Source organism: Eucalyptus grandis, chromosome 11 (assembly GCF_016545825.1).
Source record: "Eucalyptus grandis isolate ANBG69807.140 chromosome 11, ASM1654582v1, whole genome shotgun sequence".
Classification (NCBI taxonomy): Eukaryota; Viridiplantae; Streptophyta; class Magnoliopsida; order Myrtales; family Myrtaceae; genus Eucalyptus; species Eucalyptus grandis.
The window spans coordinates 49,300,034-49,414,182 of NC_052622.1; the positions used below are offsets into that span (position 1 = coordinate 49,300,034).

The 114,149-nt window shown below is 39.8% G+C and overlaps 11 protein-coding genes and 2 pseudogenes across 15 annotated transcripts; 6 read left to right on the forward strand and 7 right to left on the reverse strand.

The window, feature by feature from the left end:
* The first annotated feature begins 5,257 nt into the window (after nucleotides 1-5,257).
* LOC104426838 (galactinol synthase 2) lies at nucleotides 5,258-7,093 on the forward strand. The gene is made up of 4 exons (XM_010040006.3): nucleotides 5,258-5,724; nucleotides 5,893-6,213; nucleotides 6,340-6,474; nucleotides 6,587-7,093. The coding sequence occupies exons 1-4, from the start codon at nucleotides 5,395-5,397 to the stop codon at nucleotides 6,812-6,814; spliced, it is 1,014 nt and encodes a 337-aa protein (XP_010038308.1). The 5' UTR covers nucleotides 5,258-5,394; the 3' UTR covers nucleotides 6,815-7,093.
* A 119-nt stretch (nucleotides 7,094-7,212) lies between these two features.
* LOC104426841 lies at nucleotides 7,213-9,388 on the forward strand. The gene is made up of 5 exons (XM_039305561.1): nucleotides 7,213-8,225; nucleotides 8,446-8,575; nucleotides 8,688-8,895; nucleotides 9,013-9,077; nucleotides 9,255-9,388. Exons 2-5 carry the CDS (start codon nucleotides 8,495-8,497, stop codon nucleotides 9,267-9,269), a joined length of 369 nt encoding a protein of 122 aa, XP_039161495.1. The 5' UTR covers nucleotides 7,213-8,225; nucleotides 8,446-8,494; the 3' UTR covers nucleotides 9,270-9,388.
* LOC104426839 lies at nucleotides 9,318-11,396 on the forward strand (annotated as a pseudogene).
* Nucleotides 11,397-13,055: 1,659 nt separating this feature from the next.
* On the reverse strand, nucleotides 13,056-18,675 carry LOC104427982 (lysine-specific demethylase 5B-like). 5 transcript variants are annotated; one of them, XM_039304288.1, is made up of 12 exons: nucleotides 17,938-18,675; nucleotides 17,661-17,784; nucleotides 17,219-17,377; nucleotides 17,064-17,137; nucleotides 16,396-16,575; nucleotides 15,713-15,865; nucleotides 15,428-15,619; nucleotides 15,270-15,335; nucleotides 15,068-15,163; nucleotides 14,224-14,310; nucleotides 14,009-14,125; nucleotides 13,385-13,456 (listed from the first exon to the last, which is right to left on the reverse strand). In XM_039304288.1, the coding sequence occupies exons 4-11, from the start codon at nucleotides 17,118-17,120 to the stop codon at nucleotides 14,051-14,053; spliced, it is 906 nt and encodes a 301-aa protein (XP_039160222.1). In that variant the 5' UTR covers nucleotides 17,121-17,137; nucleotides 17,219-17,377; nucleotides 17,661-17,784; nucleotides 17,938-18,675; the 3' UTR covers nucleotides 13,385-13,456; nucleotides 14,009-14,050. The 5 variants fall into 5 exon arrangements, 4 of the variants coding, with proteins under 4 accessions (XP_039160221.1, XP_039160222.1, XP_039160219.1 ...); XR_005547402.1 differs by lacking the exons at nucleotides 17,064-17,137; nucleotides 17,661-17,784; nucleotides 17,938-18,675 and having other exon boundaries at nucleotides 14,009-14,120; nucleotides 17,219-17,611; XM_039304285.1 differs by lacking the exons at nucleotides 17,064-17,137; nucleotides 17,661-17,784; nucleotides 17,938-18,675 and having other exon boundaries at nucleotides 17,219-17,609.
* A 1,641-nt stretch (nucleotides 18,676-20,316) lies between these two features.
* On the reverse strand, nucleotides 20,317-24,422 carry LOC104431268 (ADP-ribosylation factor-like). The gene is made up of 7 exons (XM_010043927.3): nucleotides 24,291-24,422; nucleotides 22,466-22,621; nucleotides 22,202-22,272; nucleotides 21,545-21,664; nucleotides 20,830-20,948; nucleotides 20,663-20,744; nucleotides 20,317-20,564 (listed from the first exon to the last, which is right to left on the reverse strand). The coding sequence occupies exons 2-7, from the start codon at nucleotides 22,611-22,613 to the stop codon at nucleotides 20,559-20,561; spliced, it is 546 nt and encodes a 181-aa protein (XP_010042229.1). The 5' UTR covers nucleotides 22,614-22,621; nucleotides 24,291-24,422; the 3' UTR covers nucleotides 20,317-20,558.
* A 1,255-nt stretch (nucleotides 24,423-25,677) lies between these two features.
* LOC104426842 (GDSL esterase/lipase At1g09390) lies at nucleotides 25,678-27,783 on the reverse strand. Its single transcript, XM_010040008.3, has 5 exons — nucleotides 27,486-27,783; nucleotides 26,839-27,024; nucleotides 26,599-26,756; nucleotides 26,249-26,519; nucleotides 25,678-26,075 (listed from the first exon to the last, which is right to left on the reverse strand). Exons 1-5 carry the CDS (start codon nucleotides 27,757-27,759, stop codon nucleotides 25,843-25,845), a joined length of 1,122 nt encoding a protein of 373 aa, XP_010038310.2. The 5' UTR covers nucleotides 27,760-27,783; the 3' UTR covers nucleotides 25,678-25,842.
* A 3,270-nt stretch (nucleotides 27,784-31,053) lies between these two features.
* On the reverse strand, nucleotides 31,054-33,088 carry LOC104426843 (GDSL esterase/lipase At1g09390). Its single transcript, XM_010040009.3, has 5 exons — nucleotides 32,678-33,088; nucleotides 32,042-32,227; nucleotides 31,800-31,957; nucleotides 31,458-31,725; nucleotides 31,054-31,372 (listed from the first exon to the last, which is right to left on the reverse strand). Exons 1-5 carry the CDS (start codon nucleotides 33,084-33,086, stop codon nucleotides 31,140-31,142), a joined length of 1,254 nt encoding a protein of 417 aa, XP_010038311.2. The 5' UTR covers nucleotides 33,087-33,088; the 3' UTR covers nucleotides 31,054-31,139.
* Nucleotides 33,089-40,104: 7,016 nt separating this feature from the next.
* On the reverse strand, nucleotides 40,105-41,141 carry LOC104426845 (protein NIM1-INTERACTING 1-like). The gene is made up of 2 exons (XM_039304380.1): nucleotides 40,516-41,141; nucleotides 40,105-40,479 (listed from the first exon to the last, which is right to left on the reverse strand). The coding sequence occupies exons 1-2, from the start codon at nucleotides 40,883-40,885 to the stop codon at nucleotides 40,337-40,339; spliced, it is 513 nt and encodes a 170-aa protein (XP_039160314.1). The 5' UTR covers nucleotides 40,886-41,141; the 3' UTR covers nucleotides 40,105-40,336.
* A 14,718-nt stretch (nucleotides 41,142-55,859) lies between these two features.
* LOC104426846 (shaggy-related protein kinase alpha) lies at nucleotides 55,860-61,432 on the reverse strand. The gene is made up of 13 exons (XM_010040012.2): nucleotides 61,126-61,432; nucleotides 59,682-59,861; nucleotides 59,476-59,568; nucleotides 59,325-59,384; nucleotides 58,973-59,245; nucleotides 58,728-58,802; nucleotides 58,409-58,465; nucleotides 58,176-58,316; nucleotides 58,014-58,064; nucleotides 57,564-57,659; nucleotides 57,396-57,479; nucleotides 56,959-57,061; nucleotides 55,860-56,231 (listed from the first exon to the last, which is right to left on the reverse strand). The coding sequence occupies exons 2-13, from the start codon at nucleotides 59,793-59,795 to the stop codon at nucleotides 56,149-56,151; spliced, it is 1,230 nt and encodes a 409-aa protein (XP_010038314.1). The 5' UTR covers nucleotides 59,796-59,861; nucleotides 61,126-61,432; the 3' UTR covers nucleotides 55,860-56,148.
* Nucleotides 61,433-74,127: 12,695 nt separating this feature from the next.
* Nucleotides 74,128-77,420, forward strand: LOC104426847 (probable protein phosphatase 2C 49). The gene is made up of 4 exons (XM_010040015.2): nucleotides 74,128-74,526; nucleotides 75,734-75,931; nucleotides 76,025-76,260; nucleotides 76,565-77,420. The coding sequence occupies exons 1-4, from the start codon at nucleotides 74,359-74,361 to the stop codon at nucleotides 77,133-77,135; spliced, it is 1,173 nt and encodes a 390-aa protein (XP_010038317.1). The 5' UTR covers nucleotides 74,128-74,358; the 3' UTR covers nucleotides 77,136-77,420.
* Nucleotides 77,421-78,604: 1,184 nt separating this feature from the next.
* LOC104426848 (short-chain dehydrogenase reductase 3b) lies at nucleotides 78,605-80,262 on the forward strand. The gene is made up of 2 exons (XM_010040016.3): nucleotides 78,605-78,735; nucleotides 79,280-80,262. Exons 1-2 carry the CDS (start codon nucleotides 78,722-78,724, stop codon nucleotides 80,052-80,054), a joined length of 789 nt encoding a protein of 262 aa, XP_010038318.2. The 5' UTR covers nucleotides 78,605-78,721; the 3' UTR covers nucleotides 80,055-80,262.
* A 5,115-nt stretch (nucleotides 80,263-85,377) lies between these two features.
* Nucleotides 85,378-89,483, forward strand: LOC104426849. The gene is made up of 8 exons (XM_010040017.3): nucleotides 85,378-85,935; nucleotides 87,241-87,274; nucleotides 87,504-87,743; nucleotides 88,128-88,217; nucleotides 88,637-88,702; nucleotides 88,794-88,885; nucleotides 88,973-89,020; nucleotides 89,111-89,483. Exons 1-8 carry the CDS (start codon nucleotides 85,592-85,594, stop codon nucleotides 89,226-89,228), a joined length of 1,032 nt encoding a protein of 343 aa, XP_010038319.2. The 5' UTR covers nucleotides 85,378-85,591; the 3' UTR covers nucleotides 89,229-89,483.
* A 3,784-nt stretch (nucleotides 89,484-93,267) lies between these two features.
* LOC104427983 lies at nucleotides 93,268-94,407 on the reverse strand (annotated as a pseudogene).
* Between the last annotated feature and the right edge of the window lie 19,742 nt (nucleotides 94,408-114,149).

The window sequence follows — 114,149 nt, forward strand, 5'->3', positions numbered from 1 at the left end:
ATGGTGACCTAGTTAATGATAAGATTTGCTTTTGGTTCAATATGGGAATAGGGCGTTAGGTGACCCTGACCTCTCCCAGGCCATGTATTTTATTATTTTAATAACTACTAGTGTTCGTACAAAGTTGAAGACGTGTATATTATTAAACTTATGCGATTTTCTTGTAACGGAAGTTGCAAAAATTTTATTGTACTTCTGTATGCGTAATTATAATTATGAGCGTAAATGGAAAGGATATGTGCCGCACATGACGTTCTAGGGGGTTACATAACACACCTTTCAAAGTTATATCTCTATTATCTTATTAAGAACAACTTGCATTCCATCTCCTATTTTTGCATATGCGAAGCTAGACGGGTGACTTCTTATTTGTAGCAGAACCTACGTGGATCAGTTTTTAAATGGATCGGTGAGATGTGCACTCAAGGTCACGAAGTAGCTTTTAGGTTTCAATGGAAAACTCAATAATAAAAGAAAATATTTTTTGAAAACATTTTTCATGAATATGATTTGTTTTCCTTTATTTGGTGATGTACAATCGAAAATATATTCCGCTGTTTGGATTCTATTAGAAAATGATTTCACACTTTATTTTAGCCAAAACAATTCAAATTTTTTAAATTTTTAAATTTAAAAAAAATTGAATTTTCAATTATTTTTATGTTTATTTACTTTTTTTTTCTTTTTCTTTTTTCTTTTCATTCTTTTTACTTCCTTTTTTTTTTTTCTTTTTCTTTTTCTTTTTCTTTTTCTTTTTCTTTTTCTCCTTCTTCTTCTCCTTCACTCCTCTACTTCCTTGTGCCATCCCTTCTACTTTCTTTGGCGATTCTTCCCCAGCTAGCTTATGAGGGGCGAGCTTGAGCTGTCTTCGAAGGCTGTGAGCTCATTAATCTAGCGAGGCTCAAAGCCCACCTCCAGAGGCAGCGAGCTCGCCTTTCAAGCCTCACCACAAGCTCGTCGGTCTTGGGTGAGCTTGAGCCTCGCCACCCGAGGTCGCAAGCTCACTTGATCCGATGAGGCTCGAGGCTCACCGGCGAAGGCCACAAACTCGCCCAATCCGTCGAGGATTGAGGCTCATCAACTTCAGGCGAGCTCGAGCCTCATCGCCGAAGGCCATGAGCTCGCCCGATTTGGCAAGGCTAGATCTTGCTGGCCATCTCCATGGCCAACAAGTGGAGAAGAAGAAAAGGAAAGGAAAAAAGAAGCGAAAAAAAAGAATCAACTTAAAAAATAAAATTTGAATTTTTAAAAAATATCATTTTATAAGAACAATTGTTTGTGAATTAAGCCCCAAATCTAAGCTTTGGTAGATTCTAAAAAAACGTTTTCTGGTTCTTTTAAAGGAGAAATAATTTTCCTAAATTTAAATTTTGATAGGAAAACTCTTTCTATTGACTAAGATAATGTTTTTCATTGACTTATTTTCTTGAGCGGATCAAATGCTGAAAAATGGGGAAAATGTTTTCATTGAAAATGTATTTCACCAAACAAACACATCCAAAGTTTCGAGATTTCGACATTGGTAAAGATATGTCAGGTTCACGAATGCAAGTTTTTCTCCGTGATGTTCCCCATTCCCTATACTTTGTGTGGGGTGCGTTGCATCAAAGATACAGAATAAATTTGAATTCTATCATACATATTGAGATGTAAAAGAGTTAGTGCTAATTTTCATTTTTGTTTCGCTAATTTTCGTTTTCGTTTCTTTTTGTTTATATAGTATTAAGCCGTATATATGAGAGAAATTAAACCAGTTTGTTTGTTATTTAGATGTTAATTGTTGCTACGTACTTTTAAAAACTTTGTGTTGTTTTAGAAAAAAATACTTAATTATTTCATGTAGTCGTTTTGTGTTGTGTTAGATGTGTTAAACATTGACAGAGACACTGCAACTTTTATTTAATTATGATTTACAAGAAATACAGAATGCCGTGGTGAAACCGCTAGCTTTAAAGTTTCAAGATGGTTCTACTGACTGATCATGGTAATAAGGTAGGTTTAAAGGTTCTTATGCGGTTGGTTTCGGGTTTTTAATACTTGAAAACAATGTTTAAAAGATAGGGTTCGAAATTGGGCAAATATCCCATCTACGTCAGAACTTGCACAATTTTAATCGAGGTTGTTCATTTTTCCATAGATGTTCTTGTTTTGTAAGTCTCAAAATGATTTGGAAAATTGTTTAAAAAGTCATAAACCTATTACACTTTTATTAATTTAATCATAAACATTTTAATTTGAGCAATTGAATTATGAATCTTCTCATGTTTAGCCAATTGAATCTCTCCAATTGTTTTTGGCTGAAAGCATCTGATGCGGATAATTTTTAATAATACTTAAATAGTTTTTTAGATTCTTATTATTATTTTTTCCTTTTTTTCCTTTTCTTCTATTTTCCATCTTTACCTTTTCTTTCTTTCTTCTTTTCTTTTTTCCATTTATCTTCTTTCCTCTTCTTTTCTTTTTCCCTTTTTCCCACTACCGACCATCATCGGGCCTCCTCAATGGCCAGCAAAGATTCAGCCTCAGGCGAGGGCTTCCCTCACTTGCCCCTAGCAAGGGTCGCCCTCACCCTTGCCAAACCAAGTGAGGGCAGCCCTAGGAAAAAAAAGGAAAAGTTAATAAAAATTTCAGAGAATATTAACTATCCACATCATCGCGACAGTGCGATGTATGACAGATAGCATCCACATTAGCAATTTATAGTCAAAATTAGTCAAATTGACTCAATTGACAAAATATAAAAATATTTGGGACTCAATTGGCTAAACTTAAAGAATTAAGACTAAATTAGTAAAAATGCAATAGATTAAGGATTTTTTAGACAATTTTCTCCAACATGCTCTCATCTTCTCATCTATAAAAAATCATAATTTTGGTTGTTCAAAGTTTCTCTTCTTTATTAAAGCATAGTTAGAGATCTTGTTTATTGTTAACAAATATATCTAAATTTGAACGAGGTTGTTTAGCTTAGCTCCATTTTATAGGACTGTCAGCTTTGCTCAAATTTCCCTCTCTAAACCTTTTCACATTTGCATAATTTGCCTAATCTCGTATTTAATAATCAAATAAAAGTATTTCCTTAATGGAAGTACTTACGTACGCAAACACTTGATTTGTACATATGCTCAGTCCGTCTATCATTTCCATGCCCTAGGGCATCATGCCTCAGATAGTCAACCCGCCTCATAGGTGCTAAACATGTCCTGTGATATCGTATTACCGAACGTGGATCCTCTACCTTATGAGTTGCTCTCTTTGGCGTTTCAATCAAACTCGGCTGTCTATGTATATCTTGATCACTATCCCTCTAAGGCCGGTTTGTTATGCGAAACACCTCGTCCCAAGCTCCGAGAGGTACCGTGAACAACCCCCATACGTCTCGTATGAATCGATTCCAGGGTAAATGATTGAATTCGCGAATCGTATGGCCGCAACTTTTGTCACCTCCCCCGCTAAGAAACATGGGAATTTCCTCGCTTTAGCAAAAGCGATAAACAGATTCATCCGAACCAATATTTGATAAAAAGAGACTATGGCGGTTCACCCGACACGCTAGGGGTTTGCAAAAATTGGTTCAAAAGGAAGTTGTTGTTATCGAATTGTCGAAAAGCTTGGGATGGAATTTTGGTACAGGAATAAAAACAGTCTGCTTTTTCCCCCCCTTTTTCCTTTTCCTTTTCCTTCTCCTTTCCCATTCGATTGATTGGCAATTGATGATGTTACACATGGTCCCGGCTTGGCCGAGAACATAGAATAAGCTGTGACCCTACAAGAAAAACGTTATGAGCCACAACCTAGCAGGATAAGGGAGACAACAATGTGGACTTTACCTTAGAATCTCCTGACCACTTTATAGCCCCACAAAAATTTATTTTTTTAATCCACGTATTACTCGAATTTAATTTGTGATGGTGAATGTCTGGACCTTGCTGATGAACGGCCCAACAAAGAGAGGGTTGCAATTTAATTCTCACCATGTGTTAGAAGAAAAAAAAAAGGAAAGTTGAATTTTCATGCAGCCATTTGTCAACGTTTGTATGTTTCTCCATATTTCTAGCGCCTTAGCTGTTTGGCGACCATTCGTAAGGTCCAATTTCAACAGAGTTCGAAGGCTGATCTTGACCTTACGGTGTCGCCTAAATTCTAATTATTTTTCCAAATTAAATATGTCTAAATACTCGTACTAAAAGCTTCTTGACATCTAAACATAATTTTCCCACAATTAATCTTCGAAGAAAATGACAAAATATATATCATTTCATCTCTGTGGTACTTTATTCTAGGCCATCCTTTTTTTCCTCGCTTGCAAAGTGTATCACGGCATCGCGGAAAAAGTGCTCTTTACTCTATACATATATATTTCGACCGAAAAAAAAAAAACCATATACATATATATACTTTTTTTTATTCTATTTTCCTTCTTCAGTCAACTCACTTTCTCTTAAGAACTTGCAAACGAAGGCAACCATAAGAGAAAAAGCGAAGGCAACCTTCGAAGGAAGCATACAGATTGGCTTGCGAAAATTGCAACTATTCAGTAAAGGGAAAAAAAAAACCTTCTACTAGAAGTTATTGCTTGAATATGTTGCGCTTTAATTCAATAAAATTCGAATTTTGGTGAGTAATTTTGAAAAATCAGTTTTGGATAATTCTCATAACGCAAAAAAAAAGGGGCAAAACTGAATATTTGCTCCTTTAATCAAGTCCTGGCCTCAAATTTTATCAATTTCGTAATATTGAATAATTACCATTTCAGATGAACTACGTGATACAAAAAAAAAGCTCGCTATACTAAAGTTTATATCCTCTGATCGCTTTTTATGAATCATATGATAGAAGATAGTGCGACATATCGGCATATGATATCGCTCATTCAATTTTATGTTCTATTGTCGTCATTTCCCTAATACTGTGAAAAGGATACCACATCAAACCAGAATCTTCGCGTTCTTAACTTATTTTATTCCTAAACCTAATCCCTAAAGACTTCTCATCTTCTTCCGAAACCTTAGCACAAATAATACCGCGCAAGGCTCTTCTAGTAATTTCTCTTGACATTATGCAATTTCCAGAAATTTCTGGCTACCTCCGCCATCGCCGTCCGATCGACCCAATCATACACCTGGCCTCAAATCCATCCAAAGAAATTGGGACCATAATAATAAAAAAATGAAATGCATCCAAGCTTTTCTAAATTTCTACCAACTTCTTCAACCTCGGTCCTTCTCGTCGCGTCTATATATATACCCCTCCGCAGCCGCATTCTATGCACAGTCACTCAGAAAGACAGAGACTTCTCGTACAGTCATCTTCCCTCCCCCGGCCTCTCTCTCTTCCCCGGTGCTCACGTGCCCCTTGACAAGCCGTGCGAAACAGCACAATCTGTAGTTTGTCATGGCACCTGAGCTCGTCCCTATTTCAGTGAAGCCGGCCGACTTACCGGTGCAGGCCGGCCTCCTGGGCCGAGCGTATTTGACATTCCTGGCCGGTAACGGTGACTACGTGAAGGGGGTGGTTGGGCTGGCAAAGGGCCTGAGGAAGGCCAAGGCAGCATACCCTCTGGTCGTCGCGGTGCTGCCCGATGTGCCGGAGGAGCACAGGCAGATCCTGGAGTCGCAGGGCTGCGTGGTCCGGGAGATAGAGCCCGTATATCCGCCCGAGAACCAGACCCAGTTCGCCATGGCCTACTATGTCATCAACTACTCCAAGCTCCGTATCTGGGAGGTATGCGTATAGAATTCCTAGGGTAACTCATCGACTTATTATCACCAAATATATTATTTCTTGCATCCTTTTATTTTGGAGTGCATGTATAGTTCAATGCAATACTTTAATGCACTCGACTCTCATATATAGTTCGGAATCAAGTAAAACTGTGTGTCTTTTGTGCAGTTCGTGGAGTATAGCAAGATGATCTACTTGGATGGGGACATCCAAGTGTTCGAGAACATCGATCATCTGTTCGACCAGCCGGATGGCTACTTCTATGCTGTGATGGACTGCTTCTGTGAGAAGACGTGGAGCCACTCCCCGCAGTATAAGGTCGGGTACTGCCAACAGTCACCGGACAGGGTCAAGTGGCCTGCGGAGATGGGTGAGCCGCCCGCCCTTTACTTCAACGCTGGCATGTTCGTCTTTGAGCCAAGCATCGCCACTTATGTCGACCTCTTGGACACCCTCAAGATCACTGCTCCGACATCTTTCGCTGAGCAGGTGAACGGCATGATAGCTTAACTAACAAGCTAACTAAGCAAATTCATTTTGGTGAAATGACTTTTTACCATTGTCTAACGATCAAACAGTGATATCTTCCATATTAACTCTGAAACGACGTGGCAGGACTACTTGAACATGTACTTCAGGAATATCTACAAGCCAATTCCACTAGACTACAATCTCGTGCTCGCCATGTTATGGCGTCACCCGGAGAATGTTGACCTCGAGAAGGTGAAGGTGGTTCACTACTGTGCAGCGGTAAGCAGAATCAGCCTTCAAATCCGTGCAAAGTTTACTAGATGAGATGGTAAATTGAACCCCAATTGCTTAACCTTCTGGTGCTATCTGCGGAATGTTATGGAAATTGCAGGGATCGAAGCCGTGGAGGTACACAGGAAAGGAAGAGAACATGCAGAGGGAGGACATCAAGATGTTGGTCCAGAAGTGGCGGGACATCTACAACGACGAGTCTCTGGACTACAAGGGGACCGAGGTCGAGGCCGTGGAGAAGGCCGTGACCGTGGAGCCATTCATAGCATCTCTGTCGGAAGTTCCGACTGCGCCTGTTCAGTATGTCACCGCTCCGTCCGCAGCTTAGGGACAAACTCCGTTCCGAATAGTACCCTGGAATAATTCGGAGTTTCAGAACTTAAAAAAAAAGGGGTGGAGGAGAGATACCTCCACGTCAAAAGAAATGGGAAGAAGTCGTCGTCGTTTCGTTTCTGTTTTCGGTTGGGAGTCGGGTAGTATCCTCTTATGTGTGTGAAGCAAAGAATCTGTCATGAGCCACGTGATTTGGGAATGACAAGTTATGTTATCATCGATGGAAAACTTGCACAAGGTTCTAAATAAAGATTTATTGCAGCATCCTTTTTCTCCCGTTGTCTGCTTTCTTTATTCGGGAAAATTCCAAAAATTTCTCTGATTGAGGCAAGATTCTCCAAGTACCCCCAGATTTGACCTTATTCAAATAACCCCACATCTGACACGTCTCTGTTCCATTTCGAGAAAATATTAGGTGCGCCCGGCGCACCACGTCACCGTGCGCCAGCCCAATCAGGATGCGACACGTGTCGCCACGTGGCTCCACCTGGAGCCGGGTCCCGCTTTTGTTTTTAGCCAAATTTTTGCCGCGTCCTTTTCTCCCATTTGCACGCAAGCGTGCGTCCCTTCCCCTCCCGTTTCTCTTTCAAAATTTTTTGTCTCTGCATTTTCTCCATGAGAGCTGCAACGCCATCTCTCTCAACCAAACGCTCGCCGGTTGCCTCCAAGCTTGGCTGCCTCTACCGTCGCCGTCGGGAGCCACTCGCTCTGAAGAACCCTTCCGGTCGTGGCTGGGTCCCGAACTCTAACCATCTTCGCCTCGGCCTCTAAGGTGAGCGCGGACACAAAAAAGCCCGCTGGTCGCCTCCGAGCTCGGCCGCCTCCGCCGTCGTCGCCAGGAGCCACTCGCTCCGAAGAGCCTCGCCGGTCGTGGTTGGTCCCAAGCTTTGACCATTTCTGCCTCGACCTCTTCGACGATCGCGTACGCTCAAAATCCAGCCGGTCGCCTTCGAGCTTGGCCACCTCTGCCGGTCGCCTCCAAGCTTGGCCACCTCTGCCGTTGCCGTCAAGAGCCACTCGCTCCCAAGAACCCCGCCGGTCGTGGTTGGGTCCCGACCATGTCCGCCTTGGCCTCTTCAGCGAGCATGGACACCAAAAGCCCGCTGCTTGCCTCCAAGCTCGATCGCCTCCGCTGTCACCGCCAGGAGCTACCCGCTCCGAAGAGCCCCGCCGGTCGTGGCCGCATCCCAAGCTCTGACCTTCTCCGCCTGTGCCTCCTCGGTGATCGCGGACACCCAAAAGCTCACCGGGCGCGTCCGAGCTCGGCCGCGCCGTTGCCACTTTCTCCCAAGAGCCCCGCGGGTCTTGGCTAGGTCCCAAGCTGTAATCGTCTTCGCCTTGCCTTCTTCAGCAAGTGCAGACACCCGAAAGCCCACCAGTCCAGTGGCCTCCGAGCTACAAGGCAGGTAGGCGAGTTTACACAATTGTGCGTGTGGTTCATTTATTAAAAAGAAAAAAGAAGAAAAAAAAGAAGCTTGCAACATTTTCTATCATGTATTGCAATGCATTTTTAGCTTGATCACATCTGCACCTCAAGAGCCAAGACATGTTAGATAGCTAGGGCAAAATCTTGTACATCACTGATGTGTCATGACACTTTCACATCTTGGGTGTGGGGATAAACAGTTAAACAAAACCTTGCAATGCATTTTTCTCTGATGGCGTGGGGACTGAAATGCTACTGGAGCTACTAGGAAAAACTGAAACGTACCGAGATCAATGTGCTGAAATTCTGAAAGGTCCCATATGTTTAGAGGTTAGCTCAGCAGTTCTCTAATATTTTATTGTCTTCTGTTTTCCTGTGCTGAATGAATGGGACTATATATTTATCTGGATCTCTTAATTTTGGAAAATCCTGACCCCAACAGAGTATTGAGATGGTTCTTCAAGAAATGGACAGTTTCACTGTCATTTTCCCAGAGTTCAAACTTCTGAGGGAATATCATATGCAAGCTAGTTCTTGGATATCCCGCTTCAACCGTTTGCGGGTGAACATTGGCGAAAGAGTTGATCAAGACAATGTCGTAGAGGAGTTGACCAACATACTAAAAGATGCAGTGTCTCTGAAAATTCAAGGTCTGAATTTCCTTGCAGTTTTGCTTGTTTGGGGGGAGGGGAAAGTTATCATTACTGCTGTTGTGATGGCAATATGCTTAATACATCATGTTCCTTAGTGTTTGTTTCCATTTCCAGTTAGAGAATTGCCTCTTGTTGAGCTTAAGCTGAAGAAGGCTTGTTGCAGGGCAAAGGCTCTACAGGTGATGTAATGTACTCTGCTGGTTCGCCAAATGTCGTGCTTCTCTGTGTTCTTCTGTTCTATCCTCCAGTATTTTTTACTATAGCTGATAGTATTTAATCCTCAATGGGGCTTTTTTAGGTTTGTGCTTTATCAATTCTTTGAATGCTGAATGCCCTTAATCCTGAATATATTTCAGGCCCGTTCAGATTAAAGGACCTTGAACTTCCTTCAGCAACTATTGATTGAAGCTGTCGGGTAAATGTATTCTCGGTTGTGGTTCTCAAATTTTATTGTCAAAACTACTTGATATACACTACTTCTACCTCTTTTAAAGTTTAGTTGGACTCTATGTTGCCAGACTACAGATTGAAAGTGAAAACTTGTTTGTCTATATTTCTGGGCTTGTTGATGCTGCTACACGTTGGGAAGAAAGTGCAGTGCAGATTCTAGCTCGGGAGGCTCAGCTGCCTGAATATGAGGAAGTTCTGAGGTCTCTCTCTCTCTCTCGCTCGCTCGCTGTTATGCGTGTGCATCATGTGGACCCGTTTGTGAGACCAGGTGGTGGGAATGGATGCAGGCTATTAAATATTAATATAAATGCATATAAGGTGCTAGCAATAATTTTTGTTGAAAGTGATTTTTGACTTCTTATATGCCAGGAGTTCGGAGGACATTCATGTGATCTTGCCTTCTTTACCCCATATCATCTCGACAATTACAATGTCTAAGTCTTGGTTGAAGAATTCGGAACCATTTTTGGGGTCTGCTCACACGAATAGGGGATCACCAAGTTTGTTGCTTGAAGTCGATAAATTGAAGGTTATTGCTAACACCTAAATCTCTAGTCTCACATCCATACATGTTTATGTTAATTAACTGTTTGGTTTAGAAGTTGGGCTATTTGTTAGTTAGTTGCTGAGGGACTATAGTTCAATTGGTTACTCTCTAATGGAAGCACAGAAATCGATCAAGATAGGGAATTCCTCTGTTCTTTGTGTGCTCTCTTCTCTTACTATAATAATTTGTTTCAACAGCTCTTCTCTAATCCAATCAATCTCATTATTTCAGTGGAGGATACACGGATAGGTATTCCTCCAGAGGCGCAATCCTGTGTTTTCACTCCTTTCATGCAAGTGCGCCCATCAATTTCTCGAACACATGGGGGCACAGGTATTGGGCTAAGCATAAGCAAATGTCTGGTTGGCCTCATGAATGGGGAGATTGGATTTGTAAGAATACCCCAGGTGAGATCCACGTTTACCTTTACTGCAGTTTTCAATGATGCCTGTTCTACCTCAAAAGAGTGCAAGGGCCAGCAAGTGAAAGGACAAGGTGACTCTGGCACCTCAGAATTTCATGGTATGAAAGCAGTGGTAGTTGACACAAGACCTGTCCGTGCCAATGTATGAAAGTATCATATCCAGAAGCTTGGTATTCATGTTGAGGTAGTTGCAGACTTGAACCAGTGCTTCCACACCATACAAAGTGGGAATTGCAGAATAGATATGGTGCTCTTGGAATGGGAAATTTGGGACAAGGACTCTGGTTTGTCGGCAATCTTTCTGGATAAATTGAGGGACATGAAGCCACGGGTGTCTCCACGGTTGTTTCTTCTATCTAATTCTATCAGCTCTAGTGGGATGAGTGGTGCAACTACAGATGCTACTGGTCCATCCGTGATCATGAAGCCTCTAAGGGCTAGTATGCTGGTGGCGTCTTTACAGCGCGTCATGGGAGTTGGAAACCGAATAAGTTGCTCCAATGAGGAGTCTCCGAGTCTGTCTCTCCGCAACCTTCTCTGTGGCCGAAAAATCCTAGTCGTGGATGACAACAAAGTAAATCTCAGAGTGGCCGAGGGAGCTTTGAGGAAATATGGAGCTGATGTGGTTTGTACGGACAGTGGGGAAAAAGCAATTGCTTTGCTCAGACCACTGCATGATTTTGATGCCTGCTTCATGGATATCCAGATGCCAGGAATGGATGGGTATGGCGTTTTCCTGCTCAGGCACTTATTTTTTTCATCAAATGTTGTATAGAAAGTGTATATTTTTTCAGAGATTTGTATGTGTCTTATGTAATGGATTTTGATAACCTTTTCTATGTCAACTAGGTGGTGATAATGGATACGTGCATCTAATGGTTCTATAATTCCTTTGATCATATTTGAAGCTACAAAAAGAATTTGACAGATGGAACAAAGTCTGAGCAAGGAATTCCTACCGGGACAGTCATCCTCAGAGCCACGTGAAAATATCTCGAATTTCCACCTACTGATCTTGGCCATGACTGCAGATGTGATTCACGCTACTCATGAAGAATGCACAAAGTATGGAATGGACGGATATGTTTCAAAGCCCTTTGAAGCGGAACAACTTTTTAGAGAAGTTTCGCTCCTTTTCCTAGTCATCACTGAATCGAAACTTGTAGAGAGGCCACCATAGATGGCTAATTGTTTTGGTGAGCAGAAGTCCTGGTTGTTTAGGCACTTTGGCAGCCTTACCGGTGAACTTTCGAATTCTTTAACAAGAGTGAGTTTTCTCTGGCCTCTCCTTAGCTACACATTTCTTGATTCTCTTGCTTTTAGAGCAGTTGGATTTCCTTTTAATAGATGCAATTGAAATTCGCTGATATATCTCATGTGAAACCAAAGGGATTTTCTTCGGACACCTTCTGTTGATTTCTTGCACATTTTTGGATTTCTCAGGTGTCTTGTCACGGGAGCATATACATAAAGAAGCTAAGGTCACCTGCTGGAGTTGATTTTTCATTGATTTCCCTAAGAGTGGCATATTGGTTTAAAACCACTTCAAGTATTTTTTTGTACAACTGATCTGAACCGTTTGCAAGATGACGGTTGGTAATTAGGCGATCTGAAGTTCGCCAATTGAACTCCGGATCAATGGCTGCTTGGAAGGAATCTCTTCGACATAGGTGCATATCTGTAGACTAGACCCTAATAGTGTGTACATGTGTCACGGGCCGAAAGTGAGCCCATCCTAGAGGTTCTTGGAGGACGATCGCGACTCACCCTTGGACCTCCTACTTTCACTCGGATTCCCACCAAATCTTTTCCCCGAAGTTTCCAAGGGCGGGCGATACCGTCATTACGCTTGATTCTAAAAGTCTCTTCTGTTATTTATGTTGGAAGACGGTAGTTAGCATTTATGTCGGTAGTTGATTGCTATCATTTATGTCGGTGGTGAGTAGCTCTTTCTACGATCTAGGTGTGCGAGCGAGTGAGCGTTTGATCGAGCAAGGCTTGACTTGGGTGAATCAAAATAGCCTGAGTTGCTATGCAGTCACGATTCCAATCGATCGGCCCGTGACACATGCATGTAGCTTTAGAGATTGTTAGATGGTTGTGTGCTCAAATTTGATGGGCACAAATTTGATGTTAGATGGTTATGTGCTCACTATTATCTTGTTGTACATATACACAAGGTCATTATGAGTAATGAAGGTGACTCCTCTTAGCAATGATGTTGCATTGTCCACTAAGTTCTCTTCCCCCCTCCATGTTCAAAGGCTAGAGAGTTTTGTAAAATCATTAGCCAGCCGTTTTCTTTATCTATGTGGTGCTTTAAAACAAGAATGTTTATACGTGGTTTATTTGTGGTTCATGTATAAAAATGGTCTATATAATATTTTCTGCTTCGGATGTATGTGAATAGGCAATTGTTCCTCTATGATAGGAGGAGCTTGCGATTTGCAGCCAAACTAGCTCTTCACCAACTCTAGCCTTTGTGATTGTTTTTGTTGTGAGGATCATTCATTAGGACGTGGTTGAAACCATTATAAATCATATGGAACAAGTTGGGCAGTCTTCTGGCACAAAAGCTCATTCCGAACTACACAAACCTTTGGCCAAGTCATCTTCCACAACTTTCATGTTGGATGTCAAAAAAGAGGAACTTATTCAATTCAAGAGAATTTAAAAGAGAGAGAAGTCGCTCTCGGAGATGGCCAAGAAATCTCACAAGCATCAATATCCAAATCCTCACATTTAAATTCTCTCATTCAAATTGTCAAAACTTCTTCGATAATGGTCCCTAAAGTGACGCTCAAACTGAACAACCCCTGAACTAAAAATGGTAAAACTCAAATAACCTACGAAAACATCAATCTTGTTCTTTAGTGTGCAGTTCATTTGCCCCATAAGCTAGCTCTTGCAAATTTTGAAGCCTAGAGAAGATATCCAAAATTGTTACCTTGATAAACTACAGCTCTGGTGATCTAGCGAGCAAAGACCGAATATACAATATCCTGACACGTGAGACAGCATGGTATCCATAACTCTCTTCGATTCCATTTTACAAATAAACGTAAAACAGCATCTCTAATTTCCGCAAGAATCTCATGCTCTCTGGAAGCATTTGCCTTGATGACAGCGGCCAAAACCTGCACTACCATAATATTGGCAATTAACTATGATATATTTTAAGAAGTTCACCATTATCTACAGAAACTATGATATATTTTAAGAAGTTCACCATTATCAACAGAAATAACAAAATTATGCATAATGGAGTAACTACTAAATTAGATGAATAAAATGTCATAAACGACCGCAATATCTTTCTATTTTTGAAACATCCATTCACCAGCATGCTATAATTCTTTCTAAAATAGTAAAAAAACATTTATCATTCAGGCCCAATTTCGTGGAGACCAGAAATTGTATATTCATGAAATATACTGTACTTACAATTACTTCTGATTAGCTTTTTGCTCATGCTTCTGATTCTAGCACTTGAACATTTGAGTTTTCTTTGACATTGAACATGTCAAATGTTTAAAGACATAAAACTGTCCATTTCTTGAAGAATCATCTCAATACTCTGTTGGGGTCAGGATTTTCCAAAATTAAGAGATCCAGATAAATAGATAGTCCCATTCATTCAGCACAGGAAAACTGAAGACAATTAAATATTAGAGAACTGCTGAGCTAACCTCTAGACATATGGGACCTTTCAGAATTTCAGCACATCGATCTCAGTACGTTTCAGTTTTTCCTAGTAGCTCCAGTAGCATTTCAGTCTCCGGGAGCAAATTGTGAAGTTCCCTAATCTATCCAAAAGAACATGGTCAAAGCAAGAGTCAAAGGGACCTACAGTTCAAACCAGAAATGTACTTACGATTTATGAACTAAGAAGAGTGAGAATAACCTCTGATTTCAGCTTATATAGGGAGTTGATCTCAATTGCAGCAGCACGTTTCTCCGAGAGGCAGATTCGAACACGATTAAGCCACTCCTAAAGAAATAAATTTTTCTTAAAAGGGTGAGTCAGGAATTAGAAAATCCAACCAACTTATGATAAGTTTCCGCAGCAAAGAAGGCGTGCCGGATACAGAACACAGCATGCACTGAAACAGAAAATCTCATTTAATCCTTATTGGCGTGATTGTGGTAATTTTCTTTATCAGATAAATGGAGATATAGGAATAATCCCATGAAAACAAAAAGGAATAGTCCCAAGTCAATTTGAAAATTCAACGAGACCACATTTTCAATCAATGTATGCCAAATTGAAAGTGTCAGCCAGAAAAGCCAGATATGCACAAGATGAAAAACAAAATGTCCTCAGTTAATCACCATCACCAATATAACGATAGAAGTCCATGTGATCATCCACTGGACCTGATAAATCAAGTGTACCATGTAGAGCCATGTCACTCAGTCATGGGCATCACACTGCAGAGTGCACACTCACAAACATTGACAAAACCCAATTCAACTTCAACCACTTGGGTGGAAAAAAGAGAACAAAATTTAACAGTTGTTAATCGGAGAACCATGCAGAAACCAGATTAAGAGAAATGGCTTTTTAATCTAGACAAACCAGCAAGGGTAACACTAAACTGTAGAACAAGAAGCAAATAGGTCTTCTAGATGAGTAGAGACCAAACCTATGACATTTTTCTCACCACGTAAAAGAGACAATTTAGGTAACTGTAGGGATATGGCTTAATGTATCTTGACCCACAAAATCAATCCTGATAGAGAATTACCTCCATCGAAGAAATTTTCTGTGCCAGTTTCTCGCTTCCTTTGACAAGGATTCCTAAGCGACAGCTTCTATCGTAAAGGTTTTCCAACTCCAATAACTGGAACAAAAGTACATAAATAATGACAATATAAATTATGCAAAGAGAAGTGGACAAAATGAACTCTTCTCTTAATCAAAAGGTCAAATAAATTCACGTTATATACCTTTGAAGATGACGAAAGAGTAGATTCAATCTCTCCGGCCAACTTCTTTGCCTCTTCAGCATACTCCTGTACAGATTTTAAGCAAATTACTGTACGTCACTCGACTAGACAGAGTGCAGGTATATCAAATGCCACAACTTCACAATCTTCTTCAGAACCTTCAATTTAAGATGTCCAGGCTCGTTACACGGCATGGTATCAAAACTCAACAATTCAGTGACATATTCTAAATCTGCCCTCTCCAAAGCATTAGTAGAGCCCAGAGAATGATTTTCAATTTTTGCGAGGCAACTTCTTACACCTTCTGCCCACCTCTGCACGTCGACTAACTTCTTTGCCATGGTACGTACCTGCATGTGATTGAAGTACACATTCATACATAGTCGAATCATATGCACATAATCTGAGAAGAATTTCATGTAGCTAAAAGGCTTTGAACTAACAGGATCCATGTCAAAACCAGCCCAAAGAAATTGTTCACCTTCTTTCAACAGTTTTTGATAAATATCCTTAGAGAAAGGATTTTTAAGAGCATCGGTTGACTGCAACAGCCATTGATCCGCAAGATGAGCCAAAGTAGCATGGCCACCTTTTACCTACAAGAACATATAATCCAGAAGAACATTCTCTCTTACTGAAGAACAAAAGGCAAACTAAAATAACAATCTTGACAAGGACAATCAACTCCAGCACAATATTAAAGAACAAGAGGAGATTAGCACAGATTCCAAACCTCACTAAACACCACTAAATTTCACTTTGTTCTTCATTGACATTTATTCCAACACCAAACAATTATGCAGTGACCTTGGTAGAAAAGAATTTCCTAGAATGTACATAGTTTGCCAGTCAACCAGTAAAAAACATTGGCAACTAAGACCAAAGCAATAAAACCAACTTCAGCTAGACTCTTCCATAAAACAAAGATCATATAATACCTAGTAAGTATAAAAATGAGACGATCCACCTTGCTTAAGATTGACACCTCATCCAGTCATAAATTTATAGAATGAACACCAAGGCTGAAGTTGTTTTAATTGCTGCAATTTGTTTTCTACATGCTTTATTCGATACCTCATCCAGTCTCTTTGTTAATTGACTAAGTAAGTCTTGTATCTGACAATACCTTTTTCGCTGAAGAACTTGTTTCGCTGGAGAAAGATCTTTGCTGGAGCACGTTACTCCTTTGAGTCTCCTCACCATTGTATTTATCGACAGTGAGCAGCAAGTCACTTAACTCTGCTAATGTATGACGGTCAAGGAGGCAATGTTTGCTGGGTTTGCATTCACAGATGTGTTGCCAGTGCTGCACAAAAGGGGTCTGATGATGAGATCGAGAATTGCCAATGCTGGCTTTAAGCCCAAAAATGATGATGAAGAAGAAACACTTCATATGATTGGGTGATCCATTTCTTTGAATATGAACCCAACCAAAGAAGATGTTATTTACGGTGCCATGTTGGATCAAAGACAGGAAAGTATATGTCACCAACAATAATGTGACAAATCAAAATTAGAACCAGTAATCAGATTTTTCCTTGCAAATTCAATCGTATCATATGCTTTTTAACATTATGACTTTAAGGATGTATTTCATTAAGACAGAGGCCCTTGTCATGAATGCTTTCACTCATTGTGCCCGGCTAGGTGGAATAATCCAAGTTCCATAAGTTCAAGATCCCCCTTCAGGGGCAAATGTTTTTGACATTGCATGGCACATGTACTAGGCTTGTATTTGCACTACAAATCAACTAATTTGACAGGATAATAAACCAGAACACAGTTTCCACATACCTCAAGACAAACAAAAGCAGATGGCCTACAATCACATACAACTGATATTGCTGACATATAATGCACTTAGGATCCTACAAAAAACCAATTCATCAACTAGCATCGTATTGACAAAGTCATCATAAAGCAAGAGTTAAACATGAAAGGTCGAGTACCTCCTCAGTCCCCACGCATTCAGGACGTGTCCGTGGTGGCATTGGAGATGATTTTACAATGCCATTTTTCAAGAGTCGCTCCCTCCAACTTTTCTCCTTTGTATAAATTCCAAGTAATTCTTTCGCCAGGAAAGGTGATGCTTTTCTATCATAATTACTCTGCATATTGCACAAGAAGGCAATTAGGGACATTTCTGTAATATGGAAAGACCTCCTAGTAAGCAAAACTTAACTTTAGAAAAACAACTGTTATCAAAAGGAAACAGCAATTATTAATCCTTCCCATCAAACTAATGAAAGAGGCAAACACGGAAATTATGTTGATGATGATCATGAGTCCATCACAAACTACCAAAAACCAAAGAAAATAGTCCCAGGTAAAGATAGTCAAACGCACAACAGACGCCGCACCGCCGGCACAACAGACACCGCACCGCCTCACCTAGTTTCCGCATCTTGTCGGCAAGAACGCCGAGGTAGTGCGTGACTCGATCGAGCTTCGCGTTGGAATACTCCTGCAGTTCGCTCGCCTCTTGTCTCAGCTCCTAGAAACCCTGCCTCGCAAGCTGCATCCGGAAATCGCTCTTCTCAGAGCTCGGCAACAGAGAAGGAATTGACCGAAGCAAGAAGCAATAAGCAAAAATTCGAAACAGGCAAATCCCCCAACTCAATCGGGAGCCAAAACAGAGCGCGAGACGATCGGAGCGTTTTGGAAAAACCTGGACATTGTCCGCGAGCCGCTGGACCTTGGAGGCCAGCGGGAGCTGCGAGGGCGGCGAGGAGGCGGCGGCGGCGGAGATCGAGTACCGCCGCACGAGGGGGCGCTCGGCCGGTGCTGGTCGTCGGCGTCGAAGGAGGCGGAGGTCGACGACGACTTCCGCGGCTCGAAGCCGCTCTGGACCTTGGAGGCCAGCGGGAGCTGCGAGGGCGGCGAGGAGGCGGCGGCGGCGGAGATCGAGTACCGCCGGACGAGGGGGCCCTCTGCCGGTGCTGGTCGTCGGCGTCGAAGGAGGCGGAGGTCGACGACGACTTCCGCGGCTCGAAGCCGCTCTGGACCTTGGAGGCCAGCGAGAGCTGCAAGGGCGGCGAGGAGGCGGCGGCGGCGGCGGGGCGGAGATCGAGTACCGCCGAATGAGGGGGCGCTCGGCCGGTGCTGGTCGTTGGCGTCGAAGGAGGCGGAGGTCGACAACGACTTCCGCGGCTCGAAGCCGCTCTGGATCTTGGAGGCCAGCGGGAGCTGCGAGGGCGGCGGCGGAGATCGAGTACCGCCGGACGAGGAGGGCGCTCGGCCGGTGCTGATCGTCGGTGTCGAAGGAGGCGGAGAAAGATTTTTGTGAGAGAGACTTCGTGCGGGAGAAGACAGAAGAGAAAGGGCACTTCAAATGCGAAGGGCGGGAGAAGGACGCGGCCATTAATGAAGAGAGAGAAGGACGCGGCAAAAATTTGACTAAAAATAAAAGTGGGACCCGGCTCCACGTGTCGACACGTATCGTATCCTGATTGGCGGGGGCGCACGGTGACGTGGAACGCCCGGCGCACCTAATATTTTCTCGTTCGATGCGCAATTTGGGTCAAAATCCCTAGAATAAATGATCAGAAGAGGCAAGGAAGTAGGGAGAATTTCTCGACTTTTGGGGTTTCTGCCTCTATAAATGAGGGCTGGATCGAGAACATCACGAGTCGATGCGATCCCGCGACGCTTACTTGCGTGACTCGCAAGTACCGGGTAGAATAAAAGGCATGTGCACACACGAATTGCACGTGTGACTCGCACGTGTCCACCGTCCCAACCAACATTTCGGTTACTGATGCGCACCGGGGGTCACTTCGCAAAGTGGTCCACGGTAGGAATTGTTTCAAACTAGGTCAAGTTTTAAGTACACTTAAGGAGCATTTGATAATTTCTTAAGAGCAAATTTTTATTCATAGTTTTTATTTTATTTTATTCTGAAAATAATTTCTAAGTTTTTGAAAGCATTTGGTAATTATCCGAAATTTATATTTCCAAGATAGAAATAAATTTGATAGGATTCTTAAATTTTTGTTTCTTTTAAATTTTTAATATTTTTATTTTATTTTTTCTCCTTTTTTTTTTTTTTTTTCATTTTCTCTTCTTCTTCCTTTTTTTCTAGCCAACGATCGGTGGGCGAGGTCTGACAAGCTCGCCAAAGCTCGCTTGACCACCACGAGGCTCATCGTTGCTCACGATGGCCTAGCGAGGTCAAGCCTCATTGTGGTTGTGCGAGGCGACTTAGGCGAGCTCGACCTCACCGGATCTAGGCCAATCGACCTCATCTAGCCAAGGCAAGGCCAATGAGCCTCGCCGTGGCTCGAGGTCGTTAGCCCTCATCTAACCAATTGCCAGCCTCGAAAGAAGAAGAAAAGGAAAGAGAAGAAAAAAATTAGACTTGATTTTAAGAATTGTTCCTAAAAACAAAATTCATTTTTTTTTTCTAATTGTTGATTTTGTTACAAATCTATTATCGATAACCAAAATAAAAATAAATAGAATTTTGTTCTCCAGAACAAAAAAACTTACCAAATAAATTTTTATTCATTTTTTGTTCTTGAAAACAAAAAAATAAAATCAGTCATTCTCAAGAGTGTTGCCAAACAAACCCTCGAGAGTATCTAACCCCAATACAAGAGGATTTTTGAAATTTTCTCACCTTTTTCCCTCCTTATGTAGAGCTTGCAATGGCAATTTGATTTTGGTTGCTTAAATTTAGCAAGACATATTCATGAAGCCAGTAAAATTCTCTATGGAGAGAGCAAACAAAAAGATAATAAATCAGCTTACCCAGAATTTAAGTCAGGCAAATTCCAACGGATATCAGTTTGTAAAGAATTTAGAGTCGTCTTGTTTTACAATTCAGTAAAATCATGCACGCACAGCACAACCCTTAAGTTGAGATGTTAGCTTGCTAACCAAAAAGTAAGGAAAAAATCACCTCAACTAATTATTTGCACTCGAGAATTGAACCTTGCTGCCTCAACCGACCATACGTGATCGACCAACACGTTGAATTCATTCGCACTTTAACGGGGCTTAATGCTAAACCTGGGCAATTTTGATTTCAAGAAAGATCCAAATGATGGACGAGAATTTGCGGTTACGCATGCAAATGCCACGGTGGGAAAAAGAATAACGTTTTACAATGACAATAAAGAATAAGATCCGCCGAATATTGTTTAACTACAGGTATCACCGACAATGTAAATCAGTAACATATCAAACTGACACAAACTGTGAAAAAGATTCGAAATTCAAGAACAATGGAAAGTAAAGCGAAGTTTCCTAATCGAACACTCGAACCGAGATGCCTCAGGATCAACACAATTATGCCTGCAAAGACATACAAGAATTTGATAGGAATGAGACTTCTTTTGTGCTATCATTCTCCACAAATGTTGCCTTAGGTTATGATGTTCGAGAAACATTACCTTGTTTGCAATGTTGTTGGAGAGCCAGTCCAGTCCTTCATAAAGGCCTTCTCCGGAAGTGGCGCACGTGCTCTGGATGTACCTGTGAAGCGCATATTTTTGGGATGATGAGACCACCCGAGAGAGAGAGAGAGAGAGAGAGAGAGGGGAATGCTAAAACTAATTACCAATGACGTTGACGGAGAGAGTGAAGGCCAAGTTTGTCGGTGATTTCAGCTGCATTCATTGCATTTGGAAGATCTTGCTTGTTAGCAAACACTAGCAAGACAGCATCCCTCAACTCATCCTGCAACCACAAATCCAGTAAGTCTTCCCTGTCATTTGCTTTCCTTTGCAATAAAAACTACACAAAAGCTTTCCGACAACTGATCCCTATATTCCTGTTATTCAGGAGCAAAGTTAGTTGACAACTGATCCCTATGTTCCTGGTTCTGATATTTATAATATTCCATTTCTCAATTTTATCTATGCGCAACAGATTTACCCGCAACACAAGATTCTCTGCCCCAACTCTTTTCAGTCAGAAGATTGGATTCTGCTGGCATCATATTTGAGCGATCAATAAAAATCAAAGAATCCGATTTTTACCACCGAATGGGGAATACAGTCGACTAACTATATATGTTACACCAAATTTTTGCAGAATTGGTTCAAAGCTGCAGAAAGGCTCTATTTGTCACTCTTGTCATATTTTCTTTGTCATGCGCAAAGTTGCACAAAACCCTATTTTGATATCTTTAGACAGGAGATTGAACTACCAATTTTGACCGTATTAATTTGATAATCTGGGATGCATAATATTCGTGACACTAGTTAACAAATTGCATCTTCTAGTTCTTCAAATTCCAAAGCATTAGTCACAGACACAGGGCTTTCTGGTACCTCATTCAACATTCTGTGCAGCTCATCCCTAGCTTCAACCACACGGTCTCGATCATTGCTGTCAACCACAAAGATCAGGCCTTGGGTATTTTGGAAGTAATGCCTCCACAGGGGGCGAATCTGTAGCAAAATAATCGATCAATAAGACGAAAATGAAGGCCTCATGGTCAACCATATGAACCAAATGAAGCAAGACCAAACATAAGAATGAAAATATGACCATGGCACAAAGTATGGAATCCCAGCATCTTCAGCAAATGCAACAACAAGACGAATGCATCCAAATGAGATTCAAACTTGGTCCAATAAACAAAGGGAGTCCAAAGTTACAGGCTTGCCGATGTGACTTCTATGTCACAACATATGATATGCTTCTGTGACTAGAAACAGTCAATCAAGCATGACTCTCTCCAATAACAGAGGAGGCTAACCCAAATACAAGGTACCAACTTACCCACTAAACAAAATGCATTTATCAGGCATATAAATCTGGGTCATAGGTTCAAATTATTCATTTGAATTCAGCTCAAATGGTATACCAATTTGATCTAGGCAAAGTTAATCACTTGTGATCTTCTTGTGACACTACTTATCAAAGGCAAAACGATCCACAAATAACATGAAAAAATGGAGTAAACTCTTCTTAGACAAATGTACCTTGTCCTGGCCCCCAACATCCCAAACGGTGAAGCTGATGTTCTTGTACTCAACAGTCTCAACATTGAATCCTAAGCACATAAGCAACAAGGTCAATTGTGAAGAAAACATAAAATAATTGCCTAAGGTGCAAATAGAAAGATCAGCATAAGAATCAAGAAGTGCAGTGAGGAGGGACTCTTCACTGTATGGTAACCAGAAATATCATTGTAATTGGATTAAGAAAAAAAAAATTACATCGCTAAATATTAATTTCAGACTCACCAATGGTTGGAATGGTGGTGACAATTTCTCCCAGCTTGAGCTTGTACAGGATTGTAGTCTTACCAGCAGCATCAAGACCCACCATCAAAATACGCATCTCCTTCTTAGCAAACAGCCTACTGAAAAGTTTCGTGAAAGACAGCCCCATTTTCAAGCCTGCCAAATGCAATTATCAAAGTTAATGGACCATTACACTCCAATAAAATCATATAGACTTTCTCCGAATCATTCAGATTAGAACTCAAAGTCAAGGAGAATATAGAAGGAAAGCAATAAAGTAACTTAAAAGAGACTAACAATGACCTGATTGGAATCAATCATCATCCAAATAAGTTTTTTAAAGCCAATCTAAAATAGGTAATGAATATAGTCAACGGCATTTAATTTTACAATGAAGCCGGAGACAACAATTCATACCAACTGACTATATAATCATGTCACATAACAACAAGGCAGAAGGAATATGAAAGAAACATGTGCATACTTCATATAAATGATCTTGTCATCTTGTTCATTATCTTACACAAATTGATCTGATGACAGCATGTGGTAATTGAGAATGTTTGGTGCAACATGCATTTGTTTTGGTGATGCAGGGACTTAACGCAGAGTGTCCTCAGGTTGTAGACATCTACTTAATTGAGATCATTGCTTGATATTCCTAGATTTACAATGATTGGCATATGAAATAATAACAAATGATTATATTGGATATTTAAAAAGGTCCAGCATATCATACTCTAAACCCACATCCCCAGACACCCATTTGAATCATGTTGCAAAGTCTACTAGCCATCCAAACTATCTCCTTATCATGTGCAAGTGGTCCACTACTGTTACATAGCTCCCAAAATCTGTGAAAGTTAGGCTTGGGATATCCATCCACTAGAGCTGTCTACATTTGGGGGACTGGCGTGCTTAAGATGAGTTGGGTATACCCCGCAAGAGACTTCTTGTATCACATGCAAAATAGAACTATACAGTTCGGACACATCAAACACGAGAGTCCATTTTACATTCTTGGTCTGCAATCAAGCCGAATGCAAGATTGGAACCAAGACTTTTGACGACCTGTATTTCACGATCTAGAGTTTGGCAATTCGGGATAGTAACTAATCAGTCCACCCACACAGACGCACAAATCAAGCATTACGAATCCCAAAAATAAGAAAGCTGAGGCACGGAATGGGTAACAAGACAATCCACTCAGAGAAAACGTAACTGACCCGACATAATTCCGAAAATCGTCTCATTGAAGACTAAGAAATCGGTCCAAATTCCAAAAAAAAAAAAAAGTCCACGGGCTGAAATAGCGGATTTTTGCTCCGTGTTTCGTTGACAACCTTCTAGGACGTCAGCAAAATCACATATTTACGAAATCCTCCTGGTTGCACGAGAAATGAAACCAAAACAAAAGGCGAGAACAAACATCTACTCCCCGAGATCTGCCTCGACAAGCGACAGATCTGCCCATTCACGGAGGCACTACTAAGAACCAGCGTCCGCAGAGAATCCAATGGATCTCGAGACGCCACGAGCGATGCGCTGCGACGCATTGAGATCCACGGAATTCGAAATGAGACCCGACAGCGGGATCGAAAGAAGGATGCGAAAAAAAAATGCAGATCGAGATCGGATCGACTAAAATCCTCGCGACGCAAATCTGAAAATGCAGGGACGGAGCGAAACCTCGATTGCGCGACCGGATCGGATCGACAGATAGATCGATCGATCGATCCTTCTTTCCTCTCCAATTCGATCAAATCAAACAAGAAAGAAATTTCTCAGAGTTAGAGAGAGAGAGAGAGAGAGAGAGAGAGATTGCCTGGCGATGTCGCAAATGGAGCTCGATCTAGAGAGAGGAGAGAAGAAGGAGATCTGAAGGAACGAAGCCGCGACGAAGGAGCTGTTGTTCCTCGACGAAAGAATGACGACGTATACTCACGCAGATCTCCATTTGCGCATTTATAGCTGCGATATTTTGTTGGAAATTTAAAAAAAAAAAAAAAATCCAGAAATTAGTATTGTTGTTATTTAATATAGTGGACCATGGATGAATGTGATTTGATTTTTGGTCTGCTTGTTGATCTCTTCGTGCGTTGTTATTACGGAACATTCGATAAAAAAAAAAAAAAATTATCTGTGAGAGATAATTATGATTTTAATTATATTAGAAATAATTTGAATATTTTTATTGATTTTATGTGTTTCTCAAAATTATACAGATACCTTTATGCGATTATGTAAATCTTGATTTATATATATCATTTTATATAGTGATATCATAAAACCAATAGATAAACTCTCTGTGTACTCTTTTTAATATATCAAATTATATAGAAAATTTATTAATTCTCTTTTCTAATTCATATTTGACATTGTCATTTGGTGAAAAAATCCAAAGGAAAATAATTTTGGTGTATTTGGGATATTGATTTGATTTTATGGTCATTGTTGAATTTTTATTTACTTTAAATATCTCTTAAAGTTGCTAGAAATTATGCGAATAGTAAGTCGTAATGTTATGAGCGAGTTCCAAAATACCATCCCGATCTCAATCACAGCATAGCAAATGAATGAGTTTCTTGATTTCATAGAGGTTAAATTGGTTTTTTGATTTATTAGCAATAAAATTCAACGGAAAATGAGGGGTAGTACTTAGTATAGTTTTCGAATTGAGAACTAGATTAAATTGGGCAAACCATTTTGAGGGCACGATCCAAATAATCCATTCAATTTTCTTTTAAATTTCTTAATTAAGGTTGTTGAGGCAGTCACGATTAATTCTCGAAATGTGGACCATCAAATAAATTTCTAGATATTTAAAAAAAAAAAAATTGCCCTATGTCCACTTGATGAATGACATAGCATAAATGTGACTCATCACCTTCCAACTAAACGGAGGTGGCGAATGTATGAGTCAGATTAGATTCAGATCTAATCGTCCCAAATATGGGCAGTTTGTAGTCTGGTTCATTTTTTTTTTTTTCTAAATAGCATAATGACATTCTTAACCAAAATTGGTTTGCATATTTTGATATATTGGTAATCCATAATGTGAAAAAAGATGGAATATTTAAAATCATAACAAACATGGGAACATGCCTTGCCATCACTGGCAGATGTCCTAGATTTGACTGTCAATGACCATGAGCACATGAAATTATTATTATTTCCCTCATGTAATGCTTCCAAAGTGGTTACATCTGGCCTTTAATCAGCTGAGCAGTTGCTGTTGCCTCTTAACAAACTGGGCCAGTTCTAATTAAATATGGAAAAAAAAAATTGCAAAAAAAAGTCCCAAACGAAGTTGAGATCTTTTGTAAGTAATCAAATAAGCAAAAATCAGCAAAAACTCCCGAAATCTTCAGGTGAAATTAAACGTTACAAAAGAAATCAAAAGCAACGGGAGGGGTGGAGTAATTAGAGGAGAGTATTCGAGTGGCCACGAAGGAATTGGCCGCCTCAGTGTAGTGGACGCCATCCCAACTCACGTGACGTGACGCCTCATTGCACACGGTGTAGCCGCTCCGGCCACAAGTAATGTTGGGATTGTAGTTGTACGGCGGCCCACCGTTGCCACAGCATGCCATTAATGGGTTCTCAAATCCTACCCATATTACAATACAACAAAACACATAAACTTAAGTAAATTGACCATCATTGTTACCATTCGCGTGGCACGAGACAAACTAAGAGGATGCCCTCAGTGTCTCTCGAGTTCCAATTCAATAATAAAACGGAACTCAAAGGGACTTGGATCAGAGGCGATGGAACTCATACCGTGTTCAACGTGATTGGCAATGAGATCGTATTTGATCGCGAAGACGTCAATGTACACGATCGTGGCATTCTTCATCCGACACCTCAATTCTTCGCAAAGGGATTGCAATCGCCGATTGAATTCTCGAGCGGCATCATTGTGAGATCGGAGGCATCCGAGCTCATCGATGTCGCTTGCATCATGGGCGGTGGTGACCAATATGTTAGGCAGACAGCCCAATGGCCCGGTGTTGTGCACCCAGAAATTCTTCCCTCCGCTTTGGTATATGCTCTACAAAAGATTTTAGACTCACAAATTAAATTTTACGAAAATGGGATTATGTTTAATCATTTGGTAATTGTCGACCGACCCATATGGCGAATCTAATTTCTTCCACGAAGACCGAGATGTTCCCGATGACTTGAGAATACGGAAGGGTAGTGAACTGAATCACAAGGTCGTTTTGGCCGATGTCAATGGTGTAGAGAGCGTCGGCAAAGCCGTCCTCGCCAACCAGATTTGCGTGGCCTAAAACCGAGGACACCAAATGGAGATATCTTATCTTTTACCTTATTGTAGAGGTTAGTCTGTTAAGTTAAGGATAGATTACCTCTTGAGAGAAGCAACGGTGAGCGAGATCGGAACAGGAGGAACTGGCGGAGTTGGACGCCCAAGCTAAACGGTTGGTAGCGAGGGATGGTGGCCGCGCCGGCCACGGCGAAGTTGGCGCCGTTGCTGAAATTTGGGCCCAACGATTCCAAGTATGGGCTCAAGAAGCTTGTGTTCAGGCTCTCACCTGTTTTGGATTTCATGCACATCTCAACAAAATCTCAAAGTGTACTTACGATACTCCTTTTCATAATAGATTTAGTCCCAAAGAATTTGGGCATTTACACAATTTGATCCTCTAATTTTTATTTTATTCAATAAAGTCATTTAACTTTCTAGATTTATGCGATTTGATGTTGAAGTTTTATTTTGCACAATAGAGTTCTCCGATCTCTCGGATAAACCCAATCACAATATAAAAAATCACTTCAGTGGTCCAAATGAGGTGTGAGTTTGTAAGAATAATTCATATCTCTAGCTCAAATACATTTTGTTAGAGTAGAGATACCTAAAGGGAAGTATTTTTCATGTGTTTTCTTCAAAGAACATTGAACCAAGGGGTTTGAACCAGTGCTCACAACGTGCTTTAGCCTCTCCCTAGGGAGGTCCCCGATGGAAAATCACTAGGTAGAGAGAGCGAGAACTCACAGAGGAAATCAATGGTCAACCGCCCATCGCACAGCCGGCCTGTGGCCTCGTGAAAGAAGGCGCGCCCGGCAGGCAACGTGAAGTTGATCCCAAGCCCCGCCGAGAAGCCGCCGGTGTCCGAGTTCGAGTCGCCGAAGTTGAAGATGACGGGCTTCCTCTTGCACCGAGAAGCAGCCGAGCTTGGCAGGCCAAGACAGAGTCCTAGCATCACAGCGTAGTAGCTCAAAGTTCGGAGGCTGGGAACAAAAGAGCCTTCTCCTCTCGTCGTCGCCATTTTCTATCTCTCGTCCGCTTTCTTTCTTTTCGCTAGATTGACTGCAAAATGCCAAAGAGAAGCTGTTTATGTAAAAATTCAGAAGGACCCAAGTCGCGGATCTCGAGAATGGGCAGGGCGGGTTCTTGCAATTTGGTCCACCTTTTCTGGAGATCTTGCTGTCGTCTTCTACTGTGATTGCTGACAATTTGAACTGCCCCCATGGAGGTTCATTTAAAAAAGAAATGTCATGGGAGTTTATTTTCTTTCTCGATGACTTCACTGGAGAGCAAAAATCATTAACTAATCGAAATCTAAGCAAGTTGATCCATGAATTGTCGTGTTCAACTCCCACTAGACTGGGCACGTGACTAGTAACACCTTACGTTTGTTTGTTAAATAAAAATAGAAGAAATGGTAAAACCGACAAAAAAATTATATAGTAATAAAAAAAATACAAAAAGAGGCTATAGTACTAAGCATGGATAAATAGAAGAGAGTAGAGATTTTTTTGATAAAAAGTAATATATGAAAAAATAGTAAAAAATAATAAAAGCAGTAATAAAGCTTGGGCGGGCCACTTATACCATGGACCTAAACAAGTCCTTAAACTGCCACTTATACCAGGCCTGTTTCAGGCCTGTTTTCTTTAGTAAAATTTTCTGTCCAGCTTCCTGATTTTCCTTCTTTTCTTTTAGCCCACATTTGAGCGCCCCCCCAAAAAAAAAAGAAAAAAAGAAAAAAGCAAAGCAAGGCCGAGAATAACATGTGGGATGAACTGGCCAAAATCTGTTGCGGAAACACATCTAGGGACGCCAGAGTTAGTGCTCGCACAAAGAGAGAGAACTCAATTGAGAGGGATAGACAGTTGAGAGGGAGCTCGCTGGAGATGGAGTGTGTAATGATTGGGTCCCACAAGGACCGGAGTGATCACCTGAGCCAAAGAGTTTCCGCACAAGGTGTAGCTACGATTCTAGGATGACATGGAGGCAGAAATGAACCGATCTTATGTCGCCTAGGTAAGGTGAAGTCTGTGCTATATAAGGATTAGCACCAATCTTAACTATCAACGAAACTTTTTTGGAGAACTCAAAAGAACAAAATAGCATAGACTCCCGGCCCAAAGCGGACAATATAATTGGCAAGTGGGGCCAGAGATCAGCCTTTACGGTAGGGGCTGGTTGTGAAGGAAAAAGGTGAGAAATAGAGAGAGAAACTCACGAAACTCGTCCGATCCAGAGTACTCTCGTCAGCTTGAATTTGACTAGAAAGAGCTTTGAGTTTTTTGGTCGCTGGTCACCGTATCTCTTCAAGGCTAAGCGATGTAGATACTTTCTGAAGCCATTCGCCGATCTACGACCTTGCAGAGCTCAGTTACCTTAATCATTCGTTCTCAGTCTTGGCTAGGTAAGGTGAGCTTCCCATTTCTCGAACATACTCTGCCTAACCTGTCTTTGGAGAGCCCAAACTCGATCGGCAAGTTAATAAGTAAATCATGATGAGCTAGGATTGATTGGCTGCAAGTAGTTGATCTAAGTCCCTACATACCATGATTAGGCCGAGGGTCACTTGAAAATCAAATTGGCAAATCATTGTCAAAGTTGCATGTCATGTGTTCAATAGTGTTAGAAATGGATTCCTGAAAAACGAACCGTTTATCGAATGATTGAATATCAAAAAACAACGCGACAACAGGTCGAAGGATACATGTAACATCAATCGAAAGACATATCACAAAAATGAACATACCTTATTTGTCACAGATTAAGTACTCGTTGCATTCTCAAAGGAATTAATCAAAACCCTTAGAGTTTCGTTGTCGAGAGAGTTCTATCTTTAGAAGAAAACGTGCGTTTTGTCTATTACTATTTTCAACATTCTCTTTTTTCTTTTATATATTGCACTTATTTTCACTTAAAAAATAATTACTCTCTTCCTCTTATGGATCCTTCTTTTATGAACTAGGTTCGGCCCAACATGGGCAGACGGAAAATAAAAAACTCATCATCTCTCACTCGAATGTGGTGGGCCAAACAGAACTATTTCTTCACCTGCAACATTCATACTAATAAATAATTCGAGCGACAAGCATATTTTGAAAGCTCGTTGTCATACATTTGTTAAAAATATATAACAGCTCAAAATAGCATAAAATTTTTAAGTAGATATAGCATGCGGTACTTTAGATCAATCGATTACGTTTATATATATTTCGATCTTTTTTTTAATAATGATATATTGTATTCACAATTATGGTTATCCCAATAATAATAATAATAATTGATTTTCCTCAAACATTTTCAATTAGTGAGATTTGAAGAAACACTCCAAATTCATCCTTGAAAGATAGATTGAAAGAGAGATTTTTAGATAATTAAAGAAAAACACGTCGTATGTGCACCCCGAAGGCTTGACTGAAGGAACGATTGCGTGTGTGTGCCAAGAAAAATCACTCAGGATTCCTCGTCGATGGCTTCGCTTTGCTCTGTATAGGTGGCCTGAGTGATCCAAGCGGAGGCAATGGGCGCTACTTGAAACCCTTAAGCTCTGCTATCTAAAGAGAAACAAAGCTTCACTCTTGAATATGATTGTTTCGATCTGATAAGTCCCCTAATTATTTCAAGATCGGTCCAACAGGGAGGCGCGTGTCCTTATCAAAAACAAAAAGATACGTGATATGATGTTGCACTTTTCAAATCTGAAACTGGTTTATTGGTCTAGGGACTCCAATCAAGCCGTTGATTAGGCTAACAAAGCCCATTGCAAAAAATAGATCAACTCCTCCTTTTGAGTGCTTTAAAGATTTCGTCTCTGTATTTGAAGAACCTATTTTTGCAAATTTAAATGAAGCATTTTGTCTTCTGACCAGGAAAAGAAACACATAGTAGCAATCGCATTCCTTATCTTACACCTAAAAGGAGTGGTGAACGAATGGGCTGGATCGAATTCGGAATTCGGATCCAATTGTTTCAAATGCTCATAATTTGGAGTGGTTCGTTTCCTATTGTTAATAACAAGAATCGGAATTTGCTATGTTTTAATATATTGGCACCGTTAAAGTTAGTAGGTGGCCTTAAAATAGTGGGGGCAAAAAGGGAGTATTCAAAATTCAAATGAACATGTGACAATGTCTTAGTATCGCGTGCAGATGTCCTAAATTTTATTGGCAGTGGCTATGAGCCCATAAAATTATGATTTTTCTAATGTAATTGTTCTAAAGTGGTCTCATATCCGGCCATTTATAAGCTAAGTAGTTGCTGTTACCCCTTAAAAACCTGGCCTGCTCTAGTTTAAATTTAAAAAATTGCAAAAAAATTCCCTGAAGAGTGAGATCTTTGTTAAGTAATTAAAATAAGCAAATATCGGCTAAATGAACAAACTTTAAAAATCTTCCAGTGAAATTAAATGTTACAAAAGAAGTTAAAACTAACGGGAGGGGTGGAGTAGTTGGTGGAGAGTATTCGAGAGACCACAAACGAATTGGCCGCCTCAGTGTAGTGGACGCCATCCCAGCTCACGAACCGCGATGCCTGGTCGCACACGGTGTAGCCGCTCTTGAGGCAAGTGATGTTCACATTGTAGTTGTATGGTGGCCCACCATTACCACAACACACCATTAATGGATCCTCAAAACCTACCCATATTATAAATATAGAAACACAAAACTTAAGTAACGGAATTCGAAGGGACTCTCAGATCAGAGAGACGATAGAACGTACCATATACGGCATGATTGGTGATGAGGTCGTATTTGATCGTGAAGACGTCGACGTACACGATCGCATCCTTCATCTGAGACCTCAGCTCTTCACAAAGGGATTGCAATTGTCGATTGAAGACTTGAGCAGCATCGTTGAGAAATCGAAGGCAGCCATGCTCATCGGCATCGCTTGCGTCGTGGGCGGTCGTAGCCAATTTCTGAGGCAAACAGCCCAGTGGCCCAGTGTTGTGCACCCAGAAATTCTTCCCTCCACTTTTGTATATACCCTATAAAAATCAATAGACACATAAATTAAATTAAAAAATGGGGTCGCGTTTACTTTCGTTAATCGTCAACTGACCCAGATCGCGAGTCGGATCTCTTCTATGAAGGACGGGATGTTCTGAACGACCTGCGAGTACGGGAGGTAACCAAACTCGCCCGCGAGGTCGTTCTGGCCGATGTCGATGGTGTAGAGAGCATCCTTGAAGCCGTCCTCGCCGACCAGATTCGTATAACCTGTACTGGGAGATTGAGATGTGTCATTTTTTTTTTGGGGAGGGGGGGTTAATTTTGCATAGTTAAAGGACAAATTAAATTAACCTCTGGAGAGGAGCAAAGGGGAGCGAGATCTGAAACGGAGGAACTGGAGGACTTGGACGTCCAAGCTGAAGGGCTTGGAACGAGGGAGGGTGGCCGAACCCCCTATGGCAAAGTTGGCGCCGTTGCTGAAATTTGGGCCCAACGATTCCAAGTATGGGCTCAAGTAGCTCGTGTTCAGGCCCTCACCTATTTCGGATTTCCATGCACATCTCAACAGAATTTCATAAGGCGCTTGAAAAATACTCCCCCTTTAATAGATTTAGTCCTCTAAATTTCGGCATTCACACCATTTGGCCCTCTTTTAACTTTTATTTCTTTCAATGAACTCATTTAGCTCTATGGGTTTATGCGATTCTATCCTCAAAGTTCTATCTTGCGCTATCGAGTTCTCCAACTCTCTTGCATAAAGCCGATCGCGAAATGGAAATCATTCACCTGATGGGTTTGATACAATTCCTATCCCTAGCTCAAGTACTTTTTGTTACAGGCATGAGAACCTATGATAAACATTATGAAAATGCATAATATCATGTGTTTTTCGAAAGAACACTTAACGATAGCTGTCAAACTAGTGCTATAGCCCTGCGTAGGAAGGTCTCCTTGGAAAATCAGAGAGTAAGAGATCAAAGAACTCACAGAGGAAGTCGATGATCAACCGCCCGTCACTCAGCCGGCCTGTCCCCTCGTGAAAGAAAGTGCGCCCGTCGGGCAACCCAAAGTTAGCTCCGAGTGCGACCGAGTAGCCGCCAGTGTCCGAGTTCGAGTCGCCGAAGTTGAAGACGATGGGTTTTCTCTTGCACTGAGAAGCAACCAAGCTTGGAAGGAGGAGACTGATCACTAACACCACAGTGCACGTCGAAGCATGGAGGTTGAAAATACAGAAGCCTTCTCTCTTCCTTGCCATATCTTTCTCTCCACTCTCTTCTTCTGGCTTTGATCTGTCTGTGAAGTGTAAAAGAAGCTGCTTATATGAAAATCCGGAGGAATTTAAGCTTGTGGATGTGGGCATTGGGCACGATAAAATCTTGCCACATGGTCCAAACATCATTGTGGCAATCTTGTTCTTGTCTTCTATCGTGATTGCTGACGATCTGAAATGTCCTAATCGATGATCACTTTAGACGATCATTCGTGCCGGATCTTCTTCGACGCATTCAATGTTGGGAATGAGGTGTTCCACCAGTGTTACTCATCTCAACACCGTTTTCTTAATAAAGCTTCAACGTCAAATTCGCGGCTCCATCATTGTATGTCGCCCCATGATTTCAGTATTGCTAGCAATATTTTATGTGGGTTGATAATAAGCACTATAATTAGCTCAACAGCCACGTATTGAACATTCTTGTCGCTCAAGAGTCTATCAATAATTTGCTATGCGAATAGTTGCATCCTTGTGACTGAAAAGTTATAGAATAGTCTTAAATCTATCGTGCGATTGCTAATTTAGTCCTAAACTTTTTAATTTGACCAATTTAATTTTAAACCTCTTGACAATTCATCAATTTTGGTTTGGAAATTACCAATGCGGACACTACAATCTTACATGACAAGACTAGCACTACCATTGATAATTTTTGTAGTTTTAATCACTTTTTATATTTTTATTTTATCTTTCTTTTCCACTGTCATCGGTGAGAGTCGCTAGGGCCTAGATCGGCCATAGTGGAAAAAGACGGAGAAAAAAATAAAGAAAATATAAATATATAGTTCATAAAATTATTAAAATCTTTTGAAAATTGTCCATAGCAACGTCAGCTGTATTATGTAGGATGATCGGCATCCACATCGATGGTTTCCTATTAAAATTAATATAAAAAACTCAATTGATAAATTGTCAAAAAGACTTACGACTAAATTGACTAAATTGAAATGTCTAAAATTAAATTGACAATCACATAATAAATTTTAGACTTCTTTGGAAATTATCCCATGTTATAATTGTAACCCAAGATTTACACGAAAAATTATTGACTTGAACAAAATCTAGTAATAGAAATCGCAAATTTAAAAGTTTGATGACACTAATTGTCGTGAGTGGGGGACAAAAATGAAATTTTAGAATTTTTAAATAGTAGATAACGCCATCATTCAACATTTTAAATTTTCATAACCATCGTCAGTGGAATATAACATCTTACATTAAATAAATAAGAGTATGAGATTCTAACTTCAAATCATCCAAAACCCCATGAGAACCACCTACTACGTACCATTTTCCGGAGGGCAGGAGCATTTTCAACTTTAGTGGTGAATATAATGAGTTGATTAATACAAATGGTCCATGTATCGTCTTCATTCCCACTAGACTAGAACTCTAACCAACAATAATGGAAAAAAAAAATCATTAACTAAGAAATATCTAGCAAAGTAAAATAAAAATAAAAATCGGAAATTTAAGATTTTGATGATACTAATCATTGTTAAAGCGGGTATAAAAATAAAACTATTAAAATGTTTAAATACCAAACCATCCATTCATTTTATAATTTAAGTTTTTAGAATAGTTGACAGCACCTATACTATCTTTACATAGCATTGAAACATGGGATCTCGAGTTCAGAGATCATTCCAAGCCTCACGGGAGCCACCTACTACGCACCACTTTCCAGAGGGCACGAGCAATTTCAAACTTCACTGGTGAAGATAATAATAATGGGATCAATGCAAATGGTCCATCATGCATTGTCTCCATTCTCCACCAGACGAAGCCCGTGACATTTTGCAATTATTGACCCACCATGAAAACCACGAACGAGCAGGAGGGTCGTGTTGCTCCTAAATTTGCCACGGACAGATAAGACCCCAACTTCACCTGCCACTCTGCTTTGTCCCCGTGATGCATTCACGACGACGCGTTGTGTCCTTCGCATTATATATTTCTCTAAATCTTTCTGCATAAAGATTTCAAGAACTTACCACAAACAATCGCAATGACAATGAAGCTCCAAGTATGCCGTGTAGATGACTAAAGTTGCGTCCATACACTCCCGTATCGATAGATGTCCGCTCATTGAGAATTCATTCCTCGGAGTTTTGCTCGGAGAAAACGGTTACATTCATCAAGAGAAGGCGACGGGCATTGATCAGACTCTGATTCTGTTAGATCGCCAACACCTCCTGGTTAAGATCATACTAAGACATGATGCTGTTCGAGCGTGGTCAATCTCGAGCACATGCATGTCCGATTAGAGAATATATTAACTGATAATCATTACCTCATGCGGTTTTTTGACGTAAATGTTAAGCATAAAACTAAATAAGAACGACACCCAAAGGGACCACCTCGATACCATGAACCCCTCCGAAGATGATTGTGTCAATATCATTCTTTAGATGGATTGCCCAACGTAATAATGGGACTAGAGGTGTTCATTTGACCGGATCGGGACAAGCCTAGCTCGTACCATATTGAGCCGAACCCTATAACTAAATGGCTCCCTTCCGGACCAGCCAAAATTGGCCTTCGGATCTTCGCAAGACCGGGCCGTGAGTTGGGTCTAGGAAGATCACTCCACATGCATGTTAATTGCGATTACAAATGGATTGTTTGTGTCTAATTTCTGCAAATGGTAAGGCCATGGGGCTGCTGGATCTTGATCCCGCTGAACACAGCGACGAAAAGGCCCGTTTAAGTTGTAGTGCAGTCTTGCATAGGTATGCTTCTCAAAAGAACAATCTTGCATAGGGAGACGAACAGAACTGCCGAAAGTAAAATGGAGTGAACAGAATTGCCGGTTGATGTTTCGTATATGGAACTTGGTAGGAGATAAATCGGTATTCGGTGATTGGGAAATTTATTAACCAGTGAATTAGCAGAGCCTCTCTTGATGAGGGAATGAATGACTCATGTGAACATATCTCATATTAATAGCCGCAATGCATCGGTCGATGTCTCGCGTGCAATCTCGATGGTTTGAATGTTCTAAAGGAGGGGCTACATGGCAAGTTGGCAGTGGCAAGAAGATTCAAATTCCGGGTGGACAGAGATGGATTCCAGTCGCATGGGACAAGAAGTTACATCCTAGTGGTTTCCAGATGACCTTAGGATAGTCAATGAGCTCATTTATGCTGATGCCGATGCCGATGCCGATGCCAATACAGGTTTTTGTAAAGTAGTGAGCTCATTTATGCTGATGCCGATGCCGATGCCGATGCCAATACAGGTTTTTGTAAGGTAGTCCTAGAAATTTTCTTAGGAGATGACATTTGTTTGGCCTTGGGAGAAAAACATTAAACTCATTGTCATATCGCTTATCATTTTCTTAAGCAATCCTCCTCGGCGAAAGCCAGGTCCAAGTCATCAAGCTCCTCTCGAGTGGCAACGGCTTAAAACCTCTTTCGAAAAAGGGTTTAGCCTTCCCCTGTTGTCCCTTCTGCGGGAGAATATGTCAATTGAGCACCTTATGCTTCTGTGTGAATGGAGCTGAGCTATCTGGTTTGGTTCCCTGGGGCATCGAGTGCAGAGGGAACAGGTCTTTTCTACAGGTGATTGGGTACTTCGGATGGCTCTCGTCAAGAGAGAAGAGAACTGGCTCATATGTTGAAGGGCAGGAATGATGGCCTGCTTACGTGAAGGTCACTGAAAGTAAAAATCAAGCATTCACTGAAATTTTTATGTTATCTAATCTTACATCAGATCCACAGATCCAATCAGTCCCAGTAGCTTGCAAAGCTGGGGAGTTCCTAAGCTTAATTGTGCCGGAACCTTTGAAGCCTCTAGAGCCGCTGTGAGTGCTAGAGATGATAGAGGAAGGTTGTTGGGAAGAGATAAGGATTGCTGTTGAAGATGCTGGTGTGTCCGAGGCTTTTGCTAGCTCAAAAGCTCTAGGATGGTAGAGAGTGTGTGGAAATAGATGATGCATGTATCATAGCCAAATTACAGGCAAGACAGCTGAAGGCTGCTAGAGATGCAAGCCCATGACAGATGACATCTGGTTTTTAGTGAAGGGTTATCGTTCAGTTAATTTTAGGGTGGTTAGAAGAGAGGGTTGTAAGCTAAATGGTTAGCCGAATTTAAAAAGGAAGGAGAAGTGCACTACTGCTTTGCTTGAACTGCTAGAGGCACATATTCATGAGAACTTATCAATTATCATTGAGAAGCCATCTTGATGTAGTCCTCTGGTTAGGTAATGAAAGGTGCATGTCTTCTCGTCAAATAAAGGAAGAATGAGAAGGCGCGATCCACCTTAGCGAGGTTTAGCTATTGCCAGGCAGCAGCATTAAACCCTCTGGCTGGACACCCATCGCTCGCTCCTAAGCACCCTTAAAAGAAAACTGCTCTAGAAATAGGCCGCCGACGGAGGAGGAGGTGGCTGAGTTGAGGTTCGATGTAGTGGCAATATGCGCAATGGTTGATGGCAGGACAACGTGTAGAGAGTCGGGGGAAAATGGAAAATATTGGATAACTCTAAAAATTTAAGTTCATTCAAGTAAATCTAACATGTAGGAGAATTAGAGATGCACAAAAGCACATCAAATGTTCGAACAATGGCTAAATCTCATCCATATCGATAACGTGTGGCCAAAATTTCAATTTGGGCATTTTAGCTTTAGGTTATGCTTTCATTTAATAGTAAATTAGATATCGCCAATAAGTGAGCGTGAATTTATATGAACAAGATAAGATGCGTATCGGAAAAAGGCATTTCATTTACCTAGTCAAATCAGGTGTATAAGATGCGTGAAGAAGTAAGTTAAAAATAAGAGAACTTCAATATTCCGATACCCCATTACCAACCCGAGAAATCATCTACGCATGGTGATTCGATCACAAGAATGGCTTGGTGTCCATCCGATACCCCATTACCCCCACCCAACTAACCCAGCTCATCACGTCTGGTTTCGATTGGAGCATGTCGTCTCCAATCAGAAAGCCTCGTTCCTGAAAAACTCACAAGTCCGGCCGTTGATTAAACCTCGAGTTTTGTCCGATCGAGACAAAGTTATAATCCGCCGGTAGTCGGCATCCATGGGAGGGCCCGCCCCGACGTACTTTTTATTACACGGAAACGGGCTAACCCTTGCTGCCCACTCCTTTTTTCCACCTCGAAAAGCGATATATTCATGTTCATTAGCGTGTAAATTGTATGGACGACAAGACCTCTCGGAGGGAAAGGAAAAAAAGGACCTCGTACTCTATCGTTGCCCGCTTCTAGGACTAGCTAGGCTCCGAGATCGCCAAATCCTGCAAGGCATCCTCGTACAACGTTTCTGCATTGGAATCTCTCCCTCCCTCGCTCGGTCTCTCCATTACTGTGGTCAAGCTTTCCAGGCCCCTCTTCACTTCCGTTAAAGTCACGATTCTATGCACGTAGGGGGAGGGTTGGTTGGTTTGGGGGAATGTTGGACCGTCTACCTATGAAAATCGGTATCTCCTCTTCAATTGTACCGTCACTTGGCGAAATTTGTTCGGGATGGTGCCGTTGGAATTTCCAAAATTTCATTATCAACATGACTTACATCTACTTTTCATTAACATTCCATTGTAATATCATCAATAAAATGTATACATGTCACTATGCATGCGTTTTTTTTATTAAGGGGCGATTTAATGGAATATTTAGATCAATTTGACATTTTTATAACGAGAATTGAACGAGATATCGGATTGAATTAGTCTAAAAATTTAAGTTCTTTACAGTAAATTGTTCCCCACGCTCAAATCCAACTTGGAGGCGACTTCACGAGAAGATACGGGACGCCTTCTCTGCCAGCTGCGATGAACCCGAGGAAAGAAGACTCAGCTCCCCCGGCTTTGACTTAAAGTGTATTATGTCATTGACGGAGATTCCCAAGTCAATCTGCATTTCGATATGAAATTACATTAACCGGGGACGACTTTCGTTGACCTGCCGATGAATATGTAATTGGAGAAAGAGATTTTGGGTTATTTAATAAATCATCTTACTTAAAGATGCAACGCCCGAGGGGCTGGTCATGGCCCGATGATGATGATGATTAGCGGACTAATTTAATCAGCCCAAACAACCCTGCGCATGCACTATATATTTATTGAATATATAATGCCATGCGTTCTTAGGCAGACGCGCTAGGTAAAGCCTCGCTCAATCATCAACCAATTGCATTTATTATTTATTATGAATCCATATGAAGGCTTCGACTGATCTTATAAGTTAATACCCAGATGATTGTAATTTCCATTAGTGAAGCACATTCCAATTTTCAATTTAATTTTGATTCAGTACGTGTCTAAAAATATAAAAACCCATCTTGAAAACGCTAGATTACTACTTCACACTCTATACTTAATTAACCTCATATATCGATATCGTATAAAATTACTTTGAACCAAAAAATGCCATCGTTAATGATTATACAAGTTTCAATAATCAATCACCAATTATTTTACTTAACAGATTCATTTTTTATAAAATGAGTATGTACTTAGTCCCATCGATACTTTGTTGATCCTCATTATTTCATGAATTTAACTTCTTCTGAGGATTACACGACCCTTTGGTACTCGATAGCACCAGTAGAGCCTCGCTGCAAGCGGCTATTAAGACATAGGTCCTCAAAAGACTGCCCAATAAACCACCCTAGAACTCCCACTTAACTCGCGAACATCAAATATTCGAATTTGTTCCCTTAGCGATGAAGTAGTAAAGCCTGACCATGAAAAAAACGACTATCTATAAGAATGGGCGACTTTTGCTATGAAAATTTATTTACTTATTATCATGTATATTTTAAAAATAAAATGCAAAAAATAAAGAATTAATTCCAGGCAAAGCCCGGTATCTCTTTCGGTTCCGGTATTTTATTTTTCCATTAGATTTTTCTTAGATCTTCATAAGAAGCGGAGTCATCTTGAAGGCCCTCGCGTAAAAAAATTTAAAAAAAAAAAAAAAAAAAAGGCGGGGGGCATGAAACGTGAAGAACCTAAACTCCAGTACCCAAAAACGAATTCTCGCTCAGACTCAAAGACTTCTCAAAACTAATTTGGGACTTTCCCCGTTTCCCGGGTCGCGTGACGGTTCAGAAGCGTGAAACGCGATTCCACGATGTTTTCATTCCATTCCGTGTTCGTTCGACTCTGCATCTTCGAAAATCAACTGCACATTTGAATTACCGATCGAAAGAAGAACGATACAACAGAGAAAGAGAGAGATGAAGGCGAGAGATTAAACCAAGACGATCCGAATTTCCACAAAAGAGAAAAAAGAGGCATTGCCGATCAGATTGATCGTTAACAAGCGCGCTAGAAGAAGAGGAAGAGGACAGAAGAAGAAGAAGAAGAAACAGATCCTCCGAGATCTCCGGGGACGACGTCCGTCAGATCGTCAGCTTGAGCTCCAACCCGTCGTCCCTTCCCTTCCTCTCCCTCTCCCTCTCCCTCTCCACCGCCTTCGCCGGTGAAATCGCCCTCGCCAGAGTCGCAGGGGAAGGAGGGGGAGGATGAAGGTGAGGGAGAGGGAAAGGCAGAGGCAGAGGGAGAGGCAGAGGGAGAGGGAGAGGCCTGGCCTTGAACTCCACGTCGGCGCTGAAATCCTCCGGCTCGAACCTCGGTACCCAGCTCGAGCACCGCTCGCCGGCGCCGGCGCCGGCGTCCGGCTCCCCAGCCAGCCGCCTCCTCTTCCTCAGCGTCTCCTCCGCCTCCCGCTCCTGCTCCAGCTCCCCCATCAACTCCATCCTCCGCCGGTTCCGCGCCTCCCGGTAGTTCCGGAGGATCGCGAAGAACTGCTCCATCTTCTCATCCTCCTCCTCCTCCTCCTCCTCCTCCCCTCCTTCTCCTACCTCCTCTCCTTCGCCCTCGCTTCGCCCGCGATGGCAGTGGCGATCCTCGGGTTTCCGGACGTCGCCCTCGCTCTTCGCCCTCTGCATTTCGCGTCGCTGCGAAGAACGAAGCGGAGAGAGCGGAGATCTGCGACGAACGGGGTACGGACGGAAGAGGAGGGGAATTTTCGGAGGAAAGCGAAGCGCTTTTGTTCTCGTCTATTGAATCTCTGCTCTCCTCTCCTCTTTTCTGTTTTTTCTCGCCCTTCCAATCTCCACTTTTAATTTGCTCCTGCAACCGGCGATTTATAAGAGCAAAATGGGAATCGCACGGGAAAAAGACGGTAATTGCCGTCTTTGCTAGCACCGACCAGAGCAATGGACCCAAATCCGGGGCTCATAATTTCAATTTTCCACTCATTGTACCCCGGATTAAAAGGTCCAATCCACCCAAAGATTTTAAGCCCACAAGCAACTGATTGGGACAGCATTTATCGAAATGTTTTTCATAACAAAACATTTCTTTTCAAATTAACATCATAAAAAATCTCAAATTAATATACTATTTATCAAAAAAAAAAAAAAAACTTCAAATTGATATGTTTATGATAAATTCATTCTTCGTTAGTTTCCACTAAATTTTACCATCAAATTAGTAAATTAGATGACACAAATAATTGATGAGTGTATTAGTTTTGGATTTTACCTTCAATTTATTATTATGAATGTATTAACTTGTGATTTTTTATGATATTAATTTAATTTAATGAAAACTAAGGGAGAGCAAAATTGTCATATATGTATAAACTCAGAATTTTTTGTCTACTAATTAAAAAGTTAATTTATAATAAATTTAATACTTTTAGATTTTTATTATTTATTTGAATATTCATATAATGTCCAACTCAAATCAATGAGCTAACGTCACATTGCTTTTCCAAGTCACTCAAAGGTTTGCCAATGACGTGAAATGAAATCACGGCCACACAGGCCTATCTCCGTAGCGCCCTTGGCGTGGGAGTTGCCATGGGTTTCTCACCTCAGGCCGCCTCCGGCCCTGCGTGCTTTTGCCCATTTCCACGCGAGCAGGATTTTCCGTGCGCTCGGGGGGGGCAAATGCGTCATTACGTTCGAAAGGGCGGGAGTTTTACGTTATTTGGCACGGACGCGGAGGATGACGTGGAGACGCCGTCACGCTTGCTACGTCACGCTGGGGCGGGGTTGGGGTGTGGGGCCCAGAGGCCGGAATTCTGGGTACCCTATTGACGTGACGTGCGCTGACGTGGGGAGATGACGTCAGCGCTCCCTGGGCGACGGACGTGGGCCGTTGATAAATCCGACTACCTAAGATGGCGACGTCTTGGTCGTCGGGGTGCTCGACAGCTCCGTGACCAGGTGGCACGTCACTAGTTGTCCCGAAGATGACGTAGGCCCGCTCGGTCTACGAGGATCATCGTCATCGCCACGAACTTTTTCTCGGATTTCGCCAGGGCGATGCGTACGACAACCTGCCCCAGCACCTAAAAGTAATCAATTACTCCATCGACGTCTTCGAAATGACAATTTCTAAGAAAATTCCAAACTTTTTTTTTGGTTTGGTTTTTCCAAAGATTTGGTGACTCGGCACGACTGAAACCGAGTTGCATTTTTCAATCTAAATTTTTTAGGTCGTTTTTTCTGGTCGAATTTTTAGGTCGTCTTGATATTGGGGAATTTCGTTCACCGAAAATTAGTATCAAAAAGATGCAAAGCAAGGACGGTCGGTCCTAATTATGAAAGCTGGACTCATGGTCGTTCCCAGTGGACGGTCCTTCTCCCACACGTGTTTTCTGCAGGGACCGTGTGTCACGAGTCTGGCGACCCTTATTCATGGGAGGAAACTTCTGCTTAGGATGCCGAGAGAATTTTAGAGCGAACCAGATGCATACGAGCTTAATGCATTATTAGCAGTTGTCGATATTGGCCAGTTTTGCGTGAAAGCCACGTGATCTAAGAATCGAGATGTATTACGATTGCACGCGATCTAAAATCGAGATTTATTACGGCTGCATGCGTCGGATGCGATAAAATATTCTCTCTCGTTTACTTGCATTTTGAGGAAGGCATGCTTTGGGTTTAGGGATGGATCCTTTGGTTTGATTCCTCTCGTGTTTTTGCTTTTTTTCATAAATCTCAGGCAGAGGCGTGGGGATCCGAATACTTGCAAGCCCCAAGAATCCACCATTTGACCTGTGTATGTAGCCCTAATCCTGATTGACGTGTATGTGACTTGATTTCGGTGGCCCTAATTTGAAATGGTAGTTTCTAAGGCCAATAATACAATTATTGTACTCTCTAAATTCTTATAGTAGTTTAAATGTTTCCTATCCTATGAGGATTTAGTTTTAGGATTAACATCCTAAAAAATCCTTTGACTAATACACTCGTAATAAAATTATCCAAAATTAGTTTTTTGATCAATAAAAAAGCTCAAATTGGTATATTCATAATAAATTTATTCTAAACTAATTTTTTTATTATCAAAAGCCTTAAATGGATATATATGTGACAAATTTTCCTTAAATTATGTCAAATTAATGCATCTGTGATAAATTTATTTTTCATTAACTCCATCAAATTTAAAGATTAAATTTGATGACTTAGATGACTCACGGTGATATAGTATAGTGACGTGGCAAGCCCACGTGAAAATCCATAGGATAAATATCACAAAAAAAATCCAAAATAAGTACACCCGTGACAAATTTAGGACTTTTCGTAGCATTAACCATATAGATTTTTAGGTGGACTTACCACCATGTGTCACCCACATAAGCAAATTTAACAATAAAATTTGACAAAAGTTAATAAAGAGTAAATTTATCACAAATATATTGGTTTTAGGTTTTTGATAGTCAAAAAATTAATTTAAGATAAATTTATCACGGATGTACTAGTTTAGGGTTTTTAACGGTCAAAAAATAAAATTGAAATAAATTGGTTACAGTTGTACCGGTTTAAGATGTTTGATGGTCAAAAAATTGGTTTATGATAGATTCGTCATAGATCTACTAATTTAGGATTTTTTGGGGTATTAACCTTTTCTTTTATATCCCGAAATAGTCCAAACAAATATTTATTTTCTTTACCACGTAAAAGCCCTATATGCTGAAGAATACTTTAATTTTTTCAAGCGATATAAATGGATATATTCAAGCAAATATTTTTTCAATTATTTATTTTTTGTAAAATAAATGGAGTATGAATTTATTTCTCAATTTACAAGAGCTTAGTTTTATATTTTAAGCCGAGAATCTCAAACATTTAATATTTAAGTTTTTACGTGGAGTTTGTACCAACTTCCTTCTGATTTCGATCGGGAGTATTGAAGGTTGCTGTCAAAGGAAATTGAATGGCATCGTTGAGTGACTGAGTCGTATTCAATATTTGCTAGTCGCACAATCATACGAAATCAGATTCCGATATTTATATAACGCCCCCAGACTTCCCTGAAAAGGTTTGCTGGGTCCTTCAAATAGCATTCGATTCCCCCTTCTTTTTTTTTGCTGGAAAGTGACCAATCGGAAGGTGAGCAGGTGTAGATTAATAAAAGTTTTCCGACTTATAGACAAAGGAACAATTTTATTTTATTTTTAATGAGAAAAGAGAGCTCTTCACATTTTTAAGGCGAATGCCCCATTACACGCTTTTATAATTTTCCATGTGGTATGAAATAAATTTGTGCTGTGATATAAGTGACAATGAAAGAAATCGCGTCGGGTAAGACAACTCCAATAAATTTTAGGCAAGGTGCATTTTTGCACCCAACCGTTCATTAGTTACATGATATGTCTTGCACTTTTATTTTGTTATGGTCATTAGCTCTCCTTAATTTTATCATTTGCATGTGAATGCACGTAAGTTTTAAGAGTCAAAAGAGAGCGATGACCTGCCTCTGCTATGTATGAAATCGTTAAGTCACAAATGTGGGTGCCAAATGGAGAATATTAGGACGGGCATTTATATAATAACTGGAAAATCACTGAACAAGCCAAACTCCTTAATTTACCTAACGCTTAGAAATCCTACACGACAATTTCAAAGCATAAATATTCTAATCAATAACAAGAAAGGTTGGAAAAAGAAGAAACAGTAAGGAACGTCTATTAATCACCAAATCAATTAAAGTGAAAGCTTAAGATTTAATCCTGCTTCTTCTCCATTATTTGCAGCTCCCTCTCGAGCCGAGCCTGACGAACCAAAAGCTAGGGTTTCCGTGGCCGTGGCCTTCTCCATAGGCACAGCTCCTTCCATGAAGTCTTCACGTCGGAAACGTAGATCCCAAGCCGAAACGGAGCCTTTCATCTGCTTCATTCCCTCGTGACGATCGGCATCCGAACGGCCGGTTTCACCCCCGGCCGGGGCCAGCCTCGAGCAGGCCAAGCGATCGCGAGCCTCGCGGAAGTTCCTGACCAGGGCGAAGAACTCCTCGATCTTCTTCGCCTCATCGTCATCGCCGCCGCCGAAACCGCCACCGCCACCGCCGCCGCCGACGACGAAACGCTCTTCTCTCTCGCGGTCGCGAGGAACGGTTGCCTTCCTCTTCTTGCTCCCGCGAATTTCCATTGGACGGTCTGCGGTTTCAGTTTCGGCCATTATTGACTTGGGAAGCAAATGAAGAGCAATAATGACGCACGACAGAAAACACAGAAACACACCCGTCTAGGCCTAACTAAAGCCCGTTTTTTGACCAAAAAAAAAAAAAAAAAAAAAGAAGCTAAAGCCCGTTTTGCTTTCGAGGTTGCTTCGAGGATGCTTCTTCGCGACACCCCAAAAGCGTGTAACCCTGAAGTTTGCCGTATGGTCAGGCGGATGATCCATCATTTTCATGTCTGTCGTTCCTAATTTTGCCAAGGGGCAAGGGCCCACTCGGTACTTGACCACCAGAGTTGCAAGCCTTTCTTTCTTTGGATACTCCCGCGCGCCCCCGTCGATTAAAGAAAAAAAATGCGGTACAATAATAACATCTCAAACTTTAATTCCGATTCCAAATCTGTCATGAACTATTTTTTATCTTAAAAAATAATTTAAACTTTAGGTCAAATCCTAAATTTTCCCCAAATTTTGTTTAATCTAAAAAAAACCAATTTTTAATCTAGTCCTAAATCTATCCCATGATCCAATAATAAATACATATCAAAAAGGCAACATGATAAATTATCTTTAAAATAAAATTACTCTAAGATATAAAAATTAGAGATGACTATCCGTGACTTTTGGATGGAGGCTATAATAGCCTAACATAGGCAAATTTAGGACTAGAGTAAAAATTGATGATTTTCTTTTTGATAAAAGAAAACTTGGGGTGGATTTGGATTTAGACCTAAAGTTCGGGGTTAATTCAAGACAAAAGGAAATTTCATAGTAGATTTAGAATTAAACCTAAAGTTTGGGATTTTTCTAAGATGAAAAAAATTGGGGCAAATTTGAGATTAGACCTAAAGTTTGGAGTTTTTTCTAAGATTAAAAAAAATATATGGTAAAATTGAAACTAAACCTAAAGTTTGGGGTTTTTCCCCCATGGCGAACCCTTCCTTTGGTTATTATCATCATGATCACTCGATATAACCAACTAATCTTTATTGGAAGTTACACTCACGGCCTCTACGAGAGAATCTATCTTGAATTTTACATTCAGGATATAGTCTGGTATTCTAATCCGATTATCAAAAACCCATTTTGTACGAAGTAAATCCCTACCCTTAGGGTTCATTCGTTTTGCGATAAATGGGTCATTTCCAAAAGTCATTTTCTAAGAAAATGACAACATTTTATAGTGCTCGGTTAAAACTTAAAAATATTTCGAAAAATATTTTCCGGTGTTCAGTAAATAAAATATTTTTTAAGATTTCACCACTTAGACATGCATAATTTACCGACCTATAAATCCATCAAATATAAACTTGCATTTATTAGGCAAACTTACTTCATATCTTTGTTCCCTTATTATTACCAAATGCCCATCTACTCTAAAAAATTTTCATATGGATTTTAAAAAGAAGTAAATCATGTATAGACCTCATGAAAATCTTTTAGTTAAGTGGCCTGTTTTCCCCTATGTCTTTTGTGTTCTAATAAACAAAAGAAAAAAAAAAAGCAAGCATGTAGAGCCATTTGCTTAAGGAATCTACAATTGTAGGGTAAAATAAATAAAGAAAATAATAAGCAAGAGTGCAAAGCGCGAACTCGAGATCGACGAGCTCGAGGTTTGCCAGGCAACAGCCGACGCCTAGCCAAGAAAGAAGAAGATAGGAAACAAAGAAAAGAAAAAGAAAAGAAAAAGGAAATTAAAAATAATTTGAATTAAAAAAAGAAAAGAAGAAAAAGAAAAATGAGAAGGAAGTGATGATTTGTAGAAGTGTGAGATTATCAAATGTTTCACTTTTCAAAAGTGGAAAACATTTTCTCAAAGTAATTCATTTTCCGTGAAATGAACGCCGAAAAATTCGGAAAATATTTTCTCAAAAATTATTTTTCGCAAAACGAATAGAGCCTTACTACATCGCATTTTCTCCAATTATTTGGCCTTTTCTTTAATTAAAAGATTACCGGAAGTCATTTGATAAGCCTTCTCACTATAGCTCATGTCTTCCCATTACAATAATACAAGAACAGCATGGCAAACCCTTCCTTTGGTTATCATCATCATGATCTCTCGATATCCCCGACTAATCTTCATGTGAAGTTACACTCTCGGCCTCCACGCTAGGATTTATCTTGAAATATACATCCGTGACATAGTCCGATATTCTAATCCGGTACCCATTTTGTATCGAGCAAATCCCTTCTCTTACAACGTCGATACATCCGCACATTTGTCTCCATTTCTATGGCCGTTTCTTTAATTAAAAAAAGATGACCATAAGTCATTTTATAAGTCTTCTCACTGTAGCTCATGTCTTCCCATTGCAATAATCGTGAGACTTTGACGCCAAGTAAACTGACAAATTAGTCCGACCAAAGAAACTGACAAAATAGAAATCCGGTTGACTGAAATCCGCTAGGTCTTTTTTTTTTTCCATAAACACAAAAATAATAATAATAAATCATCAAGTGGGAGATAAAATTCCAAGGGGTGAGTCGGTAAACACCACAAAGCACTACTGGAAAATAAAAAATTCCAAAAGGAGAAGAGAAGAAAATGCCGAGTGTAATTAACTGGAGGATCTCGTGTGCTGACCGAACCTTGGTGACGCATTGCTTGTACTGAATGTTGACATCATCCGGAGTTTGGACCACAACCAAACTACTTAATTTTCAATTTCTTTATATATTTAAATAAATAAAAAAGGTGAATATAATGTGTGCATGTCTTTGCCCTAACTTCGGACAAAAGCTACAGAGCATCGTATCTGGTTTGTAATCGACGCTTTGAGATTTTATTTTATTTTTTGGTCAGAGCGCTTTGAGATTGGTCAGTCGATAATGAGCAACGTGAGGTGGGCCCAGCCATTTATACTTTCTTTAATTAATAAGAAATGGAATTCTCACTCCCATCGATGATCCTTTATCTCTGATCTCGTGGGACTTCACATGGGGGATGTACCTTTGCCAACACGAAAGGTGACTGAACCTTATAAGAAACTATTACTTCTGTCTAAAGAGAGTGAGAGAAAAATGAGTGCTCCCCTTGAGATTTTTTGAAAACAAAAATCATTTTTAGGATTCGTGCCAGGAAAGATGACAAGCGTTGTACTCTCGTACCGCTTTTCTTCCAAATTAATTTTCGTAGTGTGCAAAAAGAATCGAATCAATATGCTTTCCATAAATTTATTATCTGTTAACTTTTATTTAATATCTCCACTAATTTCTGAAGTGGAAAAACATGTGACGAAAAACTAAGATGATTGGTGCATGACACGGATCCGACATGGAAGCTCGACATGATGGATCTATTATACGACATTTTGAGGATGTTGGAACCGAAGAAAATGAACTAAGATTGGGAAAAAAAAAAAGTGCTAAATCTACAAATTTTGCCCTGAAAGCTCATTCACATTTCAATAATATGCTAAATTCTATATTTTTCTCCTGAGATCTTGGTTGATTTGTTTTGAGTATCACGATTTGGGATTTTTTTTTAATACTAAAAATTGATTTAAATTAGATATGTACCAAAGCGAAATTTTTAATGGTACCAATCCTTATTAACAGATTGGCATATGCACTCCTTTTTCTTTTCTTTTCTTTTTTTTTTATCTTTTTTCATGCAACATTTTGTTGCAGTCCAAGTCCATGTGCAAACGGGTGCTCAAAGTGTATTTTGCACTTTTTACTTTAAAAGGTTCTTTTTTTTCCTTTTTTACTATTCTCGAGAAATTTCACATGGAAAAAGGGTAAATTCCAAATAAACTCTCGATATCACTTGCAATCCCTATCAATTGATGCGAGTGCATGTCCCCGCATTTCATGAAGATCATCATGAAATGCGTGGATCTTAACATGATGGGTAAAGATCCGACGGTCACTGAGACGAGCTCTGCTCTTTCTTGTTGACCTTTGGGTCAATGTCATAAAGGTGAGAAAGGGACGTGAATATTAGAATTTTGGGAGGAAGAAGGCATCGCGTAGGGTGATGAATGCCTATTTTGTTTCGACTTAAGTGAAAAACAAAAAGAAAATAATAAAAAGGACAAAAAAATCCAGACGAATCTTAATTCTTTTGGTTTTTAAGTTTTCATCTAAGTAGTATCGAAACTGACATGCGACACGACATAATACGACACGTCGATACGTTATTTCTAAAAAAACAAAGAATCCGATACGTTGTAATACGTTGTATATTAATATATATTTTTATATACATAAAAATAATTATTTCAATCAAATTAATTTGAATCAAATTTATAAATAAATAAATAATTAAAAAAGTCTAGAATGAATTTACATTAAAAGCATTAATCCGTCATTTATTAATATTATTCATTATTTCAATTTAACAAATTCAACCCGATTTCAATAATTTATAAAATTTGGAGAAAAAACAAGCGATCCATATTCTGAACTTGCATGTTAAATATGTTGGAAGAGGAGAAAAAAAATTAAGGGATGAATTGTGTATCACGAGAAGTGGGAGTCAGAAGAGAAAAGAAGACTAAATTTTTATTCTTTGTCTATTTATTATTTTTATTATTGTGTTTTTTTTACACACACACACATATATATATATATATATATATATATATATATATATATTGACATCTCATTTATTGAATTTTTAAAATTGATCTCGATATCGAAATCACGTATTGAAAACTCATATGTCAGAATTTCGACTTGAGTGTTGGAGAACATAAAAAAAAATTGATCAAGTGTCAGATTTTCCAACACATGTTAACTAAGTGTTGAAGAGTGTCCGAGAGTGTCAGACACGTGTCAAATTGTCTGACACAATATGAAAGCTCTTGGAAAGTGTCGGTCTTCATAAGTTGTGAAGGAAAAGTTGGTTTTGAAGTTTAGTCATTTTATATTGAAATAAATGGAGAAATTTACCCAAGACCAGCCCAATATTCACGTCGTCCCTAACATTTTCAAGCTAGTCCATGACTTTATAGCTTGAATAAAAAACTAAACACCGCTCAAACTATTTTCTTATAGCTTGAATAAAACGGGATAGAACACTGTAAAGAACTCCGATTTGACTTACCTCCTTTTTTCTTTAGAGATGTTTCCGAGCGAGCTACTAAGCCAATTGCCACATAATTTTTTTATGAATTTCTTAAAGAAGCATGGTAACTATATATTAATTTATCGATTCAATTCAAGTGATAGCCTAAGATCCAACTTCTCCAACTTCTCCATTTATTTTCAGCTCCATGTCGAGGTGATCTCGCCGTGCCAAAATCTAGGGTTTCCGCGGCCTTCTTCAAAGGCACAGCTTCTTCCGCGAAGTCTTCGCGTTGGAAAACATGGATCCCTAGCCAAGATGGAGTCCTTCATCCGCCTATCCTTCTCTTGCGATGGCCAGCACCCAAACGATCGGCGATGGTCTCGCCCCAGGCCGGCGCTCGAGCAGGCCGAGCGATCGTGAGCCTCGCAAACTCCTCGATCTCCTCCTCATCATCATCATCGTGGCCTGACGTCGGACACCACCGAATGTTCTTCCCTTTCGCGGTCCCGAGGAACTCTTGCCGCCTGCCTTTTTCTCGCTTCCGCGAATTCCCCCTTTGACGACCGGCCATTCTTGACTCTCGGAAGCGTATGATACACGAGGGGCGCGCAACACGCGCACCACGGGTGACGCGAGGCGGCGTTTGGTCAGAGACTGATGTTACCACGAACCTTCTTCATGTCCGTCCCACTTATTCGCTTAGCGACCGAACCGCTCAGCAACACGCAGCCGAATCGGTGGCTTTTCTTTCTTTGGTGTACTTGCATGGGCACCGTGTAACTTTGGACATCATTGAGGCTTGTCCATTCATGCGAATATACCCTCTGTCCCAATAATTTCGGGATCATCCGGTATACCGAGCTAGTCTTCATTCGTAGTCACACTCTTGACCTCAACGGTGGAAGGATACATCGGGACATGGTCCTATATGGATTATCCACCACCCTTGTGACTTTTTAGGAAAAAAAAATCCCAAACTTTACCTACTATGATTGATTTATCATGAATTATTCTTTATAACATCAAAAACTCTCTACATTTGTACCCGTATAATACATTTATCTATATAAAAAAAGATTGTGATACCAAAAATCTCAAGTTTATATTTTATGACATATTTATTTCAATTTTTTTTTGTAACACACAAAGCCCAAAAAAAATTGTGACACCACAAGCTCTAAACCCCATATTAATATAACACATTTATCCAAAAAAAATTTTCAACGACACCAAAGTTTTGGAGTAAATGCATCATATGGATACAAATTTGAGATTTTTGACATCACAAAAAGAAGATTTTGATAATTGGGTCACACTGCGTAAATGTATTGTATAGGTATAAGTTTGGGGTTTTTATTAACAAAAAAAAAATTGGTGTAAATATGTCGCCATGGATATAATTTAAAAATTTTATGGCTTTTTATAGGTCTTTCCCATTGTAGCTCATGCCATCCCATTTAAACAATCGCGAGTCGGTCGACTTAAACCCGGCTAGGTCTTTCGGTAGAAAATATAAAAATACTAAAAAGAAAACAAATGAAAATCACGGGGTGGGGGAAAAAGTTCCAAGGAGTAGGTATCGGTGCAAAGTGTTAGAAAAAAACAAATTTAAAAAGCAGAAAATGCCAAGTGTAATTGGAGGATGACGTGTGTTGCCGAATCTTGGTGACGCAATGCCTTAGCGAATCTTGACGTCAATTGGACAAGACGATGCTACTTTTCTTTATGAAGTTCTGTATATTAATTTGAGTAAGTGAAGCCGACCGCCCAACCATAAATTTATTATACGTTTCTAATTAATCCTAACCTCCTTAATTTGGGTGATTCGCTCCTAAACTTGTATATGAAATCCCGATATAATTCTTTATGCCAACTTTTGTTAAAAATCATTAATATAACGATGTACAACGTAAAATAGCCAACGACAATTAGATCATCGTGTCAGTAATTTCTAAAGAAATCTAAATTATAATAAAATTCCATGTAAATATTTAAAAATTGAGTGCTGATTTAATATCTATGTAATAAATTTAGGGTAATGTCACATAATTTTTCTTAATTAACTGATAATGAAATGTGACTTCATGTGTGGATGTCGTGTAACTATAGACGAAGGCCACAAACGTCAAAATCCAATCGAAATCGGACTTTTGGAGATAGTCAACAACGAGCATCGTGAGGTGGCCCCAGTCCAACTACTTGTGATCATAATACAAAATTAAAAAGAGAAAAAGAAGAAGAAGAAGGAGGAAAGAGTCCTCGTTAACATCGAGGATCGAGATCGAGGGTAGAAGGCGTGAATCTTGGCGTGCTCCAAGATACCTGTATAGGCAAGGCGGATGGGGTAAAGAAACCCATGCTTTGTCTAAAGAGAGTGGAGAAATTTTGCCAAAAAAAAAAGAAGCACTTTTTTATGGCTCATGCCCCGGAAAATTGTTGACTTCCTTCCAATATACCATTAAAATTTGTTGTCACGGAAACACACACGGCTTGTGATTCGTAGTGGATCTTCTTAATGACATCATTTTGGGAAAGCCAGATATGAAGAAAATGGACCAAGATTGAAAAAATTTCGTAGAAGCCCGAAAACTCCCTCGAGATTTGAGAAATTGCTAAATTCTGTAATTTTTTGCCCCAATGTTGCTCCAAAATCTTGGTAAATCTGTCATGGTTATCCAATATGTTTCTTTTGTGACACAGACATGTCGACCGATTAGTTTGGGGTTTTTTTTATGAGACAGCAATCCTTTATTTTTATGAAAGAGATTGGGCGAAAAATGGGGGTGACTTTCTCGATTTCGCGCTCTTATTTTCCTCCTCCTTTTAATGCCCGAACGTAGCATCAAATGACGCATGCGTTTCCCTTTCATTTCATACAAATGGCATGGACAACTTTTCTTCTCTGCTTTTTCTTTTTCCTTGAGTCTATTTGTCATGCTTAAAAAAGAATTTGTTGCTTTTTCTCCTGAAATTATAAAGAAGGTGATGGACAATTATAAAATAATCCCCGAATTTTGACTTAATGTATAATATATTTCCAAAACTTTTAATCTGTTTAATGTTGTTTCTAAGTTTTTTGTACATGTTCAGTTAAGCTCCTAAACTATATGAAAGTGTTCAATATCTTCATTCTATTAATTTAATTTAACAAAATTTGTCAATTTGACTTCCAACCACTGACCAAAAAAAAAAAAAAAAAAATTGACTTCCAACCAAGTTTGAATGGTGGACTAGAAAAATCAACCATACACGTGGATTATTCATGTGAAATATTTAGCTCAAATCGGGATATAATAATCAACATCTTCAAATTCCATGGATAATCATTTTTCAAAATTAAACAAATTAAAATGATTACTATATTGTAATTTGAGTTAAATATTTTATGTGGATAATTCACACGCGACATTATTTTTTGGTCTACCATGCAAACATATTGGATTGGAAGCTAAATTAGCAAATTCTGTTAACTTGAACATTGAACATTAATTTAACGTGTATAGAAAATTCATGGAGCATATTGAGCAAATCAAACGTTCAACATTGAGTTAAAACTTATGAGTTATATTGAACAAATGAAAAATCCAACGGCAACATTGCACATTTGAACTAAAATTTAAAGATCATTTATGCAATCCTTGATGATCGAAATGCGCATGGCTGCATACTCGAAGATTTTTCTGAGATGATTTGATGTCTACCCATGTTCCAGAGATTCTTGAATTATATTGATTTCACATTTGAGCTACGATCCGATGGCTACTGAGACAAATACTATTCTGTGGTCAAGGCAAGGAGGGCCTTGAATGCTGTTTAATGTTGACTTTCGGGGTTATTTCATAAATGATGCGAAAGGTACGGGATTGTAGAATCTCAAGGGTCTACATGTCAAAAATTCGAATAATTATTTAAATTTAAAAAATTTGTGAGTCCACATTTAAATATTCAGATATAATGAAAAAGCTTCGAGTGTCTTGAATTTACGAAAAATCGAAGTGCATAACCCGTGAGATTTTGGTTAAGAATAAAAACAGAAACGTGAAAGACAAGCGAGATAGATCTCAAATCTTACGAAGTTTCGGCTTTGACTAGATTAAAAGAGGCGACAAAACGTCCGAAAAAAGTGGTCATTTTTTATTGATGTAAATGGAAACTTTTACACGTGACCAGCCCAATATTTACGGGGCCCCTCACAATTTTTCCAAGCTCGTCCGTCAACTTTGTAGTTTTCTAACTCCAGTCAAACTTTCGACCCAAACAAACTCCACTTAAAACTATTTTCGTCTAGCTTGTCTAAAATAAAATAAAATAAATCAAGACAAGACTTGAATAATTTTTTTTTTCCGGTGGGTGGGCCAAAAGGGTCTATGAAAAATTTCAATTTGACTTATTCCATTACCAAATATCAATTTTTTTTTCCAAGTGCGATTCTCGGTGAGCTTTACTGAGCCGATTGCCAAGTGATTTCCATGAACTGTTCGAGAAAGATGGAGGGGCCAATTGGGTCAGTGTCATCAATTTGAGAGGAGGTCAAGGGCCCATACATCTTGAGTTCCCATTTTCGTGTGCGTTCGTCATGCATAAAAAGCTATTTTAGAATACCCATGAGATGATTAAGTTATCCAATTGCATACAAATGGATCATTTGCTGTAACACCCAAAAAGAAACCGAACAAAATTGGCAGGATTTTTCGAGATTTTTTCGAATTTTTCACCCAATAAGTAATGCGGTCGAGAACTCTCACTAGCATAATGGCCGGCAATGACTAAACCGCGCATCACTTATTGCAGTGAGAATTCCGTAAGTAATTGTCGGCATGATGGTTGAGGACTCCATAAGAAATCTATCAGAATTACTTCCGCTCATTTAACTCAACGATTATTTTGGGACTCTTTCGATTAGGACTTAAGGGATAGCACTAATCAAAATTAATATTAATTACAAAGTTACTCGACATCTTCTTGGTCCTTGCTAGTTGCTACAACATATTATTTGAGAGATTGACATCTACCAAATTTCGCGGAATCTTCCGTCTGCTTAGGCATTTGACATGTCCTCTTGCCAATAAGAAAAAAGAAAACTTAATTCTTCTTATCAAAATTCTCATGGACGATGGTTAACCACACATCATCTCAAATGATGTCATGAAGAAATTATAACCTAATCTCGAGTCACCAATGCAATAATTGGACCTACGACAAGTAAGTGGTCGGCCAAATTTGACTTTTGCTTACAAAGCACCACTTCGATTCAATCATGGGACTATTACATCCGACGCATCGATGCTCCACCGGACGCCCATCGAAACCGGAATGGCCCTCGTGGAGTTGGCAACTCGATAGTTACCGAAGCGAAGCCCAATGCCACGGCTAATGATGATCTCACTAAGGACGTTATGGAAGCAGTCAGATTATAAAACCTACAGCTAGAACTGGAGAAGAACAAACTTTTCTCTACTAAATACAGTGTTACAATCCCGTCAGATTGCGAAAAGCAGGGTCAGCAAACTCAGTTTCTGATTGTCAAAAGCATACTCTAGGCAGAAACTTTTTCATCTGCATCCTAGTACAGCGACGCATAATTTTAACGCGAGCAAAACAAATTAAATGAACATGTGTGGGTACAGGGTAAGGAAAGAGAAACCGACATTTCCATTACGAAATTTGAATAAATAAACAAAAAAGCCTCTAGCTAATCTTCTCTACAAAAGGAAGGAGCCGGTTAAAACCCGTGGGAGGGCAATGGTCTTCTTGCATGCTCGGGAATCAGCTTATGCAGCATCTCCGATGGTACTCCTCTCAATTCTGTTCCAGAAATGGTGGCAATAAGTAATGTGTATTAACGCGAAGATGCGTGACAAGATTAGTTGCTGTATAGCTATGTAGCACGGACACTCTCCGGAAGCCTTCATGTCGTGTCCGACACTCCGACACGGTCCAACACGCGGTCAACGAGTATCGAAGAATCCGACACGTGGTCAACTCTCTCCGACACGCGAGTCCAGAATTCCAACATGCGATTCCGACACGCACGGGGTTAATTTTAAAAATTTCTAATACTTGAGGGGTCAAAATATAAATATACACAAAAGAAGTAATAAAATTGCTATAAAATATACATGCAAGGGGTCAATTTTTTTTTCAGTTTTTTTTAGAATTGTTTTATTTTTTAAAAAAGTCTTTTACTATGAAAGAAAAAATAAAAAAAATGCTATATATGATAAATAAATAAATTTAAAAATATCATTTCAGCATTTTTCTTTAAACAATGTTTTTTTCTCTAAGTTTTGTGTATTATTGTAACAAATTAAAATAATGAATGATATTATTTAATATTTTTCGTGTAAATTAATTATAGGATATTTTTATTATTTATTTATGTATTTATATATATAAATATATTTAATATATAACGTGTCGGAACGTGTCGAAATTCTCTATTTTTAAGAAATGACGTGTCGGCGTGTCGTGTCGCGTGTCCGTGTTACATAGCTGTATAAATATCAAAGTGAAAGGCAGCCACCCGAATTACCGTGAGTCTTGAAGTTGAAGAGTGGCGGAAGTGGACGCCCATTTGGTAGACGGGCATTGGGCTCGCGTAGCTCATCGAAGAAAGGGTGGACCAAAGCCTCCAGCTGCGTGGAATGAATCGTGCAAATGAGTCAGTCTTTCAAGGTCCAGTTCAACTTTAAGCAAAATGGATGGCCAAAATAACAAGCTGTCAACAGAAGAAAGGACAGAGTATATTTTGGCACGCTGAGGTGCGCAAGGCAACTGGTTTTAACTTCGAAATGCGGAATATTTTGTCAAACTTAAATGACTAAAAAGAGTGATCATCGCATGCATGAAGGATTCCAAGACACATGTTCCCCAAAGAAGATCAAACCTTTTACTCTAAATGACAGTGACAAGACAACCAAAATTGCCCAAAGAAAGACCGAGATCACCAAACTAAAGAGTATTACTCACAGCTGTGCTTCGAAGATTTGGAGAATACTGCAGTAGCCGTGAGACGAGATCCACGGCTTCCGAGGGCATGCGCTTATGGAATATCTGAAGATGAACCCAATGTTAATTAGACCATACTGTATGACTTGCTCTCATACATCACAGAGTATTTTAACACTGCCAAATTACCTTGTGCCACGGATGAGCCTTAATTTGAGGAAACTTAAACTCGGTGTAGTTGGGATTCATGCACTTTATTTCCTCCCTGGTTGGGGTACCCAAAACCTGAATGAGAATAAAGCAAATCATCAAAATAAGGGTCTGAAAATTGAGTGAAGGGAAAAAATGGCATTATAAAACAGATGTTAGAGGAAGAGTCAACACATCAAGAAACAAACATTTGCTTGTAAATAGATCATCAAACTATCCAATTATTCTCACTAAGGAATGTCCAGAGTTCTAAAGCTCGAACAACAGAAAAATTGGTATTTATTAATTGGTGGTAATCCAAACAGATCATTTTCACCACACACACACACACACACACACACACACACACACAAAAGGGGAAAAAATACTGCGGTGCAGCTCCTAGAACACGAAAGATTTGATAACAGAAGATCCTGAAGATGTAATCACCTTAATGATTTCAACAAGCTGGTCCACACCACTCTCACCAGGAAAGAGAGGCTGTCATTAGAAAGACATCGTTAGCTAATGTCTGAATGATTCATGGACCCATTGATAATAATCCAGCAAAAGACAACAACTGAAATCATAATTAGAAAGCGGAATTCCAACCTGTCCAATCAGTAGCTCAGCCAGTACACAGCCAGCTGACCAGATATCGATTGCTGTAGTGTACTCAGTAGCGCCGAATATGAGCTCGGGTGCACGATAGTATCGGGAACAAATGTAAGATATATTTGGCTCCCCCTTTACCTGTCAAAATCAAGTACAGAGTTAAAACAATGATCAAGAATAATGGGAGAGAAACGTGAGCTTAACAACTTGAACTATAGGAAGACACGAACCAAAACTTTTGCGCTCCCAAAGTCGCATAACTTTAGCTGGTGAGTGTGGGGGTTAACCTGTCAGAGACAAGCATATAATGAAGCGAATTCAGCAAAAATGTATATGGAGACCAATCACCCAACAATGAAGAACATCACCCCCTAGTGCATCGCAGGACAGGTCTCTTTCTTTCAGAGCATCTTTATGGTTCTCAGTTCTGCCATTATGACTATACTTAATTCTTTTGAAGGTTCATATCGTCACTTCTATTACATAGAGATAAAAGTCTGAATTATTACTTCAGGTACTACAACTTCATGCACCCACAGCACCACATACCAGTAGGTTTTGAGGCTTTATGTCCCTGTGGCACACTCCGATGCAGTTGTGAATGTAAGCAAGTGCTCGACATATCTGTCCAAGAAATTGACAAGAAAATTTCTTGTTAGAGCTGCTGCTAAATGGGAACTCAATATTCCATACTAGAAATGGACAAAAAGAGAAGATGGTCCTGTTTGAAGCAACATGACTTAGCAGTCAACATATAACCAAATAAGAAGAATCAGACTGAATACAATAGTTACCTGGTAAAAATAGAGTTTCACATATATTAATGGCATCCTCTGGTTCATCTTGTTATAATGTTTTATCACTCTGTGGACTGTCTCCGGCACATATTCAAGGACGAGGTTCAGGTAGAGCTCATCTTTTTCGGTCGTGGAAAAGAAACAGTGCTTAAGGGACACAACATTTGGGTGCTCTAGAAGACGCATGGTTTGAAGCTCCCGATTTTTGTACCTCTTGTCTTGTAGGACCTTCTTAATTGCAACTGTTTCACCAGTCTCCAAACATTTTGCCTACAATAGGAAGTTCAAATTTTGAAAAAAGGGGAAGGAAATAGGTCAACTAGTGCCGGGAACTAAAAGAATGCCTCACCTGGAAGACTATACCAAATGATCCCTGCCCAACAGCCCGCTCAGCCATATAGCTTATTGTCTGGAATTTTAAGAAACAAACTGTTAGATGGAAACGGGTGACACCTTTTAAATGTAGATATAGTGGGAAATGTATAGCATTCAGGTCTTACCTGTTTTGGCTGCCCATTTTTACCACCAATTGTCGTGACGATTATGTGACCCGCCTCTGCCCCGTTACCATTGACAACAGCTGCCTCCATGTCCTGCATTACCAAGAACCAAATCCAATAAGAAATGCGTTAGGCTGATCAGACATCAGTCAAGAAAAACAAGTATAGTGGAGTGGAGTGGAAGCTCAAGGAAACGAGCGATTCACCTTCTCATCCCTAATTTTCATGTCATTCATCTCATCAGGCAATCTATCAAAGGCCACCGTGTTCCCAGTGGGATCTCTTAAACCAGACACGGGCACCATGCTCACAGAAGCCATTATATCATGTACAGATAGCTCACCGTCCAATTTGCGCTCTTCTCAAGGTCAATATCAACAACTTATCTGCATTTATAGAGACAGAGAATTATTTACATGGAGGCCAACAAATGGATGACCAGCACATATGAGTCAATCAAAACCAAGAGAATGGCTCTCTCACACGGGATTTCTATTCGAGAAACCACAAGATGCATGAGACTTGTTTTTCGAAAACTAAAGTACTTAAGAGTAAGATCTGGGGAAAATAAGAGCCCTTTATAAGAGAGAATAAGCATTTTAGAAACTAAATGTGCATCATTCCATTAAAATACAGAATAAATCAACTGTACAAGTTTTGACCACAGAGTCATAAGAATCAGCTGTTAATGCAGCCAGCAGTAACGACCAAATACAGAGAACCGAAACTACTGCAAAGCTGAAAAAACACACTAGAATACGGCAAATGTCGGCGAGTTTCAAAGCTGTGATAACAAGTTATCTAATGTTGATTCTTTCAATCTAAATCGGCACCGCACAGTTCTTGACTGAAGCAATTGGGCAAAATCGTCCACAAAACCGGCCTTGACTTAGCAAAGGATGGAACTTGATGCGTCTAAACACATTCTCAAACCGACCGATCTCTTTGAAATGCTTGGTCTGAAGCTTGTAAAGATCTCTTCACAAACAAGGTGGGCAGATACATCGGGAACTGTTGCTAAAAGAGTCCACCTAAAGACGGTTGAAAATCTCAAAATCCCTTATGATGATGCTGAAAAAGCTCTTCCAAGCCACATACGTTCCCAAGGTTATTTTCCCTCCCCAGAAATGGATGCCAAAGGAAGCAGCTTGTTGCAATCTTTGCCTCAGAAAAATGCGAAAATTCGCCTTTCAAGTAATGAATGCACGGAAAAGAAGATCTTCCACTTGATAAACTTCCAAAAGGACTAGGTTCCAACACAGAAATGGATGTACGTATATGCTATCCTCAATTTCATAAAAATGGCAAGTTCAAAGATAAAGAACCAGACAAATGCAAAGAGGACCTAACCGGCAGAATGGATCATATAAGTAACCTCAAAGGCTAAATTTTTGGAGGCCTTTCTTGCATAACCAACAGATGGGGAAAAAGAAAAGAGAAATGACTCTTAGAGGGAAAAAAAACTAGAGGGTTAACTCAAGGTGAAAAAATGGCAACACTAGAACCAGATCTTAATGACCACATCAACAAAGGGTCAGCTCAAATCAACCCCCCAGATCCAAAAATCTAGCAAAAGCAAAGGAACTCAACTAACCATGCAACAGAGAAATATAAAACAGGGGAAAAAAGTGACAAGAGAATCCATTTTACCATTCAGGTAAACCCCAAACAAAAACCCGGGGTTCTTGCCCAAACAATCAAACGGTCAGTGGCTTGAATCTCAGTACCAGAAATCGTTCTTGCTGTTCTTCTTGACTGGAAGGAGGAGTGAGAGGAGGAGGAGGAGAGAAAGAAAGAAAGGGAAAACGGGTAGAAGTTGGACAAGTTCCTTCCTTTTTTATCAGGGTGGCTGTGTTGATTTTCGTTTGTTCTCTCTCTCTTTCCTTCTTCTTTTTGGCTCTGGCTCGGTGGTGGAGTTGGAGGAGGAGTCAGTCAAAACAGTAACAAACGACAGCAACCCGGCAATTATGTTTTGTTCTTATTTATTGAATTGAAGACTCCCATTTTTATGTTTTCATTTTTTCAAAATTTTCCGGGGTCTTCTAAATCGGGGGTCTTCGCTTTTGACAGTCTCTTCCTCCTTTTTGACCGTTCAAACCTCTCGCCTGTTCATTTCCTGTCCCCACTGCTCCACTTTCGAAAAGCTTTTCTCTCTCTTCTTCCTTTGAATAATCAAACTCCGAGACACTGAGTCTTTCCCTCTTTTCTTTATGGTGGGCTGGAGGGGGGGCTAGACTGATTTGGTTGTCGCCTAGCCAAATTATTATTTTTCAGAACAGGGGAGAGACAGGGGAAGACAGAGAGAGAGAGAGAGAATTGACCACTTTCGGCCAAAACATTAAAGCTAAAAAGGAAATGTGGACAGACTAGATCTGCATTAGCCTTTAATCATGACCTTAAACAGCAAATGTCCTGATTAACGCCATGGAAAAGCAGAAATTATCATGAAGCGCCTACGCATTCTCTCTTTTTCTTCTTCTTTTTCTTTTCTTTTTGCATTGCTTTTGGGTCTTCGGTGATTGAGATGTCAAAGTTTTTTGCATAAGGGAGGAGGATGCATGGGATTCGTTATCCTACTCGACCTCGAAACTGGATGTGTTGGATTAGTTCAGGTCGGGTCGGATTCCGCCAAAATAACAATTAAGACCTCTTTTCGACTTGATTTGAATGTAATATGAGATTCAGGACAAAAAAAAAAAAAACTTAGAGGAATATTTGAGGGCTCGACCACCACTTGCACACTAACCAGCCTCAACGAATAACAATGACAAAGTAACCACCATATAGCGAACCTCATCTATCTCTCTCCTAACGATAATGATAATGATAGTCGACGTGATGGCACAATACCTATATAACTCATGATTATATGTTATTAATCCAATGAAATACATTAAAAGCGCACCAAGATGTTTGCTGTGAAGCAATCAAAGGATAAGATATGAATTAAGATATTTTAGATCATATCTGTTCATATTCCATCGGTAGATATTCAAATGAACAAATATAATCTATTGTGTTTGGGGAAAATTATTGGTTTCGAATGTGAAAAATGTACCAATCCGATCTCATCACACTTAGAATAGTAGCTGCTTCACCACATCAAGTAAATCACCACCACCACCATTATTGCATCCCTTTGAGTACTAGCAAGTTCACTTCATATTTAATCATCGTCTCCATTTTCATAGGTTGGACTTATTACTAGATTCATTACTTGTCCGAGTTAGGTGGTTTCGTACCACTTAAATTTTGGGTCTTTTGGGGCGTAGCCTATTGCAAATCAAGTTTGGTTTAGTCACTTTCTTTCTTCTTCTTTTCTTCTTTTTTTCCGACTCAATCTTTCAATAGGATTTGGTTGAATCTGAACAGAATCATAATTTATGACCTCTAACATCAACACTGTTACCATCTCTACTTTACACATCATGCCACTAACAGCTTCCACTTGACCATTGGCTTCAATATATACCTACAAATCAACTCAGTATTCTAACATACCACGTAATCCATTATAATGGATTTATTATACATATGCCGCACGTGATATATATATATGTAAAGTTAACATAATGAAATATTTCTATTAGAGGATTATAGCGACAAGTACATCGGATCTAATAACAAATCCGAAGAGAATTGGCGAGTTAATACTCTCCAATTATCACATGAATTTTAACTATATTTAGGAATTTCGCTCCAAAATATACGAAATTTCATTGAATTTCTCCTGTCGTGATCTAAATTTTCGCGTCCGGTCCACTTCATGGTCAAATTGGCCGGTTATTAGCCAACTTGTGCAATTGACCTTGGACTTCTCGTGAACCAGTAAATAAAAATATCGATCGCAACGATTTGTGAAAAAATCATTATTTGGTATTGAAAACGTCAAAGCCACATGCATAGCAGCTCGCCAAACCACGAGAGACGACAACCACATGTTAAAAAATAAAACATTAATATAAAAATTTAAAAAAAAAAAGGTTAATTGATACCGTAAAGAAAAAGGTGAAGTGAAGTTTAGGTTGGCATGAAAAGGAGGACCAAAGCATTAATAAGAGACCGACCATTTTCTTGAGTCAACACCCGCATTATCTGACCACCTCAAACCCATTTTTATAAATTAATTTTTTATTTTTTCTGGGAAAAAAAGGGTCCTCGTGATTCTTGGACTCGCATTTTTAAATTATTCATGTGATTGGTCATGGAAAATGTCGTTTTATTGTTGTTGCTGTTGTTGAAATTTTCAAATAATGGGAACTTCACTAATTTAAGTGCGAGTGCCCCACATTGCTATTCAAAGTCGACATGTCAGCTGCTTTGATTTGTGAAAATGAAAGAAATTGAAATTATTTCATCAATTTTAAAGAAAATAAAATAGGGAAGCAAGACGTCTCTTGCTTCCTAATAAAACCTCGAAACGGAAGAGAGCATTAACTTGATTAGAAAATTTAATTTGAGTTTGAATTTGTTTGATTGAGTTTTGTTTATAAATAACAATATCACTTTTTTCGAGGGAAAAAAAAAGGCGCATCGGATATTTTTTTCAATGTCGACATAAACTTTTGCAAATTTTAGTGAATTTACTTTGGCAATGCTTTGAAAAGTTCTTCATCTTCCAAAGACATCTAACGCAAAGGATGACTTTAAATGATTTTGTCTTCTATGTTCGTCGTTTGATCAACAAGATTGACCCATGGATACCGCCTCGAAACTTAATTCAAACTGCAACGTGGAGAAACGAAAAATATTATTCTTCTCCGCCCTTAAAGTGTGGGAATTTTCAAATTGGGCCTTCAACGAATTGGTGCTTCCTTCACCTGACAATTGGGCTTTTGAGTTTGTCATGTAGGGGGCCATTCTCAAGCCCTCGTATAAAGCATTCTCTCTCTCTCTCTCTCTCAAATTAATTTTACATACGCAACCTCTCTAATCCATCATTAGGTAATCCATATCCATCGTAATTGATTTGGCTAGTTGCTCAATCTTTCAAACTATAATCATCCATATTAATTATCATGGAAATGGATTGGAAATCACGTGTGATGTAAAGATCCTTCCTTTTAATGATATTCGAGTTTGTAAGTCGCGATAAACTTGATGCCCAACAATAAGCACGCATGGTTGGAAGCAAGGCCAGAGTTTTGGGATTTCCGTGTCCACTTAACTATCCAGAAAAAGAAAGAAAGAAAAAAGTTAGGCCAATTCAAAAGCTTCCACCGAGAGCTTCTCTGAAACAAAAAGATCATAACTTGTACCCGAGCCACAGAAATACTTAAAATCCCGATGCTTACTTACGTGAGCAACTGTTTGCTCCAGAAGTTCAAGCTCCTTCGCATGGAAGCCGATTTGATGGGGAAAGATTCACGCGTGCAAAACCCGATTTGGCTCTGCTAACGATGGATTAGAGTGGTTGCGTATGTAAAATTAATTTGAAAGAATTTTTGAAGTCCATCGCGCAGAATGAAAGGAAAACGAGAATAAATGGGTGAATGGGCCTTGATGCTTTGTTAAAAATCAAACTCGGAAATCTCTTTACCCCAACACCAACTTGAAATTGCACGTGCAATCGTTTACTATGAAAACTAAGGCTGGTGGAGTGCAGTGGAGAGGATATTATGTATATCTTTCATTGAAAGTTGTTTTTCAGTTTTTATTAGAGGAGATGGTTTTATGGCAATTTTGGATAGGAAATATCACAAGTAGACAAGAAAATCAATAACTTTACTTTGAATAGAATTATACATACACAAACTATACCGGAATTTAATCAATGACAAATCTTGATAACACAATAATGCAATGTTGGACTTTTAATGACTATGGGTTAAAGAAACTGAAACTATAGCGTAAGAAAGTAAAGATAATTGAAAGATAACATGTTCGTTTATTTCGTGCGTTGAGGTATTAGGAGGAGGGGAGGTTCTCCAGGAGATGAACATCGGTAATTATAGAGATTGTCTCAAAATTGTCTCTTAGTGATTCTCCTACGGTTATATTCTTGTTCTCTCATCTCCAAAAATCTCGTGCCAATGCTCTCATGATGCTAGAATTTTGTCTTCAAGTAGTTGCTCCCTTAAAATCATGTTTTGGTTACTTCATGAGTTCTTGAACTCCTTTGCTTCACTCACCAATGGTTTCAAATTTGAAAATTCATAATTGCATCTTGATATCTTCTAGGTATTCAACCTTCTCTTCGTGCCTCAATCAGTAATCCATTGCTTCTTTTAAGTCTTTAAAGTCGATGCAAATCCTCAACTTTCCATTTCTTTACAGGCACTATATTGAAAAGTCATTTGATGAGCCTTGCTATTAACAATTACTCGATTCTTCTTCGACCTTGAGAATGACCTCAGAAGCAACTAGCCTTGGAGGTTATTTGTGTGGTCAAAATCCTTTCTTAGTTGGCAACTTGTGTTTTATTACATCTCTTCCTAGTCCCTAGTCCTAGCCTCTCGTGATTTTTCCAAATAAAACAATCTTTATACTTTCTTAGTAATTTCACCAACTGCACCTCAGAGTCTTTGTCCAATGAGGGATTAACATAAATTAGTCAGCGGCGTTCTTGATCGCCGATATTGAATTCAACCGATGGATCCCGAGTCTCTACCACTAGATCATCCTCTTATAGTGGCAATTCTTTAAAATCCGCTATGCAATCGACAACGTGGAGGGATTGTTCTGTTTGTTCAGCCTGGTAGGCTAAGTACCTCTTATTGGGGTCTTCTGATAATGTATGATTTTCCATAGATAACATCTATTTTTGCCTTGCCAGCTCATTCTTAGAAATCTAATCACTTTTCCATTGTTGAAGCGATAGAAAGTAGGATGTCTATAATTACCTCCGATAGGTTCACGACACATAAACTATTGATAACTCTTCTACCACAATCTCGATTAACCTAGTGCGCCTGTCCAAGTCACATACATACTGTGGTTAACCTTAATGTACTTGACCTTGTTTCGGCTCCAAAAGGCCAACATCTAATGAAGAGAAGTTAGGATACACTGATTTTCATGAATCCAATCTCTGCCCAATAGCTGATTTTATGAGTCATCAGCATTTGATAACAAAGAGATAGGTCTCAAAAGTATTGGACCTGACAGTGAGATCGGCGACAAATACTCACTTGGCTTCGCTATTCTCCCTATGAAGCTTGAGAGTTGTACATTTAAAGGAATGATCTCATCATCTCTCTTTCCAAGTTTCTTGAAATACTTGTACGGGATGAGATTCGGTGTCGATCCTCCGTCCACCAAAGCCTTGGACATTAGTCTGCCATTGATTTTGACCGATATATTGAGGGCATTGAGATCTATGGAGTTGGGAATTGTCAGATTTTCAAACTCCATTACTTCTTCATCAGTGAAGTGGAAGTCGGCCCTTTCTTCTTCATTCACAATTGAAGCTCTGTCTTCGGCCATTCTTAGTGACGCAATTTTGAATACAGGAAGTAATCTAGCCTGGACCATGTACGAACATGCTGGTGATGCCAACCTGAAATTTTTGCAGATTTGAGTTCAGATTTTTTAGGTTTTGAAGATTCCAACTCCTTTTGCTCTTCACTGGTCTGGACTGACTCTTTAGATTTCCTTTTGTAAATCAGATTTTTGGTTTTAAATTTCTTCGGTTCGTAGGATGCCATGAGAGTCGGCTAACTTGGCTGATATGAATCTACCTGACTTTTTATTGCAATTCAAACACCTTCTTCTTTCTTTACATTATTCTTTTCTAGGTTCTGAACATCTTGCTCCCTAGCCCTTGTGTTTCCCTTGCTTCGAACCATTGCCCTCTGGAGGATTATGAACCACTTTCAATGTCCGTCGGTGAGAGTGGGTGTTGACCAACTGGTATCCTCGAGAGGTAAGTCACCAAACTCTTCACCCATCCAGTAGGAATAACATCTCGAGGGCAAGGCGCTGGAGATGCAGGGGTGGCATAATAGTCAAACTTACCACTTAGATGTCCCAATATGTCAATAGTAAGATGTCCCTCCTTGTACCTATGTTTGAATGATTTTTTCTTCACGAATTGCCCCATAAGGATCAAATACCTTAGGGAGACTTGTTTAGCCGAGATAATTGAAATTGTCGACGTAAATTGGGTAATGACCATATCTCATACCCTGACCGGGGAATCCTCCTTATCGTGTTTTATCTTCGGGTCGGGTATATAAATTCTGATTAATTCCCTGCTTGCATTGAGCATGGCCTCTTACCTTTGAGTTTTGCCGACACCATCCTAGTTATCAAAGGAAATGACCGGCATCTATCTCCATTGGCGCTTTTCATTTTTAATCGTCAAGCTTAATTTTATTTCAATAGTGTTATAGCTCTATGAGTGGTGCCATTTAGAATATCTCTTATTTGCCAGTTCTTCCTTGCTTGGTATATTTTGGCTTTTAGTCAATATTATGAGGCCATTCGCTAGAAGTAGGTCGAAAATTTCGTCTGTTTTGTTCCCCTCGAATGAATAATTCTCAGTATCCTTCGCTCGGTCATAATAGTCTTTTAAAAATTTTCTTTAACTTTGGTCGGTTTCGATGCTTGATAAACATATGGCTTGTTGATAGTTATTTTAGCCACATCTATCTCAGCACATTTTTCTTGGTCTAAATCATCCTTAGACCCATGTATCTCTACAAAGGTTGCTTACTTAACTTTTTATCGTTTGCCTTCAATAGATCTTCATGCCTAATTGCCTTAGTTGTTAACTGGAATATGTCGTTATACAGTTGATCTTTTAATCTTTCTCTCAAGGTAAATTTCAGGCCGTTGAAAGCAATTTCAGCATAAGATCTCTCTGGCAACGGTATAAGGCATTTATTCCTTGATTTCTTGAACCTAACCATAAACTTGTCACTGTTCCGTTGCTTAATATCTGCCAAGTCCGCAATAGACACATTAGGGATCGATCTATGAAACTGGTTGTGGAATTGTATTTCCATTTGCGCCAAAGCCTGGATGGAATTAGTTGGTAAAGTGGTACACCAAGTAAAAGCAATATTGGATAGTCACATAAGGACAACCTCATCTTCCACCACTTAGGCGCATCACCACATTTGCAATGAATCGACTAACGTGTTCAATTATTGATTGGTCATCTTCACTTGAGAATAAATTAAAACCGTTCATCTTAAAACCTCTTAAATAAGATACCGCATCTATCCAATCTGGATATGGTTTTCTGTACATGGACTAATATTCCCTATATCATACCCTAAGTGTCGTATTGCTTGAGCCACTAACAGCCGGAAACCTTGAGGGTCCTAATCAGGGGCTACTAGACCAAGTTGCCCCTAGAAAAGGGTGTTGGTCTAACCTGATCATCAACTACCACATTAGGCTTTTGGAGAATATATATAGAATTGGCCATAACCATCGCTTTCGTTAAGGGTCTTTGACCATTTTGCCCCTAGGTCGAGACGGTGGCCTACCTTAGTTATTGATCATAGCATTAGGCCTATGGGGCATGTGCTGTGCCAAGTTGAGGTACTATCCCAACAGGCCTTACATCATCGACATGAGGCATTGGACTAGTTGGTTGCATGCTTTCCACATGTGAAAATGGCATATTTTGTTGAGCATTCTAACTCATCAAATTGCCATTATTATTATCACCTAAGTAGAGTACTCTCACTGACTAGAACCCCACTGGTGTGGATTGTACCAATATCTTCGAGCCTTTGTAAAATCCTAACCAGTGGTGGGGGTGGAGTTATGTGTCCTACAATTCTAAACTCGAGGAAAAGTAGATGAAGGAACATACTTTACAGGTGTGGGTTTTATTTGCATCTAAATTGATTGGCTTGAACCTCCAGGTGCGTACATAACCTTATGAAGGGCATTGATAATTGATGGTTTTATTTGTATGCTGATGGACCTAAGTGGGCCCATTCGCCCATGTTGGGCCTAAAAGCCCGGCCTGCTAAATAAGGGCCCATGTATGAAGATGTGTTATGTTGAGGGGTTATGACTTTTAGGGGAACGTATTACGTTGAAGAGTTACGTCTCTTGGAGGAGACGTATTTAAGAAAGAAAAGAAAAGAGAGGAACGTATCTTTCCAAGTGAACGTACGTTAGTCTTTCTCTCTCCCTCAAAAAAGAAGAAAAGAAGAAGAAGAAAACAGAAAAAAACAGTATGCTCTGTTTTTTTCTCCCCCTAATAGCAACAACACGCTCCTTGGTAGACCAGGATTAGATTCTTCCTCAAACTTCAACGTTGGTGTTTAATTTGTGGCTAACAAAATACGTTCGATTCTGTGATGTGCTTTAGGATTGGTGATACATGTGATTTTCCCAGGCTCGTCTTCCGCACTTATTTTAGGGGTTCGATTTAATGTCGAATCCGGTTTTTGGGAATCCGATATTCCCGACAATAATCATTGGTTTAACAACATTGACAAGGTATTTCATCATGTAATTAGTCATTTCATTTTGGTGCTCATTGAACATCCTACTCATGGTAGCCAATAACACAAGATTTCGCTCCAATTGTCTTCTTCGATCATTGATGAGTTATCTTGGGATGTTGACATCCTCACCTTGCTCTTGTTCTTCCATCAACAAAGCAGTCGATGACTCAAAACGTCTTATCTTGTCATTACCAAGTTGCAGTGACAGGTTGTTATCACCAGCATTGTCAGAATCTAGTTGACTCCTTGTTTTAACCTAGACACGTCCCATCGGATGTGCCAACAAGATATTTTGTGCAAATTGGATGTGAAATGTCTTTCATCGAGAGTTTTTTTTTTTTTTCAATTTTTATTAGAGGAAACAAGTTTTGTAGCAATTTCGGATAGGAAATATTATAGGCAAACAAGAAAATCGATAACTTTACTATGAATAGAACTATACATATGTATAAATTTAATTAATAATAAATCTTGGAAATACAACCACTTCGGCAAAATCGAACGTACGTAAATTATGTAGAAATTCAATTGACAATGTGACACCCAAATTAAAAACATGTTGGAATTCAATCGATGACGTGGATTTGGAAACTATAGTTAAGAAACACGTTTGAACCAACTAATGGTATTTATAATGATTGTGCCATAAACGTCTCCTAGCAGTTCTTCCATGGTTGTAAACATGTTAGTTCTTCCATGGTTGTAAACATGTTCCCTCATCTTTGAAATCTTGTGCCATGCTCTCACGATGCCATCATTTAGTTTTCAATCAGTAGCTCCCTTAAAATTGTGTTTTGGTTACTTCATGTGTTCTTGAACTCCGTTGCTTCACTCACTAATGGTTTCGAATTTGAAAACTCACAATTGCATCAACCTTCTCTCGGTGTCTCAATTGATCATCTGTTGCCCCTTTTAAGTCGACGTCCTTGTCGACTATTATTAACCGTACATTGTTGTATACCAACGACCGATTAATGGTGATAAATGTACTACAATACCGATAGCAATTCTTATGGTCATCGACAATGGCTTGTGCGTTTAATATTAACCCGCGTTCTAGTCATGTGTCTATCCATATCCACCACCTGGCCAAATTTTGGTACATAGTCTCGTAAGTCCTTTCCGCCCACTGGTTTTGGTCGTGTTCCATCTTCATTTCTGGTGGCCATGCACACCCAACATATTTGTGATAAAAACAAGTGTTTAAAAATAAAGCCCGTGACAAAAGCCGCCAATTTGTACACTCTTGATTCATCAATCTCGAAAGAACCACTTGCGCACATCAATCGCCAGAAATGCCGACGATAGTGTATTCGATTCCCCACTGGATTGATTGCAGATCCCATCAAAGTTACCTCGGATTCCATTCCCATGGTTGCAACAGAAAATTTACTTAAATTGAATAATACCTTTTGCTATGTGTATAATTTGACGTAAGTAGGTCAACTCTCATTAAATTTTCATATTCGAGTATTAATCAACATCGTAGTTTGTCTGCATGTCATATTCACATTCGGGACGTGATCACTTTTCAGAGAATACAAATTTGCTAACAATCACTTGACAAGCATTATTGCCATTTCAACCAAACATTTTTTTTTATCATATAATCGACAACAACTAACTTGAGAGCTACGTGTCATTAAGCTAGATTTACAATAGTGGAACAATGTAGAAATTGGAGAACTTCTCACTATTTGTACTCTAATGAAAGTCGGTGGACGCCATCGGCTTTTACGAAGTCCCACATACAAATCCCGTTAAAGATATGAGTCCCGGTTTTCGAATTGAGTCGCAATTCTCGCCGTATTTGCATTATCGACACCAATTACGTCTAGTGATGAGAAAATATCGAAATAATGATGGTTACGCAGATCATCTCGAGTTTTTTTTTTTTTTTTCTCGACGGCCATGCAATAGTGCTCGGTAGCTCTCCGGAAAAAGGTTGCCCGGCCCCGCGCCTAATTATCGAAGGTTATATACGGGATTTCTCGAAATAATGTATATAAATGATATAAAACTCCAAAAGAAAAGAAAAAAAAGTAAAGGTGGTGTAGGGAATCTCCAATTAAAATAAGAAGACTCGACGCTCAAATTCTTCGTGGTCGCCGAGGACGCCAAGCGGACGGAGTCAGAGCTTCGCACAAAGTCCGAAAAGTCCCCGGGTCTGGACAGTCGAGCTTCGCTGATCTCGAACAATACGGAAGGGCAATTTCGTCCATTCAATTGTTGAGCGTCTGACTCAGACATCACCAACGAATCCTCCGTCTTGCGTCAGCGATGATGAAAGACATGAGAAACTGCTTTTAATTTTTAAAACATCTCCGCAGGCGATTTCCCCATATTGGCCCCCAACCGCGCTGACATTGACAACCCCGGGTCTATCCCTCCTCTCCCTCCTCACATACTCATCATAAGTTAGAGACAGATGCTCCGAAAGCAATGCACCACACCGGCAAAGGATGAGCATGATTTCATGATCAAATTTAGAATTTGAGAATCCGAATTGTGGAAACTTATTCCGTTCTATATTTCAAGGTACCAAATATTATGAAATTTATTTCGACGGGTGAATTTCGGGTTTTAAGTAGATAGAATTTGGAATTTAGAATCGAGCTATAGAGGGTAAGTTCTAGATTTCAAAAATTGAAAAATCTGTTTCGACGGGTGGATTTCAGATTTGAGGTAGGTGGAACTTGGAATTTGAAACCTACAACTTGAAATAAATTTTTTATCTATGTCTACGTGTGTTCATGCAATATTCCATGACGTTTAATGATAAGTATGTAATTTGTAACCACTATTTTAAACTTCCATTTTATGACTGAGATATTTATTTTGTTAATATTTCATATTATTCATATGTCTAAATATAAGTTATGGTTAGTGGAAGCAAGTAATGGTATGAAGATGTGATGATTCACCATAATTATTCAATTAGTAATATAGATGGAACTTGGGTAGACCCTAGAGTTTGTGACTGAGTTGGTTTTAGGTTCAAGATATGCAAAGTAGGTTTCGGGTTTCAAAAAAATAAGGAATACATTTCAATGGGTAGGATCCGAGTTCAAAATAGAACGTGTATGGAACTTGAAATCGTTCATCCTAACATCGATATAAAAATAAGACAATCTCAATTCATTATGAATATAATCTAGTTTAGCACTATGTAAAATTTTGTCAATCAAAAACTGAATTTTAGATGCTCCTCTTGAATTTAATTTTGTGAGTAATACTTGAAACAAAATTGATGCAGAGTTTTTTTAGTGCATTTCGTCATACTGAGTAAATGAAAATGTAGAAAACGACTTCTAATTCTATAGTCAATCAAAACAGCTTTGAAAACAAAGCAGAATATTGGATCACACTTCATCACGCGGTGTACTGACTGCATTTACTTTTCTAAATCAAATATCGATAGCATCTAATAATCCCATAAATATATTATCTCATCGTGGAGAGAAATAATTAAGGTACAGTAGGGACTACGCGATTCAATTTCCTTTGGCCGAAAATACTCGATCAAGACCTGCTCCCTTACTCGGGTGCCATCTGAGTGGCCGCTATTTTGCGGAGAATGCGGCAAAAGTATCGTTTGCAACAAGGAAAAGACATTCCTTGCTATCTAGGGTCCTTGATGTCAAACTAATAAAAAAAAATTGATATATGCTGTGAAATTGTTGCTAGATCAACGGATGAAAACGTTAATTCTTAAAGAAAAATAATAATATTATATTCGTCATTTATCTGCGAGTGTATTCCATCTGATCCATGTAAACAATGTCGACGTGCTCTCGGAGCATCTCCACCGTTAGATTCACCAGATTAATGGGTATTAAAAAATAGGCTTTCTTCTTTCAATAAATTTGATGGTCGGCAATGTGTATTTTCACGAGCAATGGAGACTCGAAGCAAGTGCGTAATGAATTCGCGGGTCGAAAGTCAACTTTAGACAGCTCATTCCAAGACGGCATGCCGAGGGCGTTTCCGTCAATTCGCTGGGCGACCCCGGTCCTCCGCCCCTCTTCCGAAGCTCGGAGCCGCATCCGACGCGTCGACCCGAGAAAAGTCACATGTCGAGCCGACGGGGCGGGGCCCACGCAGCGCAAGCAAGCGTGTGTGGGAGGAGCGAAAACCAATCGCACGGCTCTCGGCCGCACACGTGTCCCCCCCGCATCCGAGCGTGCTCCAGCCGGTTGCCGGTCACCAACCCCCGAGGACCGTATAAATCCGAGCTCGCGTAACGCCGGACTGAAATTTCCGATCAGTTTCGGGGCTCGAAGTCGCAGACGCAGAGAGGAAAAGGAAGAAGAAGAAGTCCAGAGAAGGTAGCTTCATCTTCAGGCTCGAGCTCGCTTTCGCGGTAGGTAGCAAGCAATCGAGAGGAAGTCTTTCCGAGCCGGTTCGAGCTTCGCGTTTTTCGCTCGGGTGATGAGATCGTGAAGGGGAAGGGAGGGAGAAAAGAGTCATGGGAGCTGAAGCAGAGGTCGTGTGTCGACAGAGCGTGCCCGCGCTGGAAGTGCGGCACTTCGCGGCGGTCGAGGAGCTGGTCACGATCAACTCGCCGCTCTCGCATCCGGCCGTCGAGAGGGTCGAGAGGGTCCGCGTGTCGGAGGCCGTCCCCGCTCCTCAAGCGGTGAGCTTCTCTCTCTCTCTCTCTCTCTCTCTCTCTAAGGTTCTGTTTCGGTGTGGATTGGTAATTTTTGGGTTTCGATGATCTGCTGGAGGATGTCTTGGTGTCGGGTTGAGATGCTGCTTAACGGTTTTGTTAGCTAAGTTTCCTGGATTCTGGTGATGTGATGATGATTCTTTATGGAGATTTTGTTTCTTCTTTGAGACGGAGCTTTCCGTAATTGGGATGCTGCGCAATGATTATCACTGACTTCTTTTATGCCCCTCGTCCCCGCCATAGAAAAAGAAAGATGGAAAGGAAAGCGAAAGTGGAAATTGTGAGCTGCGGTTTTTGAAACCTACGATAGTTTAAGAATTATGATAATTTTCTCCGTCGTGCAGAGGTCTGATTTTACGTCTTAAATCTTCTTGCCAGAACTGAATTGGGGTAATTATTGAGGCTTGAACAGGGATTTCTGTTCATCCTCCGTCCTCCTCTAGGTTTGGTAAGTAGCAAATGTTACCGTACGGCTAGTTGTTTTGAGGATCATGGAGAGAATTGAAAGCTTTCTGATGTAAACCCAGATGATTATGTCGTGAAATTTGCTATCTCTTGGCATGCATACATGTGCTAATTATGTGCTAGAGTAGTGCTGGAAATACACAAGGCTGATTACTGAAGGGATGTGGCATTGGATGCTTAAACGTGACCTTACTTTGTTTTGATATCGGTAAACAAGTTCTTTTGGTGTACACTTAATGATTATTATGTTGCCTTGGAGCTTTTGGGAATGATGATTGACATGTACTGGAATGATGATTCACATGACTATTGGTGTCGGTAAATCTGTTGTTTCTCATACTTGCTCAAATTTAGTCGTTCTGATTGACATGCCTTGGATGCTACTTTTTATGTTCTCGGGGACAACAAACGTACTTTTTCCAGTACATGAGGAGAACTAAGATGAGAATTGATTTTTGCTGCTGCTTCTTGTTCATTAAATCGCAAATCTCAATTATTTAGGAAAAAAAAGAGGATGGAAGATGACCCTTAAATCTGAAAGGATTATGTTGCAATTTGCAAGCAAGGAAAAACTAAGAGAACGCTTTGCAAGACAATCCATTTAGTCAATCGGTTGTCAGTTTGTCCAGGGCTCAAGTCTTTGTAATGTTGTGACTTACAGATTTTGAGTTTGTTAAAGGAAATTCATCTCAACTTCATTTCATTTCAGGAAATCACATTGGCAGATAATACTCCCGATCCGTTTCCAGAGTCAATTGTTCCGCAGTTTGTGCCTAGTATTCGTTCTGGTAGCTTTGCAGATATTGGGCCCCGGAGATTTATGGAAGATGAGCACATTTGCATGGATGACTTGTCCACGCAATTGGGATCACCTTACCGGTTTCCTAAACCAAGTGCTTTTTACGGGGTAGTTAATCCATTGAACTCTTAATCTTCAAGTTGCATCTCAGATTTGTTTTCATTGATTATGACGTTGACTGAAAGTGATGACATTGCACAGTTGTTTGATGGTCATGGAGGAGCTGAAGCATCAGCCTTCATCAGAAAAAATTTCATCAGACTCTTCTTTGACGATGCCAAATTTCCTCAGTCATCTGAAGTTAACGACTCATTCTTAAGTGAGGTCGAGAAATCTCTCCGAAAAGCATTTCTTCTCGCGGACCGTGCTTTGGCGGACGATGCTAGCATCAGTAGTTCTTCTGGCACTACAGCTCTCACTGCTTTGGTACTTGGAAGGTAAATTTGGATTCATCACAGTTCTGTTATCCAGCAGGCCCCCTTGGAAGTATTCTTTGACAAACATGTTGGACAAAATGAAAATCCAATAGTTGAAACTCTTTCAGTGCAGTTACCCCCCTTCTAATCAATTTCTAATGTGGTTTCTTGCACGAAAACTCATGACATTATTCTGTAGTTTGGCTATACATAGTTATTTTTTGGTGTCATCTGCGATTAGGCAAAATTATGCATTTGTTCATTGCTTTGATGCACCTTACTTTTCTCATTTTACGGTTTCCACTTTCTTTTAAAAACTCCTCAGGCTTCTCATGGTGGCCAATGCTGGTGACTGCCGTGCAGTTCTCTGCCGGAGAGGCGAAGCCATTGACATGTCCCAAGACCATAAACCAATACACCCTTCAGAACAGAGGCGAGTCGAAGAACTGGGTGCTTTTGTCGAAGATGGGTACCTGAATGGTGTCTTATCGGTCACTCGGGCTCTGGGCGACTGGGACGTGAAGTTCTCTCAGGGCTCTCCCTCGCCTCTGATTTCCGAGCCAGAGTTCCGGCAAGCTCTCCTAACGGAGGACGACGAATTCCTCATAATAAGTTGTGATGGGATCTGGGATGTGATGTCCAGTCAGCATGCTGTCAATGTCGTGCGCCGTGGCCTCCGCCGGCACGACGACCCAGAACAGTCTGCGAGGGATCTCGTCAAGGAGGCGCTGCGCCTCAACACGTCCGACAACCTCACGGTGATCGTCGTGTGCTTCACGCCGCTCGATCATTGGGAGCAGCCATCACCTAGGCCGCGGAGGTTGAGGTGCTGCAGCTTCTCAGCCGAGGCAATATGCAGTTTGAGGAACCTGTTGGATGGCAGCGGCAGCCATTGATGGTGCATAACGATTCTTCTATGAAAGTTCCATTCGCCCTGGGGGGAGCCTGGAATTGCAACTGTTGCTTCGGCTTGCTTCGAGTGGGGTTGGCCCCGAAGACGAGTTCATTCAAACCGTTGCTTCGTGTACATAATCTGTAACGAGCGAGACGCTTTGATGGTGTGGTACAGCTGAGTTTTGGGTCATCCTGTCCGCGGATGGACCTTTTCGATGTTCTCATTGCTTACGTGGGTTGTGGTGTATATATCGCAGTACCTAATAAAATCATTTATTCGTCCTCGATTCTTTTGAAAAGCTTTGGCGCTCCGGAAACGATGAACGCTAGATCCGATCATCATAAATTCGGGATCAAATTCCACATGGCCATCGATGCTCTTTCATTCCATTGAAAATATCCAAAAAATTACAGATTAAGCTTGGTCATGATTTCCATTCGGGAGGAGGAAAAGGGTGATTGGTGGATGACACTCAAAAGCCTAAAAAATGCGTGCACATGATGTTATAGTTCCGCCGCTGCAAAAAGGAAAATGTCACTTGCCCTCGAGCAACAGACCCATACAAAACCTATAGCTATAGGCGAGGTATGATGCTGCTCGGCTGTCGGTAAAAACCTTCCCTCCAGCTTTGGATCCTCCGCCAAAAGCCTCCACCACTAACATGCTTTGGCTCTTCTTCCAATTATACATCCATGTGGAACCCCGACCCACAAAAAGAGGCCGGAAATTTTTTTTGTTGAACAGTTGCTTCCGCGATGTCTCTCATTATATAATGCCGTCGCATGCCAAGGTTGAATATGGATATCATTCGGTCATTATGATGTAGGATAAAAATGTGTTTACATCATGCACGGACATGTATCCGTCCGTTGAATTTGTTAGTAAATGCACGTACTGACCTGTTTCTACTTGTGGGTTTCCGGGCCATGGAATGCAATGCCTCCTCTTTTGACTTTATTGTGAGATTAAAGGCACCATGGCAGAAGATCGTCCCCCGATTAAAAGTAATTGCCTTGGCGTACTCTTTAGGATCGGACGCAAACTTTCTATAGCCTGTGCAAGTGGATTCACATGTTGGTCGCGACTCCATCTCACGGAGCATTTGTCTTTTACATAGCACAAGTGGGCTTTCCATGTTCGTTGCATGAAGCGATGTTCCCCCCCCCAAGTGCGAGCTCACCCGAGAAGCACCTCAAAACTCGAAAGGACATAAACCCTAATAATAAACTCCGAGACAGATCAACGTGAGCGCCTGGGGCTTTCAATCCCACCCAAAGTCAGTCGATATAAAAATGGGGGGTTGACTTGAATGAGCGGCTGATCCGGAATCTAGACGTGAAGTTGCAATAAAGACCGAATTATACGAACTACGGTCCGGATTATAATAAGCCCTACTATGTCGAAACCGCATATGTCACACCCTCATTCCTCGAGCTCCGGCCCAAGCAATCGCCCCTCCCGCGTCCCCTATAAATTTCAACCCCCCCAAAATGCCAAACCCAGAACGGTAGCAGTTCCCAAAGTAGAAGCACTTTCGCAGCTTCCTCGTCGTCGTCGTCGTCGTCATAGTCAAATCGCATTAGTATCATGTCCAAGCCAAGGTAAAGGGCTCGAGAAATTTGTTTCCACGTATTGGCTTGGCATTTATGAAATTGCTTCTTGGTCTCTTGCTCACTGATTGATTCTATGACATGATCAAATTAGCTTTTGCACGAGAATTTTTAGCGTTGTTGGTTCGATTTCGGCATACCCTTTTGTTCATATGTCATTTATCGTCATGATTTACCTTGAATCATGACTGATCTCGAAAGAGAAAGGGAGAAGATTTTACAGAGCCTCCCTCCACTCCCCCTCCCCCCAAAAAAACGAAAAAAAAACAAATGAAAAAAGATCATTATCTAGAGGCTCAGAGATGCCATTAAATCCACAATCTTTTTTTTTTAATTATTTTTTTCCTTTACTAATTATCCCTATTTTAAATTCTTATTTCCCCTTTCAAAAACTTTTATTATGGCTTTGTTTTTCCCTGCTTCTTCTTCTTCTTTTTTTTTTTTTTTTTTTTTTTAAAAATTACCACTAGCTTAATTGGTTTCATATTTTTGAAAGAGAAAATGTCAAAAATAGTAAGTTTCTCTAATTACTCAGGTTGGAGGGAAAGGTTGCACTGGTGACCGGCGCAGCCAGTGGAATCGGCGAGGAAGCTGCGCGGCTATTTGCAGAGCACGGCGCGTTCGTCGTACTCGCCGACATCCAAGACGAGCTCGGCCAAAAAGTCGCCGACTCCATCGGCAACCACCGTGCCTCCTACCACCACTGCGACGTCCGCGACGAGTCCCAGGTCGAGTCCGCCGTTAACTTCACCGTCCGGGAGCACAAGAAGCTCGACGTCCTCTTCAGCAACGCCGGCGTCATCGGCCCCCTGGACGGGATCCTCGACCTCGACCTCGCCGCCTTCGACGCCACCGTCGCCACCAACGTGCGCGGGGTCGCCGCCACGATCAAGCACGCCGCCCGGGCCATGGTGGCCGCGGGGACCCGGGGGTCGATCATCTGCACCGCCAGCGTCGCGGCGGCGATCGGCGGGGCGGGGCCGCACGCGTACACGGTGTCGAAGCACGCGCTGGTGGGGCTGGTGAGGACGGCGTGCAGCGAGCTCGGGGCGCACGGGATCCGGGTGAACTGCGTGGCGCCGTACGGGGTGGCGACGCCGCTGTCGTGCGTGGCGTACGGGCTGACGCCGGAGGAGGTGGAGGTGAACAGCGCGGGGGCGGCGAACCTGAAGGGGGTGGTGCTGAGGGCGAGGCACGTGGCGGAGGCGGCGCTGTTCCTGGCGTCGGACGAGTCGGAGTACATAAGCGGGCACAACCTGGCGGTGGACGGGGGTTTCACGGCGGTGAGTCACAGCTACGCGGCCATGTGAGAGAGCGGGGGCGGTGAGCTGGCATTCTGGGCAAGATGCGGGTCTTTCGGGATTCTCTTTTTTGTTTTGGGAAAGTATGTGCAGGTCAAGGTCAAACCCTGTGACCAGGCTTAAGATGTGCATTTTTCTGTGTTAAAGGGAGGGAGCTTTGTGTTTTTTCAGCTCGACCTGTTCAAATGCCTCACTAATGAGTGCGCCTCTCGTCTTTACCCTGGACATTACTTCTTTATATATATATATATGAAAAATTTACTACTCCTATTTTATCACCTAATAAAACATGAAATAATACTTTGTAGATGATAGAGAAAATAAATTAGTAGTCAACTGCTCGTTGAAGCAAATTGGTCATAGAGTAATTTGCTTCCCAAAAGTTATATTTCACTTTAAATCAAAGTGACAGCGTAATGGTTCATAAACTCTTTTTAAGAAGATTAGTGATGGTTTTAGAGTTAATCTCAATGATGACTTATGACTTTATGAAATATAAGTTCTTTTGCGAAGTTGAGTCTCAACCACAAAACCTAAAGTTTTGCTTGTGTCGATGAACATATTCTTACGAATGTAGCAAAACCACCATTCTAGTCATCCCGTTTGTTTTTAAATAAACCGTATTTACCAGTAAGGACTCATTAGCAATCAATTTGATCCACCCGGAAGATAGAGGATTGCATCTGACCAAAATCGGAAAAAGTACATGATTCACCTAATATCAAGTTATTCACAAACAAAAATTTAATGATTTCCTTTGTTTATGACCGAACTACTAGTATCGAATTCAAAGGGAAAACAAAATTATCCTAGAAACGTGATGTGTTTCCCCATTTCAAAAAAAAACTACACACCTACTACAAAACTATACTTTGATTATGATGAAAATTGGATCCCCCCTTACCAGCGAAATTTGAATTCAATCATTGCGACGGATTCATTGAGAATAATTCTTGGAAATATTATTTTAGGACAAAATGAAGCCATATCCTACAAATAATTAGACAATCTCTTAGAACATGCAAAGTTTTTTCTACATGAGACTCACGTCTCAAGTAATGTGGATTCCTCCCAAGTTGCGAGTAATCTTTCATTCTTTAGTCAAGAGTTGCTTATGAGCAGCTAGCCAGTGGAAAGTTTCTATACATTAAGGTCTCTTTTACTTCTAAATAACCATATGAAAGTTCTAATACTTCTTTTAACTACGTTAGGATTACAACACACACAAAAACAAAAGGGAAAGACCAAAGCATTTCGGTTCAGATGAAATTACCTTGGAAATTTATATGTCAATGATATTCACATCTAACCACTGGGGTTGCCTAGTTGCCGCCCAAGGGGAAGTGGGTTGATTCCCCCACATTTTTAGTGGGGCTAGGGGTGGGGATATTTAGTTTTAGGTGTAGGGCTTAACTCTTATGATCTGCAAAAAGACAAGATAAAAGTCTGAGAATGAATTGAGAGTTAAAGTAAGATAGAAAAAAACGATATTCACATCCTGTAACCTGTTAATTAAAATGTTTGTTAGAATAAATTTCATATGATTAGAGAAAGAAGAAACTAAGATGATGTTTTGATATTCTTATCCATTTTTTCTCTTTTTCTTTTTTTTTTTTGCCCTTTTTCACTTTGCTTCACGAGAGACAGAGACTTGTCAATATGAGTCATAAATCTATTTCTTAAATTATTCGATGAGTTGAGTTATTATACGAGTTAACTATATTTAGCAAATGTGTTATAAATGGGTTTAGGATAGCAAAACTAAAAAGATGTGGATGTTAAATGAGTTCTAAGTTTACCCAAACTCAACTCACCTTTGTAACTTTGTCTTAATAATTGACTTCTCAAACTATTCCAAGTTCTGAAAAGTCTTCGTAGGTCTGCAAGATGGACCCGACTTCACCCTTGTTAAAATTATAAAGATAGCCTCTCTTCTTTTTTTTTTTCTCAATTTTTTTTTTTTATGTTAATCTCGTATGTTTCGTCTTATAGTTACTGGATTTTATATTTCATTAGTTGCATTTGGCATTGTTATTTTCACATAATATTCTAATCTCTGGTTGTTGTCATTATAATTTGTGGTCACCATAAATCGTTTTTTTTTTTCAATATCTTACATTTAAAATTTCACTTTGTTTACATTATATGTTATGTAGTTTTATAAATTCACTACCCAAGTACTAATTTTCTCTTATTCTTCATTGTAAATCAATACAAAAATCAAAAATTCGTTATGATGTTCCAATTATTTTAGCATCTTTTTATATTCAAATAACATATATCCATGAAGAGCTTAAATTGAGTTAACTAGATGGATATGGATCTTCATAAGTTGGATTAAAGTATGGAAGCATTTTGATAGATGGGTATTGAATTGGGTTTGAGTCACTAATTTATATTGCATATAAATGGGTTACTTTGAGTTGGGCCATTTGCGACCCAACCCCAACTTGACATGATGCACCTATTTGACGGCCCTAAAGAGAGGTTATTATGTCGGAGATATACGTAGAGCTGGAGAGGTGGCGCGCCTGAGTGGGGTTGTAGATGGTGGTGCCCGCCTTGGTTTGTCGACCAGAGATGAATTAGGATAAGTGATTCCAGGTTTCATACGGGTTCCACTTAGAATTTGAAACCTACTTGTAGGAACAAGTTTATTATTTTTAGAATTTGGAACTTACCCTAAATACCCTAGATATTAGAACCTATTTTGTCAAAGGTTCTATGGTCTGCCCAAATTCCACTTATTTTATTAATTGAACGATTGCACTAAATAAAAACCTTTAATGACCACCACTTACTCTTACAATTCATTAACCAAAAGATACACGGAAATATGAACATCGATAAAGTAAATGTTTTAGTCATAAAATAGAAGCTCAAACTAGTACTTCCAGATTGTATGCTAATTATCGAACGGTATGAAATATTTGCAAGATCACACAAAGACATAAACCAAGAAAAACATTAAAATTGTTTTGGTGTCTAGATTATAGGTTCTAGGTTTCAGGTTCCTCCAATTAAAAACTTGAAATCGACATTTCGAAATAGGTTCCTTATATTTTGGAATTTGGAATCTATATGTTACCACTGGTTTGATTATCAGATTCTAGGTTCTACCCTAGAACCATGCTCATCTCTAAGATGAATATCAACTAATAAGGGGGAAGTTGTTTGGGCAAAGAGAGAGATAGATAATTAGGATAGTAGGATTGAGTTTTTTGGATTAGGTAAATTTCAATCATTGACTCTATTGTGATGGTTCCACTGGATAAGAGCTCCAGTGATCATTCCTCAAAGGTGAGGGGTTCAAAACCCAATGGAGGCATTTTGTGTCTTAAGTGTGGCGCCGGAATGGTGAGTCCTCTGCTAGCGTCATCTCAGGGTTTGCTTGCCGGCTATTAGCTGTACGGGGTTCCCTAGGTCATAAAAAAAAAAAAATCATTGACTCTATTGTTCGATAATGTTTCAACCTTAAAAGAGTAAAATTGAGATGCAAGTTTGTTCAATAAATCGAAATGACGAGGAAAGAAGTAGATCCCTAGGTCATAAAAAAAAATAAAAAATCATTGACTCTATTGTTCGATAATGTTTCAACCTCAAAAGAGTAAAATTGAGATGTAAGTTTGTTCAATAAATCGAAATGACGAGAAAAGAAGTAGAAAAAAAAAGATTTACAAAGACAAGCTAAGACAGTTCTGATTGGAGAGCTTCTTACCTTAATGTTTACGCAAGTCTCGATTAGAAAATAGGAATACAAGTTGAGATTGGATAAGAACTCTAAAACATTGCAACAATCCTAAGTCGTATTCTGTGATTAATGAAATTATTTGATCTAAGGAGTGGACATGTGGGCATGGCAAACGTGACACTAATATCAGTCATGAGCCAGATCAAGACATGTTGATTCAAACCTTTTGTAATCAAGAAAAAAGTCAACTACTACACATTATTTGCAGAGTCAACTCCGAGATTACTCTTTGATAGAAAAGTGTGAAGAAATCGATTGTAATTGAGCGATAAATGAAAATGTCAAAAATTTCGACGGCCTCATGTTCTGACAAATCATGACAAAAATTTACAAACTTTGCGTTGCTGAAATTAAGTCTATTCATCAAGAACTCGGCTGGCGGAGCTGGGATTTGTGACAAATCGGAAAACAAATTCACTAAAAAAAAAGGGAAAAAAAAAGAAGATATCATATTTGGAAAAGCTGGGACTCGTGGACAAAAAGATGAGAGACGAGTCGTCAAGCACTTGCTCTCTCGTTTGCTTACACGGCTGTGTTCATAGTTATGAACGTTTGGTGAGGCTCGTATTGATATAAAATATTACTTGGACGGAAATTATTTACACGTAAAATGTCAATTTTCTTTTAGGGCCAAATAAAAATCATAAAATGTCAATTATCCTTACTCGTTCAATGGGTTAAATAGGACGGGTTTGCAATCTCCGAGACAATGACATTTGTTATAATAATCGGTGCACTGAAAGTGTTATTATTCCTTATTAAAGCGAGTACAGTTAATAAAGTATTGTTATGATTGTCGTTGACACAACTCCATTTTTAATCAGATAATAGATGTAAGTTTATTTTTCCTGTTCTTGGAGGTATCAAGATGCCATTCTGTCAGAATATCTTATTTGTCCCTCCAAGAAAATGGATATCTCAGAAAAGATTTTCAGTGCAATTTTTTTTTCTCTCCACTTGGACTAATTTGCTCACCCGGCTTCTTGTATATTTACTCCAATAAGACTATTGTTCCGTACCATTATCGAAGAAGATTCGGGGAAAATATGCATTTCTTCAGGAATGAAAGAAAATAGATCTAATTTCAATTGGTATTTTTGCTTAAATTCTTTGATTTCTCGATACTCAATCGATCAATTTGTTCGGTCTTCATATATTTCGCCTATCCATTAGTAATCATGAAATTATCCGTTTCTTTGATATTCTGCTAAAATCGATAAATGGTATGCCAAAAAAATACTTATAATTTCCAATAAAGGGGTTTTTGAGAGTCAAGAAGAAGATGGAAAGGGTTTTCAAAAGAACACAGCAGCGAAACATGTGTGCGGATGTAATCGACCCGACAGGCCTCGGGCCTTTCCCGTCCCCGCGAATTTACCGAAACTGCCATACCACATGCCAATTTTCCCCTGTGTTCCCAGGAATCTGTCACCACCAGCCGAATTCTCCGTCATCAATGTCCTTCTTCTTCTTCTTCTTCTTCTTCTTCTTCTTCAACCACGATGACCAGACCGCCACCGCCGCCACCGCCACCATCATCACCACCTTCTTTTCCTCCCCTCTCTCTCTCCTCCCCATCCAACTTCCCCCGACCGAACGGTCAAAACTACCGTTCCTCCCCTCCCCCCGACCAGCACCGCCACCACCTAATAGACAACAATTGAAAACATAAAGAAAAAAAAGATCGAAACTTTCATTGCCCCCGCATCAATGGCCGCGTGCCCACGTCCTCTCCGATAGCCCCCCCACAACACCCTCTTGCCCGCCCGAGGAGGAGCGCGATTGTAGGGGGCAGATGGGTCTCGTGGTGTACTGGTACGACGCCGTCTGCTTCGGCATCGTCGCCGCCTCCTTCCTCGGTTCCCTGTGGGTGATATGGCGGAAGGAAGGCGGGTCGCGGTTGGACGACAATGCCATCTTCCAGAGCTTGCTGTCGGGTCGGCCCGAGCCCGAGGGTGGCTACTTGGTGGCCAAGCCCCGGAGCCACGTCGACTCTTCTTGCCTGTGGACCAGTTGCTGGCGAGGGCTCCATCCCGGTTGGCTGTTGGCGACCCGGCTGGGCTCGCTCGCCGTCATGGGAGGCTTCCTTGCTTGGGACATTGTGGAATGGGACGCCACCATTTTTGTTTATTACACTGAGTAAGTTTGTGTTCTTCTTTAATCTCTTTTTTCGGATTTAAATGTTGCAGCTGAGGAGATTTAAAGGGGTGGGTTGTGTTGTGCTGGTCTTTTTGTTGACCTATTGAAAATGGATCTTGTCTGAATGGCATTTGATCACGGGCTTTGAATTGGCTAACTAGGTGTTAGTAGAAGGTTGATTAGTGAGATTGATCTGAGTTACCATTGTGCATATGATCGAATCTATCAGAGCAGTGTCGTCGATTTTGCTGAAAATGAATGCATCTCTAGTTCTGGTTTCGTCAGTTGGGTTGCTTGATGAACAAGTTAGTGTTTCAATAGTGTAAAACAGTAGGCCAAAGGGTTGCCATTGAGTCACTGCCTTTTATGAGATTCTGGCTAGTTGCAATAAGCATTTCTTTCGGGGTCTACTTGTTACAGATGTTCAGGGATTTGCTGGTCAGTAGTTGCATTATGTGTTTTGCAATGTGAATCCACTAGTAGTCACGTGTTTTGCCTTGGGGAAATGTGAAGAGATCAGGAGGAAATAAGTACAAGTTCAGGAGGAGTTAGCCACTTGCCACATAACTTTTCTTTATTTTTTGTTCTCGTTTAGCTTCTCATCGTCTCATATCCACCCCTCTTTGTGGCTCTTCAAATCCATAGCTTCATTGACGGCGGGGTTTTGCTTAGAATGGATTATCTGGATATGTTTGCTTGATCTTGCATCTGTCAAGATATGTCTGTCGAATTTTGGGTAAATCTCTGTCTTATGTGGGTCTATGGATGAGGCAGCAATTCTTTTGTTCCAAAGTCACGTGCTGAACTCTCCTCTAACGCTAGCCTTCCAGCTATTTGATTTTCTTTTATCTTGCCTATGCTGATATGATCCTGTCGGGCTTCCTTCATATTACTTAAAAAGATTTTGTGGTTGAAGCATGTAGAGCAGCTCTTATGTGTCTTCATCCAGCCATTTTGGCATTAGTAAACACAGGGCCAATGTAAAACAGTAATTCTTTAAATCCCCGCCGAATCGACCGTGATCATGAAAAGCTTCTCTAGCGTACGAGAGTGCCTTCCTTGGCAATGTCTTCTCTGTCAGTAAGTTTTCATTTCAATCAGCTTTTGCATTGTCTTGGACGGCAACTGAAAAAAGTTGTCAAATTGTCCAAGATGTGAGCCTGCTTGTGATGTGATGAACTAACTACAGACTTTACTAGAATTTGACACCTTTCACTTGTAAGTGTTAGGAATTTTCATGTTTTCTCAGACTTTGAATGCAACCGTAGCAGCAATCACTCACCAATCTCCACTGGAATTGTGCAGGTGGACTTTCGCACTTGTCATGGTCTACTTTGCAGTATGTACATAATCTTCGAAATCCTTATTTCTTCACTTTTTGATAAAATTTCCCTTGAGAAGTTTTTGTTAAGGGAGTAAATGTAGTTATAATGAGCAACTTCCATGTAAATACGCAACTGCAGAATTAGAAAACCAAAATGACATATTGGGCGTCTAGCATGTGTATTGAGTCTATTGAATTGCTTATTTGAAGCAGCTCCTGCTAATGCAAAGACCTTTTGATGTAGCTGGGTACTGTGGTTTCCGCCTATGGATGCTGGGTGTATTCAAGACAACCTTCCACTGGAAATGGGTTGACGGATCAGCTTTTGGAGAGAGATTTAGAAGATAATCGAATATCAGCTACCAGTAATTATGGGGTAAAAGTAGTGGAAACTAGGGTTAGTAAATTGAGAAGCCGCTACACGGAAGAGGAGATTTTGCAAAGAGCTGGATTTTGGGGATATGTTATGCAAATTATATATCAGGTTAGTTCATTCTGAATTCAAATTCTTGTTTTTTGAACAGGTTCAGAGAATTAGCTTCAAACAGTTGCATCTTCATTGTTACACACACAATCGATTATGCGATCCAGTATGATTGCTCATTATCTTATTAAAACCTGTAGGCGTAACATCTGCCTTGGCTTTAACTCCCTAGAATCCAGTTTCTTTATCTGCCCAAGTGGGCTAGTTGAATTAATCTGATCATGCCCAGAGTTTACTAATCGAACGCTATTAAATTCGAGTTTGCTACCCATCATATGGTTTGTTGCCTTACTGCCTATCTCACATAGGTTAAGCACTTCATGAGTAGATTCCTCTTTTTTATGATGTGGGTGATGGTAGAAACTGATACATGATTTGTTATAGACTAGTGCAGGTGCCGTTATTCTCACAGATGTTGTGTTCTGGTGCATAATTGTGCCATTCCTATCCAATGCTCATCTTGGACTCAATTTGGTGAGTGTTGTACATTATCTCCCTCTGTTTCTGTTTGTCAGAATTTGAAAATTAGAACCCCAGTCCAAGGGCTCTCGTCTTCCACAGTTTATGTCCTCTGGGTTAAAAGCGATTATGGCTTGTAGTAACAGATCATGTCTGATTTAAAATTTTTAGAACTTGGCATTTGAAGACCAGATTTAAGAAAGTAAGATGTCCAACAACACAATTCAACAAAAGCAATTCTGGTTTAGATTTTACAATTCATGACTTTTGTAGGCCCTCCAGATGATATCAGATTTCTCTGTAGGAAATTTTCATGTTCCATGTATCCAACATAGATCTATCTTGTTCAAAGTGCTCTATGGCATGAGTGCTCTAATCCTAATAGGTTCGTGCTGTATACTTTCCATTGAGATGTTTGATGCTTGATTTTGCAGTTGATGGGTTGCATGCATACATTGAATGTGTTCTTCCTTCTGATTGATGCTTCACTCAACAGCCTCGTAAGCATTTCTCCGCTCAGAGCCTAGTGGTTCAACTAAGCAAGAGAGGATTTACTGTACTAACATTGCCCATTGAATCCACTGTTTTCAGCCATTTCCTTGGTTCCGGCTCGCATACTTTGTCCTCTGGAGTTCAATCTATGTCATCTTTCAGTGGGTCATTCATGCGTGTGGTTTCTCATGGTAAGCTATTCTCTGTCTTCGGCTATTTTTTCTACCCTGTCAAATCGCTTCTTATTTTGCAGCTAATCTAACTATTGGCATTTGCAGGTGGCCATATCCATTCCTCGATGTATCATCACCTTGGTCTGCTGCCTGGTACATCGTCTTTCTTGAATTTGCCTATTATGTTTAAATGATAAGCTGCTTCTAGTCGTAAAAATCATAACCGGTTTGTTTATCCGTCAGGTATTTTGCCATTGCCGTGGTTCACATCCCATCCTACGGCCTGTACGCGCTGATCATGAGGTCGAAAAACTCAATTCTTTCCAGATTGTTTCCTCATTCTTTCACAAGGTCATTCTAGGTTCTTCTTCTTGTGACCCGATACGGATTTTCCTTTTCGGGCCTTTCTGTTTGGCTGTGTGTTTGTTGTATAGAAAAAGGAGAGATTACACGAAACGCAATTCATCCTTTCTAAACGCTGTGAATTCAACACCCTGTCGGACCCTTTTCTGAAAAGATTGGACTGCTGCTTTTGAGCGTCAACCAATGTATAGACTTCCTAATATCAGAGCCATGTTCCTGTTGGCTAAACAACAAAAGAGGAAGCCATTCTCTTGGTGTCTTTGTTATTTACATTTTGCTTCTTTGAAGCAAGCACCCACTATTTCATACGCAAGCAGCTAAGTAAATCAGATTAAAAGAGAGGCCTTCTAATTTCTAAATAAGTGTTAATTCCCAGTGGCATCAAGATTGCAAGGAATGGGATGTTTTCTTCTAAGTTTAGGGTGGTTAATTGACATGTTGAGTGTTTCAAGGGAAGGCAAATTGAGTCATAGATTACTTTTCCTTTAAAATGGTTTGACACATGGTAAACTAAATTGACGACTTCGATTTACTACTTTAAGCAAAATGCCCCCCTGTTTTGCGAAAAACTCGTCACGCATAGCAGACCCAAATCTCTCTTCTTCTTCTTCTTTTTTTTCTGGGCTGTCTGGCTTTTCCCTACCAACTAGACTACGGCGGCGGCGGCGGCAGTGGCGGCAAATGGAACGGCCTTTGGGAGGATCTGAGTTGGGACTGTATTGAGGGAAGCGGGAAAAAGGAAGGAAGATTGAAAATATTGAGTGGTCCCGACCGTCCACGTAGGTTCTCTCCATTCATTGATTGATGGGTGAACAGAGGGGCTGAATCTTTTCTTTTTTTTTGGTAAAGGCAAGTATAATTAAATAGAGAAAGTCACCATACATAAAATCTGGTGCCAAACCCTTTCACTCATAATGCGAACATGCAGGATTAGTAGAAGGGAGCTGAATTAAAAGCAAGGAAAAGGAAAACATAGTTGAACACCTAGCAACACAAGCCTAGGCAAAAAAAAATCGCCACTAGGCAGAGAAAACAACCCAGCAAACCACCTAACTAGGTGGGATGAGTGTTGATTCCGTCAAAAATAGAAGGGTCGAAGCCCCATCCACGCTAAAGTCGCCTGTTCCTAGGGTTGTCCGGCACATTGCTGAAGGTAAGAACTTTATCCTTAACGACTTTAATAAGGTACTTCTTCAAAGCAGAGACCTCAAGCGCTTCGCCCCGAAAGATAATGCTGTTCATTTTCTTCCAAATTAAGTGACACATGGCTCCAAAAGAAAACCGAGCAATGGAGTGGAAAAAATCCTTGCTAGATAGGGACCTGAGGGCCCAACGGATGGTTTTTGCCCAAGTCCTATTTCGCCAAGGAAGATTACACTGTGCAACCCAGAAGAACGCAAGAGTTGCAGGGACATGGCACTCGAAAAAGAGATGATCAATTGAGTCCGGAGTGACATTACAAAAGGCACATACTTCATAGTTAATTCTACCATAGGATAAAAGAAAAACCTGAGTATGTAGGCGATTCTTAGTAATTAACCAAAGGTTAAATTGAAACCTAGGAGCCATTGACATGTTCCAAATGAAGTGGGCCCAGGGAAATCAGTCTTTCTTGGTTCTTAGAACCTCCCAAGCCGAGGCCGCCGAGAAGATCCTAGAGGACGATTCACGCCAAGAGAACCTGTTAGGGCCCTAAGCAAGGGTCGGAAGAGAAAGATCCCAACACTCTTGAAGATATCGGAAATGCTGGCCTGCCGGTGAGAGAAATTCAGCAAACCGTCGCTTGTGGAGAAAGACTTGAAATAGCAATAAGAGACTCTGGAAGGAAAAGGCTTAGCGGGCATTTATGGTGCCAATTGTCATGCCAAAGTGAGACCGACCAACCATCTCCCACTTTCCAAAAGAAGGAGAGCCTAAAATCCCTTCTCAAATTTAGAATATTCTTCTATGCCCAGGAGTACACAGTTGGAGTAGAAGATACCCAAAAATTAACCCTCTTTAAGAAGTTAGAGTGAATCCATCGGCACCAAAGTGACTCTTTGTCTGTAAACAAAATCCATATATATTTAAGAATGACCGCTTTGTTGCATTCTCGCAACCTACGTAAAGTGAGGCCACCCTCCTCCTTAGGAACACATACATCTTCCCAAGCAACCTTAGCACCTCCACGGCCAAGGGATGAGCCATTCCAAAGAAATTGCCTCAAAATACATACGATATGGTCTAATACCGAATAGGGGAGGGAAAAAACACTGGCTCAAAAGGCTTGAATAGAATGAAGTACTGACTTGATCAGCTGAGTCTTCTTGCAAAAGAAAGAAATCGGAGTGTCCAGGACTGGACCCGAGCAGTGATCCGTTCAATAAGAGCAACGCAATATGATTTTCCCAGCCTAGAAGAAATGATAGGCACTCCTACTGCACTGGAAGTTTCCCTTCCTGAAACCCGAAAGCCAAAATGATATTCCTCCGAACGGAAGGAGGTCTCTCTGAAAGAAAAACCTCACTTTTGTTCTTATTAGGAAGTAATCCACTCCAAGATGAGAAGATATCAAGACCTCTCTTTAGGAGATTCACCGATGTACAATCAGCCCGGCAAAATAGAAACACATCATCGGTGAAGAAAATATGAGAGAGATTGACGGCTTTACATCTCCAATAATGCTTAAAATCCTTATGAGCTGTACGGGACCTCAAAATTCCAGAGAAAACCCCTCCATGACAACAGTAAAGAGATAGGGGGACATAAGGTCTCCTTGCCGAAGTCCCCGTCCACCTGAGAAAAAACCATGCAGCTCGTCATTGATGGAAATGGAATATTAGGGGCTGAATCTTCACGTTCACTCCGTGAGAAAATATTAGGCGAGCTAGTCTAATCAGCGCTCACCACGTGTTCAGGTGGCCTCACTCATCTGTCTCTTTGTCTCACTTTTGCATCATGCCTTTCTCTTCTTCATCGTTTCTTCTTTTCAGCCAGACATGACTAACACACCCACAAGCCACAACAGAGAAGCGTGACTTCTTCGCCTACATTTTCTACCCACCCACATTGTCAACATTTTTGGTGCCTTCATCTTCTTGGATCGGGCAAGGGCCCTCACCTAGGCCGCCAGCCCTTGTAGGATCTAGCGAACATGACCCTCGCTTGTGGCCGGTCATTGGATATGACCAAGTATTGGCCATTGGCCAAAGAGAAAGAAAAAAGAAAAGGAAGTAAAAAAAAAGAAAGAAATAGTGAAGAAGAGAAATGAAGGACGAACCAATCAGTGTAGACCGCAAGGTGAATCGGTTGACCGAACTCAAGGTGTGCTTCAGGTATCGGCTAATGGACTCCCCCATTCAGCTTGTCTTGAAAGACGAGCCAAGGAGTATGACATACTTGTAAGGCATAAGGAAGTTGATTGATGAGATCCCTTTTGGGTGCACCACTTAATTTTGCGAGAAGGGTTCGAGTGAAAGCATGCCTATTGAGGCATGCACGATATTAATCATTGGGGTCTCATCAATCACATGATGTCGTGGTGCTAATTGCTCTAACGCTCGATTCTGGACCAACTGGGACAAGGTCGTCACACGAGGCCAACATTCACATCCAAGTCCTACCCAACCCCAGATCAAGTGGTGCTACCCCATGAGTTTAAGCATATCGATAAGTAGAGGAAAAAATAAAAGAGAGACAAATACAATTAGTGGGCCTCACCTAGACACATGGCAAGCATTAAATGGAGTGTCCTGCCACCTATATGGAGCCACCCGACATGGACTATATAGAGAGCTGGGACCATCTAATATTTTCTCAAAGCGGTAGAGAAATGAACCTGAGTAGTATGCTCATGTGTCCTTCTATGTAAGTTTTGACACTGAATTTTGAGAAAAGCGAAACTCCCAAACATAAGTAGCAACAAATTGTATACAACCTTAATATTAGCAAATCTCACAATACAAAAGAATGAACTCACTCGGAATCAGAAACTGAATAAATTAGATACGAAACAACCCCAATTCTACAAAAAGAACATCAAGTGCGCAAATGCAGCTTTAATTCACGGAGCTGCACTGTCTTCTAACCTCACCTTGTGAGCCTGTGAGGACCTCAATGGAGCCCATCCGCACCATGGCCATTGGGAACTTGAGACTGCAGGCTCTATTGTCGTGAGCATTGTCGGCGACCATGTCGGCCATTGCAGAGCTCGAGTACAAGGTCTGGTCCGAAATCAATATGCCACGGTGATTCTGCAGATCCTGAAAATACTTGTTGTCCAAGCCAGTCGGCGTTGAGTCTAGTGCCACCAGTGGATCGCTGCGCTGTTTCTGCTCTGTGGCCTCGGGCAAATGGTCCCGAGGAAAGCCATGTACTTGGCATCCAATGGTGGATCATGGGCATCGGTTGCGTTGTCAACAGCGTAGAGGCGCTCTGAGAAGACGGAGCAACGCGAGACGCCAATCGAGTGCACTCCTGAGAGCGTCACCATCTCGTCCGTAGACAGCCCTTTGCTTGCGAAAATGTCCACCAGCGGCTTGGCATTGAAGGAAGGGGGCGGCAGGTTCTGTAACATGTTGTCTTCGCGAAAGACGAGGCTGTCGTGGTGGCCAGCGGGGACTGCGTAGCTAATTCCTCCTAGCTGGTATGCGCTTTCGCGAGTGGCAAAGGCGAGGATGTCCACACATGATACTGTTTTGGGGCACGCGGCTTCCAACCGGGCTTTTGCTTCATCAATTACTCGAATCCTCATAAGCTGCGGCTAACAGGATGGTCTCGTTCCGCCTTATTTCCTGGGCTGGAATTTAGGAGCAGAGAAGCATCACGGCCCTGCGATCACAGTTTAACTTGGTTACTATTTATCAGTCTCCAGCACCGTGACGCTCATGGATAGAACTGAGTCTAAGCAATGTTTTTCCATGCACATGCGCGTATATACTTGGCTTGACATTAAGGGATTATCTATCACATTACCCTGACAAAACAATCATGGAACAGCAACCTAATGAGACCGGCTTCAATGCCGGGGTTGCTGGAGACAGCCTTATGCACAGCATTCCTCACAATCATCTCCACTTGTGGACACGTCGATTTGTAGAACCCCTGTCAAAGCAGAGGACTCCAGAGAAGCCATCGCAGGTGGGAGAGGAACATTATGATCGCTCAAGAAACTAATGCTGGAACTTGAGAACTTCCATGGCCCATTGAACCTATCATCGTCATTTTCATCCAAGAATATGTATACTTGAAAGAGCTTAAAAAGAGTAGGATGTATAAGTGATCAACTTATATTATGACTATCTGATGAAGAAGAGAGAGGAAAGAAGATGGAAAGGTGGTGAGAGAAGTTGATACTGTTCCACTGTTTATATATATGTGCGTGTATGGTGTTTATCTTTTTGGAAGAAGGGCGGGTGAACAGATCTTATTCTAATAAAGCTGCTTTTGAAAGTGTCCAGCCTTTGAAAGTGTCCAATCTATCATCATTTTCCGTCGGGCGCCTCGTTGAACTTGCTTTGCCATATGCAGTGTGCATGTCTATTCTCAACCGGCCGTTTCTCTTTATCAACTTATCTTATGTCATTCATTGGCTCCGAAAATGAAAATTTGAACCAGTGGCGTGGCTTCTTTCTTCTCTTGGAAAATACATTATATAGAATACAATTGGATATAGCTTTTGTTGGAAGGGTATAGTTTGAGTTCTTCTTTCGTAGTTAGTGATTGGCTTCTTCACAACTCTGCATGGCAGTAGGAGAAATCCATGCTGGTCTAGAAGAAAAACTTAATCCGTCCCAAGAAAAGTCAATGAAATCGCAACCCTAACCAAACCAATAACTCCGCATCCTCCGGTCTGATTTCAAACAGTTTGCATCATGCCCATACGTAAGCAAGAAGTTCGACATGCATATTAAACCATTGCAAAGGTAATGTGTCTTAAGGATATACACCAAACCAAACTAATTATTAACAATCCGTGGCACGCTGGAACGTGTAGTGTCTGGATATCTGACATAGTGTTGATTTGGGATTCACTTTGATGCGTAAAACATAATTTCTGTCCCGGAAACAATATCTTGGAGAAACATACATCATGTACGTACACTCACGTACAAAGCTCAAAATAAACTCGTCATAAACTCGTCAGATACAATGCTTCCACCGAGAATGTAATTCTGAAAGTTACAACACCCTTTAATAACGAAATTGAATGATACTTTTTATCTGGGACAATCCCTGTAAGCTCAGACAGCTGAGTTTAAGGATCGTTCTCCGTTAACTCGGGAAGAGGATAATGAAAAAGATTTTAAAAAGAGAAAACCGAATGCTTAACTCTACATCCAGTATGTTCCATACCAGTGCCGGCATATAATGGATATTGGAGAATGCCTCCCTAAGTCCAAAATACAATGGTCCCTGATGCACGGCAAGATCGGTAATCTTACGATGTAGTCTCTAGTGTATATAGAATCGAAGGAGGAAAATACACCACTACCTCCAGAACTAGATGATTATCCTCCAAGAGATTGACTCCTCATCAATTTTTAGTCTCTTAACTGTGAAGTTCGCATCTTCGGCTAACAAATAAAAGTATAATAGAAGAGCCATTGTTGATGAGTCGGATGCATGTAACTGTTAGCTCATGTAGGTCCCATGCCGAGCCCACAAGATTTAATGGATTGGGCGAACGAGGATGACATGTACCCGGATCGTGCAAGAGAAACACAGATGTAAGTCCGTATGCTATCATGAAGCAACAAGTCTAAACGGCAAGGCTCCTTCCAATAGCAGTTTCCCTTATTCCATTGCGGTATAATTAGTACGTGCATCAGACTTTGGAACCATATGGAACATACAGAGAAAGACGTGCGGTATGGACAAGTAAATGCAATTGTTGCGAAAAAGGTCACACTTGAAAGGTTGTAATGCTGAAAAGTCAATTTGGCTCATTCGTTTTTAAGTTAATCGCTCTCAGGCCTCTTGAGCGGCGTGTAATTTCAACTAAGACTGACACAATCAGCAATTCTTTTTCGTTTATTCATTCCTTAGCACTATATACAAAGAAGCTTGGCTCGCTTAATCGTGCCATTCCTGTCAAATGCTCGTCTTGGACTATATTTGGTGACTGTTGTGCATTATCTACCTTTCTATTTGTCAGGATTTGAAACAAAACCCATTCCAAGGGCTTTCATCTTCCACACTTTATGTCCTCCTTATTAAAGCGCTGGTAATAACAGGATCATATCTGATATCGTTAGAACCTGGCATTTGAAGATCAGATCTAAGAAAAGTAAAAGATCTGAAAACAGAATTCAACGAAACCATTCTAATTTAGGTTTTTATAATTCACGACTCGTCAGTCCTGCTGATGATATCAGATTTCCCTGTGGGAGACTTGCATATTCCTTATATCCAACATAAATGTATCCTGTTCAAGATGCTCCATAGCATCAGTGCTCTAACCATAATCCATTCATTTTGTATCCTCTCCATTGAGATGTTCGATGCTTGATTTTGCAGTTGATAGGTTGCAAGCAATGAATGCGTTTTTCTTTCTGATTGATACTTCCCTCAACAGCCTCGTAAGCATTCCTTCACTCAGAGCCTACACGTTCAACTAAACACGGGAGGACTTATATTATTGACATTGCCCGTTTAATCCAGTGTTTTCAGCCATTTCCTTGGTTCTGGCTTGCATAGTTCGTCCTCTGGAGTGCAATCTATCTTATCTGGCAGTGGGGTTATTCTAGCATGCAGTTTCTGGTGGTAAGCTAGTCTTTGCCTTAGGCTGTTCTAATCTAACCATGGACCTTTGCAGGTGGCCGTCCTTGAGGCATCATCACCTTGCTCTGTTGTCCGATATGTTGTCTTCTTTGACCCTACCAATTGCATGGAAAGGATATGCCCTTCCGAGCCGTAAAAATCTTAACCGGTTCATTTATCCAATAGGAATTTTGCCATTGCAGTGGTTCACGTCCCATTCTATGGTCTATACGCATTCATAACGAAGTTGAAAAACTCGATTCTTTCCTGATTGTTCCCTCATTCTTTCACACGAGACACGATTCACACTCCCAAAACAATATGATTTCAACACTGTCCGACGTCCTTTTAAAGATTAAACGGGTGCTTTTGAGCGTTAACCAATGTAAAGACTTCCTAAATCAAAGCCATGTTCTTATTGTCGAAAAGAGAAAGAAAAAAGCAATTTTCTTTATTTATTTATTTTTGTCAAAATGTTCTTAATCTCTATCATTCATATTTTGCTTTTTCGAAGCAAGCACCCAATATTTTCACATGAGAGCAACCAAATAAATTAGACAAAAGAGAGGCCCTCTCAGTTCTAAATTATACATTATGGTATGTTAATTCCCAGTGGCATCACAATTGCATGGACGGGATGTTCCAAGTCTAGGTAGGTACATTTACATGGTAAAACTTTTAGGGAAGGTAGATTCAATCTTAGAAATTTTTTCTTTTAAATGGTTGACACATCGAAATTAAATTGACAGACTTAGATTACTAACTTCAGCAAAAGACCCTCCCGTTTTGTGAAAATCTCCTCACACATAACAGATTGGAATCGCAATTCTATCGCATTTTCTCCCTTTGCCAACCAACTACACCTCTATGGGGGTAGCAGTAACGGATGGTGTTGGGGACTAGGGGTGGGGGCGGCATGAGCTTCTGTAGTTAGGATTGAAGGAAGAAAAAGAAAGAAGCTTAGCAGTGAAAACGCACAATCTCATTATCGCTATAGTTAACAAGAACACATACAATCGAGTAGAAAAATTAACACACTTGTTTTGGATCCATCGTTCTTGACACGGAAGAGGAAAAGTGATGATCTAAGTACAACTCCTTCTCCTATATTGCTTTTTGCATCACTAACTCAATAAGATGGTCCCATCATCCTTAGCGCTAAGTAAATGCTCATTTTATGAGGATAATTGTAAGAATTAGGATTAGAGAAAAGACTTAAGCATTATTTATAAAGTTTCCAGCCATGTTTATTCATGACAGGCTGGGCTCTACTTAGCCCACCCTAGCCAACCACATATAAGATTAATAAAGAAATCTTTTATCTCACCTTAAACCAACCCCTTAAAATGGCAAATTACAATAACAATTAGTATATCCCACATTATGAAAACTCTTACAATCTCCCACTTGGGCTATATTATTTGAAATTGTATTGTATGTACGCACCTTAGTCTAGAAATAATTCTTAATAGTCAATCATATCTTACAGATACCGAATCATAATGATAATTGTATATACACACACATAACCTTCTATGGTCATGAGTGCTTTTAATTTTATTAATATAGATTCAATATGGTAGTGTGACAAATGAATAATACCTCTCATAGAGAGATTCTATTTGTTAATCATCATTTTCTTACCTTAAGTGTCTCAAAAACCTATACCACTAGAGAATGTCTTTCGGTGAACTCACATATGTCTTGTTTTTATGGTTAACATTTATTTATGTGTAACAAAATATATGCTTAACATAATAACAATACATTCATAAATATTTTATTGAATGCAAAAGTTAATACTTATTGAAATGTTACTAAATATAACAAACACATATGTAAACTTTATTAGAGAAAAAAATAAAAATAGCTCTCACTAAATGATAGCATCCCAAAATGCTCCTACACTCATGCTAATGACATGTCGCTCAAACACACAAGGGTGCAGATATTTAGTTAGTAGATTTGTAATCATATCACTCTGTAGAAATATAATCTACTACAACGTCACTATTTGTACTGATTAAACTTGTCTGCTATGTGCTTAGACCCTTTAAGACCTTTATTGTTGTTAATAAATAATATTGCAGAGTTATTGTCGCAATACAACTGTATAGGCTAAAAAACAATTAACTCTCTAATGGGATTCCAGAGCTAAATAGCTCGAATAGCAGCTGAAAAACATACTACAAACTCCGCTTGCATGGTAGAAGAAGATATAAATTTCTATTTCTCGCTCTTTTATGATACTATATATCCAGCCAAAATAAATATGTATCCTGTTATCAACCTCATATTATCTTGATAGCTAGCAAAAAATCTGTATCCAAATACCCTACTAGCTATAAATCCGGAACATGTCTATAAACCAAGCATATAGTCTATTGTTGTCGCGACCAATTTTTCGGGTGCATCACCTAAAACTAGGTTAATGGACTACTAAGTCTTTAAACTTAGCTTAGGCTCTCCCAAGCCTATACCAATTCGCGACTTAAAGATTAAAGTCCTTAACATACAAAAGATTATTAACTAGAGTCGTCACTAATCTATTTTTTGATGGGTCGATTAGAAACCCAAGTAAAGTAACGGGAGTTTCACTTTACTCCTACGAATCAGAAACTATGGGTACAAGGACTTGGTTATACTAGATTCCTCTAATGCCATTTCGGTACCATTCTTTTATTTTCAAAAATGTTTGGCAAGCAGCTTGGATTGATTTTAAATTTATTTCCCTAACATGTGATGTGATCATGTGGGTGTGCAATCCACCAATTTAACACCCAAATAAACAATAAATAAATTACAAAAACTTACTTCAAAGCAACGAAAGCATATGCAATGTTAGATTAAAATCCACATCAATAACCCTAGATATGGTTTCTAATTAACATGCATTTTTTTTTCACTTAATTAATGAAAGTCATGCAATATGCAATGCAATGACGTACAAAAATTTTAACTACAATGACATGCAACATGCAATCTAACATGTGAATTATATGTCATGCAACGTTTATTAAATGACCTAATCTAATGGTAGGCAATTTTCAAATTAAATGGACCTAGCACTAATCACTAAATGACATGCATTTCATGAACCTAATTCTTTATGACATGCGCATGATTTTTTGTATTTTTTTAAAAATTCATAATTAAAAATAACTAACAATAAAAATCTAACTAAAGTGAGATATTATCTATTTTAAGTTAGGAAATAGACTAATCTGAATCCTATCTTAACTTAGAATTTTATCTTGACATGCAATTTAATTCAAAGATATTATCTAATCTAGATATCATCTAAACATGCATTTTAATATAATTAGAAAAGAATCTAACTACTCTATCATGCAATTCTATCTAGGAAATCAATTCTAATCTACATGATATGCAAATGCAATTTTTTTGTATTTTGGGATAAATAAAGCAATTAAATGATAAAACACCAAATCATTCGCAATCACCAAAGGTATCATACATTGTTCAGATCAAGGGATAATATCTCGCTAATAAAATAGATAAATTAATTTTAAGCCTTAAAGATCAAGATATCAATTTTATTCCCACTTGATTAATTATTTCATCTAAAGTCTTATAGATGGAATAAAAATCGGCGTGCAGTTGCGAATTAGGCAAATAACCTTAATCAAGAAATACATCTATCACTTATAAATGTGCATGTTATATTCTAATAGACGTATATTAGGCGGCGAATAAATTAGGCACGAGTATCTTACCTAAATTTGAAGATTATTTCCGAATTCGGGCCTAACGCGATCGGGGTCGCAATTGGGAATGGCGGTGGGTGATTGGCTCACAGCAGCAGTTGCTCATGTTGGTGTGGACTTCTCGGCTCGAGCTAGTCAGTAGCCGGCAAAACTCGCGACACGGCCGTTGAGGGTGATGCCAGCAAGGACAAGCGACAGCGGGCAGACTTGGGCGACAATGAACGCAGAAGACCTTCGGGATTATTGGGGCTCCTTGGTGCATGGACAATCACTGGAAAACCTGCACAAAGAAGAGCGATAAAGAACTCTCTGAATTGAAGTACGCTGAGAAACAAAGTAAAAATAATTTGCTGGTTTTTGCTAAGGGGCTTGCGGGCTTGTTTGTTCAATCTGCAGGTATTGGCATCAAGGCTTCGCAATATGCTTTTTCTATATTTTTTCCTTATTGCTTGCATTAAGCAAGGCCACAAAAACCACAACTTTTGCTGTCTTCTTTCGTCGAGTGTGGACGAAGACCAAAAGATAGCAACATCCACCGTCTTCTTCCCCCCTTTCGCAAGGTCACGTGTGTTGCGCCCACTATTCTTTTCACTTGCAATCTGGCATCTTTCTGTTTGACTGAGTCTTCAACCCCACTCAATTTCTTGAAGACCTCATCATATCCTCCCCTGGGCGTCCAGGACGTGCGTTGCCGGCGATATCTTAATCGCAGGCTTGTGAATAGCCGGGGAGGCGCCGATTGTGATTGTGAAAGTTACGTAACCTGCAAAAGAAACGAAGAAACAAAACTTGCCAAAGCTAAATTGTGAGTCAACTAGCGGAACATGTATAGGTGCAACAAGCTGCTGTTGCCGATCGTCGGGCGAGGACTGGACACCGCGAAGTTGACGGATTTTTACGTCATTATCTCCATACGGTGAAGACTCCTTTTGGCATCTTCTGCAAAGTGGTGAACCTCCAAGGGGGGGTGAAGCTCGCTCTTCAATGCTCTCAATTATGGCTGCCGTGTATTCTTTGAAGCTCTCTCTCTCTCCTTCCGGTGTCTTTTATTTGTGTGGCCTCTATGTATTTTCCCCCCTTTTACGAAAAATGAACCTCTTTTTATAATGATTCTAAACAGCTGCTTTGTATGGCATATTTCAAACTTCCATCTTTTGTTGCATTAAATCAAGGATGCAAATCGGAGCATGATTTCGCAATCAGCTCGATTTTGCACCGGTTCCTTCCATTTTATCAAAATCCTTTGCCATTTGTTCACCGGATTTTTAATTATTTCTGCATTTATCAAAATCTGAATATCCATCAAAATTTCAAATTTCCATGCATAATCAATCAAATTGATTTCCTCCATTTTTTTCATTTTTCCTTTTATTTGTTCAAAATGCAGTTTTATTTTTCCAAAATTATGTGTCAACAATTGTCCTCTTTAAGTACCTTAAAATCTTCTCTATTGTCCTCTGTAAGTATTTTAAAATCTTCTTAGCAGCAACCTAGTGATTGTATTTTGGATTTGACTTATATTTGCCTAACAGTCCTATCACAAAAATAATGTTTAGTCTGGTGCAAACTTAAGTATACATGATACTTCCAAACACATTAGAATAATGTATATCATTCATTTGAGCTTTCCCAAAATATGAATTAAGACATTATAAGATACTCAATTTATCACCCTTAATAATAAGAGTAATTTATGGCTTGCAATATTCATATTGAATCTTTCTAAAATACGAGCAGCATATGCCCTTCGAGATAAACCCAATAAATGGCGAGAACAATTCCTATGGACCTCAACACCAAGAACAAAAGATGCCTTACTAAGGTCTTTCATGCCAAAATTTTTCTAATATCCGTTTTGTTTCATGTAATAATCCAACATCACTACTCGCAAGTAAGATATCATCTACATAAAAGTATGAGAAAAATATATTTCTTTCTACTGACTTTGCAGAATATACATTGATCTACTTTGTTCTCAATAAATCCAAATGACGTGACAATACTATGAAACTTTAAGTATCATTATCTAGAAGCTTGTTTGAGGTCATAAATAGACTTTTTCAATCTACATACAAGTTTACCTAAATTGTCTGCTTCAAAATCTTCAGGTTGCATCATATATACCTCCTCATTAAGGTATCTATTTAGAAAAGCAATTTTAACATCCATATAGTGTAACTTTATATCAAAACAAGCTACTAATGCCAATATCATTCTAAAATCATCTTTAGAAGAGACTGGAGAAAATATTACTTTATAATATATTCATTCTTTTTGAGTAAAATTATTAGCTACTAGTCTGGCTTTAAACTTATCAAATTTTCCTTTGAAATCTAGTCTTGTATACTCATTTACAACCGATAGGCTTGTAACCTTTAGGCAATTCAACAAGTTTCTAAACACCATTGTGTTTTATGGATTACATCTCATCTTTCATCGCATCAAAACACAAATCTGATTAAGGACAAGAAACAACATTTGTATAAGTCACTAGATTAACAATGCATTTAATATCATAATCATGTTCTCCTAGGTAAACTACATAATTTGGTGGTATAACTGAACATCTTTCTCTAATAGATTTCCTGAGTGGAGCTATTGCAACCTCATTATAAACCTGAGGGGCTTGAAGAACTTCATCAAGAATTGCATCAACAATGGAATCTTGGGTCACAATAGGTTCAGTTTGTGACGTGGGAAGCTCCATAATCGTTTGCACAGTAAGAAACATGGATACAGTAATCCCTACCATACTATTATCTTCAACAGTTTATGAGCACCTAGCTTTTTTGGCTACATCAAATTCCATAAATTTTACTATATGAGATTCCATAATTCTTGTACCTCCATTAGGGTTATAAAATCGACACATTTTTAAATGATCTGGATAAGATACAAAGTAACACCGAGTAGTTTTGGAATCTAACTTACTTAATGTTGAATTATATAACTTTACTTTTGCAGGACACTCCCAAATTTTAAGATGATTTAAGCTAGGTTTATGCCTAGTCCACAACTCAAAATGAGTCAATGGAATTGCCTTGATAGAAACATGATTTAGAATGTAAAGCGTTGTTTTCAAAGTTTCACCCCATGAAAAATAAGGTAAATTTGTTTTACTAATCATACTCCTCATTTTATTCATAAAAGTGCAATTGTGCCTTTCAGCCACACTATTTTGTTCAGAACTTCCAGGCATAGTAAATTGAGTTACTATCCTAGAATAAATGGCCTTTTAAGTTGTCTAACATCACTATGCTTGCCAAAATACTTACCGCCAAGGTCATATTTGACAATCTTTATGACTTTTCCAAACTATTTCTTTATTTCAATATGAAAAATCTTGAATTTGTTAAGAGACTCAGACTTTTCTTTAATTAAATATAGTTATCCATATTGGGAATAGTTGTTGATAAATATGATGAAATAAAAATTTATACACAAAGTTATTGTGTATGGTTCACTAATATCAGTATGGATAATCTCCAATAGGTTGGAACTTCGAACGACGGTTTTTTTCTTTATCATAGTCATCTTACCTCTACAATAGTCTATACAAGTCTCTATGGCCCTGCATGTTTGTATTTCTTTTTTTTGTTCATGAACAGATTTTTTGTTTTTTTGTTCCCGGGAACAAAAAAAGAACATAAACGCGTTTATTTGCGTTTTTGTTCAAAACCTATTTTTTTGTTCCGGAAACAAAATTAGAACAGAAATAAGAAACAAAAAAAATTATTTTTTTGTTCCAAAAACACTTTTGAAGAACATATTTTCTCTCTCATCTCTTTTCTTCTCTTTTTTTCTTCTTTTTTTCTTCTTTTTTCTTTGGCCAGTCGCTGAAGGGTCGCCGGCCCCTGGCGAGGCCGAGCGTTGCCGGCCCCTGTCGAGGCTGAGCTTGCCCAGCCATCAGCGAGGCTTGGCCTCACCGGATCTGGGTGAGCCCGAGCTTGCTGAGCCTCACCCAGCCACGACGAGGCTTGGCCGGCCCCCATCGGCCAGTCGCCGGCCATGGGCCGAGGTCGGCGACCGGCCAAAAGAAGAAAAAAAGAAAAAAAAAAAAATAAAATAAAAATATTAAAATATTAAAAGAAATAAAAAAGAATATAAATTTACCAAACATGTTTCTATTCATTTTTTTATCCCCGGAACAAGTTTAGCAAACGCGTCTTTCTAGTAAAAAATTGTTTCCCATAACAGAAATAGTTTTTCCTATTTCTGTTTCCCGGAATAATTTTTGAACAAAAACATAAACAAACACGCCCTATATCACTTTTAAGAGTAAACGGGATGTCAGCCTTTGTCAGCATTTCTACTCTTTCTCTAGAGATGTGACCAAGGCGTCTATACCATAATGCATAAGACCGTTCCTTAGTTAAAAGCCTTTTGGAAACAACATTTTTAGCTGAATAAGCGAGGTACATTTCATTAGGAGATAAACACAATACAATTCATTGCACAAATTGCAGTACCCAATCTTATTTGAATTAAAAAAATATAGAAATATTATTACTCTTTATTTCAAAAGAGTATCCACACATATCTAAATATGACACATAAAATAAGTTTCATATAAAGGAAGGTACGTAAAAAATGTTTCTTAACACCATCCTAAAACCAAAATCCAAAATCAAAATAACATCTCCTACAAACTCGACATCGACTTTAATGTTGTTTCTCACAGTGAGCTTTGATTCATCCTGATTTTACGTCATTTGATTTATAAATCATTATATGGTAAATGCACTATGATTAGTTGCACTACTATCTAGTCACCAAGAACTGGATAAGGCTTCAGATAGGTCGGATTCATAAATAAATGCCAAAGAATAATTACCTTTAAATTCACTCTTGTTTCTCTTGCACAATCAAACTTTGTATTTATTGTAACGTTTCTTTACATGTCTTCTCTCCCTACAAAAGTAGTAAAGAACAACATCCTCCTTGAAGAGTACTTTCTTAGGACCCAGACTATTAGAAAAACTAGTAGCTTTAGAATTTCCTTTATTTTTGGAAGGACCGACAGCTTTAGAATTTCTCTTGTGAGTATAATTTTTGAACCTCTTACCCATATCACTACCAGAATTAGAAGCACAAAGGGCAATGTGCCATATATCTTTCTTTAATTTCTCTTCTTCTGCCACCACTCTTGCAATTGAATCATTAATTAACTAGGTCTAATATTGAGAATTATAATTAGTCTTGATAATCCCAAAATTAGGAAGAATAGTATTTAAGGCTTAATGCACAATATAAATAGTAGGAATAATAACATTAAAAGCCTGAAGTTTTGTTTGTGCATCTACTATCCTCAATACATAGTCCCTAACCCCACCATAATCATCATACTTCATATTAAAGAGTGTTTGCAGGTGTGTCTCTATTTCAGTATTAGACTAAATCTGATTTCTAGCCACCAAGGCTTCCATCATTTGTCTAGCAGTACAGTTTGCAGGCAAACCACTTTTCTAGTGTTCCTAAAAGGAACGCTTTATGCACAGCAAGTAAATTTGATTGATTTTTTCTCAACCAGCAAATTATGCTTTATGAGCTTCCGTAATTTCAGCAATAAGATTTGCTGACTTATCGATAATAAAATTCATATGAACGTTTGTCATCTCTATACCGAACAATAAATATTCTTTCAATCTCTTAAAGTTTGAACCAGCAAGAATCTCAATTGTAACAAAGTTACCATTTACAGAAGAAGTGACTGAAAAACAAGCAATATATATATATATATAATTAGCATCATGTGAGTACTATACAACTTAATGTATACGTACACATCTAAAGAGTTACATGCATAATTATATAATCACCTTTAGATAGAATACATGATATGCAGTTGTATACTCTCCACATGACAGCGACCATGAGAATATATTCTAATCTTTGTGGATTCATTACCTTTGGATGTATGAACTACTAGGATCCGTCACTCCTCCTATCTCTTCATGAACGAATATACAATCATCTCCTTTAGGAGTATGACAACGCATTATAACAAGAGACATCTCATCATTATACGATATTGATATTTCTCAAATCCAACCAAGTGTGCCACTTTGGTGATCAAAACTCGCTCGAATCCTTGAAACTCTCTCATACCAGGAATATAAACTTTACTTCTCACATAAATTATAAATATGTGATTTTAACTTTAGTGACATGGACAATTTATTATTAAAATCACGTATTATGCCAATTACATTGTTTTATTCATCAATACAAATTAAAATTTATATATATTATTAGTGAATCACAATCTACAATATCTATGTAATGATATACCTATAAACTAGCACTTATATTTCCAAAATTATAGAAAATACAAGAAAATACGCAAAATACAAGTATTTAGGGTTTTGTATACATTTTCACATCCATAAAATCATTAAACATGTAAAATAAATACACCATAAGATAGAGCATTACCGTATAAGCACATAACCGCCCATCATACGCCGATCGAAGGCTCCACGCGCTTGCACGCGCCACCTGAGTGTGTGGCACATGGAGCACACGTGTTGGCAGCCTACTTGACCTACTTTTGGGTCTGACCGACTCCAGGTTCGATCGTACGATCCAATCGATTGACCGGTCTGGTGAATCTTGGGTTGAGTCATGGATCAGGTCAGGTCTCATGGGTTGTCAGTTGCTGACGTCACGATGACATCAGCCCTCTAACTTTGCCCACGTGTGAGAGCACGTGAAGGCGCATGGTCACATGTGCTCGACGTGCGACCACCACCCATCAATGAGTTTTTTGTGTTCATATAATAAAAAATGATTTTTTCTATAAAAAAAAATCATGAAAAATGGCAAAACCTATACCTCCATGTTCTAATCCATGGATGTTCTGATACCACATGTTAATAGTAAAAACGCGTAATCCCACAATATCGATAGCTAGAGCAAGAACACATATAATTGAATAGAAAGATTAACACACTTGTTTTGGAATTCATCATTCTTAATGTAACATCCTAAATTTCAATTTTTGTATTCGATTAAATAAGTTGGGCTTTTCATCGACGCACCTATAGTTCTTTTCCCTGAACTAATCACTCATGGGATAATTAGTCTATTAGGTGAAGTCGTTAAGGGATTTTAACACAATAGACTTGGGAATTTGATTAGGAACCGATTGCTCGATCGTACTAATCTGCAAGGGTTATTACGACACTGTCAAAATTGATTAGAGACGGACATATGTCGATTCAATAGAGGTATGTAATTAGTGTGTGGGTGATTCCACCTCATTGCAAAATTTCTGTCAATCGGTACTAAACCGATTTTTTTGTTATTTCTGTACCCTATATCCATATTTGAAATTTTGAGATTTTTACGACAACCGAGAGTTGCCAATGTATCGAAGATGTACGTTGTGGCTTGAAAATAATCAACCACGAGTTTAATGCGCTAAAAATTTCTAAAAACTACCCGATAGGCCAGGACACGCTAAAATCACGTCAGATTAAAATTAACCGCGAATTTGAATTTGATTTCAGAAATTAAAAGTTTTGTCATGTCATAAGTCATTTTAGAAACGTCAAATCATCTGCCAAGATTTTTCTACAAACCGAGAATTTTGGTGAAAATTCAAAGTAAGGGCGTTTTTTACTAGGAAATTCAGGGGACCATTTTTATCGCGTTTTTGGGATGCAAGTTGGTTCTATTGGCAAGGAAAAATGTCAATTGGGTCGAGGACACCTTAGTTGAATTTATGGGGGCCGCATTAGATCCAATTAGAGAGGATTTGGTCCAATTTTGGGTAAAAATGTTACAAATTTGTAGGTCCCCTTGGTCCTCAACCTTTGGACCACTTCCTTGGCTTCTAAGGGAAGTTTGTTGGTCTGCAAATGGCTGAGAAAGACAAACAAGCCTGGTGGAACCTCTTCAAGGGACAAAAAGATAGAATTGAGGCTTGAGGGACCCTCCAAGCCTTTGCTGTCCCATTTCTTCTTCTTCAGAGCTTATTTCTCCATTCTAGAAGCCTTTGTTGAAGATGGGAAAAGACTTCCCTTCATCATGGAGACCCCGTCCTCTTGCAGAGGCAAAGCACCCGTCGTTCCAACAACCGGCGGGGAACCCCTCAGTATACGATCGAGCATGAATTCATACTCCAACTCAATGGACAATGGACTCATCTACTTCATTCCACTCTGGCAATTTCGAATTAAAGAATTCAGAATGAAAGGGTTCGTTGACCGTTAAGAGTAGAGAACCCGTTCGTTCCATGTGTCTTTGTTTCTATTGCATTCTATCTCATCGTATCACATTTTGTTCTGAAGCTTCAAAAAACTAAAGAAAACTGCAACTTTCTCCTCTTGTCGTCAAGCAGCCCGCCAAGGCCACCGGAGCCACTCGCTCGCCGTCATGCGCCGCACGCTAGCCGTGAGCCCGTCGCGCGCTGTCCCTCCTCCCTGTTCATTGTCTGCCTCTGTCTAGCTGTCCTTGGACTGTCTCAAGCCACCTTCCTGCCCGTTGAAGCCCTTCGACGCCGTTCTAGCCGCCACCATCGCCCATAGTAGCTTTGCCAGCCCATCTTCGCCGTTTCAGCCCAACCAGCCTCCGTTCTAGCCATTTCAACCCATCAAACAGAACCAGAAACCAGCAAGCCTCTGTGGGCTTCGAGGCCCATTTCGAACCGCTTCCGGGCCTCATAAGGTGTCGCTGCTTCAGAGTTTATCGCCCATCTCTACGTTGCCATCGCCGTGAACTCATCGGATTTCAAAACTGGTGAGTTTACTCAATAATCTCTTTTTAAGGAGTTAATGATGCTTAAGGGTTGATGAGTTTAAGCTAATTAGGGATTATGTGGTTAGTTAGAACAGATTAGCAATTTAATTATTCGTTTATGCATGTTAGGTGGTTAGAGTAGCGTAATTACAAACTAGATAAGCGATAGTATTTATCTAAATTGATTCGAAAATTTTCTGGGCCAGTATTTAATTAGGCGTTTCTAGCCTAAGTCTCTATTTTTGGTAATTGAATGCATTTATTTAATTATTGTTGTTAATTATTTAATTATTTATTATTTTCTGGAAATTAGACCGGGATAGTCGATGATCGGAATTTCATGCTGATTGTAATGGTATGCTTCATTTATTTAATTGAATGGTATATTGTGCAATTTGAGTGAAACTTGTAATTTTGGGTAATTATCCCGAAATTAAGTAATTTCAGTAATTAATAGAATTACCAAGGTGTCGGTTTATAACGCCAAAAATATTTTCAGACACTATATAAATAGTGAGATTTTCTAAAGTAAAGATATTATATTTTTTATTCAGGCTGACCGTGTACCCACACACGATTTTTGTGTGTGTGTGTATTTTAACACGATGAAATTGAGCCAAGTTGTTATTTAATTGAGGATTCAGTGAGCAAAGCACAAGATCCTTGGTCAAGATTAATTTATCGTAGTTCAGCTTCGGTGAGCAAGATTTTATAGCAGCTTCGGTGAGCAAGACTTTATGGCAGCTTCGATGAACATTATTGCATAGCAGCTTTGGTGAGCAATATAGATATCAGCTTTGGTGAGCAGTAATATAGGTATATCTATCAACTTTGGTGAGCAGTATATAGGTATATCTTTCAGCTTTGGTGAGTTATACCATCTATTTCAGCTTGGGTGAGCAGTGTTTGAATCAATTGAATTTATAGATGGTATTGTATGTATTGAATTGAGTGATTCGATTGATTAATGGTTTAATTTGAATTAATTGAGTATATGATTTATACTTACGTGCAGGAAGGAACTGAGGCAAGGTAAGTCATTTGTCTTGTGTGTGCATAGACGGCCTTTAGGCGTATTTCCTTCCTAGTCGAAGTTTAAGGGGTGGACTTGCTGAGACATTGTTTCACCCCATCGTGGGCTCAACATTTTTAGGTCCGTAGATGGTTGCTTCTCTCGAGCATTTTGGTCGGCCGATGAGGATCACTGAGCGAGTTTATAACTACCCCGATCCCGAAAGCCACTAGGTCTATGAGCCGATAGTGACAATAGTCTGAGTTGAAGAGAACCTACCTTATAGGGTACCTCATCGATTCAGGGCATGATTTCGCTACGGATCCAATGGATTTCGAGTGGGTCCTTTCAAGTGTTTTGAAATCCCACCTGGGATAATCGATGCCACTCTAGAGGAGTGCAGTTGACCCTCTAGATGGTTTGGTGGAAGACCCAACATCTCATCCGGAGCCGGTGGAGACTGAAGGATCAGCAAATGAGTCTGACTAGCGAGTCATAAGATAGCTTTGTTTTGAGGACAGATCTTTTATTGACCCTTGTGCATAGACTAGTATTGTAAATAAACTAGTCAGCTTGTATAAAGATGTGTTGTGATTTGTGAATTTGTGGCTCTGCTTTTCTATCACATCTTTGTGTTGTCTGGGAATTTATTTATTCGCTTCCGCATGTGCATTAAAATGAATTAGGTCGGCAACGCGTCCTAAGACGTCTCAAAGTTAATCGACCACCAAGGGATGGGCACACGCTTGAGGATCGGTGCGTGACACTTAATGCGGAAGCGGAAAAGTGATAATCCAAGTGCAAGTCATTCTTCTCTATTGTTTTCTGTATCACTAGCTTAATGTGATGGCCATCTCACCCTTTAGCGCTAGGTCAACACTCATTTTGTGTGGATTATTGTGAGAATTAGGATTAGATGAGAGAAATTCGAGCACAATATATAGAATTTTCAATCAAAACCTCTCATTATGAGCCGAACTCAACTCGACCCACACTAGCTAGTCTCATTTTAGACTAATTAAGAAACTTTCTATTTCACCTTAGACCATTCCCGTAAAATGATAAATTACGATATCAATTAATATAACTCATAACAGAAAAACTCTTACAATAACGTGTTAAGTTTTCTTTCTTTAATTGTGGTGTTCAGAGAAATTATGACAAATATTTGGATTTGAAAAATGGCGACTCGGCGGTGAAAGTTTGAAACAAGCTAATGAATAGTTGATGCTTTACAAGATTTTGTGGATGGGAGGTTTAATACTAATGTTTTTCATGTATAAGATAGCAAATGAGGATCTCTATTTATAGCCTCACTTAGTTCGTAAATATCTCTGTCAAGTCAAATATCTTTTTTATCTTATTCACCACCCTAACGTCCTTGCCAAATTCCCCATGTCATAAATTTCTTTTAATTTTATTTTATCACACATTACTATACTATTCTGCATATGTCTATAACTCTAGAAATTAGATCACTATTTTAACATAATGATATTAAAAAGGGCAACTTAGTGGTGGAAGTTTGAAAGCAAGTTAGTGAATAGTTGATGATTTTACAAGATTTGGTGGATAAGAGGCTTGAGACTAGGGTTTTTCACGTAGAAGATAGTAAATTAAGACCTTTACTTATAGCCTCTTCCACGGACATAGTTTTGCAAATATCTTTGCCAAGTCAAAGATTTTCACCTTTTGTCCACCACTCTAACGTCCACGACTAATCTCTACATGTTTGAGATTTCTTTTACTTTTATTTTTAGGCACACATTACGAGAAATTTCAGCATTTCTCGAACCATTCTACATATTTCTATCCTAGAAAACTCTAGAAATTGAATTACCATTTTAATAGAAGGATATGAAAAAGGGCACGTTGGTGGTGGAAGTTTGAAACAAACTAGTCAATAGTTTATGGTTTTACAAGATTTGGTAGATGAGAGGCTTGGGACTAGTGTTTTTCACGTATATGATAGCAAATAAGGACCTCTATTTATAGTATCTTCCACCGACTTATTTGAGCAGATAATTTTTGCTAAGTCAGAGATCTTTTCTTCTTGTTCACTGTCTTAATGTCCACGACCAATCTCTGAGATTTCTTTTACTTTTATTCCTATCCACACATTACTAGAAATACCAACATTTCTCTGAATTACTATATTTATTTTTATCCTAGAAGACTATAGAAATTGGATCACCATCTTAACAAAAGGATATAAAAAAAAAAAGGGCAACTTGGTTGTGACGCCCTAGATGTGTCACACTCATCGTGACCCGTTTCTTTTCTCAGTTTTCTTATAAGCATGTAGAAGTGTGCCAAGAACACCTATCATTATACAAAAATACATCAAACACTCATATTATCAAGTGTCGGTATATTTCACAAGGTGGGGCATTATAATGGCTATTCTAGATTACATTGCATACTCATACCCGAGGTAAGCTAGGGAATCCTATCCACCACTATCAAAATTAGTTCCTCTCGTCCTCCTTCCGTCCGTGATTGTCTATGGGAGGGAGAGGCCTCAACTATTGGGTCCCAATGGGCCGTTGAAGCCTCGGAGTGGTGCCACAAGAACCTTGTCTATTATGACAAACCAAGCTAACTAGCGATAGGCTACAATTTCGTTGGTCTCGACTTTAATACAAACGGTTGAGTCACACATACAAAAAGTTACTTCATCCTCAAAATCTATCACGCTGTGCAAGGAAAATGCTATGTTCATCGGGACTCCAAACATGGGGGGAGGAAAGTCGTGTGTAACCATACCTACTATCGCGACCTAGCCTCGCCTCCTCTTGCTTCACGGGTGAAAGTAAAGAGGTCAGATTTAGGGGTTTTTGACCATAGGAGTTTCCTTACAGTTCACATCCACAAAGGCATCATCACCTCGCCTTTTAGGATGAATCATTTGTGAGTTCCCTCACACGTGGTCGTAAGCTCTCCCAAGCTTGTACCTCACGTGATAGTGAAAGGTGTCGTGACCCTACCTCGACATCGTTGCATGTCTTGATCGACGATTTTAAGGTTGGAAGGAAATTTGACGTAAAGGTGAGTTCAAAGGTATTTCGAACATGATAACCCTCTCAAGATGTATATTCACTAAAGATGGCATCATTTCATCTTTTAACTTCACCATCTTGAGTATGCTAAATCATGATTGTGAACATTCTCCTAAGGTTCATACTTCTCACAACAGGTTTATTAAACGATCTGGTTGTTTAAGACAACCTAGAAAATAAGATAGGAGTCGCCACTAACCTCATTTTTATACAATTGGATATCCAGGTTCTAGGACTTAGGTTATGCTAATATTTCTGTTAGCATTCTTTCAGTACCTAATAGTATGTTGTGTTACTTAAGGTGTCAATGCGTTTCTTTTTTACTTTTTTGGGATCGTTAGACCTAAACTAAGTGATCATGCCATAATGCATGAGCAAACAACCTACCTTTTTTCTAAATGCCTCACACGAATGCTTTGTATTACCTACTCAATGCATGCATATGACATATAATTTCTTAATGCATTATTATCATTTAGTACTTCATCAACATGCATTATCTTATTTACTCCACCTCTCGAATACTCCCAATCCCAACACACAAGGCATCCCGCAATACCCGCCCATGGGGCGTCCTGCCATACTCATACATCATTTTATATGTGAGGCATCTCAACTCCCGAGACATCCCGAAACAC

Excerpts from the sequence above, each read along its gene's own strand:
- LOC104426838 (XM_010040006.3), top strand. The coding sequence starts at position 5,395 with ATGGCACCTGAGCTCGTCCCTATTTCAGTGAAGCCGGCCGACTTACCG. Across the intron at positions 6,214-6,339 it reads CGACATCTTTCGCTGAGCAG|GACTACTTGAACATGTACTT; the intron begins GTGAACGGCATG and ends ACGACGTGGCAG. Across the intron at positions 6,475-6,586 it reads TGGTTCACTACTGTGCAGCG|GGATCGAAGCCGTGGAGGTA; the intron begins GTAAGCAGAATC and ends TGGAAATTGCAG.
- LOC104426841 (XM_039305561.1), top strand. The coding sequence starts at position 8,495 with ATGCTACTGGAGCTACTAGGAAAAACTGAAACGTACCGAGATCAATGT. Across the intron at positions 8,576-8,687 it reads AAGGTCCCATATGTTTAGAG|AGTATTGAGATGGTTCTTCA; the intron begins GTTAGCTCAGCA and ends TGACCCCAACAG. Across the intron at positions 8,896-9,012 it reads AGTGTCTCTGAAAATTCAAG|TTAGAGAATTGCCTCTTGTT; the intron begins GTCTGAATTTCC and ends TTCCATTTCCAG.
- LOC104427982 (XM_039304285.1), bottom strand. The coding sequence starts at position 17,410 with ATGTCCCTAATTGCCTTCTTGTGCAATATGCAGAGTAATTATGATAGA. Across the intron at positions 15,164-15,269 it reads CTCTTTCGTCATCTTCAAAG|TTATTGGAGTTGGAAAACCT; the intron begins GTATATAACGTG and ends CTTTTGTTCCAG. Across the intron at positions 14,311-15,067 it reads AGAAAATTTCTTCGATGGAG|GAGTGGCTTAATCGTGTTCG; the intron begins GTAATTCTCTAT and ends TTATTTCTTTAG.
- LOC104431268 (XM_010043927.3), bottom strand. The coding sequence starts at position 22,613 with ATGGGGCTGTCTTTCACGAAACTTTTCAGTAGGCTGTTTGCTAAGAAG. Across the intron at positions 22,273-22,465 it reads CACCACCATTCCAACCATTG|GATTCAATGTTGAGACTGTT; the intron begins GTGAGTCTGAAA and ends TTATGTGCTTAG. Across the intron at positions 20,949-21,544 it reads TGCACAGAATGTTGAATGAG|GATGAGTTGAGGGATGCTGT; the intron begins GTACCAGAAAGC and ends TTGTGGTTGCAG.
- LOC104426842 (XM_010040008.3), bottom strand. The coding sequence starts at position 27,759 with ATGGCGACGACGAGAGGAGAAGGCTCTTTTGTTCCCAGCCTCCGAACT. Across the intron at positions 27,025-27,485 it reads GTTGACCATTGATTTCCTCT|GTGAGAGCCTGAACACAAGC; the intron begins GTGAGTTCTCGC and ends AATCCAAAACAG. Across the intron at positions 26,757-26,838 it reads ACCGTTGCTTCTCTCAAGAG|GCCACGCAAATCTGGTTGGC; the intron begins GTAATCTATCCT and ends CCTCGGTTTTAG.
- LOC104426843 (XM_010040009.3), bottom strand. The coding sequence starts at position 33,086 with ATGTTTGGACCATGTGGCAAGATTTTATCGTGCCCAATGCCCACATCC. Across the intron at positions 31,958-32,041 it reads CCCTTTGCTCCTCTCCAGAG|GTTATACGAATCTGGTCGGC; the intron begins GTTAATTTAATT and ends CTCCCAGTACAG. Across the intron at positions 31,373-31,457 it reads CACCAATCATGCCGTATATG|GTTTTGAGGATCCATTAATG; the intron begins GTACGTTCTATC and ends TAATATGGGTAG.
- LOC104426845 (XM_039304380.1), bottom strand. The coding sequence starts at position 40,885 with ATGCAGAGGGCGAAGAGCGAGGGCGACGTCCGGAAACCCGAGGATCGC. Across the intron at positions 40,480-40,515 it reads GGAGTTCAAGGCCAGGCCTC|TCCCTCTCCCTCACCTTCAT; the intron begins TCCCTCTCCCTC and ends TGCCTCTGCCTT.
- LOC104426846 (XM_010040012.2), bottom strand. The coding sequence starts at position 59,795 with ATGGCTTCTGTGAGCATGGTGCCCGTGTCTGGTTTAAGAGATCCCACT. Across the intron at positions 58,466-58,727 it reads TAAAGCCTCAAAACCTACTG|GTTAACCCCCACACTCACCA; the intron begins GTATGTGGTGCT and ends TGTCTCTGACAG. Across the intron at positions 57,062-57,395 it reads CAAATCTTCGAAGCACAGCT|CTGGAGGCTTTGGTCCACCC; the intron begins GTGAGTAATACT and ends CATTCCACGCAG.
- LOC104426847 (XM_010040015.2), top strand. The coding sequence starts at position 74,359 with ATGGGAGCTGAAGCAGAGGTCGTGTGTCGACAGAGCGTGCCCGCGCTG. Across the intron at positions 74,527-75,733 it reads CCGTCCCCGCTCCTCAAGCG|GAAATCACATTGGCAGATAA; the intron begins GTGAGCTTCTCT and ends ATTTCATTTCAG. Across the intron at positions 76,261-76,564 it reads ACTGCTTTGGTACTTGGAAG|GCTTCTCATGGTGGCCAATG; the intron begins GTAAATTTGGAT and ends AAAACTCCTCAG.
- LOC104426849 (XM_010040017.3), top strand. The coding sequence starts at position 85,592 with ATGGGTCTCGTGGTGTACTGGTACGACGCCGTCTGCTTCGGCATCGTC. Across the intron at positions 85,936-87,240 it reads ATTTTTGTTTATTACACTGA|GTGGACTTTCGCACTTGTCA; the intron begins GTAAGTTTGTGT and ends GGAATTGTGCAG. Across the intron at positions 89,021-89,110 it reads TCACCTTGGTCTGCTGCCTG|GTATTTTGCCATTGCCGTGG; the intron begins GTACATCGTCTT and ends TTTATCCGTCAG.